Below are 121896 nucleotides of genomic sequence, written 5' to 3'. Positions count from 1 at the left end.
ACCCTGCGCGTCCCCTTGGGCTGCTCGGCGCCAGGGCGTGCTCACGAGTTCACCGTGCATCCGCGGGCAGGGAGGGAACAATCCCCACCCTGGCTGGGTGATGCCAAACTCGGGGTGAGTGGGAAGAGCGGAGCAGCTGCTGGAATGAGAGGCCAACGCGGCTCCCCTTTCCCCTGCGCTGCTGGGTGCCTATAAATTGCTCCGGCGCCTTTGCCAGCCTCCTCTTCTCCTGGCAGGCGGCCGCGCTCGCTCCGTCGGCGGCTCCGGCCCGGGCCAGCAGCCCCGCCGAGCGCTCGCGGGTGCGCGTGGCGGGGAAGGAGCCGGGCCCGGCGAGGAGGGGGGGCCGCCGCCGCCGCCAGGGGGGGGGGGGGATTTTTCGCGCGCTCTTGCAAGTTTCACCAGCCGGCGCTGCCTCGGGGGACTGGCTGTCGCTGCAGGGGAAACGGAGGGGGCAGGAAAGCGGGGCGATCGCGAGGGGCGCGGAGAGGCCGGCGCGAGGGCAAGTTGATTCGAAGTGGCACCGTATGCAAAAAAAAACAAAAAAAAAACAAACAAACAAAACAAAAAACAACAACAACCAAAAAAGTCGATCGCCAGCAGGAGCATAAAAGCGTGAGCGGCTCCGGCGCGGGGCGGCAGCTCCCTGCGCCCGAGAGCAGCGGCAGCGGCAGCCACAGGTGCCCGGGGCTCAGCCTTTGCCTGGTGGACCGGCCGCGGGCGCTTTCCTCGCCGCCGGAGCGGAGCCGGGGGGCTCGGGCTCGCCAGGGGCTTCGGGGTGTTTTCGGCTCTGAGGAGGTCCCCGCCCAACCAGCAAGATTTTGTCCAAAAGCAGGCAGGAGGATCGCCCTGGGCTGAGCCGGCTGGTGGGCAGCAGGCGGCGGCTGATCGCGGCCGGCGCCCTGGGGGTGGTCATGGTGCTGCTGCTGGTCATCCTCATCCCGGTGCTGGTGAGCTCGGCCGGCACCTCGGCCCACTACGAGATGCTGGGCACCTGCCGCATGGTCTGCGACCCCTACGGCGGCACCAAGGCGCCCAGCACGGCGGCCACGCCCGACCGCGGCCTCATGCAGTCCCTGCCCACCTTCATCCAGGGGCCCAAGGGCGAGGCCGGCCGGCCGGGCAAGGCGGGGCCCCGCGGGCCGCCCGGGGAGCCGGGGCCGCCCGGGCCGGTGGGGCCGCCGGGGGAGAAGGGCGAGCCCGGGCGCCAGGGCCTGCCGGGCCCCCCCGGGGCGCCGGGGCTGAACGCGGCCGGGGCCATCAGCGCCGCCACCTACAGCACCGTGCCCAAGATCGCCTTCTACGCCGGCCTCAAGCGCCAGCACGAGGGCTACGAGGTGCTCAGGTTCGACGACGTGGTCACCAACCTGGGCAACCACTACGACCCCACCACGGGCAAGTTCACGTGCTCCATCCCCGGCATCTACTTCTTCACCTACCACGTGCTGATGCGGGGCGGCGACGGCACCAGCATGTGGGCAGATCTCTGCAAGAACAACCAGGTGAGGGGCCGGGGAGGGGGAGCCTGGGGGGCATCAGGGGCCGGGGGGTGGGACATGGGGGGGGGCGAAGGCAGAGGAGCCGGATGTGGGGGATCCCGGAGTGGGGAGCCGCGGGGAAGCACCTGCGGGAGAGGAGGAGGGAGCGGGAGCCTGGGGAGAGGTGGGGCCCGGGAGGGGGGAGAGGGGCACAGCGAGGGGCGTGCAGGGGGTAGGCAAGGGCTGGTCCCTGGGGGAGGGGTGGTGTCCGGCAGTCGGGGGGCAGGAGGGGAAGGGCCCCGAGAGGAAGCCTGGCGGGGAGGGGACGGACACGGGACTGGGGGGCGTTAGGAGCCAGGCGGCCCCGGGCTGGGCCTGTCCCACCCCTTTAAGGCCGATGGGGAAACTCCCCCTTGGCTTCCGGGGAGGTGGCTCGGGGCCCTGCGGTGACCTCGGGGGAAGCGGATCACGTCCCTTCTCTCCCGGCGAGTCAATCCGGCTTTACGCGGGGGAGCAGGGCGGAGCAGAGCGGGGGCTCCAGGGGCCCTGCAGCGGGATCAGGGCGATGCCAAACCTGTCTGGCTCCCTTTGCCCTCGTGTTCCCCACCCTCTCCGGCCCAGCCCAGGCCGGCCTGGGTACGTTTGCACAGGAAGGGGGGAGGCTGCAACCCGGCCCAGCGATGCTCAAGAACACCCCTTAGGGTGCTGAAGTGACAGCGCTTGGGGGTGGGCATGGAAAGCCCCGCGGCCGCACAGACGCCGTGCGGAGACAGCGCCGTGCACTGCTGGCAAGCACGTGGGGGGGAAGCGATTCCCCTCTGCGCTCCCCCCGGGGGCGGCTGTAGCCGGGAATTGCTCCTCTCCCTGAGCAGCACGGCCTCAAAATGGGGGCGGGGAAGCGGGTCTGAACTGTACCCTGGAGGGCTGCGATCAGCCCCCACTGCCTACGCGGGCTGCTCCTCTCTCGAGCGCCCAGCCCAGGGAGGCACAGAAAGACGGGGGCCCCAGGGGGTGGCCGGGAAGCCAGACGCCCTGAGAGTTTCTCTAAGACTATACAGGGCAAGGGATTGAGGGGGACGCGAAATACACAGGAATCCAACGCGCAGGAAGAGTGTAATGGGAACAGGGCCCAGCTGGGGGCTAGAGGGGCAGAGCTCCCGTCGGCAGGAAGCATGGCCACTTACGCATCCGATGAAGTGAGCTGTAGCTCAGGAAGGCTTATGCTCTAATAAATTTGTTAGTCTCTAAGGTGCCGCAAGTCCTCCTTTTCTTTTTAATGAAAGCTAAGTAACCGAGAGGCAACCCGAAGCTCCGGTGTGAAACATGCCATAAAGAGAAACTACAGGCCAGGATATCGGGGTGATAGGCTGGCAGCTGGGGGCTTTTAAGGCACTGTTGACAGAGCAGGTAATTTATTATTCTGGCATAAGTCCCCTGTTAAAGAACTGTTATAACTAAGAACATTAATATTGCCTACAGACCTCCCCTATTAGCAGGCTACTTTCTTAGGTACAGATAGAGCAAGAATTGTGGATTTCTTCCAAAATCTAACAGCCAAACCAAACATTAAAGAGCCCTCGTTTTTAGGGCTCAGAGTCTGAGATTCGGCACCTTCCCCCCAGGAACGCCGAAGTATTCGAAAGAAGGAAAGATCTTGAGATGCTCCAGTTCGCAAGACAGAGGCATAATCTATTTTAATTAGTCTAGCTGTTGCTACTGCTGAGTTCCCTGTAACTTTGTACCTCTTTCCTACATTCTCTCTCTCTCTCTCTCATACTAACTACCACCGCCTTTCGGTTTGCTGGTTAAGGGACAATGGGTAGAAACCCCCCCCCCCCCCCAGCAGTGCTTGTCATGCTTCCTAAAAGGACCAGAGACGTTTGGAATGTGGCCCGAACGACTGGTGGCTGCAGAAGCTTTCAAGCGGTCATAAGCGAAGATTATACTGTAGTTTCGAAATACTGTTTATATGAACCAAGGCGCAGGGAAACTGACAAGCGTTACTAACGGTCTGCAAGTAATTCAAGATAACTGTGACGTGTTTCCCACGCCGGGACTGCTCTGGGACCAGGAATCCAGCCGACCCAGTCCCTGGAAAACCCTAAAGAATTTCCCTCGAGTAAAATGTTGCAGGGTCCAGGCTTTCAGCAGCGTTGCGGCGCTCTGTCTAACGCCTGTGCCGGGCGGGTTTTCTTGGCCTGACGGGGATCGGTCTCGTACAGCTGACATTCGGGCTTCCCGGTCGGATTAAAGCCCCCCCCCCGCTGAGCCCGCGCCATTCAAACTCTTGAATTGCAGCACAACCGCGTTGACTTCTTCCTATAAAAGCAACGCTGGGGAGAGTAGACAGTGGGTCTCCCGTGTCTGCGATTGAATCATGAGCCTGTATTGGGGTATTAAAACGCATGAAGCATTTCGCCCACTGCATGCTAGAAGCCAAATAAAATACCGCGGCAAAGCAAGGCATGCACTGAAAACCCCGTATTATAAATATTAAATTGAGCCGGAGACTAACCGAAAAGATCCCAACTATTAATGAACCGCTTCAACCCCCTAGCATGACTACACATACACATCTCACGCTGACTGAGAGTCTGGAGTACAAGGGATGTTACTTTTTGTCTTCTCTTTATATGTAGGAGGAGAAGTAATGGCTAAGCTTAAATATCAGGACTCAGTTTGTTTGAAATTAGTTAGTAGTTTTAGTGCACGGGTGCCTTTTTAAAGTGTGATTTGTTCGTGAAACACTGGTGGCTGATGCAATGTGATAGTAGTTAACTTTCTATAGTATTTGTAAAAAAGCCTGGAAATCGTTAATGAAATCGTTAAAGGGGGTTTGAGTCTGTCCCAGATGGTGTTATATAGTCAATAGTATTCTCTGGGGGGGGGGGGACATTACTACAGGGAGAGAGCATGATTTATAGGAAAAAATCATCCCAAAGCAATGTATACTGTATTAGGAAGCTTACGGTCTCCAGTGTAACACATTGCCCTCCTTAATAGTTATAGAGCTTAAACACAAGAAGTGCTGAGATCACATTGCTTAGCTGGTATGTGTCTGCAATTTCAGTGTCCCAATGTACCTTTAGAAAATGATGAGGTGGGCAGTCATGCAACTTATAAAATGGGTACTACATTAATGGTTTAATTTTGAAATACATTTACATTCTTAGGGCAGTTCACTTAGGAGTCTTCTGAGACTATTTTCATAGGCTTTAAAAAGAAATTACATTGGCTTTCCCAAACGCAGGAAGAAAACCCCTTAAGGGTAACACACTGGACTGTGGGACCAAGTTAATGCATTTACAGGGCTTTGTGGCTATACACAAATTAATACAATCTGCTAGATTATTTTTAGGTTCTCAATGTCTAAATCATTCTCTCAGTACAGCCAAGAACTACCTAGAGTCTTAGCAATGAAATGTCCATTGCTGTAGTGAATGTTCATCACCCATATTCTTCATAATGAACACCTTTAATGGTAAAGCCAATAGCACAAATAGTTTGTTACTGTACAGCAGATATACTTATTCATAATAACACAGGTATAAATGTTAGATGTATCCAAGAAATAGAATTTAATTGTGGCATGAATGAAATTTGTTTGGGTGTGTGTGTGGGGGGGTGTGTGTGGTAATTTAAACAATTCAATTTGCCAATATGCAGGGCATTAATTCCCTAGGAAAATCATTTTGTTTCACATATATTAAAATACAAACTAACCATGGCCACATATTTATTCCCTCTTCCTCCATTTATAGTAGCAATAATCACCTCTATTTTCTATGGAGGAGTGTTAATGGCCCAAAGCCATCAATTCCGCCTTTGATGGTCATTAATCCCTAAGAAATGCCCCATGCCTTGATAGTTATTGCTGAAATAATGGTCAAAACAGATCATCTGAATAAACAATTATATATGTGAACCAATGACTCCTATAGTAATATATTTGTTTAAATTTGCACATGGTTATGCAATTATAAACCTTGTAAGCTGGTCTCACCCCTGCTAGGTGATGCACAGAGAATTTTTGCTGCTTAAGCTTCATAATGAAATACCTTGATATCTAGAGTGCTAAAGAGCCTTCCTTTTTAACATTTCAGTATTAACGTGGGATCATGCCACATGAAAATTTAATTTGAAAACCTATCATTTAAACTTTAAAAGGAATGCATGGAAATTCTAGACTTATAGCTCATTTTTTTCAATTCTGAAGATAAAAATCCCACATATTGCAAGTCAAGTCATGCATTATTACTTACTTCTCATTTGCAAAACCACTTACAGCTCTGTATAACTATTCTAGAAGAGGGCCAAGCAACAAAGATGATGATAAAATAAATCACATACAAATAAGTTTAAATATTTTACAAAGCAGAACTAAATTATAGTTAAATGATTTGGAGGATTACCTTTACTTGAGGATGCGACAGAATATTCGTTGCTCAAGACTGACATACAATTTGATACTGATTATAAATTCCTTTCAGTTTGCTAATAAATTCCTTTTTTTTTTGCTAATAATGTCAAACTCAGTTAGTAGCCAAACAGCAAGAAGGGGAAAATGTTTGCGTTAAAGTAGTATATTCAGTTTTTTTTAAAAAAAATCAAATATCTGAAAGCTCCATAATTCATCTTAAAATACAAGCTGATGTAATTTTAAAATGTATATCTTTTAGACTGTACATAAGTTAAATGATTATGTGAAATATGTGCCAATAACAGAATTTCCTACTTTGGCTTGGATTGTTTATCCACTAGTATTTTTTTGTTCTTCAGCATTTCATTTAAATTTTGATGACTTATTTGGAGACAAATCAACTACAAGGGTTTAAAGTTCATTGGCAGCAAGAGATTATTTTATTTCTGTGTTTTTGCAACAGGATCTGGTAACTATTATGATCAGAACATGTCTGAAAAACTCCACCTTAATACCTGGGGCTGATAGTGATCTCATGCCAGTGTAAATCAGTAGTTCCACTGGAGTTAGAGTTACACCAATCTAAACCTGTAGTGAGCCCATAATCAGCTCCCTGGAGTCTAGCTATTTTTTGTGTATGTATGTGTATATATATTTTATATATATATAAAAATTAAAACAAATAGGGGCAAAATAGCTGGAGATGTGAGAGTGAGCAGTTTTGTATTACTCAGAGGCAAACAAGCCATGTGATAATGATTTGAGTTAAAATATTTAGGCTACTTCTGGGAGAACTTGCTGCTGCATTGTAAACCATTTCTAGCAATGGCAGAAATAGTGATGGTATTGTTAGGGGAAACTTACAGCTGAGAGGTCTCTAGGCATATTTAGTGGCACTGAACATGTGCAATGCCTTCTGAGGACATGTTTTAATTACACCATGCAGGAAGAATGTCCAAGTTTCTTAACCGAACATTTATGTTTGTTTTTGTTTTACATAGGTTCGAGCTAGCGCAATTGCTCAGGATGCTGATCAGAACTACGACTATGCCAGTAACAGCGTGGTTCTTCATTTGGAGCCAGGAGATGAAGTTTACATAAAATTAGATGGAGGAAAAGCACATGGAGGAAACAACAACAAATACAGCACATTTTCTGGATTTATTATTTATGCTGACTGATTATGAGTCAAAAACTAAGCTTGTTCTTCTAAGAGATGGATTCATGTGGCAAAAGTCAATGAATCAAGAATCCAGCGGATACTGACCGTGGGACACCTCAGTAGTGGGGGAAAATCAAATGCTACCTGACTCACATCTGTATGACACAAAGAAATCTTATATTTAAAAATAATATATATATATATATATTTATATATAATTATATATATATATATATAAAAGTAAGTTAAACAGATGTGTGATCCACTACCGCCAAAGCAAATACTTATTGTTAGTGTCAATGTGAATGAAGTCCTATATAGATCACAAATTTTTCTAGGAAAATCTAAAGATACTGAATTATTTCTTCAGTATATATGATACTTTGATGTATTATGATCTTGCTGCTTTATCCATATGTCAGCTTTGGTTCTTGTGACATACCCGCTAACTATGATGCTTGGAGTCCACTCATAGTGAGGAATGAGTTTACAATAAATGGAAGAGGTAATTGAAATGCTTCTTCTCTCCAAAGGAATTGTTTGCCTTGTACTTTTGTTATCCTTCTATCTAGAACTAGAAACTAATAAGTTTCAAGCCTTAACTCTTAACTTCCCTGCTTTGTGAGTGTAGGTCAGGCCTTTTAAATGATTTCGACCCATTCGTTTAGTTTAAATTTCCTTTCCCTCCCCTTAATTGTATTCTAAGAGAGAAAGACAGAAGAAACAATTCAATGAAAATATAAGAGATGATATAGCAAACTGCCTATATTTGGACCAAATCCTGGGTCCACTGAAGCCAACTGCAAAACTCCCATTTGGCTTTTAATATGTAAACAGATTTGGTTCTTAATATGTAAACATTTGTAAATACATCTATTTAGACAATTTAACAAACCCGTTCTTTATGGTTTGTTGTGTAAATACTGTTTTAGCAAATCTAACATCCACACTCCCAGGCCAGGCCAGAATAATTTCTTTGCTGCGATTAGTCTTCAGTGTAAATCTGTAGTTACTACTTTTGTTTAACAAAAGATTATTTATGACTTGACATACTACAAAGAGTCAACTGGAGTCGTTACACAGAACATTGTGAGAAAACCACTGGCCAAAATCCTGCTCGGCTTATTTATGCAACTAGTCTTGCTGAAATTAGTGTGGATACTTGCATGAGAGTGGGATTTGGGCCCTTTGTAATGATGCCATCACACAGTACCTGTTACAAGGTATTGCATTCGTTTGTAGTATGGTGTGACTGAAATTAACAGATAAGCATATTACCAAATATGAAAACCAATTATGCAAAGAGAGAAACAGATTTTCAAATGCAAAAAACTGTGTATTAAAACCTATTTTTCTTATCTATATCTATATCTCAAAAAGGCTTACTCAGTATAATAGACTAATGGCCTGGAAAATTACATTGTAAAAACTTGCTTTTCAGTTATAGTTCTACAAAAATCTTTTACAATCAGTAATAGCAGCAATATCAGTAATACCTCTATAAAAAGGATTTTTATTTAGAAATTATATTTTTGTTTTTTTAATTGCTCCCATGTTGATACTTGCAAGTTTAAGTCTAAAGCAAAATTATAGCAGGAATACATACCAGAACCTTTACGGTAGGGTCAAAATAATTACGTAGCTACCTGCTGTAATGTTTATGCAGTATAGATCTTAGATTACATTCATGGCATAATAAAAATACTATTTGTATAAATTACTATGGAGTAGTGAGAGGCCAGACCTAGTTTTTCTGTTTTACATAATCTGCCACATACAACTTTCTATAATCTACCAAGGGAAGGGGACAAACTGAGATTTGTCATATACTAAAATGTCAAATGTCTGCCATAATTAAAGAAAAATATCTTCCCCTTTGATTTTTTGATAACTTTAAGATAGAGATTTTAAAGATAGAAAAATCTCCCTAGAAAGCATTTATTTACATGATTAAGGCATTTCTTACACAGACCATATCATTCTTCTGGTCTGTTCCTCCTTTGGACAGCTGTTCAGTTCAAAAGACATGATGTGCCATCAGTTAGTCTATGCTCAATAAGAGAATCTCATATGTAATGTATCTTGGTTCTCAAAAGGGAGAGGTGTGCTTCATAACTGCCTTTTTTTTTCCTGTTCCCTCATTACATCACATCAATTTGGTTAAACATTTCTGCTCTCCTAGTAAAGAAGACACCAACCCATATTTATGGATTGTACTGAATATATGCAATATATTTTATAATGGACACCTAGTTGACTTCACATCTACTCATATCACAATTGCTTTTATTGTGAGGACCACCGCTACAGAGTGGTTGGCAGCAAAGCTTTGGAGATTTCTCATGTAGGTATCAAACAAGGTTTCAAGCAAAAAATCATTAATAACTAGCAATGCACATTCACCAAGAAGTGAACAGGAATACTTCATTACCACAGGACATCAAAAGCAGGACTCGTGAAAGAATAAGCCATTGAAATGAGATTGCTATTGCTAACACACAATCTTTTCTTCGGATAAATAAATATTTACCCCTGTTTTGGTCTAGAGGAAAGAACAAATATTTAAATGAAAAACATATATAAGGCAAACATTTCTTTTTTGAATCATATCTTGACAAACTGATTTGTAAACTGATTAAATCATGGCCTTTGTTATAACTGTAACAACTCATTAAATTGTATTATGTAATATATTTGGACTTGTGGATTTTCATCTTTTCAACATCAAATTGATTTGCATGACACTTCACATTTTCACTTGCAAGTTTCCAAAAGTTCAACTCAAAATTTTAACATAATTTTAAAAAAAAGACTTCTAAAACATAAAGTTGTTAGTGGTTTACAAATTGCTTTATTAAAAATATTTTTTCCATGTATTCTTTTACATTTTCATTTAAAAATAATCTCTGCAAGTTGTTAATCATGAGAGATACAATAACTTTTCTGAAATCACGTTGTCTTCTTTCTCTTATTCTGTTTTCTGCAGTAGCTATTTAAAAGTGTCATATTCTTTTTTAAGCATTAATTAAAGAACAGCAGGATAATTAACAGGATCATCAATATTACAAGGAACATTAAATCGCTCCAGAGGGGGGCCATTTAACTGGAAACATTTTAAATTTCCTCAAGTAGTTAAGATGATGCATCTTTAAAAAAAATAATCCTGAATAATAATTAACTATAGTATTAAATCTGCTCTTTGGAAACAGTTATTTCAATGGTTTCAGAGTAGCAGCCGTGTTAGTCTGTATTCGCAAAAAGAAAAGGAGTACTTGTGGCACCTTAGAGACTAACAAATTAGCTCACGAAAGCTTATGCTCTAATAAATTTGTTAGTCTCTAAGGTGCCACAAGTACTCCTTTTCTTTTAGTTATTTCAATATTTACTTGGGAAAATTCGGTAGTTGTGCTCAAAACAAATAACTCATTCAGGACCAGATTATTAGAGGTAATCAGATGGAGAGATAATACACAACATTTTTTGTTCTAATTAAAAAGGGAAGTGATTATCTGTTCTTTGGGGGTCTTACGAACATCACACAAGTTTTCCTCAAAAGAACCTAGCTTTAAAATGACCACTCTATTGAAACAAATCTGACTTTTCTCAGCAAGCTTTACATACAAGATGTGAATAGCTAATCATGAGCCCTATTTAAAAGTCAGCCACCGTTTTGGGTTCTCAATCAATATCTTATCAATTATATTTTGGGATATGCCTCTTATTAGCATTTTAGGAACCATGTTTTTGAGGATATGTGAATATCCATGACCTCCATATTTCATCAATCGATTCTTAGTGTGCACATCATGAGCAATTACAATTCTGTCTTCATAGCCTTCATCAATCAACATCCGAATCCTGCATAAAAGTAAATACAAAGTATGTCTGTCAGTTAAGAGTTCAAACAATTCTGGAAGTAATATAGAAATAATTAGTATTTAAATATTTTACAGGGACATACCTCTAGTATGTATTATAAATTAAATGAACTATTTTAGGCTCTTTAAAAGAAACAAGCAGGCATGTTTCTTAAATATACACAAAAGATTAAATGAACCTAGATCCATTTTAGAGAAAAGAAATCCCTTTGGAAGCAAGAAAATGTCACACATTTGGAGTGATGGGTGGGAAAATCCACTTTGCCAGGATTTATTACACTGTTTTGCAGTCCTGCTCCTTCAGTGTCAATGGTAAAATTCATGGATTTCAACATGAGTAGGCCTGGCCCACAAGACTAAACAATCGCTTCCTACATACACTGTTCTTCAAATGATCATTTAACAGGGTTAATTCTTGCCTCTAACCTAATACAAACCATTTCCACCCCTGTACTGCTAAGTAGTTCAGCTGCATTTACACACTTTTTTTGAGGGATTTCCACAAACAAAGAACATGGTAATGCACAGGGATTAGATAACTTCCAACCATGGCTCTTTCAGCTGAAGAAGCAAATCTCCTGGAGGATTTTTGCTCACTCTGAACAGTCTTTCTTAACAACACTGGTTTCTTATTCTGCAATCACACAGGGAAAAGCAAAACCATAGGTGTAAATGGCTGTAGCCCTTCTGAAGTAAATCAAGTTTAAATCAACTGAGGCTCTGACCCAGATTGTTGAAGTTTATTCACAGAATAAAGTATGTGTGGATTATGCAAATAGTAACATTTCTTTAGTGAATTTCCATCTGGCATAACTGGGCTATAGACATTTCAAGTCTTTGAGACTCACCAATTTCCACAAAGACAAAATCACACAGATAATATCCCACCCTCAGCAGCATATCTACGGAGAAAGTCAATTAAATGGCTAGTCTAGCAGCAGCTGTCTTTGCTAGTTCTGTACAAATAAAAATGTCAGCAATATAATAGGTGTAAAGGGCTAATAAACAGATTTTGCACAAGCAGAGGGCCAAGTTGGGACAGATGATAAGATGGTGGCTAATGTCTTTCCCTCTGAGGCCTGGTCTACACTACGAATTTATGTCGGATTTAGCAGCGTTAAATCCGAATTAACCCTGCACCTATCCACACAACGAAGCCATTTTTTCGACATAAAGGGCTCTTAAAACCAATTTCTGTACTCCTCCCCAATGAGGGGATTAGCACTGAAATTGACATCGCCGTTTCGAATTAGGGTTAGTATGGACGCAATTGGAAGGCATTGGCCTCCAGGACCTTTCCCACAGTGCACCATTGTGACCGCTCTGGTGAGCACTCTGAACTCGGATGCACTGGCCAGGTGTACAGGAAAAGCTCTGGGGAACTTTTGAATCTCATTTCCTGTTTGGCCATGCAAGCTCATCAGCACAGGTGACCATGCAGTCTCAGAATCGAAAAAGAGCTCCACATGAACTGAACGGGAGGTACTGGATGTGATCGCTGTATGGGGAGAGGAATCCGTGCTATCAGAACTACGTTCCAAAGGACGAAATGCCAAAACATTTCAAAAAATCTCAGAGGCCATGAAGGACAGAGGCTACATCAGGGACGCAACACAGTGCCGTGTGAAACTTAAGGAGCTCAGACAAGTGTACCAGAAAACCAAAGAATCAAACAGACACTCCGGGACAGAGCTCCAGACATGCCGCTTCTACACTGACCTGCATGCAATTCTAGGGGGGGCCGCCACCACTACCCCAGCCTTGTCCGTGGACTCCGATGATGGGGTACTCTCCGCCATGCCTGAGGATTTTGTGGACGGGGAAGATGAGGAGGAGGACGACGAGCTGGGGAGAGCAAACAGCACACCATTCTCCCCGACAGCCAGGATCTTTTTATTACCCTGACTGAAATACCCTCCCAACTCAACGAAGCCGGAGAAGGGACCTCTGGTGACTGTACCTTTTAAAATATAATACATGTTATAAAAGCAAGTGTTTTTTAATGATTAAGTAGCCCTGAGGACTTGGGATGCATTCGTGGCCAGAATTGCTACTGGAAAAGTCTGTTAATGTGTTTGGGGATGGAGCAGAAATCCTCCAGGGACATCTCCATGAAGCTCTCCTGGAGATACTCTAAAAGCCTTTGCAGAAAATTTCTGGGGAGAGCAGCCTTATTCCGTCCTCCATGGTAGGACACTTTACCACGCCATACTAATAGCAAGTAATCTGGTATCATTGAATGACAAAGCCTGGCAGCGTATGGTCCCGGTGTTTGCTGGCATTCAAGCAACATCCGTTCTTTCTCTCTCTGTGTTATCCTCAGGAGAGCGTTATCGTTCATGGTAACCTGGTTGAAATAGGGGAATTTAATTAAGGGGACATTCAGAGATGCCCATTCCTACTGGGCTGTTTGCCTCTGGCTGAAAAGAAATCCTCCCTGCAGTTATCCAAGCAGGGGGGCAAAGGAGGGGGCATTGGCACTGAGCTGTTTGCGTTTGGCTAGCAGGGATCTTCCCTGATAACAGGCAGGTGGGGGGGGAGGGGAAAAGCGATCATCCCAGAGAATTGGATGGGGGGAGGGGATTAGTTTGGTTTCTGCTGCTGCACGTTAACAGGAAAACTGCAGCACTAAATGGCCAACTCAACGGGCTTTGCTTGGTATGGGAAAGGAGAGGGCTGCTGTTATGAAGGTTGCAGAAGCTGAAAGACTATGGCTTACCATGGCCGCCTGCAAGCCGAATTCTGTTGCCCGGCCCTGCGTGTGTGATGTCTAACACCAAAGCCGCAGGCACTCAATATAAGATGCAAAATACGACCTTGTACCAAAATCACATGTGCTCTGTAATGTGAAGTGTTGTTCACCGTGAAAGAGTATAGCCATTGTTCTGTAAAATGTATCTTTTTAAATACTGCACTCCCTTTTTTTCCTCCAGCAGCTGCAAATGTTTCAAGCCTCCCTCCTCCATCCCATAGGATATCCAGATAAGGCGGCGAAAAAAACGCACGCGCAATGACATGTTCTCTGAGCTCATGCAGTCGTCCGGCACTGACAGAGCTGTGTGGAGGGACACAATAGCAGAGTATAGGACAGTGGCCGATGAACGTGAGGAGAGGTGGCAGCAGGAAGATCAGAGGAGGCATGAGGCAACACTGGGGTTACTGCGGGATCAAACAGACATGCTCCGGCGTCTGGTGGAGGTTCATGAATGGCAGCAGGATCACAGACTGCCACTGCAGCCCCTGCTTAACCGTCCTCCTTCCTCCCCAAGTTCCATAGCCTCCTCACCCAGACGCCCAAGAATGCGGGGTGGGAGGCTCCGGGCACCCAACCACTCCACCCCAGTGGACAGCCCAAGCAATAGAAGGCTGGCATTCAACAAGTTTTAAAATGGCTTTTTCCTTCCCTCCTACCCTCCACCCACACCCCACCCAGGCTACCTTGTGCGTTATCTCCCTATTTTTATAATCAATTAATAAAGAATACATGTTTTTAAACGATAGTGACTTTATTTCCTTTGCAAGCAAGCTGTGATAAAAGGGGAGAGGGCAGGTGGCTTACAGGGAATTTAGAGGCAACCAAGGGGGCGGGTCTTCATCAAGGAGAAACAAACAGAAGTGTCACACATGCTCTGACCAGTCATGAAACTGGTTTTCCAAGCTTCTCTGATGCGCACCGCGCCCTCCTGTGCTCTTCTAACTGCCCTGGTGTCTGGCTGCACGTATTCAGCGGCCAGGCAATTTGCATCAACCTCCCACCCCGCCATAAACGTTTCCCCCTTACTCTCACAGAGATTGTGGAGCACACAGCAAACAGTAATAACAATGGGAATATTGGTTTTGCTGAGGCCTGAGTGAGTCAGTAAACTGCACCAGCGACCCTTTAAATGTCCAAATGAACACTCTACCACCATTCTGCAATTGCTCAGCCTATAGTTGAACAGCTCCTTACTACTATCCAGGCTGCCTGTGTATGGCTTCATGAGCCAGGGCATTAAGGGGTAGGCTGGGTCCCCAAGGATAACTATAGGCATTTCAACATCCCCAACAGTTATTTTCTGGTCTGGGAAGTAAATCTCTTCCGGCAGCCATTTAAACAGACCAGGGTTCCTGAAGATGCGAGTGTCATGAACCTTTCCTCACCATCCCACGTTGATGTTGGTGAAATGTCCCTTGTGATCCACCAGTGCTTGCAGCACCATTGAAAAGTACCCCTTGCGGTTTACGTACTGGTTGCCCTGGTGGTCCGGTCCCAAGATAGGGATATGCGTTCCGTCTATAGCCCCACCACAGTTAGGGAATCCCATTGCAGCAAAGCCATCTACTATGACCTACATATTTCCCAGAGTCACTATCTTTGATAGCAGCAGCTCAATGATTGCGTTGACTACTTGCATCACAGCAACCCCCACAGTAGATTTGCCCACTCCAAATTGATTACTGACTGACTGGGAGCTGTCTGGCGTTGCAAGCTTCCACAGGGCTATTGCCACTTGCTTGTGAACTGTGACGGCTGCTCTCAACTTGGTATTCTTGTGCTTCAGGGCAGGGGAAAGCAAGTCACAAAGTTCCATGAAAGTGCCCTTATGCATGCGAAAGTTTCGTAGCCACTGGGAATCATCCCAGACCTGCAACACTATGTGGTCCCACCACTCTCTGCTTGTTTCCCGGGCCCAGAATTGGCGTTCCATGGCATGAGCCTGCCCCATTAACACCATGATCTCCAAATTGTGGGGGAACACAGTTTTAGAGAAAAGCGTGTTCATGTCCTCATCACCGCGCTGCCATCGCCTCCTAGCCTGGTTTTTCAGGTGTTGGTTCTGCATACACTGCAGGATAATGCACGAGGTTTTTACAATGGTCATAACTGCTGTGGTGAGCTGAACAGGCTCCATGCTTGCTGTGCTATGGTGTCTGCTCCTGCTCGGGCAATCCAGGGAAAAGGGCACAAAACGATTGTTTGCCGTTGCTCTGACGGAGGGAGGGGCGACTGACAACATGGCTTACAGGGTTGGCTTACAGGGAATTAAAATCAACAAAGGGGGTGGCTTTGCGAGAAACAGAATGAAGGATAGAAATCAAAACTGGGTTTAGCAGGCCGTTGATTTTACGGAGGGAGGGAGAGAAAATAAATACAAAACAAATCTGGTCTATTTCTTGTTTTGATCCACTTCATCTATCTTTATACATCTTGCTGGCAGCAGACTGTGCAGTACGACCACTAGCCATCGTCATCTCCTGGGTGCTTGGCAGAAGATGGTGCCATATGACTGCTGGCCATCATCTTCTCCTGGATGCTGATTAAAAGACAGTGCACTGCTGGTAGGACTGAATTGCCATGAGACGAAACTTAAAGGGGAAATGACCTGGCTGAGTCACTCCCATGTTTGCCCAGGCACCCCTGACCTCATCGAGGTCGGTTAAAAGAGCACCCTGGATTACTTCGACGACGGCTACCAGTCATACTGCAGTATCTGCTGCCAAAAGGCAATAAGCTACTGCTGTGTAGCAATGCAGTAGCATGTCTGCCAGCATACAGGAGACATACGGTGACGATGAGCTGAGCGGGCTCCATGCTTGCTGTGGTATGGCGTCTGCATGGGTAACCCAGGAAAAAAGGCACGAAACGATTGTCTGCTGTTGCTTTCATGGAGGGAGGGAGGGAGGGAAGGGGGGGGCCTGATGATATGTACCCAGAACCACCCGCGACAATGTTTTAGCCGCATCCGGCATTGAGATTTCTACCCAGAATTCAAATGGATGGCGGAGACTGCAGGAACTGTGGGATAGCTACCCACAGTGCAACTCTCCGGAAGTCGACGGTTGCCTCGGTACTGTGGACACACTCCACCGACTACATGCACTTAGAGCATTTGTGTGGGGACACACACAATCGACTGTATAAAAACGCTTTCTACAAAATCAACTTCTATAAATTCAACCTAATTTTGTAGTGTAGACAAGGCCTGAGAGTGAAATTTGGCTGGGGGATCTGCAAAAATCACCTCCTCTATGGCAGTCCAGAAGCAGCTTTATTAACCTTCCTGCATCCTGCCACCCTCTTCCAGTCAGCAGAACCACTTTGGTTCCATTCCTTTCAGCATGTTCCTTCCATGCTTGCAAAACGTGGAGTCCTAAGTGAACAAAGGTAGAATTCTGCTGCCTGATATACCCTCATGATAAGAGCCTACTATATCTGAAGGTTGTTCAACATGCTTCTCTAACAGCATCTACTGGCACAGAAGGGACCGTCAATGTGTTTTGGCCAGGCGTAGGTCTTGCTGCATTAAGAATGTTACCAAGCGTCCTGAGATCCCACTAGCTTGCAACATTAAAATGGAAGAGATGAATATTAATAAAACTGGTGTTTGTTCTTTGCTTATCACTCACATAAACCTTTTGATTCCACCATTTTTACTAGTACTCTGCAATTTTGATTTTTCATTATTTGAGTGTGCTTTGATCCAGTACAAGGAACATTGTATTATTTTGTCATCAACAATATGAAAGTCCTTACTGTTAGCTTGGGGTGGGGGAGGGCAGAATTTATACAGAAGATTGATTAGAAGGAGATATGTACATGTAGCTGGGCAAAAATCATAGTCAGCCTAAATCTGGTAAATAAAGTATGGTTTGGGACTTAGTGCCAAACTGGAGGTTTTTCATAAAATACACATGCTAACTTTGTAAGTACTGTAGGTTTGCCACAGTGCAAGTACATCCTCCATCCCAAAACTACATGCCAGTGCCAGATTGTGTACTTGGTAGAGGATAAGATGGCAGTGGCTGGGTCTGTAAATCAATTTAATACTAACCAAACCACCAGATCTGAGCAAGGAAAACCAGATAAAAGAAAAAGTAGGTAAGATGTGCCATAAAAAAAACCCAACCCAAACCAATCAATAAACATAAATTTTGAAGGAGATTATGTCAGAGATGATGACTGGGTCAGCCTAAGATCCAGGCAGTGCCAGAAATACAACTTCCCCCATCCCATAACTTTCCTAAAAATTTACAATAAATCTACATGCCTGCTCATTAAAAAAATAATTTTCAACATACCCTTTGCATATACCTATATTATATGTACACACACATACATATTTATAGCTGTATTTGTGTGACTAGACATACACATTTATGTAAGTTAATTCATACATAAGTATTCGCAAAAAGAAAAGGAGTACTTGTGGCACCTTAGAGACTAACAAATTTATTAGAACATAAGCTTTTGTGAGCTACAGCTCACGAAAGCTTATATTCTAATAAATTTGTTAGTCTCTAAGGTGCCACAAGTACTCCTTTTCTTTTTGCGAATACAGACTAACATGGCTGCAACTCTGAAACCTGTACATAAGTATTGGATCTGAACATGAATATGCTTGAAAATGTTCTTCTCTTTAAATACTTGTACAAACAAATGTAGGGGTCATGTTGATACATATTACACTGTGTGAAATACAAATCAAATGTCAGGCTATTAGGAATCTGCAGAAAAACAGGAGGCTGCCATTGGAATGGTGTTTCCAATGTGAACACACTGAAAGTACAAGAAACAGTTTAATGGCGTTTCCAACCCAAACACACACATACACACACATGCAAGCACGCACGCACTTTCTCTTTATGAAAAGCCTGCTGCCACACTCATTCAATGCCAGGGAGCTAAGGAGGAACAGCTGTGGTGGTGGGGGGGAATATTATGGATGAGACAAAAAATATTACCATGATTAAGGAGAGACACATTACCCCAAGCCCACTAGAGCAATCCTTCTGGATGCATAGCTCCCAGTGTTTTCAATAAGAGTTCTACATGCAAAACAACTACAGCACTGGGTGAATGTTGTGCAAGCCCATGTTAGAAAGGCCAAGTGTGAAAAACTGTTGGATTTCAACAGAACAGGATTTGAGATTGGGAGAGCAAGACTGAAAAGCAATATTAAGAGAGAGAAGATTTTCTATTGTGTAAAACCAGAGATCTTTCAGGCACAGAGAAAGTCAAGCACAGAATCAGACAAATACTTGGCAGAAAGAAAAGAGAAAACAGTCTGAAACCAGACAAGAGAGGTTGTGTAGCCAATATAAGAGAGGCAGCCCAGGCAGAAAAGTAATGTCCACAATAGGAGTTAAAACTAGAAAGATATTTCCTATATTTCCTCAAATGATCAGGAATTGTAAAAACCTTCTCATCAAAAAGTGAGGAGAAAAAAGTGTTTCTGTCCCTGGGAGAAAGAAGGGATGGCATCTTGCGATGTAGCCATCTGCCACTCGATTAGGAATGACATTGCTGACAAGCAGACACAGGGGATCCCACTCCAAACATAGCAGGAAGCCCCAGCCTGGGCAGCTCGTACCCACCTCAGACACATACCTCAGGGGTCTGTCTCTTTTGTAACCTCTGGCAACACTTGTACAGTGTGCTATGCTAATAAAATCTCACTGAACTGAATTGGTATTGGAGACGCTGATTAGAAGCAGGGAAGAGGACTAGAAAAAGTGAACAAGAAGATCATTAAAGAGTTTGAAGAGAAAAGAATGTTATTCCTGGGATAGGGAGTGTGGTGGTGGTGGGAGAAGTAGATAGAGGGCCTAGCAGATAAACAGATCATGCTGCACAGTGGAAGCAAAGGGGCAAATGCATCTTTCATGTAAGTGGCTACACCTCCATTAAAGCCATTGGGGAATTTGGGCCAAAGTCTTTTGCCCATTTTTCAGATGTTACAATTAGACTGGACAATGGATAGTAAAACACTAATTCAGGGATGACTATAAACAAAGGCCAGACCTTTATCTAATCACATTTAATCCCTCACTTTGGAGATCAGGATGCTAAAAAAAAAAAGAGAAACCACTGTCTTTGGTGACATTCAACTAAATGAGCAAATAATTATGAATAAACATCTTTAAAATATTCTACTTGCTTAGGTTTTCATAGTTGCGTTTTCTGTAGGAAGAAATATGTGTATTATATTTACCCAGCTAGGTAAGAGACAGAGTTATATTTATTTATATTTATTTATTTATATATTTATTGTACTAGATAGAAGTACCAGCAACAGTAAACTACCATAATTTAGCATATTGGTATGAGCAGTGAGCAGGACCATTCTATGATGCATTTGAAACCTGCATACCAATAATTTTCATTTTCAGTAGCTAGCATTGTTATTGTTTATACTTCATTGCATTGCAGTAGGTACCTTGCAATTCTTTCATTGTCACTTGGCATATCAATATCGGGATGGAAGTGGTAATGAAGCAATTCTGTACCAAAGAGGTCATACTCTAAGTAGCATCCAAGTTTAGCGAACTCCAGCAGTTTCTTCTCATCAAATATAGTCCTGCAGAAAATACAAAGCACAGCATAAATGTGCATAAACAAGTCATCATTATAACACGTGCTGGAAATGGTTCCAGGGCACCATGTTATATGGACTACAGCATTTAAATATGTCACTGGGGGAAATCTTACCTCCAAGGAACTAAAAATATTTGATCAGGTTTACTGAGAAATTGAGCTACTGTTTGAGAAATTTAAGTTAATAAATAATAATAAACCAACATATTATTCAGTCTTTTCCCACGTCATTTGGAGATTCCATGCCTTTTAAAATATGTTAACATGTAGCATAACAAGTGCAATTATAATGAACTTCAATGAGAAGAAGGAACCAAGACACACTGTTACACTCATGAGGAAGGAAGGTTTTGCTGTTTGTTTTTTTAAATTCAGAGGGTGACAATTGGTGAACTAACAACTTCTAGCAGCAAGCAAGTCCTCCTTGGAAATGTCCTCTCTGAAGACCTCAGAGTAGGTTCTTCCATCCGTGATAAATTCCTCCGAATGATGCATTGTAAATCTATTGATACAGCTGTAATGTGAACTTTCTCACATGGAGGAAGATTTTTTCAGAGGGATGGGGAGAAGTGGGGGAAAGGATGAAGAGAATACATTTAACAGAAAGCAAAAACAAAAAGTAAAACAACAATTTACTTTGCAAACAATGTGCTCTGGTCCTTTATTATAAGCACAGATATTTGCATTTAAATAAGAATGTTCACCCACAGCTTCTCCTTCTTTTTGATGCCACAAAGTAATTTTTCTCTGTTTAATTACATCATAGTCTGTTGCTATGGAAATAACTGATGTCACAAATTCAATATTATGACTTAACAGCAGAATCAAATAGGAGGAACAGATGGGCTGAGAGAGAGAAAACCCTTGTTCAGACAAGCCTGTCATCAGCAGGAGTCTCAGCATTGTCAACTGTAATTAATAAAAACAAATGGCTTTTAAATACATTTCATAGTTTACACAAGATAAGAGCTTGTGACCAAATGGGCTTTCAAAGTGCAGTGCAGAAGAAGGAGTGGCTTACAGTGCCAGCCCTGCATAATCTAAGGGGCTGCAGTAGCCAAGAGAATGAAGCTAGTTCCAGTGCAAAATGCAATCTTATTTTTTTTAAATGCAGGATTTCATAGGAGTAATGTCACAGCCATGAAAAATTATATAAAAACAATTGTTAGTGGTGGGCTCACAGGGAACTATATATACATGTTTTGATTATTAACATATAAAGCATTATCCATTACATACCTTCATAACATATACGCCGTGGATACTGTAACAGTAGCCATGGGTACCAACGAATGCTCACCCCTGTCATGACAGGGCACCTTTGTAACCTTAATCCCTGTTAGGTGATACAGGCCAGGAAATAAAAAGTTGTCTCTTCCCAGCCCTCCTGTGTATCACTCTTTTATTACAGACCCCTAACATACAATGTAATAAAAAGGTATATTGGAAAATATGATGTAGCTAGCAATATAGAGTTATCCATTATAGTCTGTTCCTGACATCTAAATAGTACTGTTATGTGTTGAATAAAGACAGGCATGAAGTTTAAATCTACATGCAAATTTCTAAATTTAGGGGATCTGGATACTCCAGTATAGATATGGGCCTAAGATGTTAAATTCACTTCTAGATCCTGAGCTGTACTTCGAAGTTCAAGGTCATTCAGATCCTGTGTTCCAGTGAGGGCCCGTCTCCAAGGGTGAAATGTAATGATACAATAAATATCAGAACATGTCATGAATTTTATCAATGGCTGTTCAGCTGATGCTGCACTTAGAACTTCGTGGCCCGGATTCTCCTCTTGCTTATACTTGCTTATACTTTTTCACCAGTGTAACTGTTCAATTCAATGGAATCACGTCTGATTCACACCAATAAAAGTGAGAGGAGACGCAAGCACTATGTTTAAAAACAATTCGTTTTGCTATGTTCTATCAAAGTGGTTACAAAAGTGCCTGGCACTGCCAATGCAAGGTGCTGAGCACTCTTGTATCTACAGATTAGGGGGTTAATATTTTTTTTAGAAAGTCCAAGAAATAAATCTACAGAAGATTAACCACATATTAATACATGAAGAGAGATTGTGTAATGTATATGATTGATTTTTTTATTTATTTGTATAGCATTAAAATATTATTTTAAAAATTAATAAAATATACCCAAAATGTAGATGAATAATTTGGGGCTCTGGTATATATACTGTGACAGACCCAGACCAGAGGGGTACAGGAGTCCAGTAGAAGGCAAATATACTGGCCACTGGATGTATAGTTTTCTGTTCCCTGAGTGACCAGAGCAAGGGCTGCGCTAGAGCAATCAGGAACCTGCTAGAACCAATTAAAACAGGCAAGCTAATTAAGACACCTGGAGCCAATTAAGAACATACTAGAATCAGTTATGGCAGGCAGACTAATCAGGACAACTGGTTTTAAAAATGACCTCCCATCAGTTAATGGAGGGTGTGCAAGGAGCAGGGAGTAAGAAGTTGTGCTGCTGGAGGACTGAGGAGTACAAGCATGATCAGGCTTCAGGAGGAAGATCCTGTGGTGAGGATAAAGAAGATGCTGGGGGGAGGCCATGGGGAAGTAGCCCAGGGAGTTGTAGCTCTAGCTGTAGCTGTCACTGTCATGCAGCTGATACAGGAGATGTAGACAGCTGCTATCCACAGGGCCTTGGGCTGGAACCCTGTGTACAGGGCAGGCCTAGGTTCCCCCTATCCCCTGATCAGACACAGGAGGAGTTGACCTGGTTTGTGAGCAACGCCAGAAGGGAAGGTCTAATTTGGAAAGGGATCTAGCCTGTCCCCGACCCACTAGGTGGGACAACAGAGACTGTGGAGATTGTTCTCCATTTCCCCCATGCTGGCCAGTGATGAGGTTAGCTGAGTGAATGGCAGGTTTGAGCCTCTAGCAGAAGTGGCCAAACTGAGGGCTGCTGTGAACCTCTGAGGTGAGCAAATCCGCCAAAAAGCACAAGGCAGAGGAGGAACTTTGTCACAATACAAACAACCTATACTTGAATTGCAACATTGTGGAACATTTAGTTGACAAGATCTTCAATAAATGTAACAGAATTGGGTATCATTTATGTCTGAATTACACCCTTGATGGGGACAAACCACTGAATTGCTGAGAGTCATATGACCACAAATAGTTTCCATTTTTCAGCAGCTAGCCACATTAATCAATACTTGGACATTTGCCAAATGACTGCCAGCTACACAAGGTCACATAAACCTACTGTGCGCCAAATAGACTGTGTTTCTCAATTCAAGGAGCAAGATACGATCTCTTCCCTGCCCTGTCTGTGTTGTGCTTCTGCTTTTGTTTTAAAGGGGGCTAACATATCACTCTCTGTAATAAGACAGGACCTATCTAAAATCTAATTGGGATTTTTTCAACTGTATTGCTTTAAATTGGTTGCAGAGTCTAAAGAACCTGGTTTGGGGTCTGATCCAGAGTCCAATGGAGTCAATAAAAGTCTTTCCATTGGCATCAATGAGCTCTGGATTGGGCCCTTGGAGGGCAACCTGATTTTTAAAAGGGATGAACACGCAGGAGCTCCCACTGAAATCAGTGGGACTTGCTGAATGTCCAGCACTTTTGAAAACCTGTCCACTTATTCAGGTGTCTTTGTATTGACAAAGGATCTGTCTTTTTAAAATCTTGGTCAAGATTGCTTGTAGACTAGAAGCCTGATCCACCACCTCTTGGATTTTGTAAGCATACACATTATTGTATTCTTGAAATCACTAACCACAAAGCAATGCTTCTTGTAGTGCTATCTGATCACTGGATAAACCCAACTGTCTGAAGCTGCCATGTAATTCCCAGAAATTCCACTATCTCCAGACAGCACATCCAGAAAAACCATAGACATATGATACTATGGTAGCCTATTAGGTTACCTGTCAAGGTGAGACATGACTGTTTTTGAGATATCAGCCCCAGCCTCCTGCAGAATGCGAATACTCTGGAAAGGGGCATTGCTATTCCTGCCAGGATGGATTATAATGGGGCAGCCCAGCTGTGACTGAGCATGCGCTGTTGCCTGCAGTACTTTGTTTTCACTCTCAGTCAGAGGCCATGAGCAGCCAATTTCTCCTACAACACCACACTTGATGTCGGTTCCATCAGCTCCACTGAGGATCTCATTGACGATAATATCTGTAAGCTGAGAAAAATAAAAAGGAAATTCTTTAGTTAATGATACTTTATTTTGCAAAGTATCATCTCTGGTCTACACACAAAGTTGCACAGGGTCTAACTAATGGTGTGATTTTTAAATCTATTTAGACAAATATATCTAGTTTTGCGTACACACTCTTACACTGGTTTAAGCTTGGTTTACATGAGTGTACCTTGTGCCAAGTGCAAGCTAAACCAATATAAGCCAGGTTTAAACCAATACCAGAGTGTCCACACAAAAGCTTGCATTGGCTTAACTAAGAGCTGGTCTACACCCAATATTTGTAACAATTTAACTATATTTATCCAATAAGCTAATGCTTCTCAACTGATATCGTTAAATAGGAACAACTGCGTAGAAAAGCCCTAAATCAGGTTTTACACCTATTAAAGTTAAACCTATGCAACTTCTGTGTTTAAACAAAGCCTCAAGGTGAAAGTGAATAAATATCATTGGTAGAGAAGGGACAAAACTGTAAATTTTTTAAAGTTTAGGGAAGATTCTAGTTGTCAAGACTTGAGGAGCAACTATTGGGCCAAATCCTGCTCTCAGATATGCCAGAGTAAATCTGAAGTAATTTCTCTGACTTCTGAATTGTAACCAAGAATAAAATTTGGCCAACAATCTTTCAGGGTGAATTTTTTTTTAAAGCAGCCTTTAATTCTACAGGGACAGATGATGGCATGTAGACACCTGCAAATATGATCAGGTAGTTAAACTTCTTGATGTCATTATTTGCCCCCACAAAAACAGGCACACATTTGTGTGTGCAAAACCGAGGTTGAGGACCTTTTAAATATCTGGCCCTAAATGTTTAATATGGAATCATGATTTCAGGGCACACTAACAATAAAGTAAACAAGGAAAGAAAAAGGTCTGACAAGGCTGTATTAACCTAGAAGCTAGTACAGTAACTCCTCACTTAAAGTCGTCCCGTTTATTGCTGATCAATTAGGGAACATGCTCGTTTAAAGTTGTGCAATGCTCCCTTATAACATCGTTTGGCAGCTGCCTGCTTTGTCCACTGACCGGCAGCCCCCCTATCAGCTCCCCGCTCCCCTAAGTTCCCTGTGTGGCAGCCGCCCAGCAGGCTACCAATTGCCGGCAGTTCAGCTGTCCCTCCTCCCACTGCCTTGTGCTGCTCCTGCCCTCTGCCTTGGAGCTGCTCCCGGGAGCCTCCTGCTTGCTGGGGGGCATGGGAGGAGGGCAGAGGGGGAGCTAAGATCAGGGTGTCCCCCTCCCCTCCTACCACCCGCTTACCCTATCTCCATAGACTGTGGGCGGTGCAGGGGGGACTCATGACAAGGCTCAGGACGGAGGGAGCTTGCAGGCAGCAGCTGCTGTCTCAACCTCCTGATCTAAAAAGGCAATGTACTTAGAGTGGCGGTCAGCGTACTTAAAGGGGCAATGCCATTCTCTCTCTCTCCCACACACCGGGTGTGTGTCTCTGTCTGCCATGCTATCTCCCCTCCCTCCATTAGTGCTGACTTGTAGAGTATGAGGCTACATTAACAACAATGTGTTAACCCTAGAGGGCTCAGCTGAGTTCTAGTTCATCATTTAGCAGTAAGGCATTCCCTGGGAAATATCCCACCCTCTTCCACCCGCTGACTTCACCACCTCAACCAAACTTCACAATCATCATTGCTGTGTACAGTATTAAATTAAATTAAAACTTATACTGTGTATACATATATATAATATAGTCTTTTGTCTGGTGAAAAAAAATTTCCCTGGAACCTAACCCCCCCCCCCTTTACATTAATTCTTATGGGGAAATTGGATTTGCTTAACATCATTTCACTTAAAGTAGCATTTTTCAGGAACATAACTACAACATTAAGCGAGGAGTTACTGTACCTTAAAACTAGAACATTAGCAAACAAATTCTATGTCAAGTGAATCTGTCATTCATTTTTATTCTCTCTCCCGGACATGGACACACAACACAATGGGGTCGATCTTCAGCTGGTGTAAACTGAAGTTAATAAAGCTATGACAACTGAGACTACCTGAGCATCTGCCCCAATACTTCTGCACTGTAATTTTAAACCTTCCAATTCATGCATACAACTGAGCAGTTAACAAGAATGGGTAACGTGCAACAGAATACAGTTCTTAGAATTCCTTATGGCAGTCTGAAGAATACCATTTGTGTTGCAATGTTCCCAACATGTGGCTTACCTAAATCTTGTCCAGTTTAAGCAATCATGGCATGGATTGCTGGAGACACTAAATCTCTCCCTTGTTTAACTAATACTAATGTCAAAACTTTCCATTTATTTAGCTGTATCTTAACAAAAAGATAGACCACAATGTCCATATCAGTGTATCTATGGAATCACTGATCATTTTTCATTGATCAATCGCTGCAGACATCTACATTCAACCAGGTACCTGTCAACAGCCTGGACTGGATTAAGCATTGATGGAACGGACTGCAGACTACACTGCATTCTTAAGAACAGCTTGAAAGCTTGTCTCTCTACTAACACAAGTTGGTTCAATACAAGATATTACCTCATCCAGCTTGTCTCTAATATCCCGGGACCAACATAGCTTCAACAACACTGCACACACTGCGCTCTGTAAGTCACCAGTGGTCCATGAACCACAGTTAGAGAACTTTTACCCTATGGATCCATTCAAATTGGCCCACCTATTCTGGATGGCTAACTAAGAAACTCATGCATAGTTTTGAGAAATAGCACCAGTGCGAACAATTTCGGGCTGCTCCTCAGTTGACCTAAATCATTAAGGTCAATGATGCTAACCTCAATGGAAGTATGTCAGTTAACACCTGCTGAGTATCTATCTCTGTGCTTTTAAAATTAATTTTACTCTTTTGTAAATATAGCAAATGTTTTTAGTTTCAGCTCAGATCAGTACATGCACACTCTGTGGGCTGCTCATTTCTCTTCTGCCTTGGAGAGTTCCCCTCTCCCTTCATCATATCAGCTTAAGAACAGCTGAGTGGATATTTATTATGGTGATGTATAGGGATCCCAGCCATGCTCAGGACCCCGTGTCCCAGGGATGTACAAACAGAGGTGGTCCCCGCTCCAAAGACCTTAGTCAGTCAAAGGGTAGGGGAAAATTATATAACCTACAGGCAGAGTGAACAGAGGGATGATTTGCAAATAGCTTGTTAGTGCCACAATTGTTTATTTACTTTCTTTTTAAAAACCTTTTGGGTGTTTAGTTGGGATGGATTAGCTGAAAAGAGGGACAAGAAAAGTAGACGGGACATTAGTCTATTTCCATCCCAATATTTTGTAAAAAGAAAATTTTCACAGCTGTGCCAGGATGCTGTACACATGTAGTCATTTTTCACTGTTAGGTCATAATAAACCCTTAAAAGAAAATAGAAATGCTGATAGATCAGAGTGGCAATACTGGGTGCAGATACAATTTACACAAACACAATTATCATTGTTTGCACAGGTTTTCAAGAAGAGTATATTTAGGTTTTTGTCAAGTTGTGCGTGACCTGTCACTGATCTCCTATCATCTGTACATTATCAGTAGGGCACTATTTTATTATTTACTTGTTAGTACTTACCCGCTCCACTGACATAGCTTGTGTCTCAGAAGAATGAGTGGCATGCACATAAAACCCAGCCCCGGCAATAATGTGGACCCCGGTTTCCTCAGCAAGCTTCTTTAAAGTCTTTACATCTCGGCTGATACCCATGGTTGTGTTTTCCACTATAGTCCCACCACCTGCTGCCTTATAATGTAATAGCTCTTCCTTTACAGCATCTGTTTCCTGATACAGAAGAAGGTTCTCTTTATGGCTGTAGGGATTCTGTTTAATCCAAAACAAGTTCTTCATCTCAATGGGCCCATCAGACAAAGCTTCTTGGTCTGAAGAAGGCGGGACATAACAGCAGCTGTAGTTCATTGACAAGTGTTCATGGGTCATGGTGCAGCCAAGCTGACTTGGCTCCACAAGGCCCAACACGGTCTGCACTTTCCCACCCAGGGAAGGCATTTTTTTTCTTCTTTTATAAGGAAAGAATCCAGATTCTAAACAAGCATTTGCTAGAAAAGAGGAAGGGAAATAAAACATGAAAAAAGTTTGTATAAAAAGCAACAAAGCTCCTATAAAATATAGGAATTTCACTCCCAATGCCAATGTAGCTTGTTCCTTACGATATATTTTCAAACACTTTGTCCAGTCTCGTTTTAAGATGGAGCTTCCTTTACTCCCTTGTGGGAAACTATCGCACAGTTTAGCAGACTTCACTAGCAGGGAATTTTCCCTGATATTCAGCCTACATTTTCCTTTTGAACCGTTACTCCCAGTTATCCTCCCCTGGGTCACTCCTACTGGGATCACTCCCAGAGCAGTTATTGTAGCTCCATTTGGCCCAGTTCTTTCACTGTTTCTTCATTAGTCCATCCCCTCCAGACCCTTCTATGGCTGTGAATTTCACCAAATATTTGCCAAAACCTTTCTGGTGTTCTGAGCCACTTTAGGCAAGAGCCTGTGTAACTGGCAGAAAGCTGGACCTGAATTCTACCGGAAGGCCCCCTAGATTCTACAGCAGGCTGGAAATTCAATGGCAGATCCAAATACATTCCAGAATGAGCTACAGCTCACTTCATCGGATGTCTCTAAGGTGCCACAAGTACTCCTTTTCTTTTTGCGAATACAGACTAACACGGCTGCTACTCTGAATTCCAGAATGGAAATTTTTATCAGATTACATAGGGAAATGAATAATGCAATTGGCACAACTATGTTTATTTTCTCATTAACATCAATTATTTAAAACTGTTCACACACTTTCAGTTTTCAGTGTGGTGCAGATTTTCACATTGACAAAAAGCAGCAGCATTATAGAAGTTGTCAGGGGAAAAGCTGGAGGTTCTGTCAATTAGGCAGGAGGCAGTTGGGGCTTTTGGCACCCAAAGTGTGGAAGGAGTTTTGGAGTTGTGATGGAATCCTCTAGTTGCACTAGAGGAGAAAGGTGACATTTCCATTATTCATCTCCCTGAGCCATCCAGTACCCCAGCAGCATTTCTACTGTATTTAGCACCCTGTCATGTCACTGTCCGACACTATTTGTTAGTTCCAACCCTTGTGTCCTAGTCCCCTTGCTCTTTGATTGTCATTTCTAGTATGGTGATTGGCATTAGAAATAAAGCTAAATTCAAAGTTACATTTATATCAAGATATTTACAATGTAAAAAATTCTCATTACAATTTAAAAAAATCACAATTTATTGTGGTAACACAATATTCCATTAAGACAAATGTTTCCTTTTTAATAGCAACCACTGTATGTTCATTTAGGATTCTCTGCTCCCCAGCATCTGTCACATTTTGTCAGCTTGAGCCACCAGCTGAACATACTTGGCATCAAGGCTGAATATTACTTGCCTGATACTTTCCATTTTTAAAAAAATCATTATCTTCCAAGATTGAATATACTCTTTCCATGCCCAGGAATTTGCCTATGTTTGGACACTTGTTTGCCCTACTGTGTCTGGATTTTGGGGGGGGGCCAATCTCCACCTATTTTAGTAACCTGAGGTCAAATTCTGATCTCAGTTACACTGGTGTAAATGTGGAATAACTCCATTGCAGTTCCTCTGGATTTACATTAGTGTAACTGAGAGGGGAATTTGGCTCCTGAACAGCCGGAATTCCTACAGCAGAAATTCAGATCCAATTCTACTTCTCCCAAGCCTCACTGGGAAAATATTTTTATCTGAGGTGATTAGACTAGTATTTTTTTTATATGGCTGAACCTTCAATATTTTTTTCTTCAGCTAATTTGGATTAAACAATGTTATGTTATACCTTTAGCCATTAAATGGGCAGTTACTATGATATTCTTTAAGGCTACTACCTACAACTGGACCACGTCAAAGTTTCCAATCTGTAAAAATGCAGCCTGAATCTCTACAGGTTAGAATTAGCAGCAACTCTCTCTCTTTCTCTCTCCCTCTCTTTTTAAGTTTACTTCCCATATTAACACTAAACAAGGCTGACTACCCAGTTCAAGTTAGATCTGCCTGATGCTAGCTGCAAAGGCTTGAGGATATGTAGTTATAATTCCTAGTCAAACAAAATCATGAGTTATGAAACAAAATACATGTTTAATGATGTCCAGAGGATAGGACTAACTGGAGCACACATTATTGATTAAAGAGAGAGGTCTTTCCCTTTCTGTCTCCCTTTCAGTGAATTATATCATAAACACGGGTCTGTTACTGGTAAAGCCCTAAGAGCAGATTTTTTATGTTTAACTTTCTATCTATTAATGAGACAGAAGAACAAAGTCAAAAGGGCACTGAGCCCTAGCCCTAACGGGGTTAATAATGTCTAGATCTCTGATCTTTAGAGCTAAACAAAGTACGACAGTACTATGAGTAACACCATTTCATAGTGACAAAGAGCTACCCATAGTGTTCCCATCTAAACATAAAATACCAGTTTCTACAGATTAGAAATGGACACTGTATAGTAAAAAGTTTTCAGTGACTGTGGTTAACCTAGTTATGAAACTTGGCCAGCCTTAAGAGACAGATATGGTTGATTTACTATATTTGTGTGTCCTGTGTGTAAGAAGACACTGTATGAAAATCCCAATTAGAAAGGACTGCTCTGCTATGAATTTAAAGAGTAAATGCCAGTAGAAGTGGTTGTGCTGTATATAGTAGACTTAACATAAAACATTACTTGGGGACATTTCGATAATATGGGATTACAATAATAGCGCTCCTGGTGGGTCATTGTGTTGACTTGTTTGCGACTGAACAGGAAGAGTCGCTTTCCTAAAACAGACTCCTAATTTATTAATATAATGAGCTGGTATTTGTCAAATAAAGTCACCCAGGGTAAGAGTTTGAAGGGGACTGCACTCGTGTGAATCATTAAAAGCAAAACATCTTTCTCTTTCAGTAATTGTGGCTGGTTGTGATTAAAATCAAGTTGTCTGACCTCATCATTAATCGAATGTTCTTGATTAGAGTTGGTGTTCTGTAGACCAGCCCACTATTTTGGAAAAGATTCAATGATCTGAGTCATTCTTGTCATTCCTACAGTCCAGGCAAAGAGAGTAAGATGATTGTCTTAAATATTTAGTCCTCTTCTGGCAGCATAACCAGTGGTATTTACATTCCATATAAAATCATACTTTCAAATGATTTTTTCTGCACAGCCTCCTTTCAAAATGCAGTTTTTAGCCTGATGAAACTACCTTTTCATAAATATGTTTGAATAAGTAATTATAATGTAATCAGGGCTGGCCTTAGGGAAAATAGTGCCCTGGGCGAACTTGTATTTTGGCATCCCTAGCCCCGGTTGCCTCCCCAGGCTCTCCCTCACCCACATTGCCCCTGGCTCCTGCTGCCTCCCCTGGTCCCGGCCCCACATCCCCAGGCTCCTGCAGGATCCCCACCCCCCAACTGCCCCTGGCTTCCACCCCCTTCTTGAGCTCCCCCACATCATCCCTGGCCCCCACCCTATCGCCTCTGGTCCCTGCTGCCTCCCCCAACTCCTCCTCCCATCTCCCCTGCTGCCTCCCCATCCATCCCCTCTGGCCTCCGCTGCCTCCCTGGACTTCCCACACCCTCCTGCTACCTCCCCCCGCACTGCCCCAAGCTCCCTTCCGCAGCCTCGCACCCCAGGCCAACCCCACTCCTTGCCCCTTGACCATGGCACCTTAGGTGGTTGTGCACCCAAGGCTGGCCCTGAGTATAATGGAAAAAGCAGCTCTCATGGTAAAATTGCTAATTAACAATTAGAGTGTGGTATTTTCCTATTTTTTCTACATTTTTCTATTTTATTTTTACTCATGTTATAATATATTACTCAACAAAAGCTATTCTCATTGAATCAAGCTTTCTGCTTGATTTCAGACAGCTATTTTGATATGTATGTAGATTTTCAAGATGAGTTTGCGGCTCATTCCTTTCTGGCACAGATACATTAGATTAATCTTCACTAATCTGGCCTGACCTCTGTGAAGACCCAGGTTTGTGTGTGTGATCCACTTATAGCCTATAGGTGCTGTCTGGTGATTTCTGCCAAACAAAGCCTAGAAGTATCTGCTCCAATGTTGGATTCTTCTTGTAACAGGGATTAAACTGTTGACTTTTAAGATTCTGTATTACTGCATATATGCAAACCTAAAAGAGATACAAGAGATCTATAGCACCTTTTGTCTGAGGCTCTATAATTACTTTACACATTTTCATTAAGTGAAATATTCACATTTTAAATGTCTTGTCCAAGATCACTTCTGTCTCCCTGGTCACTCAACAAGAGACCTAAAAGTGGCAATTCTTCAACAAAAAAACTTCAAAAACAGACTCCAACATGAAACTGCAAAACTGAAATTAAATTTGCAAACTGGACACCATCAAATTAGGCCTGAATAAAGACTGGGAGTGGTTGGGTCATTACAAAACCTAAACCTAATTTCCCCCTACTGTTTGAAATGGGCCACTCTCATTACCACTACCAATACAAAAGTTATTTTTCCTCTCTTAGTATCCTGCTGTTAATTGAATTGTCTCGTTAGACTGACCTCACACTTGGTAAGGCAACTCCCATCTTTTAATGTATTTATACCTGCTCATTTATTTTCCACTTCATGCATCTGATGAAGTGGGTTCTAGCCCACAAAAGCTTATGCCCAAATAAATTTGTTAGTCTCTAAGGTGCCACAAGGACTCCTCATTGTTTTTGCTGATACAGACTAACACGGCTACCACTCTGAAATCAATTCATTGTAGGTTTTCCCAACCTAGATAATAAGACTAGAGGACACTCCCTGGGCTCCCTACAATGGATGGAGTCCTCAAAGACAAACAGAGACACTTCCATTCCCTGAGCCCTAGTTCGAAGAGGAGTTGGGGAAGGAAATAGATCTAAAAATTCAAATATCTCCCAAGTGCCTCTTTGAGGCTGCACTAACAGCCATGGAACAACTTAAATGCTGATCTGAAGTCTGAGGTAAAGGATTCCTTCCCCATCCCAGCTTCCATGGATCTGCCGAGTACAGAGCTAGAAATCACATTTGTGCCTCAGTGTAGAGAACACTGAACTTTTGAAGGAAAACTACTGCATAATATCATTCTAATCACTACCACTAATTAGAAAGAAGAGTAAATCACTAAAGAAACAAGCTGTGTTAAACAGAATGAAAAAAGAATTTAAAATAAAATTTTGCAGGAAGCTGCCAACTCATCAAACTGACGGAGCAGGCACAGGAAATGAATGAATCAGCTTTGCCAAAATTATTATGTTAGTGCTAGTCTTTTTTAAAAATACAAATAGTTACTAGTATAGCCGCTAACATAACAGGACTTGAATGTGCACTTCCTACATGTGCCAATGGCAGGCTGCATTTCCTGAATCCTAACTTGCTTCCAGAAAGCACCAGTAAAATGGCCACTTCCACTGAGAGAAAGAGAGAAGAGGCAAGCTCTGGTCTGGAGATATTGAAACAAAGATTGAAATTTCTAAAAACTGTTTTGAAATTATTCTTTGTACTACGGTAGCACCAGAGAGCCCTAGTCATGGGCCAGAACCCTATTGTGCTTCTGTATAAACACATAAATGATGGTCTCTGAAATTAAATGAGTGTATACACATTTTGATAGAGCAACTATTATTTCTCTAAAAAAACCAATGAGTCCGTGCAACTAAGGACTGCAGTTTTTCATTATCGTCTTGAAATAGCTAGAGTTTATTATAGTAACTCTAAGTGAACCTTTACAACAATCGACTGTACAGTGCACAAAATTTAGCCTGCTACTAAACACTAAACACTGCAGTTGTTATCATTCCTAGAGGTATGACTGAGTGCTATGGGACCCACTGGTAAAAAGACCAGGAATAAGTCCTGCAGTCCTTACCCAGGCAAAGCCTCCATTGAGTTCAACAACCATTTTGCCTGAATGCCAATGGCAAGATTTGGCCCTTTGTTGTTTTCCCATCTGGAACATGCACTTCTGTCATTGTGTCGTTATAATAGTCTTGTAATGAGCAGTCTCCCTAAACTGGAATTTCTTGTTTCCTATGGTAATCTCATATTGCTAAAACATAATTACATAAACATAGTCTCCACATGCTTGCAATTGTTTTGACTTAGTAAGCACATTTTAACAGTACTAGCACGGAGTCTCTCTAGACTTGCACGGAAATCATTTTATTGTCATTACATTAAAATGTGAGATTATAACTCTAAATCCAGATTGCTGTGACAGAAAATGCATGAAATCTAATAGGCATGGCTCAGTAGCTATTTGTTACATTTTAAAAAAGATTAATTCACTTTCTGTTTTGGAAATAAGGGTTGCCTTGTTCCACCATGAGCATTATAATAGAATCTTTCCTTACATAATCATACAAACACAAGAAATGTAACATAACACAGGTTACGTATTTATTTACAAAAGAGACAAATGCTTTAAAGATCCGATCCTGCACCTAATGATTTCAGTGGAACATGGAGAAGCCTAAACATATAGAAACATTTAATACATGAATAATAAATTAACCTAATAGATTTCAGGAATTTAAGAGACATGCATACTAGTTAGCGCTAACACCAAGCAGCAGTTTTGTAATACCATTTGTTCTCACTGTGTTACTGGCACTTTTAAAAATATTGTGTGTGTAAACAAATTATGCAGCCCACCTTTGCTGTAGGAAACTATACAAGTAAAATGTAACAGCACAGAGAAGCATGCTATTGTTTGCATTACTGCAGAGTCTAGCAGAATCAATGAATCTCTTGTAGCTAGGAGAATGTATCTGATATAATTTAATCACCCCTAAATATTTGGCTCAGAACACCAGAGTAATCTTATAAAATTGAGAAAATTACTGAAGTTATCATACATCCCAATATCTATCTTAGAGTTTTATACTGCTGCCCATCACCATAGTATCTGAGTGCCTTCCACATAAAATCAATAGCAACAGTGAAGTCCCTAGCAAACTTCATGGAGTCTTTGGTACTTTTCCTTTTTCAGGGTAACAAATCTGCTTGGGGTAGGGTTTGTGTTTTTGATTTTTAATATATATTTTAATAATTCTCCCCGTTCCCTATTTTTTCCCCTCTGGTTAGTAAAGATTTATTGGGTGGAAGAGGATGTCAGTGTTATGTCATTTTTACGATTGAAAGACTTTCTCAAAGAGGAAGGTTTTTGAAGCAGTTCCTAAGGATAAACTCTGGATTCGCTTGTTCTCTTCTGGAAGTTTGTTCCTTAGCTAAATCCCCTTCGCCAACAATGCTTTGGCCCCCAGTTCTCTCACACCTCATCCTGGGCTTTATGTCCCAGCAGAACATAGCTGTCACTGTGGTTCACAGGTTAAAATTCAGTCTTTAATGTACCTAGAACTTGATCCATTTATTGCTTTCAAAACTAGGACCTGATGCTAACTGGTCATGCAAGCTTAATTCAGAGTTGAGCAGGATCCAGAGGCATCACACCACTTTGATAAACAGGGATGCGTGACACTGAGCCAGCGAGGGTTAGGCAACCAGCAGGCTAAAGTGACCTAACAATCAACCTTTAAGAACATATTAGGGAAGTATTGAAATGGTAAATAGGACCATTCCTTGCAGATGGTTATCAAACCCATGTTAAATGGACAAGAGTTCTGTGTTGTTAGAGTTACAGGTAAATACTAAGGGCAGGTCTACACTAAAGCTGTAAGTTCACCTAAATTATGCTACTTCAGTTACATTAATTACCTAACTGAAGTTGATGTAATACAGTCGATTTATAGCAGTGTCTACACCACGCTATGTCCCACAGTTCTCCCACAGACACCTGCACCTCTAAATATACTATCAAGTATATAAAGACTAACAATATTTTCCACTTCTCAAGGACGATTTTAACCAGTTGATTCTGGGAAACTTTCACGGGAGAGTGCATCAGCCACTTCGTTAGAATCTCCTGAGATGTGTTGGATGTTGAAATCAAAATCTTGGAGAGCTAAACTCCACCGAATAAGTTTTTTGTTATTTCCCATGACAGAATGAAGCCACTGTAGCGCAGCATGGTTGGTTTGCAGGTGGAAACGCCATCCCCAAACATATGGGCATAGCTTTTCCAGAGTGTAGACAATGGCGTAACACTCTTTTTCACTGACTGACCAGTTGCTTTCCCTCTCAGACAGCTTCTTGTTGAGAAACACTACAGAGTGGAATTCTTGATCCGGTCCTTCCTGCATTAAAACTGCTCCTACACCACGCTCAGACGCATCTGTGGTTACTAGGAATGGTTTGTCAAAGTCTGGGGCCCTTAGCACAGGGTGAGACATGAGTGTCACTTTAAGCTGATTAAAGGCCTTCTGACACTCTTCGGTCCACTGAACGGCATTTGGTTGTTTCTTTTTGGTTAGGTCTGTCAGTGGGGCAGCGATTTGGCTGTATTGCGGTACAAATCGCCTGTAATAACCGGCCAAGCCTAAAAAGGATTGAACCTGTTTCTTTGTCTTTGGGACAGGCCACTTTTGGATAGCATCCACTTTGGCCTGTAGTTCCTTGACCCATCTGCTGTCCAAGGTAAGTCACTCTGTTTAGGTCTATTTGACACTTCTTAGCCTTAACAGTTAGTCCTGCCTCCCTTGTGCGCTCAAAGACTTTTTGTAGATGTTCCAGGTGTTCTGCCCAGGAATCCGAAAATATTGCCACATCGTCAAGGTAGGCGACTGCATATTCTCCTAATCCCACTAGGAGACCACCTACAAGACTTTGAAAGGTGGCGGGTGCATTCCGCAGCCCGAAAGGGAGTATATTAAATTCATACAGCCCACATGCGTGGTGAAGGCTGACCTTTCCTTGGCGGATTCATCTAGCAGTACTCGCCAGTACCCCTTGGTTAAGTCCAAGGTAGAGATGAACTGGGCCCATCCCAGTTTCTCTAATAGTTCATCTGTGTGTGGCACTGGATAGTTGTCTGGGCGAGTTACAGCCTTTAACTTATGATAGTCCATGCAGAAACGTATCTCCCCATCTGGTTTGGGAACTAGAACCACTGGAGATGCCCATGCACTGCCGGGGGGCAGATTACACCCATCTGTAACATATCCTGGATCTCCCGTTCGTTAGCAGTTTTAGCTTGATGAGACACCCGGTAAGGTTGGACTATAATTGGTTGAGCATTACCTGTGTCAGTGGAGTGGTATGTCTGCTCAGTCAGTCTTGGGGTGGCTGAGAACATCGGCACATAGCTAGTGCACAGCTCCTGGATCTGCTGTCGCTGCATACGCCCAAAGATCATGGAGAGGTTCACCTTTTCCACGCCACCAGCACTTTTCCCTTTGTAGTAGACACCTTCAGGCCACTCAGGGTCATCTCCTCCCTGGGCTGTAAACTGACAAACTTCTAATTCTCTGGAATAAAAGGGCATTTAGAGAATTAATATGGTATACCTTAGGTTTTCGGTTGGAGGTGGGGAATGCCATGAGATAATTAACAGCTCCCAGGCGCTCCTGGACCATGAATGGCCCTTCCCACGACGCTGCTACTTTATGGGCCTGGAGCGCCTTTAAGACCATGACCTGGTCCCCTACTTTGAAGGAACGCTCTCTCGCATGTTTATCATACCAGGCTTTTTGCTCTTTTTGATCATCCTGTAGGTTTTCTTTAGCAAGGGCTAGAGAGGTTCGGAGGGTGTTTTGTAGTTTGGTTCCAAAGTCCAGAATGTTAGTTCCTGGAGAAGGTGTAAATCCCTCCCATTACTGCTTCACCGACTGTAATGACCCCTTAACCACGCGGCCATATACAAGTTCAAATGGTGAAAACCCTAAACTAGGATGTGGTACAGCTCTGTGGGCAAAGAGCAACTGCTGCAACACTAGGTCCCAATCACTGGAGGGCTCATTTATGAATTTATGTACCATGGCCCCCAAAGTTCCATTAAATTTCTCCACCAGGCCATTTGTTTGATGGTGGTAAGGAGTGGCAACCAAGTGATTTACCCCATGAGCTTCCCAAAGGCTTTCGACAGTTCCTGCCAGGAAGTTAGTTCCTGCATTTGTGAGGATGTCGGAGTGCCAACCTACCCTGGCAAAAATGTCTGCTAGTGCCTGGCACACACTTTTAGCCCTGGTGTTGCTTAGAACTACTGCTTCCGGCCATCGGGTGGCAAAATACATGAAAGTCAGTATGTACTGCTTTCCTCTGGGTGTCCTTTTTTGGAAAAGGACCCAGAATATCGACAGCTACTCGTTGAAATGGAACTTCAATGATGGGGAGTGGCTGGAGAGAGGCTTTGACCTGGTCTTGGGGTTTTCCCACTTTTTGGCATACCTCACAAGACTGGACATAGGTAGAAACATCCTTGCTCATTCCCTCCCAGTAGAATGACCTCCCCAAACAATTTTTGGTCCTGTTCACCCCAGCATGGCCACTAGGATGATCGTGGGCTAAGCTCAAGAGCTTGACCCGGTACTTAGTTGGAACTACCAACTGTCTCTGAGGATGCCAGTCTTTCTGGTGTCCACCAGAAAGAGTTTCCTTGTATAAAAGTCCTCTTTCTACAACAAACCTGGATCGATTAGAAGAGCTGAGAGGCGGTGGGTTGCTCTGTGCCGCTGTCCAAGCTTTCTGGATGCTTTCGTCTGCTTCCTGTTCGGTCTGGAACCGTTCCCTTGATGCTGGAGGCATCAGTTCCTCATTGGATTGTGGACCTAGGCTTGGTCCCTTTGGAAGCAATGTAGGGGATGGGGCTGCTTCCGTTGACTGTGAACCGCTCTCCGCTGGTGCACTATGTTGAGGTTCGGGCTCTGGCTGAGCCTCTCGTGTAGGGTTATTGGCTGCTGCCAGTTCAGGTTCGTTGGGGCCCTCTGGTGTTGGGGTTGCAAGTACTGGATTCAGTGCTGGCAATGGGTCTGGTGCTGGCTGTTCCGCCAGTTCTGGTTCTGGGACTGGCTCTGTCTGGGTCTCCGGGATTGGATCCACTACTGCTGTTGCAGACATTGGCCTGGGGTCCGAGTCCATCACCTCTGACCGGGTCCTGGTAGAAGTTTCCGGAACAGAGCTAGGCGTGACAGCTGGTTTAGCCTGGCTGCGGGTGACCATTCCCACCCTCTTGTCTAGCTTCACACGATTGGCCAAGGCTTCCCCCAACAGCATGGGGATGGGATAATCATCATAGATTGCACAAGTCCATGTTCCTGACCAGCCCTTGTACTGGACAGGCAACTTGGCTGTAGGCAAATTGAAAGAGTTGGACTTGAAGGGTTGAATCGTCACTTGGATCTCTGGGTTGATTAAATTGGGGTCCACTAAGGAAGCATGGATAGCTGACACTTGTGCTCCAGTGTCCCTCCACACGGTGACCTTCTTCCCGCCCACACTCACAGTTTCCCTCCACTTCAAGGGTATCTGGGAGTTATCTGGGCCTGAGGACCTCTGGTGTGATTCCGGTGCAATGAACTGAATCTCCGGTTCTTGGGGCAGTTGACCTTTACATGCCCCAGCTTGTTACATTTAAAACATCGTCCAGCTGACGGATCACTGGGGCCAGGTGGGTTGCTGGAGAACGGTGTGGCAGGTTCCTGGGGGGTAGTTGGGACCTTAGGCTTGCCCCCGGTAGTAGGGTGGGGTCTGAGGTTGTCCCTTCTGGTATCCACTCTAACTGCGACCAGTTTTTTTCTTTTCTGCCACCTCCACCCATTTGGTTCCAATCTCCCACTCCTCGATTACAGTTTTGGGCTTCCCATCTAGGATGTATCTTTCTATTTCCTCAGGAACATGCTCTAAGAACTGCTCCATTTGCATTAGGAAGGGAAAATCTTCTGGAGATTTAACACTTGCTCCTGATATCCAGGCATCCCAATGTTTCACAATGTGATAGGCATGTCGGGTAAATGATACGTCTGGTTTCCACCTTAGAGCTCTGAACCGCCGACGGGAATGCTCGGGTGTTAAACCCGTTCTGACTCTCGCCTTGGTTTTAAACAGTTCATACTTGTTCATGTGTTCCTTAGGCATTTCAGCCGCCACCTCAGCTAAGGGTCCACTGAATTGTGGGCTCAGCTCTACCATGTATTGGTCATTAGAGATGCTGTACCCAAGGCAGGCCCTTTCGAAGTTTTCTAAGAAGGCCTCGGTATCATCGCCTGCCTTGTAGGTGGGGAACTTTCTGGGATGGGAAGTGGTACCTGGAGAAGGATTGCTAGGGTTTGTTAAAAGAAAAGGAGTACTTGTGGCACCTTAGAGACTAACAAATTTATTTGAGCATAAGCTTTCGTGAGCTACAGCTCACTTCATTCTACTGAGTCTTTGTCTTCTCCATCTCCAGTGCATGCTTCCTCTTTTTCCTTCTCCTCCTCTACATGCTTCCTCTCTTTTTCCTTTGCCTCCATTTCCATCCGTATGAGTTCTGTCTTCCATATTCCTTTTGTTTTTCCTCAGACTCAAATCTGGCTAATTCCAGCTTTTGCTGAACTGTGGAGTCTGTCATCCTAACCTCTCTGTTTTTCAAACTAACTTTACACCCAAGAATTAGAAATAAAAACAAACAAACAAAAAAAACTTGGCTTGTAAAATTTTGCTGTGCTGTAATAGGATACCTATATTCTCTGATAGTGATTGTCAGCCTACAGAAAAATCCTTAAAAAAAAAAAAAAAAAAAAAAAAAGCAAAACCAAACCCCCCCCCCCCCAAAACACCTTTGTCTCCAGGGAAATAGGCAGAAAAACCCTCCAGTTGCTCTTAGGTTAAAAAAAAAAAAAAAAAAACTTCTTCAAGTCTGCGAAGACTGGTGAATTTCCCTGCAGGAGGTTAACTGACCTGCCTTTAGGTAGGGAAAACTCCAGCTCACAAAAGACAATTCCCTTTTGTCTCTGTTCTGGCCCCCAAGCAGAGAAAAAAAACTAACTGCTTTCAGTTTAAAACCTGCTTTCCAGCAGCCCAAAGGAAAAAAAAACAAAAACTATTTCCTTTTCAAAATCTGTGCTTCTGGTTCAAAAAAATCTCAAATTGATCTCAAAATGATTTCAAGTTGATCCCACCGCTCTGCCACCATGTCAAGGTTCCTTCCCCACTCTGAACTCTAGGGTACAGATGTGGGGACCTGCATGAAAACCTCCTAAGCTTACTTTTTACCTGCTTAGGTTAAAACTTCTCCAAGGTACAAACTATTTTACCTTTTGCCCTTGGACTTATCGCTGCCACCACCAAATATCTAACAGGGATATAATTTGGAAAGAGTCCGTTTGGAAACGTCTTTCCCCCCAAAATCAGGCTGCCAGCTGCTTTGCCATATCTTTAGGCCTCTTTCCAGTTATTGTTGAATCCGTGATCCATCAGGACTCATGCAAGAACTGGCTAAGGAAACTTACTATAACTCCTTAGTTTCATATCACTGGAGGTTACTGCACTTTGCTTGGACACCCAAGCTCCAAGATGGAAAAGGAAAGCAATAGAGAAGAACATGATGGCCAAAACTTTGAGACAGGAAGAAAATGGGGGGGGGGGGAGAGGAGGTAAATTAAGAATTGAGCATCTCACGACACAGGCAAGTATTTTTCCAAGAGTACAGTAGCACAACCTCTGTGTCCTAGCCAGTATTAATTTTCTGTGACAGACTAAGGTTCTTTAGAATCTCTTGCTCTTCAGGCCTACCTGAACAACATTTAGCCACCTCTTTCAGTAAGGGAAGATTACAGCTGTCAAAATCTACACCAGAGTTTGAATTGATGGTGGAGAATTTTTAAGCTTCCCATCTGTCATAGGGTGTACAGACCATGGCAAGAAAACAGTTAACTGCCTTTCATTTTAGAATACAGCCTCAGCTGTCTCTAGTCCAGTGTTTCTCAAATGCAGCCACCGCTTTCGGCCACAGCCTCTTGGACTGTTATGGGAGGTGTGGGGGGGTGCAAAGTAGTAGCCCCTCACTGTTGCTCCTGGATACACTGCCTTGGTGTTGATTGCAGAGGCTACCAGCAGTGGTTGGGCCCTACTCCTCTTGTGGAGACACCTGGGGCACAATGCTGGAGAACCATGCAACCAGTGAGTTTCTCAAGTTCACAGAGGCGGTGGGATTCAGGCGTTGGGCTTCAGCCCTGAGGTGGCGGGGCAGCAGACTCTGTCCACAGGGCTTCAGGCTCCAGCCCCCAACTGTCTCCCCCACCCCCACTGTCCTTGGGCCCCACTGCCACCCCCCACCCAGGGCTTAATTTGTCCCCAGGTTTGACAGGCCTGAGTAAATCTGCTGTGAAAAGCAATACTTGTATGCTTGTTAATATTACTTTTCACAACAGACTTACTTGCAATAAATAAATTACAATGATTTGGACATGTATATATGCATATTTGTTTTTCCTAAAACTAATTAAGTATTTTAGGAAGAAGTGTGAGAGCGGCCACCAGCAAGAGTTGGTGGCTGCACTCTGAGGCCACCAAAAAATTTGTCCTGAGAACCTCTGAGTCACTGCAGAGATACTCAGGAGAGAACAGAAACAGCTGGGGACCCTCTTCTTATACTTCCATATAAGGGATCAAATGCTGAAAAAGCAGAAGTAGGAAGTCACAGTCCTTATAAGTCCTCAGCACGGCTGAGACCAGGAAACAGCTTGGTTCTTTGGTCTACTTTCTCCAGAAAAGTTGGTTGAGAAATGCCACCCTATGGGCTAGTCTACACTACAGGAGGGATTGATCTAAGTTACGCAACTTCAGCTATGTGAATAACGTAGCTGAAGTCTATGTACTTAGATCTACTTACAGCGGTGTCTTCACTGCAATGTGTCGACGGGAGACACTTTCCCGTCTATTTCCCCTTGGCTTTTCGTTGAGGTGGAGTACCGGAGTTGTCACTAGAGCGATCAGTGGACCATTTATTGCATCTATTCTAGACACGATAAATTGACCCCAGATGGATTGATCGCTGCCCATGTAGACAAGCCCTATGCCTTAAACTCCCAATGGGACTGAAATATGGGAGTAGCATTAGGAGGAGTGATTTTTCACATGCTTATCTCTTGAGATTTGGCTGAGCTTTAAACTATAAGCAAGGAAAAGTGGGGAAACTTTTTTCCCCTCTCTTTAACCCTGAAGAGGTGGGACTCTTAGATCCCCCTGTCCCCCACATCTGGGATCAACTGATAATAAAACCTGCTCCTCTTAGACTACAAAATACCTATCTTGTGTTCTGACTGGTATTTGATCTTGCCCTATTGTATGGACACCATCTTAGTCCTAAATCAAAGCAGAAAAAAATACTCATGCGGTCTACAGACACCAATCCCCTAATAGTACACTACTCACTCAGTATTCTGTACCTCCAGTGTACTCTGGTTTTAGGTACCTTATGAGCAAGTGCCTCAATAGGTCTGGAAATTGATTGTTAACAACGAAGGAAGCAGTAATGCTAATTTTTGTTGCATTATGCACTACATTTTTTATAAATTAGCACTAGTCACCTTTATGAAATGTAATTAAGCATCTGAATGCCATTGTTGCCATCTCTGATTATAACAACAAAAGTGAATATGACAATGGTGACACTAGGGAGAACATTATGCCTGTTTAAATCCCCAAATGCAAGAAAGGCGTTAATAATAATAACTGACATTTATGTAGTGTCTTTAATTCAATGATCCCAAAGTACCTGACAGAATAATACAAAAATGCATATTACAGGAATTACTTCACCCATCACTCCAATGCAGCCACCCTGAAAGGCAGAAGGCTGCAACCTTTTAACACCAGAGAACAGATGAGGATAGAAAATGAAGTATGCCATATGTAACAAACTCCTGGGTAAGTTTAGATAGGCAGAATACAATTGTCCAACAGAAATTCAGCCAAGGCTAAGATCCCTCCTCTTGCAAGAGGTACCATAAAATTCTTTAATGACCACAAATGGTCAGAACCTTGCTTCTATCCAAAAGATGATGTCTTCAACAGCAGACTGCCCTAAAACCATGCTGGGATATTCACTTAGTTAGCCCTAATTAAAGAGGAAGAACACTACTTCCCATAACACCTAAGGTTTCCTTTAAGAGCTTGCATTCATGTACCAACTAGGCCCAGCCCTCCTTAGAAGAGCACCCCACTGAGATGGCTTACTTACTTATGTTGATAGCCATGCATGTCAATAAGGGTTGCACATTATAACGTAGCCATTACTGATCACCTCCACTGCAGAGTCCTTGGGACTCTGAAGAACTGTCTTCTGTTTCCAAAGTAACCTTCTACAGGAAAGTTGGGAGATGCCCTCACCACTGTGGGAAGCTGGGAGGTACCAGATGCTACGCTATCCATTTAATGGTCTGGACACACACTCTCGCAATATTGTGATTTTTTTTTTTTTAGGTTTCAGAGTAGCAGCCGTGTTAGTCTGTATTCGCAAAAAGAAAAGGAGTACTTGTGGCACCTTAGAGACTAACAAATTTATTAGAGCATAAGCTTTCGTGAGCTACAGCTCACTTCATCGGATGCATCCGATAAATGCATTCGATAAATAATAAATTTGTTAGTCTCTAAGGTGCCACAAGTACTCCTTTTTTTTTTTTTTTAAAGTTCCAGGCTATTTAATGGGACCCACCTCTGCTCCTTGGCTTGCCATCTCCACATGGGAGCCACAGCAGGAATGATGACTGTAATTTAACTGCTCTGGGGTTCTAGACTTAAACCCCTCATAAAATAATGGCCTTGCAAACCTTATGACAGCATTGACCATTAGCAGCGATGCCTTGCCCAGGTTGTCAACCAGGAAGTCTAGGTTGTAAAAACTATCTGCTTCTCTGTGCCAAAGTTGAATACGTACTAGAGAAGGGATGTTCCTTCCTGATGCTTAGCTGGCCAGTGCTGCATGAGTACTAAAGTGTCAAAACACTAAGAATGCATCCAATGAAGTGAGCTGTAGCTCACGAAAGCTTATGCTCAAATAAATTTGTTAGTCTCTAAGGTGCCACAAGTCCTCCTTTTCTTTTTTAAGGACAGTGAGTCACTTTGATCATAGTGCAGCAATTACCTCTTATTGGTTTGACAATAATTCAACCACCATTTCTCATTCTGCCACAACACTGCTACCACCCCACTGTCATTGATTTCCTGGACAGAGGGGTACTCACATATGCCAGCCCCCAGGTTGCAGTTAGTACTCTTTTCATTTCCTCAAACACCCACGTACTCCACTCCCAACAGAGCTGCGTCTCTCCTGGCCAAAGAGCTTTGGTATGCGTGTTTGGCTTCTACTGCTCCAGACATTTCCAATCCTACTGTGTGCTCCCAGCATGGTTCACTACTTCCTCTGTTTTTTCCACCAAATGCATCCGATGAAGTGAGCTGTAGCTCACGAAAGCTTATGCTCTAATGAATTTGTTAGTCTCTAAGGTGCCACAAGTCCTCCTTTTCTTTTTACTTCCTCTAAATGGCCTGTCTCTTGGGGAAAGTCCAAATGGCAGGCACCTTCTTAGGCCAGAACGAGAGGTATTTCCTGTTAGCCTACCAGACCTGCCCAGTCCTTCTGTGTCCTCCTTAGCTTCCTCCCCACAGGTAGAGGCATGGGTGCCACTACTACAGTGTTTCAAAGCAGGATCCTGAACCCCATACATATTAATCAACTTCACGCAGGGAACCGTTACTCCGCAGGCTGTGGTCCAAGCACAGGAGTGGGAATCAAACTCCTGATTGCTAATCTCCGTTTGGCTACTGACTCACTGTGTGGGGCGGCACAAGCTGGCTAATTTACTGCCTCGCTCACACCATGGCGGGGGGGGGGGAGGGGGGTTAAGCGACAACCGAGCTCAGGCGTGCTCCGAGCAGGGTTTACACGCCGCCCCAGCGAAGGGGAAGGACAGGCCGCGGCCCGGCTCCTGCCAGCGGCTCTGCTCGGAGCAGGGCAGCGGAACCTGCAGGACGGGACCGCAGCCAGGCGGGGGCGGCAGCAGGAAACGCCCGGCCCGAGCGGGTGGCTCTGGCCGCCGCAAGGCGCCTGACACCGGAACCACCCGGGTGCCGGCCGCAGCACCGGCTCCCGCCCCCCACGGCGGGCGACGCTGTCCCGGGCCGACCCCCCTCGCTGCCCGGCGGCCGCGGCCGCGGCGCCGGGACTTTGTGCGGGCCGGGCCCGCAGACACCGGGGACCCCGCTCCCTAGGGCGCGCTCACGCCGCTTACCCCCAGCCCGCCGACCTTCCGCTCCGCCTTCCCGGCCCGGGGCGTGGCTTCCCCAGCCCGCGCCCGCCCGCCCGCCTCTCGGCTGGGGCCCCCGGGCGGGAGGAGCCCGGTGACGTGCTTGGACGGGCGCCGAGGCCGGGCGTCCCCACCCGCGGCCGGCCACCGGCTCCCTGGCCCCTGCCGGGGTCTCGCCCTTCATGTGGCCCCTGGCGTAGCAGTAGCGCAGGCAGAGCCCACTGCGGTGGGTGCCCTGCGCCCTGTCATGGCACTGCGCACTCTGGGGCCGCTTCCCTCTGCCCCTTTCTCATGGGCCTTCAATGTGCCTGCTGGCTGGGCCCTGTGGGGGATGACACTGGCTCTCTGCCTCGTCAGTGCATCCCATGAAGTGAGCTGTAGCTCACGAAAGCTTATGCTCAAATAAATCTGTTAGTCTCTAAGGTGCCACAAGTCCTCCTTTTCTTTTTGCCTCATCCTGGTGTGTCACCGACAGTCCGGTCTGGGGCTACCAACCTTGTGACCCAATGGACTGCAGTACCTTGGGAATCATAGACTTGTAGGTCTGGAAGGGACCTTGAGAGGTCGTCTAGTCTGATCCTCCGCACTCAGAGCCTGACTGTGTAATAACTAAACCCTCCCTGGCAGGTGTTTGTCTTAAAAACTTTCAGTGACGCAGATTCCACTGCCTTCCTCTGTAATTTGTTCCAGTGCTTAACTACCCTGAAAGGAAGTTTTTCCAATTATGCAACTTAAACCTCCCTTGCGCATTGCTTCTTGTCCTAGCGTCGGAGGTTAATGAAAACAATTTTTCTCCCTCCTCCTTGTAAGAACCTTTTACGTACTTGAAAACTGTTATCATGTTCACCCCCGCCCCAGTCTTCTTTTTTCCAGACTAAACAGACCCAGTTTTTTCAATCTTTCCTAATAGGTCTTGTCTTCTAGACCATTAAGGGTTTTTGTTGCTCTCCTTTAGAAGGCGGGCGGGAGCTTCCGGACAGATGACCTATTGAAGTCCCTTCCAGTCCTACATCTCTGTGATTCTATGTTATGGCACTTACTTCATAGATAATTTTCACCTTTTCTGGAAGGTAATGAAGAAGTAAGTATATGGGAGAGGGAATGCCCAGAAGGGGATGTTTTAAGGACATGGCTGGGAACGAAAACGGGGCAGAGTTAGTAGAGAAAAAGAGAGGCTAGAATGATCTTTGAGGAAAAAATACAGATAATAGGGCTGGTGTATAGTAATGTCTGTAGTGAATACAGACTGTTGCAGATAAGGAAAATCAGGAGGGCTTCCTTTTCACTGGCAGCCAACCACACATAGATAACTTAGAGTTATGGTAAAATGCTCCAAAATACAAATAGATTGGTAAAGGTGGGCTTCTTGAATGGTTGCTGCTCTCAATGTCACTTGTTTTTATTTGCTGCAAGTATGAAATCCAGAGAGTAAGAGTTCTACAAAGATTAAGTAAAAACCTGAAAGCCTAGCATTTATAGTGCCTTGTATTTTAACATGTTCATATTGCTAGGCAATCAGTGTGGGAGAAATTATGTATGAGAACCATGTTAAAAATAGTCTTGCAGTGCTTTATGAGACTCTTTTCATTTATCACTGGCCATATTAAACCCGTTTTGAAGATTTGTGATGAATTTCACATAAGACCTGCACATCCACACACCTTTGGCATTTTACAATTATAAAGGCAGTATTAACACTTTTGTAGATTCAAAGTAAAACTTCGTAAGAGCTGTATTTTTGTGCATACAAAAAATCAGCCTCTCTTAAAAGCAGTCTTCACTATGTCCACATCAAACTATTATGCTGTAGTATTATTTTTATCTCCTTGTCTGCTGCAAAACGGGACTTCTAATCCTAATGCGATAGGGCTACTTCATCCAAACCAATGTTTAATAAATAAATGGGGAAAACAAGTCAGTATCTAGCGCTGTCTATACATGTAATTCTGTATTCACAATTTAGGTGATTACAGCTTTCTGTAATGCTGTTGACTTTTGTTTCCTCTCCCCAGTCTGACAATCAGGCCATTAAAAAATATTTGATTAGTTGCCAGATGTTATGCCACTTGAAACAAAATTCCAACGAATTTTGAAGCAAAAAAAAATCAGGTATAGTATAGAATCATAGAATATCAGGGTTGGAAGGGACCTCAGGAGGTCATCTAGTCCAACCCTCTGCTCAAAGCAGGACCAATCCCCAACTAAATCATCCCAACCAGGGCTTTGTCAAAGGAAGGAGATTCCACCCCTTCCCTAGTAACCCATTCCAATGCTTCACCACCCTCCTAGTGAAAAAGATTTTCCTAATATCCAACCTAAAACTTCCCCACTGCAACTTGAGACCATTACTTCTTGTTCTGTCATCTGCTACCACTGAGAACAGTCTAGATCCATCCTCTTTGGAACCGCCTTTCAGGTAGTTGAAAGCAGCTATCAAATCCCTCCTCGTTCTTCTCTTCCACAGACTAAACAATCCCAGTTCCCTCAGCCTCTCCTCATAAGTCGTGTGTTCCAGTCCCCTAATCATTTTTGTTGCTCTCTGCTGGACTTTTTCAATTTTTTCACATCCTTCTTATAGTGTGGGGCCCAAAACTGGACACAGTACTCCAGATGAGGCCTCACCAATGCCGAATAGATGGGAATGATCACGTCCTTCGATCTGCTGGCAATGCTCCTACTTATACAGCCCAAAATGCTGTTAGCCGTCTTGGCAACAAGGGCATACTGTTGACTCATATCCAGCTTCTCGTCCACTGTAACCCCTAGTCCTTTTCTGCAGAACTGCTGTCTAGCCACTCGGTCCCTAGTCTGTAGCAGTGAATGGAATTCTTCTGTCCTAAGTGCAGGACTCTGCACTTGTCCTTATTGAACCTCATAAGATTTCTTTTGGCCCAATTCTCTAATTTGTCTAGGTCTCTCTGTATCCTATCCCTACCCTCCAGCCTATCTACCATTCTTCTCAGTTTAGTGTCATCTGCAAACTTGCTGAGGGTGCAGTCCACGCTATCCTCCAGATCATTAATGAAGATATTGAACAAAACTGGCCGCAGGACTGACCCTTGGAGCACTCCGCTTGATACCAGCTGCCAATTAGACATGGAGCCATTGATCATTACCCTTTGAGCCCGATGATCTAGCCAGCTTTCTATCCACCTTTATAGTCCATTCATCCAGCCCATACTTCTTTAACTTGCTGGCAAGAATACTGTGGGAAACTGTATCAAAAGCTTTACTAAAGTCAAGGAATAACACGTCCACTGCTTTCCTCTCATCCACAGAGCCAGTTATCTCATCATAGAAGGTAATTAGGTTAGTCAGGAATGACTTGCCCTTGGTGAATCCCTGCTGACTGTTTCTGATCACTTTCCTCTCCTCAAACTGCTTCAAAATTGTTGGTGTATATGGTACACCAACAGCCTGTGATAGCATGCTATGTGAGTTAAAGTTGTAACCTGCACAAAAAGTTTTGCATGAGCTCCCTGTTTTAAAAAAAGACTATCTTTTTTTTCATTTTTGGCATAACTTTCAGAAACTCTGAGCTGAAGAAAATCTGGTATGGCTAAAATCCTCAAAGGGCTAAAGTAGCTAGGGCTCCTCTCCCACTCCTTATCAATCCCCTATTGGTGCAGAAGGCATCCTCCTGTTGAAGTCAAAGTGCAGGATGTGGTCCTCATTGTATTCAGGGCACTGTTGTACCAGGTACATTATATAATAGCAAGTGCAAACCAATGACATCTGAGTTGTAGGTATATTAGGAATCTTAGATTCACCATGGTTCTGCAGCACAAGGGGGCAGGCTAGTAAAATGCAGTGCAAAGGGACTTCACTTTTTTTTTTTGCATACTACAGAACAGACACAGTTCTCTCCATCATGACCTGGAGGGTAATGGTGTTGTGGGGTCATGGCCAGTTGGTCTACAGCTATGCAGATTTTATACAATGGCTGTGACTGCTACTACAATACATATAGCTATAGGTTTCAGAGTAGCAGCCACGTTAGTCTGTATTCGCAAAAAGAAAAGGAGTACTTGTGGCACCTTGGAGACTAACAAATTTATTTGAGCATAAGCTTTCGTGAGCTACAGTTCACTTCATCAGATGCATTCAGTGGCAAATACAGTGGGGAGATTTATATACATTGCAAACTGGATACAATTAACTTGGGCTTGAGTGGAAACTGGGAGTGGATGGGTCATTACATAAAGTAAAACTGTTTCCCCATGTTATTCCCCCCCCCCTCCACCCCGCACTGTTCCTCAGACATTCCTGTCAACTGCTGGAAATGGCCCACCTTGATTATCACCACTAAAGGTTTTCTTCCTCCCTTCCCCCCTCCCCCCCTTGCTGGTAATAGCTCATCTTAAGTGATCACATGTAGCTATAGTAACAGTTAAGTGCCTGTGCTCCATGTCCGGAGAGCAAGCCCCATTCTCCTGCAGCCTACATGGAGAGCTTCTGCTCAAGGTTCAATTACCCACCTCATGCTATAAAACGGGTGCAAAATTCTCCCATGAAGGCTGATCTGGGTTCCTGGACAGCAATGGTGTTAGTCAATAATCTACAGGAGAGTTGAAATTTAAAATTCACATGACTGTAGAGATTCTTCTTTCCAGTCTATAGCCTGAATATATCACCCAGTTCCGATCACTTCAAGGAAATCAGATTTTGATATTAGGATCTTTCTGGCAGTCAGAATTAGTAAAATGACTGAAGACTCAAATCTGCAACCAGGAGCATTCATCACAATGGAATTATAGATCACTTGGGTTTTTGCTATTTAATCCTTGCTCTTTATCCCTCAGGGATAGGAACAATAATAACCAAAAGTCTTCAGTTATTCATAGAATCATAGAATATCAGGGTTGGAAGGGACCCCAGAAGGTCATCTAGTCCAACCCCCTGCTCAAAGCAGGACCAAGTCCCAGTTAAATCATCCTAGCCAGGGCTTTGTCAAGCCTGACCTTAAAAACCTCTAAGGAAGGAGATTCTACCACCTCCCTAGGTAACGCATTCCAGTGTTTCACCACCCTCTTAGTGAAAAAGTTTTTCCTAATATCCAATCTAAACCTCCCCCATTGCAACTTGAGACCATTACTCCTCGTTCTGTCATCTGCTACCATTGAGAACAGTCTAGAGCCATCCTCTTTGAAACCCCCTTTCAGGTAGTTGAAAGCAGCTATCAAATCCCCCCTCATTCTTCTCTTCTGCAGACTAAACAATCCCAGCTCCCTCAGCCTCTCCTCATAAGTCATGTGCTCTAGACCCCTAATCATTTTTGTTGCCCTTCGCTGTACTCTTTCCAATTTATCCACATCCTTCCTGTAGTGTGGGGCCCAAAACTGGACACAGTACTCCAGATGAGGCCTCACCAGTGTCGAATAGAGGGGAACGATCACGTCCCTCGATCTGCTCGCTATGCCCCTACTTATACATCCCAAAATGCCATTGGCCTTCTTGGCAACAAGGGCACACTGCTGACTCATATCCAGCTTCTCGTCCACTGTCACCCCTAGGTCCTTTTCCGCAGAACTGCTGCCGAGCCATTCGGTCCCTAGTCTGTAGCGGTGCATTGGATTCTTCCATCCTAAGTGCAGGACCCTGCACTTATCCTTATTGAACCTCATTAGATTTCTTTTGGCCCAATCCTCCAATTTGTCTAGGTCCTTCTGTATCCTATCCCTCCCCTCCAGCGTATCTACCACTCCTCCCAGTTTAGTATCATCCGCAAATTTGCTGAGAGTGCAATCCACACCATCCTCCAGATCATTTATGAAGATATTGAACAAAACGGGCCCCAGGACCGACCCCTGGGGCACTCCACTTGACACCGGCTGCCAACTAGACATGGAGCCATTGATCACTACCCGTTGAGCCCGACAATCTAGCCAGCTTTCTACCCACCTTATAGTGCATTCATCCGGCCCATACTTCCTTAACTTGCTGACAAGAATGCTGTGGGAGACCGTGTCAAAAGCTTTGCTAAAGTCAAGAAACAATACATCCACTGCTTTCCTCTCATCCACAGAGCCAGTAATCTCATCATAAAAGGCGATTAGATTAGTCAGGCATGACCTTCCCTTGGTGAATCCATGCTGACTGTTCCTGATCACTTTCCTCTCCTCTAAGTGCTTCAGGATTGATTCTTTGAGGATCTGCTCCATGATTTTTCCAGGGACTGAGGTGAGGCTGACTGGCCTGTAGTTCCCAGGATCCTCCTTCTTCCCTTTTTTAAAGATGGGCACTACATTAGCCTTTTTCCAGTCATCCGGGACTTCCCCCGTTCGCCATGAGTTTTCAAAGATAATGGCCAAGGGCTCTGCAATCACAGCCGCCAATTCCTTCAGCACTCTCGGATGCAATTCGTCCGGCCCCATGGACTTGTGCACGTCCAGCTTTTCTAAATAGTCCCTAACCACCTCTATCTCTACAGAGGGCTGGCCATCTCTTCCCCATTTTGTGATGCCCAGCACAGCAGTCTGGGAGCTGACCTTGTTAGTGAAAACAGAGGCAAAAAAAGCATTGAGTACATTAGCTTTTTCCACATCCTCTGTCACTAGCTTGCCTCCCTCATTCAGTAAGGGGCCCACACTTTCCTTGGCTTTCTTCTTGTTGCCAACATACCTGAAGAAACCTTTCTTGTTACTCTTGACATCTCTTGCTAGCTGCAGCTCCAGGTGCGATTTGGCCCTCCTGATATCTTTCCTACATGCCCGAGCAATATTTTTATACTCTTCCCTGGTCATATGTCCAACCTTCCACTTCTTGTAAGCTTCTTTTTTATGTTTAAGATCCGCTAGGATTTCACCATTAAGCCAAGCTGGTCGCCTGCCATATTTACTATTCTTTCGACTCATCGGGATGGTTTGTCCCTGTAACCTCAACAGGGATTCCTTGAAATACAGCCAGCTCTCCTGGACTCCCTTCCCTTTCATGTTAGTCCCCCAGGGGATCCTGGCCATCTGTTCCCTGAGGGAGTCAAAGTCTGCTTTCCTGAAGTCCAGGGTCCGTATCCTGCTGCTTACCTTTCTTCCCTGCGTCAGGATCCTGAACTCAACCAACTCATGGTCACTGCCTCCCAGATTCCCATCCACTTTTGCTTCCCCCACTAATTCTACCCGGTTTGTGAGCAGCAGGTCAAGAAAAGCGCTCCCCCTAGTTGGCTCCCCTAGCACTTGCACCAGGAAATTGTCCCCTACGCTTTCCAAAAACTTCCTTTTTATTTTATTATTTTATTTTATTTTATTATTATTTTATTTTATTATTCTATGTCAAAGCAAAGTATAATTACAAATGCTATGTGTGCAAGTGCAACCACACACAGAAACATTTGCACACATTTTTGAGCACTATCACCTCAGTACAAAGCTATTCATTAACTGCACAAACAGCACACAGCTATTCATTAACTGCAAGCATAAACAGATATCTCTGTGAAGAATGCTGAGCTACAATTTTCTGGGTGTAAGAAGCAGAATAACGTGGACTTGAGACACACAAAGTAAAGACTTACTTGAATTTATAATCTGAATAATTTTATTATTTTTGAGGTAGTGGAGCAGAGAGAGTAACAGTATTTCAAAGCAGCAGAGATTTTCTATTTTGCTCATCAAAGAAGCTTAAAGAGTTCAACTCTAATACTGTCTTCTGATCTAAATGTTATTTCTCTTCTCTCATTTCATTTACATTTGAAATATATAAACTGCATAAACTACGTGAAAAATAATATAGAGAAAAATAAATTACCACTTTCATACTTTTGAAACAATAGAGATCATAGGATCAAGAGTCTATAGAATATATTTCCAGTTGTTGAACCTGATTCTCTGGCAAGTCCCCTTCTGCTTTTTGTTCTGTCTGGCTGGGCAAGAAGCTATAAACCAGTAACTGCAGTGGTATCTCTCTTGCAGTTTTTTTGATGATGATTAATATTTTTGGGAAAAGGGATTTGCAAGCCTTTGTGTGTTATGAAGAATTTGTCTTTATCATTTTCTGCTTTTTTGAGAAGATTGTAAATGAGTATTCTCAGAGGTCCTTATACTTCTTGAATGCTAGCAACAAATTAGTATTAGTGCAAATTCTCTTAGCTGACTTGGGAGTTATTTTTTCAAGATGTGAATGTAAATCTGCTCCATTCTGGTGACGACTTACTACCACAGCCTCCCTTTAGGAACTGCTGTAGGTTCACTAGTGCCTTAAAGTGAAAGTGCCTTAGCACTGCCCGTTCATACTCCTGCTAAGATGAAGGAGTGAAAGAGAGGCATAAAGAACTTGAGGTAAGATTACAGTATTTGAAAATGGGATGACAGTGCAGCTTGCTTCAATTATAATGGGCCTCTACTACCGGATGACAACAGCTTTCTTAAATGAGAAATTCTGTATATTTTCAGTAAATAAAGATACACTATCCTACCCAAAACAAAAAATATTGTTGTACCCACTAAAATATATAGTTTCACTCACTATTGTCTCTTACATTGTTTTATAGTACTAGATGGAAGAATTTTGGAAAGTAAACTCTTTTCATTTCTATTAGTGATCAGAGAACACACAGTGAGAGCAAATAAATAGCAGTCACTTCAGCCTGCTCTTTTGGACATAATTCTTTAGATATACTCCAAGAACTGCACATAAATGAAATAAACTTGCTACCGTCTGTGCTTACAATTAGCAGCAAAATTAACAGATCTTTGCATGGATATAACTGGGAGCATCACTTGGACCCATTGTGTTTAAATTAACTGTAAAAGGAAATAAATATTTTACAGTTACTTGCCACCTTTTAAACTTTGTATCTTTAATGAGAGAAACTGAGAACAAGAAACTTCCTTAATGAGAGAAACTGAACTTGAGAAAGCTGTCCTAAGAGCAGAACTAAAGCATAAAGGGAAGATAAACTGGCCTTTTGGTGACTAAATCTCTGGGCCAAATCATCTCTCCTTTCAAGTCAATTGCAAAACTCCTGCTACTTCTGTAGGAACAAGATATGTCCCTTGGAGCCTCAAACTACAATCCTTATTATGGCAAAAACCCTTTGAAGTCCATGGGATTGCATAGTTTAATAAAGGGCAGAATTTGGCTCAGTGTATTTTTTTGTTTGTTTGCTTTAATTTTAAGCATGTTAAATCTCATTCATTTAAGATGGTGCTTTACTAAATCCTAACACCATTTTAGTCTAGAAAAGATACAGTAAGTAGTGTGCTTCTATATTTAAAACAAAAAGTTTCTTAGCAACATGGGGCTAGATCTTCATGCATCATCCTGCAAACTAGACCTGTTGAAGTCTGTGATTCAAGACACTGTTGTGTCAGGAACATTATTTAGTAGAACACATAACCTAATGGCAGCTGAATACTGTAGGTATTTTAGAGACATCTGAAGTTAATATTAAACATACACTATATTGCCCAAAACGGAACAGATGGTTCTGAAATTGGTTAATGCTAAATCAAATGAAGCTCAAGCTTCAAATGGAAGGCATTTGTACTTACTAAGAGTACCCTAGGTTGTATTTTCATTATCACAGATACATTCATGTGGATCTTTGCTATACTGCACTTTGCAATAAGGACTTGTGCACATGGCGAGTTAGTACAGCAAGCCAGGGTGTGAATGTATAGCACACTAGCTTGCTGCATGCTAACTCAATAACTCACCGTGTGGAGCCTGCTACCATGCACTAAAATTTCCATAATGTACTTTGATGTAGATAGTGTGTTTGAAACAGCAGTATGTCAAAGCATATTATGGAACCTTTAGTGCCTGTAGCAAGGTCCGCATGGTGATCTAGTGCATGGCAGGCTCGTGCATTGTTCATTCACATGCCTGGCTTGCCATGCACTAACTTGTCATGTAGATTATCCCTAAGCTAACCTGATCCAGAAAGATACATAGAAACAAATTTAGGAATTTATCATCACATGATAACTTTAGACAATTCCCTGTGGGATAAAGTCTTGAACACCAGGTCTTCAATCATCTCTGTCTTGAGCATTTTACCTGAGGTGGCCTTAGCCCTAGCTACTGTGCATTGGTCTCCATTTTTTTTTCACAGGTGTAGTACTGTTTTTTCTAGTACGCTTCTTGATCTCTTACTTTCACTTACCCATTATTTTACTTGTCTCTCTAAGCATCTTTCCATGCTTCAGTGTCCAGCTTTTAGGTCATGCTCCATCTTCTTGGCTTTTGCTCTATGTCATGGCTCACGAGACACAGGGTTCAAAAACTTTCTTTTAAAGGAATTAGGGATCTTACCTTCTTCAGTCTCTCTCCAGCTCTCCACTGAACTTTGATCCTTTTTCCCCCTATTTTTTTCCAGTTTGGAATACACCGTTACATATCAGTTGGCCTAGCAGACACTCTCAGATTGTTATTGCTTCCCAATCCATAGCAATACACTTTTTTCCTTCCTCCTTTACTGAAAGAATAACTTGGATTATGCTCTTGGTAAACTGATTCAGCTTTAGGCTTATGTACATTAATAAAGAGTAGGGGTGTGAAGTGATTAAAAAAATAAATCACAATTAATCGTGTGATTAATCACACTGTTGAACAATAATGGACTACCATTTATTTAAATAATTTTGGATGTTTTCTACATTTTCAAATATATTTATTTCAATTACAACACAGAATACAAAATGTACAGTACTCACTTTTCATTTATTTTTATTACAAGTATTTGCACTGTAAAAAAACAAAAGAAATAGTATTTTTCAATTCACTTAATACAAGTACTGTAGTGCAATCTCTTTATCATGAAAGCTGAACTTACAAATGTCGAATTATGTAAAAAAACTGCATTCAAAAATAAAACAATGTAAAATCTTAGAGCCTGCAAGTCCACCCAGTCCTACTTCTTATTCAGCCAATCACTCAGACAACCAAGTTTGTTTACATTTGCAGGAGATATTGCTGCCCTCTTCTTGTTTATAGTGTCACCTGAAAGTGAGAACAGGCATTCTCATGGCACTGTTGTAGCCGACATTGCCAGATGTGCTAAAAATTCATACGCCCCTTCATGCTTCAACCACCATTCGAGGGGACATGCATCCATGCTGATGATGGGTTCTGCTCAATAATAATCCAAAGTAGTGCAGACCGACACATGTTCATTTTCATTATCTGAGTCAGATGCCACCAGCAGAAGGTTGATTTTCTTTTTTGGTAGTTTGGGTTCTGTACTTTCCGCATCAGAATGTTGTTCTTTTAAGACTTCTGAAAGCGTACTCCACACCGCTTCCATCTCAGACTTTGGAAGGTACTTCAGATTCTTAAACCTTGGGTCAAGTGCTATAGCTATCTTTAAAAATCTTACATTGGTACCTTCTTTGTGTTTTATCAAATCTGCAGTGAAAGTGTTCTTAAAATGAACAACATGCTGTGTCATCATCCAAGGCTACTATAACATGAAATATATGGCAGACTGTGGGTAAAACAGAGCAGGGGATGCACAATTCTCCCCCAAGGAGTTCAATCACAAATTTAATTAACACATTATTTTTTAACGAGAGTCATCAGCATGGAAGTGTGTCCTCCAGAATGGTGGCTGAAGCAGAAAGGGGCATAGGAATGTTTAGCATATCTGGCACGTAAATACCTTGCAATGCCAGCTACAAAAGTACCATGCAAATGCCTGGTGTCACTTTCTGGTAACACTGTAAATAAGAAGAGGGCAGCATTATCTCCTATAAATGTAAACAAACTTGTTTGTGTTAGCAATTGGCAGAACAAGAAGTAGGACTGAGTGGACTTGTAGGCTCTGAAGTTTTACGTTGTTTTGTTTTTGACTGCAGTTATGTAACAACAACAAAAATTTACATTTGCAAGTTGCACTTTCACCACAAAGAGATTGCGCTACAGTACTTGTATGAGTTGAATTGAAAAATACTATTTCTTTTAACATTTTTACAGTGCAAATATTTGTAATAAAATAATATATACTTTGATTTCAGTTACAACACAGAATACAATATATATGAAAATGTAGAAAAAATCCAAAAATATTTAATAAATTTCAATTGGTCATCTATTGTTTAACAGTGCGATTAAAACTGCAATGAATCGAGATTAATTTTTTAAATTGCAATGAATTGTTTTGAGTTAATCACATTGAGTTAACTGTGATTAATCGACAGCCTTATTAGAGAGTGTTGCAGAAATTGCACAACACATGTCTAGATCTGTGAAACAAGCCTTCCATGAATAGTAATATGTAGCACATTTACCACAGCATTTGAAAACCTGTGTTGAACAGAAAGATTTTATATTTAAAAATGTACCATTGATTTGAGAAAGCAGTGTCAGAAAGTTGTGATATGGCACCTAATTTCTTTAATTCCCTCCCCCAAGCCCATGTCTTCATAACAAAGATTTGTCCAGGGGATCTCTCATTTGACACCTTCCTTTTCGACAGCATACAAATTCTTTTCTGGGACCTTCTCTCCCCCCACCCTCCCATAAATCACATTTTTGGTTAAGAAAGATGCCAGGCTGGTGGCTCTGGAACTGGAAATGAATCTAACAATGAATCAGATTTCTGTTTAAGAAATAAACCCTGCAAGTTTGTCTGTGTTGTGAGGAACCTGCCTTTATCTACAGTAATTGCTTTTCCTTAGCAGGGGCTAGGAAAGAGACTTTTCTCTGTGTTTCCCATGCCTCATCCCAGTTTGTGGCAGATTAGTTTTACAGCTGCCCCATCTCATTTAGGAGTCATTTTTCTTCCATCTAAAGGATATAATTCTGCTATATTCTGCCTGCAATTGACTCTTGCTGCCTCACTTTTGGCATTGTCCATTCAGCACAACTTAATGATCCTGATCCTGAACTCCCTTGGCACTGACCATACGTTGGGTGGAGAAGGGGCAGAATTTGAGATTGATTAATAGAAACAAAAGTGACTGCCCTTAAAATCAGACTAGAGTGAGCAATTTCTGCTGGCTTGCTCAATCTGGGATGCAGGTATAGTGTGTGCCATTTGTAAACACATGTTTACAACCGCTTATAGGAGAGAGAAACCGTTTTCACAAGCCAAACAAGACATCTCTCACTGGCTATAACATATTTTCTGGCTATTAATCAGCACAACTCCTGCTCTGAAAGGGAAGGAGAGAACTAGTGGGGAGAACAAGCAAAGTATCAGAAAATATATACTGAAGATGTTCATAGCAATGCTGCAGAGAATAGCTATAGTGATCATAGGAATATCAAGACTGTCTACAATGGCTCCAAAGGGGCTATTGCGGCAACTGGAGATTGCTAAATGCATGTGCTCTGGACATGCCCCTTCCCTGCTGCACCATAGCACTATCCCCAGCTGTAAAGCTTTGTATGAGGACCAAGAGTCTAGCCTTAAAAGAAAGATGTGCACTTACTGTATTGGGACTGTTTTAGCTGTGAGAAAAAAGGGCTAACACTGATGGTTCATCAAAATAACCAGCTTGAGCCCCATGCTAACAAACAAAAGGGAGTTTCTTCTATTGAATGCTAAATTTAAAAGGACATGATAAACATAAAGCCATGTCCAAAAATTGTACATACTACGGTTACAACTAAATCCTGAAATTATTACGGAGAAAAGAGTATTTTCCTCTCTTTTCAGTTGACTGTATGCATTACACAGCACTTAGCATCATTAGTTAGCCCACGATCCTGCCAATGTCCCATGTGGGCAGCCACCTGTTCCCATGCGGAGCCCTGCTAATGCTAATCGTACTCTGTAGGGCAAAGGGGCCTCTCCATCTAGAATGATTTGCAGTATTAGTGGTGTTAGCCAGTTTTCCTTAGTTGTTTGTGTGGATCTTTCACACAGCAAAGGGGAAATAAAGACCTACAAATATTGTAAAAGGAGACTGTAAAACCACAGAAAAGCTAGGGGGACTTAAATTGGAGGTGTAGGAACAAACTATCTTAACTGTTTTTTTAAGTGAGTAGATTACAAGATGAGAAAGATGAGATGGGTAAGGTAATATCTTTTATTGGACCAGCTTCTATTGCTGTGAGAGACAAGCTTTCAAGCTACACAGAGCTCTTCTTCAGGTCTAGGGAAGGTGCTCAATTGTCACAGCTAACTGTAAGGTGGAACAGATTATTTAGATGTTTCAGAGTAGCAGCCATGTTAGTCTGTATTCGCAAAAAGAAAAGGAGTACTTGTGGCACCTTAGAGACTAACAAATTTATTAGAGCATAAGCTTTCGTGAGCTACAGCTCACTTCATTGGATGCATTTGTACACTTGGAGTACTTTCCCAGACCTGAAGAAGAGCTCTGTGTAAGCTTGAAAGCTTGTCTCTCTTACAACAGAAGTTGGTCCAATAAAATATATTACCTCATTCACATCTTTCACTATTGCTTCTTAGTTGTACATCCCGATGAGGGAAAGCCAGGACAGCTCTCTTTTGGAAACAGTCTCCCTTTAAAGGATTTGGCTGCTGTGTTATTTTGATTTATTGCCTTTGCTTACCTTGGGCAACATACCAACTCCAATGCTGCAATGTTTTTGTTACTAACAGGTGCTTTTACCTTATCTCTTGATAATAGATAAATCAAATAGGTTACATTTTAAGAGTTAGATAATGTGCTGGTCTGCCTATTAGATAAACTAGTTCAGTCATCGTTAAGGGAAGTTAAGTATTCAATTGCCCAAAGAGATTCTGGATCTCTCACCTGCCATGTGGCTTGTGTAGTCAATTACACCTGTGCAAATTGGATGTAAAAAGTCTGCCTAATGAGAATTCTCCACTCACTTGCCCCAGTAGTGACAAAAGAAGTGAAGAATCTGGCCCTATATCTCTAAGTAACATTTTCCTGAGCAAGACACAGCAGGGGAAATTCATCAGAGATAATATACAGATTTTTTATGTTTGGTTTTGTTTTTGTTTCCTGTGTGAAAAATTATATTATTAACTTAATATAAATAAGTCCATTACTTGGGCGTTAGCTTGCTAGACATATAGGACTCCAGAGCCAGATTCTGCTATCTTTACTCTGCTGAGTAGTGCCTCCCCAATAAATCAATGGGACCACTTATGGAGTAAAGTCCAATGCAATAGGCTAGATTCTTGGGTCTAGCCAGAGTGTGCTCTCTGTAGGACCCTTGGTGGTAGCTTGCAAGGCTGTTCTAACCCCTACCTAGCAACAGTGGCTCTTAGGGGAATCTCCAGGAGGGCTCTGGAAATGCCTCCCTTTCATCAATCTCTCCACCAACCCCAGGGGCTGGGAAAGCACATCATACATTAGAAGGAACAACTTTATATTAAACTTTAAATATGGCAATAAGAAAATAATTTTGTCAAATTGCAGCAATTTTGTCAGCAACTTTTAAAGCTGATTTGTACTTCATCTAGACTGCCTGTTGTGTGACTAACAAATAAAGTAACCTGGATGTCGTGAGCCTAACAGAGATAATATATGTCATGACAACTACAAATAGATATGAACACTAAAGGAATATATAAATATTATGGATATATATATGGAGCAAGAAGCCATAACAAACCTTGAGAAACCCCATAATGAATTGGATCATAGTCAAAGGAACATTTAAAAAAGAAAATCTTTCTATATATAAACAATATAAATAAATATAAATAGGATATAATATAAATAGGATGAGATCCAAGATAAAAGAGCACAGGGGAGACTTACCAGATGTTCCAGGCAAGTTAAAAGTCTCTATGATCAATATTATGAAAAGCATCTGAGACATCTAACCAAATGAAGATGTGAAAATATCTGTAGTACTGTTTATACTCCTATCCATTCTCCCACAGAAAGAGCCTATTAAGTCAAGGTAAATTGTACGAAGTGCCTTAAAGTAGTGCCTGTCTGTTCTAATTTTATTGATATAGCAAGCTGAGGCTTAGTGTAATAGTGATTGTAGCACCCTATTAGGGATGAAACTGATAGGAAAATGCAATTGTCGCACACAACTTTATCATTTTGGTGCCAAAGAAATATTTTTCTTACACTATTGTTACTGGAAAGGGAGTCAGTGGCCCACTCCTTTGTCTTCCAGATAGACAACACTTGTTAGCCTAAGCTATAAATGTCACAGTTTAAATGGAGTTCCTCTTTAAAATGCATTTGTCTGTCTGCAGACAGTAGGAGAATAAATTAGTTATGTTGAGTGCAGCGTTCTGACAATACCTTTTCAACAGCTCTGAAAATAGAGTCACTTCCACACTTTTATTAGTTTGTTACAGTTCAGTACAACTTGTCATTTTGCTAAACTAGGTTTGGTGGCTTTTTCCTTCATACAATTTTGTGGGAATTTAGTGTTCATGAAAGATGCCTGATTAACAGCCCTAGAGACTTTACTCTATTTATCCACAGAATAGCTACTCTATGAGCAGTGACATTTCAGCCTCTGTAAATGCTGCCCCAGCAGGAAGACATAATGCTGACCTAAAGGGACCACCCCTTGGAGCATGAAGGTAGTCCAGAGTCAGACTCATGCCTATGCAGTCCTTGTCCTTTCTGCAGAGACTACCAAAAAGGCAACCAGTCAAATGCTAGTTGTAGTGATTAGAGCTGTAAATCCTGGACTCTGCTTCCTGTCTGCCACTATCTCACTTCATGATCTTGGGCAAGTCACTGAGTTTCTGTGCCGCAGTTTCTCTATCTATAAAAATGCTTGGATGAAAGGAGCAATATAATGCAAGGTATTATTATTATATGGTGACATTTAGCCATCAATCCAGGAAAGCACAAACACATGAATTATCTCACTGAAATCAATGGGCTACTTATGTGCTTAAAATTTAACCACTAGCTTAAGTGCTCTGCTGGACTGGGTCACTGTTCACTGAGACCATTACATTTATTTTACATAGGTCACTGAACGCTATCGGATTGTAACAGCTCTTATTTACACCTGGGTTGGGTATGACAGACTGAATATCCCTTCAGTAATGCTCAGTCATTAAATCCCCATAATATAAGTTAGTAAAAAAGGACACTGTCAAATTATTTAGGCCTCAGATATAGCCTTATCTTACAACTGTTTAGGCCAAAATTTGCAAAAATGGGAGCCTATAGTTAGGCTTCTGAGGTGGGATTTTCAAACATGCCTGGGTGATTTAGGAGCACAAATCTCAGTGACGACAGAATGTTGGCCCTAGTGTAAAAAGTACTTCAGATTTTAAGGAACACTTTTTCAAAATCATGAAATTGCAGTTGGCAGGTTTTGCTTTCTTTGTTTGCACCCACAGTTCAAGTGCACCCACAAATATGAGCGCTTGTACCTCCAGCAACTGGTTTCCAGGTGCAAATCAGTCAGAGGTACGAGCATTCACAACTGTACACGCAATTCATTTTGTAGTTGCAAAAAGACAGATTTTTCAAGCGTAAACTAAACCTGGTAAAAGGGATATTGGTCTCTATCCTTGCTGAAAACTTACTTATTTTGTTTCTTAATTTAAAAAAAAAATGTGTTTAACAACAAAAGCTACAGTTTTGGTGGGATACCCAGAAAGGAAGAATGTAGATGTCATGATGCCTCTAAAAGGCTATTTCAAAGAATGAAATGGTACAAAACTAGCTAACAGTGACACATACTATAATACTGTGGGGCCACAACAATCATAATACTTAATATGTAAAGCAAAATATAAGTGCTAACTAATTCATCCTTTTAACACCCCGTCAAGTAGGCCCTGTAAGTGTTGCTATCCCCATTTTAGAAATGGGGAAACAAAGACAGAGAAATTGTCACATCCCTAAGACTACAGAGGAAGTAAGGGTCAGAAACAAGATTGGAATGGAAGAGTTCATGGCTCCTGGGCCTATCCTTAGGCCATCCTTATCTTCTGCCTGATATTTAGGATTAAGTGGATTAGTTTGAATGGAAAGAAAGCACATAAAATATAAAGAAAATAATCATTCCCCCATTAGGAATCTAGGTATTTTTGACACTTTGAAAAACACATTTTTAGTATATTTTTTCATAATAAGACTGCTGAATTGGAATTAATTTGCAAACTGGATACAATTAATTTAGGCTTGAATAAAGACTGGGAGCGGATGGGTCATTACACAAAGTAAAACTATTTCCCCACGTTTATTCCCCCCCCCCACTGTTCCTCAGATGTTCTTGTCAACTGCTGGAAATGGCCCACCTTGATTATCACTACAAAAGGTCCCTCCCCCGCTCTCCTGCTGGTAATAGCTCACCTTACCTGATCACTCTTATTACAGTGTGTATGGTAACACCCATTGTTTCACGTTCTCTATGTATATAAATCTCTCCACTGTATTTTCCACTGAATGCGTCCAATGAAGCGAGCTGTAGCTCAAGAAAGCTTATGCTCAAATACATTTGTTAGTCTCTAAGGTGCCAAAAGTACTCCTTTTCTTTTTTTGAGATATTACAACAGCAAAGCTCCCTAAGATGCAGTAGCTACATCGATGGAAGAATTTTTTCATCTATACCGGTGGTTAGGTCAGGGTTAACTACATCACTCAGGGGTGTGGATTTTTCACACCCCTGAGCAACGTAGTTATAAGCGATGTAAGTTCCAAGTGTATACCAGCCCTTACACAAGGGATGATTTGGGCCATTTCTATCTTGTAGCAATTTGATCTAAATGAGACTGAATTTATTTACTGGCATTTCTATTGTGCTCATCACTGGTGCACCACGGTCCCTCCTATTCTCTGCGTGGCACATCACACTCTAGTCTCCTATCGGTTGTGATGCTTTGGTCTGGTTTTGGTTTTTGGGTTTAGGTTGTGGGTGCTAAGTGGTGTTGGTGGCCTGTGAGCTACAGAAGGTCACACTACATGATTTGGTGGTCATGTCTGGCCCTAAACTCTATGGTAGACACTCCCGTGCCTACATGACAAAAACCCCACAGAACATGACTAGGCCTTTAGCCAGAGACAGTACATTATAATGCTACCAATAGTACTGCAATAAATAATTCTCTCATGCTTTGAATGAGACATAGGCCTTGTCGACCCTGAAGGCTGGATTCTCTGGTCTGCTAAGGTGACTTTGCACTGTCTAAGGGACCTTAAAGGAACCAGACTGGGCCAGTGGAGAATTTCTTGCTGGTGTAAAACTGGCGGGGATGGCTCTGCTGCCTTTTACACAAGCTGCACTCTGAACCCCCGTGTAAAGAGCATGAGGAGGCATGTTGGGTGTGGATGGGACAATGGAGGGGTCTGGCAGGGCTGAGCTAAGCCAAATCTGATATTCCACTGTTGAAAGGGTTGCTTGACCCTGAATCAGGAGAGTAATCACTGTCTGCCTTCAGCCACCACATTCTGCTATGTTAGAGCTGTGCGTGGTTGCAGTGGAGGATCAGGCCCTGGGTGTTTAGCCACTGGTGAAGCTGCACTTGTGTAAATCCCTAGTGTAGGCACAACATACACCAGTACAGTATGATTTATATAGTTTTTACTGCCATAAATTGTACTGCACCACTAGCTATGCTAGGAGCTTGGCCTGGTGCATTTCCACTGAGGCCTTACAAACTCATTGTAAGGCCTAACATCCTGACTGCTTGTAAAGATAAAGATCTTAAGGAATCAAGCAAGTGTGCTAAACTTGCCGGTCAAATTATAGTTTATATAGATTCATAGATTCGAGGGCCAGCAGGGACCATTGTGACCAGCTAGTCTGACCTTCTGTGTAACACAGGCCAGAGAACTTCCCCCAAATAATCACTAGAGCAGATCTTTAAGAAAAATGTCCAATCTTGATTTGAAAATTGTCAGTGATGGAGAATCCACAATGACCCTTGGTAAATTGTTTCAGTGATTAATTAGTAACTGGGTGGTAGCTACCTTATGCCTACCTCATTTGGATAAGGTATTCTTAATTCCCAGCCTTAAAGAATTAGTTAGCATTCCTGTGCACTGTTAAACAGCTGCTGGCTTCCAGTCCAGAGGTATCTACATCTCAGTAGTGGCCACATTATGTGGTAATTTGTAAATCAATTTGTCAATCTTTCTGGATGAAAGAGGCTTCATAAAAGTAAGGCCATTTTTAACATCTTAAATGAAAAACCGGTGGGAAAATAGGAGTGTTTTCTCTTACACAAGAGAGCAAACAATCCAATCATATTTTTTTGCCATGTAGAAATTCAGATGTAATAGACTATTAGTGGCTCAAATGCTAATTATTATATTTTTTCTTAAAGATCAGGTTTCCTTTAAAGAATAAGAAGAGACATTTTTAATCTTATCCCTCCAGCTCATTCTCACGTGCTCTTTTCTTTTAGAGTAGCAGCTGTGTTAGTATGTATCTGCAAAAAGAAAAGGAGTACTTGTGGCACCTTAGAGACTAACAAATTTATTTGAGCATAAGCTTTCGTGAGCTGTAGCTCAAATAAATTTGTTAGTCTCTGAGGTGCCACAAGTACTCCTTTTCTTTTTGCTCTTTTCTTTGTATGTCAGTGGTTTTTGTTTTTTCTCACAATAATCCTTTTCTTCATTCTCTTTTTATAAAAGTCTGAATTTCAGAGGTCTGAGCATCGGTGAAAGCTAACCGAGAGGATTTCCTAGATACATTGCATACAGATCAGAGGTTTAGTTCCTGGCCTCATAACAGATTGAACATGAATAGTGTTTGCCTTCTGTAACTCCCCTGGCCCTGGGTATTTTTATCACTTTTTCTTCATATAATCTCTCCCCACAAAGGTTCTCAAGCAGAGGAAACAGAAATAAAATATCTTTCACGGGCTAAGAATACTTGATGTGGCCCATTGATAGCATTGTCTTTTGGCATGCACTGTGAGAGATTAAGTGAATTCTTCGACCTTGCCTCTTATATTGCTAGCTCCCCAGCAGCAGACAGTAATGAGACCATATTAATAATCAGAGGTAGTTGCATATTGAAAAACATCTTCCATGAATTTTTGCTCATACTTTAACATGAGTCTGTTTTGACCAGGACCATATATGTTTTGGGATCACTTTCAGAACACATGTGTAGGAAGCCAGGGTGGCCTCCCTCTGAACCAGAGGGTAAAGAGCCACTCTCTCAGCCTGAGTGGGCGGGGCCAGGCCAAAATTACTCCACCTCCCGGAAGGAGAGGGATGGAACAGGAAGTACAAAAGGTGGGGCCCTTTGCCCAGTCAGGGCTGCACCAGGGAGGGAGACAGACACACACTGCTGGTTGTTCCCTGCACATCCTGCTGCCGAGCCGGGGGAGGCCCTGGACCGGGGAAACCTGACCTTGAGGAAGGATTCGGATTACAATGACTGCTGGCTGCAGAGTACCTTGAGGAATTGGAGGAGCCAGGCAGCGACCCAAGCCAGAGTGAGCGTGATGCTAAGGGTGAGCTGGAGGTTCCGGGACTTCTGGCGGCTGAATATCCCGACGAGTTGGAGGAACCAGAGGGACCCGCTTGAGAGACTGGGTAAGAAGTAGCTCAGGGGCAGAACTGGACAGTGCAGTGAGTCAGTATTTGGTCAGCATGTTGTGGACTGATCCCCGCTGACCCAGTGGCAGGACCCTCTCCTCCTGCCACTGTTAGGGCCCTGGGCTGGAATGCAGTGGAGTCGGGTGGGCCTGCGTTCCCCTACCCCGGCCACCCGCCTTAGGTGGCAGAACCTCGATAAAGACCACTGACTCTTGCTGGCGCTCCTCCTGCCTGAGGGGCGCACCACGGACTCTTGCTGGCGCTCCTCCTGCCTGAGGGGCGCACCACGGACTCTTGCTGGCGCTCCTCCTGCCTGAGGGGCGCACCAGGGACTTTTGCTGGCGCTCTCCTGCCTGAGGGGTGCGCCACGGACTCGTGCCGACACACCTCCCTCCGCTAACTCCTGATCAACAGAAAGGTGTGACTAAGGCTTTTCAGCGAGGCAGTAGCTCTCCCTAGCGGCTCAGCGGACCAACTGAGACCCTGCTACAACATATATGTAATTGGATAGTTCTGCTATGAATGTTCCCGAGTATCACCAGAAGGTGCTGAATGTCCTCAATTTGCATTGAAAAAATGGAAACTGAAGGTGCTCAGCTTGTTGCAGGATCAGGCCTAATAAGTGAATTTCAAAGCTGCAAGTATAAATATTAGAGCTGGACAGAAAACGTTTTTCTTTTCGACTGCAGGGGGGAGAAGGAAACCAGAGACTTTCTCTTTTTGCAACAAAAACTTCAATTTTTCCATGGAAAGTGAAAACTTTTCATGGAGTCAATTATAAGAACTCAGATCTATTTCCAGGTGACATGCTGTGTGACATTGGGCAAGTCACTTTGCCTCTATGTGCCTGTTTTTCCCCCTCTCACCTTTGTCTGTCTTGTTAATTAGGGTGTAAATTCCTTGAGGCAAGAACCATCTCTAACTATGTGTTCATACGGTTCCCAGAATAATGGGTGCTACTGTAATACAAATAATAAGTGGCATAAAGAAGAATGGAAACAGAACCACACTACAGTTAAAACACAGATCTTCAAAAGTGTTGCCTAATGTTAAGTGTCTCTGTTCTTGAGTGTACAAATTTAGACTCCCAATGCTGATCTGCAGACACTCAGCATGGCTGAAAAATCAAGCTTGTTAAAATTGTGCATCCAAAATTCCCAGCATCCAATATTAGGGAGGGATTATTCTTGAAGATTTTGTTCTAAGTGACTTAACCAAGGTCAGATAGGAAGTCTGTGGCAAAGCCAAGAGTAAAACTAGATCTTCTTACTCCTAATCCAGTGCCTTAGCTCCAAAACCACACATCTGAGAGCTATGGGAAAACAAATGTAAATTCTTCACTGTGTTCAGTGAAAACTATCCTCTGCTATGGCCTTCAGGCTCTGGTTTAGGAAGGCACTTAAGCTTTTCCCTATTCAGGATAGCACTTAAGCATATGCTTAACTTTAAGCACCTGCTAAAGTGCTGACCTGAATAGTGATGCTTTCCTGAAATAGCACCCCACCAGTGTTGCTCCTGAAATATTGCTTGACTCTCAAAGAAGAGGTGTATATGCATTGCTCCTTTGCCATTTTGCTCGCCTCCTTTTGAAGGGGTAGACCAATTCTCTCTAGTTTCCTTCCTTATTTTCTTTCTCTGTGCATCAGCCCAATCTCTATGAGAGCATCACAGTGGACAATTACAATTCATGTTTAACATTGCAAGGCAGGATACGCCTTCCTCTCCTCTTCTGTAGGATCAATTAAGGAGTGGAGATAGGATTATCTAAAGGAGACTTATCCAATCTCTGTTTCAGTTCAGGGTCTCAAGAGGAGTGATTTAAAAACCAGGAAAATGGTGGGGATCATCATGGAATATTTTTCGAGCCATGGAGATATATTATTTTATTTATAAAATATATTTATAAAATATATTTGATATGATGAGCTACTTAAGACTCTCCCTCACAGGTGCTGACTTTTGTTTTGAAGATGCACGTGTGTTTGTGGGGAGGGATCTGCCAGATTTGGGGGGAGGCTATTTTCAGCATATTTAAACACTTCTTTCATATTCTAGTTATTGAATATGTGTCTACCATTGGTATCTTAACAATTTAATCATTTCCAAAATAGTAATTCACTACATAATTACATCATCATGAATTACAGTATATTAAAATCATTGCACTCACCTACAAACTGTCTTCACGAACGTCCCAGTTTAAAGACATTACATCTCACTGTAGCTTTCTGGATGAAACTGTCATCAACACGGTGGCTCATGTGCTGAGCAGCCCCTATTTTTTTTTTTTGGTGGGTGCTTGAGTCCGGAGCACCACAGAGTCGGCACCTATGCTCTCATTTGCCTTTTTTTCTGGAGAAACAAGAGGTGACTGTTAAAGAGAGTCTGTCGTAACAGCCCTAAACTTTACCAAGACTAAATTACACAGCAAGACTCTGCCATCTCTAATATCTAAAATCTGTGGCATCATTTTTTAGTGTCAAGCCGTCATTTCTTCAAAAAGCTTCCCACAGCTTTGTTAGGTTACAAATACTCTTTTATAATTTCTCCCAATAATAGTGTTCAGGTTGACTAGGATCTGGTGAGGTCATGTGACTATCTTATACCTCATGTGAGATTCTGCCCTTCTATACTGTTATACTGAATCTCAGCTATGGCAAGTTCAAATTGCAAAAGGGATTTCAATCCCCATGGTGCGCTTTAGTAAACTTAATTTTAAAAAATTGTACTAAAATGAATTTTAAAATTGCAAGTTGGATTAAAAACTCATTATACTGTCTTCCTTTACGCTTAATTTAGGTCTAAAGGCACTCTCTTTCACGTGTTCTGCATTACCATACCACAAGGTATGCAGTTAAGCAAGCTGTTAACTACGGAAGCTGGGTCTATGCCATTTGCAATTTAACAGCATTTGATATAGCTGAATTTGACATTTATTTAGGTACAGTTCTACTAGTATCTTTAATTGGTAACATCTTTACCATGTTACTGGACCTTCTTTTACCTAGCAAAGATATGAAGATCTAAAACCAATATTTTTACAGGTTTCAGAGTAGCAGCCGTGTTAGTCTGTATTCGCAAAAAGAAAAGGCGTACTTGTGGCACCTTAGAGACTAACAAATTTATTTGAGCATAAGCTTTCGTGAGCTACAGCTCACTTCATCGGATGCATTTGGTGGAAAATACAGAGGGGAGATTGATATACACACACAGAGAACATGAAACAATGGGTTTATCATACACACTGTAAGGAGAGTGATCACTTAAGATAAGCCATCACCAGCAGCGGGGGGGGGGGGGGGAGGAGGAAAACCTTTCATGGTGACAAGCAAGGTAGGCTATTTCCAGCAGTTAACAAGAATATCTGAGGAACAGTGGGGGGCGCTGTGAGGGGGAGAAATAACATGGGGAAATAGTTTTACTTTGTGTAATGACTCATCCATTCCCAGTCTCTATTCAAGCCTAAGTTAATTGTATCCAGTTTGCAAATTAATTCCAATTCAGCAGTCTCTCGTTGGAGTCTGTTTTTGAAGTTTTTTTGTTGAAGAATAGCCACCCTCAGGTCTGTAATCGAGTGACCGGAGAGATTGAAGTGTTCTCCAACTGGTTTTTGAATGTTATAATTCTTGACGTCTGATTTGTGTCCATTTATTCTTTTACGTAGAGACAGTCCAGTTTGACCAATGTACATGGCAGAGGGGCATTGCTGGCACATGATGGCATATATCACATTGGTAGATGCGCAGGTGAACGAGCCTCTGATAGTGTGGCTGATGTGATTAGGCCCTATGATGGTGTTCCCTGAATAGATATGTGGACAGAGTTGGCAACGGGCTTTGTTGCAAGGATAGGTTCCTGGGTTAGTGGTTTTGTTGTGTGGTGTGTGGTTGCTGGTGAGTATTTGCTTCAGATTGGGGGGCTGTCTGTAAGCAAGGACTAGCCTGTCTCCCAAGATCTGTGAGAGTGATGGGTCGTCCTTCAGGATAGGTTGTAGATCCTTGATGATGCGTTGGAGAGGTTTTAGTAGGGGACTGAAGGTGATGGCTAGTGGCGTTCTGTTATTTTCTTTGTTGGGCCTGTCCTGTAGTAGGTGACTTCTGGGTACTCTTCTGGCTCTGTCAATCTGTTTCTTTACTTCAACAGGTGGGTATTGTAGTTGTAGGAATGCATGATAGAGATCTTGTAGGTGTTTGTCTCTGTCTGAGGGGTTGGAGCAAATGCGGTTATATCGTAGAGCTTGGCTGTAGACAATGGATCGTGTGGTATGATCTGGATGAAAGCTAGAGGCATGTAGGTAGGAATAGCGGTCAGTAGGTTTCCGATATAGGGTGGTGTTTATGTGACCAAAGCTTATTAGCACCGTAGTGTCCAGGAAGTGGATCTCTTGTGTGGACTGGTCCAGGCTGAGGTTGATGGTGGGATGGAAATTGTTGAAATCCTGGTGGAATTCCTCAAGGGCTTCTTTTCCATGGGTCCAGATGATGAAGATGTCATCAATGTAGCGCAAGTAGAGTAGGGGCATTAGGGGACGAGAGCTGAGGAAGCGTTGTTCTAAGTCAGCCATAAAAATGTTGGCATACTGTGGGGCCATGCAGGTACCCATCGCAGTGCTGCTGATTTGAAGGTATACATTGTCCCCAAATGTGAAATAGTTATGGCTGAGGACAAAGTCACAAAGTTCAGCCACCAGGTTAGCCGTGACATTATCGGGGATACTGTTCCTAACGGCTTGTAGTCCATCTTTGTGTGGAATGTTGGTGTAGAGGGCTTCTACATCCATAGTGACTAGGATGGTGTTTTTAGGAAGATCACCAATGGATTGTAGTTTCCGCAGGAAGTTAGTGGTGTCTCGAAGATAGCTGGGAGTATTTCTCTCCCCCACCTCGCCCCCCACTGTTCCTCAGATACTCTTGTTAACTGCTGGAAATAGCCTACCTCGCTTGTCACCATGAAAGGTTTTCCTCCTCCCCCCCCCCCCCCGCTGCTGGTGATGGCTTATCTTAAGTGATCATTCTCCTTACAGTGTGTATGATAAACCCATTGTTTCATGTTCTCTGTGTGTGTATATCAATCTCCCCTCTGTATTTTCCACCAAATGCATCCGATGAAGTGAGCTGTAGCTCACGAAAGCTTATGCTCAAATAAATTTGTTAGTCTCTAAGGTGCCACAAGTACTCCTTTTCTTTTTGCAATATTTTTACATGGCTCTTCTATAGTGCTTTCTGTTCAATTATTTCAAAGTGCTCTTCAAATATTAGTAATGTTAACATTCACTGTGAGGTGGGGTAGTCCTCTCACTTCACATATAGAGAAACTGAAACAGAGGAGTTAAGGCCTACATTTTCAAATGTGGCCTTTAATGTGGAGAATCAATCTACAGATCTCTGGCTTCTTGTGCTATGCTTTTACAACAGGCTATGCTTCCTCTTAATCAAGGAACATCTTGCTTGTTCCACCTAGGAAACTGAGCTCTAATCGCCAAATCCTCAGTTGGTGTAAATGTAAATGGGTGTAGCGCCACATCCTAAACCCTCAAATCAAATTCTTGTGGTATTTTTTTTTCACAAAAGAATATATATTTTGGACTCCTTAATATTTGTGGCTGTTTTTAAATAATCTTTACATGATTAAAGATTTTTTTATTGCATCAAAAAAATCCTCAACAATTATATGAGAATCAAAGAACAGAGCAACCAAGGATAATTTCCATTTAAACTTCCAAAGCTGAAAATATTGTGATCCATGTTGTTGAACACACACTTTTTAATACTGAAGAGAAATGCATTAGAACAATATTGCAAACTGTATGTGGGACTGGTGATTAGATGGGTAGCATAGAAGTAGAGAATTATCCACAGACCAGGTGTAGTATAGGCATAGATATCCAACATGTTCACTATTATGTGTCTTCAGTTTGGAAGTATATAAACTTACATCCTGAAATGGGAATGCAAATTGACGTATAAATAGCTTTATTGTCTCTCAGAAACATTTATTTTTAACTCATAATTTGTTACTGTTCATTGCTCCAGCTTCATGCAACCTCTGTAGTAAGGTTTGTAAAACCCATCTCTGCTCAGAGAACATAACTTTAAAAAGAAAATTAATTATCCTTTACCACCACCAAGATTGGTTTCCTTAGTAAAACAACTGTTTTGTATCCCTTCGTCTAACCTCTATTCCTCTTTCCTCTGTGGTGTCTGTTATCAGAGCATCCCATTTGCAGTCATGAAAGCTGATGAGCAGTCCATGTGCTGGCATAGCATTGCTCAATTGCAGAACCTCCTGTCTAATGTTAAAAGTGGGTCCAGGCATCCTTGGCTGGTGGCTGATAGGTGTAATATGCAATCCTGTGTGCTGAGTGGATGGAGAGTGAGGGTAATGGGAGAAAAGATTGTGTGAGGGGAGAAAACTTTACTGAGTGAAAAGAAATGATGTGATGCTAAATGTCTCTTCTTCTGAAAACGAAGCATGTTACCTGCGTGTGGGTATATACAGGCGGTATATGGTACCTAGTATGGGTGCAGCGCTGCCATGGTCTGAATGGAATTCAGTGCTGCTGCTATTTGTGATTATGTCACTGGCTAGCCTGCAAAGAAGTTATAAGCCTTCCTACGACTGACAGGCCTGCTAATAGATACTTTTCTTTAGCTCAAATGATAGAGCCCGGTGTTGTTTTGGCACCAAAATTCCTGAATTCTCTACCCCAGGACATGTGCAGTTTACCTTGTGACATTATTTACCCTACAGCTGGCTGACATTTTCCATTGAAATGTTAAAAATTAATGAATTTAATTTAATTTAATAAATTAAAAATTGATGAAAAAAGCTTTTCAATCAAAACATATTTTTGAAGAAACTTTTTATTTTGGAAGAAATTTTCTGTTTTTTAAGGCCCCCCCTGCTCCCCTGATGACAAAATGAAAAATCTTCAATCAAATTTTTAGTTTTCAGTAACTTTGTTTTGGTTCTTGAAAATCTTTCAGGCTTCAGGGAAAAGGACTTTTTGGTTAAAATTTCCTATGAAAAACAACTGGAATTTTCAACAGCTCTAGTGTATGAAGCCAGAGACACATTATCTTTTTGTTCTGTGTTTGTACAGCACCGAGCACAATTGGGTCCTGGTCCATGACTGGGACTCCTAGGTGCTATGGTAATACAAATACAGATAATAATAATAATTAATAGTAAACACACCTACATGTACATGTACTCTTGGCCTGGAGGCTTCAGTGTACATCTTCATCCAAGTCTGCTTGTACAGCCTATAGTACTGCTATGAAATTACACTGTACATTCAAATGAACTCATTATGATAATTACAATGAATACCAAAGCAATTAATAATGATTAACCACTTACATTAAATGTCACCCTCTGTATCTGAATTACTAAAGGATTTCTGGTGATTACTTTGCTTGAAGAGAATCACCATGACCACAGAACAATTTCAAGTGAATACTCCAAAGTTTAGTAATTAATTAGCATAGACCAAAAGGCCATGAACAGAGGAGACAGCACTAGCACTTGGGGTTTTTCATTTATGGATGGCACTGGAGGCATGTGCTGCCTCAGTCTGTTTATTTTTTTGGAATCAAGATTAGAAGCAACATGCAAAAGATCATCCCTAACTCTCAGACTAAGAAAATAGGGTGGAAAGACTTTTTGCCACATTAGGTTGCTGAAAGCTAAAACTAAAGCGAAAATAATTTTGTTTCATTTTTCTCTGTTCCTGTTGCAGACAGGTGGTGTTAAAAAGGATTTTTCTTTGTATTAACAAGATACTGTCACACACATCCTTTTACCCATTCCTTTTGCAACTGTCTGCAATGCTGATGGAGGCTCCAGTGTGTGTGTGTCTATCTAGCTATCTATAGATAGACACATATACACACAGTAATAACAGGGAGGGAAAACTGAGACAAGAGCAGTTTCTTATATCTCAGATCATCTAAAACAGGATAAAGCTTTGGCAGTGGGGTCAGAAGGGAAGTGAGTATGTAAATATTCCCCAGTGAGAGTCTTTGATTTATTGTTAGTCTCCAAGAATCAAATTGAAATGGGTCCCATTTTGTTTTTTTGCATGCCCTGGCGTCATACCAGGTCCATCACCTTTCGAAGGGCTGAAGGAAAAAGAATGGTGAGTTCATTGCTCTGCACAGCAGTTCAATACATCTAACCACAAGATTATTGAAATTCTGTTCTCTTTCTCTAGCATGATTGTGGAGTGAAGGAGGGACATGCAGTTGCTGAATCTGGAATAAGATTGAATAGTTCTGATAAATGTAAATTATTTATCACTCATTGTCTGTTTTATAGGCTTGATGGTATTTAGAATTATATTACCAAGCATCATAATGCTGCTTTCACTACACTTGCCAGTACAGAATACCACTTGCTGAAGGGAAAGAAGAAGAAAATACATCTGACTGACAGGGCACTGAACAGATGGACAGATGAACTGATTGCATAATTTAATCTTGGTCAGTTACTGCATAGTGGCCTTTATGAAGAAAGAAACACTTTTGTTTTCTTTTTCTCAGGGATGTAAACAAAGTGACACTAATCTGCCATGATTGAGATATCAGTTTGATTGGTTAGCAAGAATGAAGCAACCTTAACCAAAAGGGCAATGCAGCTTGAGCTCTGTTGATAGTCTTCAGTAACAACCTGATGTACAAGCCCTGAAGTGGTTCAAATCAGAGACTACCCATTAAGTGGTCTTCAGGGAGTGTGATTTGCATCTAATCCCATGGAGAGAAATATACGTGAGTGCGGGAAGACTGGAGATCAGTGTAGGTGTCTTGCTCAGGATATGCATTAACACAACTTCACTTTTGACTCATGCTGGATGATAACTCTGCCCCAGGGGTATGCAGTAGTCTACTGTGGCCACCATCAAAGTATTCAAAACTAGTAGAAATGATATTTTGCTGATTATCTCCACTACTGTGACATCTCACATACAGTACAAATGTGTGTCATGTAAATGTCATTTATCTGGGTATAGGTGATAGCCTCTGGAGTGACCTAGCCATGAAAGAGTTCATGTCCCTTTACCAGGCACCTGAGAACTCCAGTCTCCTAAATGTGCTTTAGTTCTGATTTGCATTTGTGGTAAGTAAAGGTTAAAATTTGGAACCTGCAAGGTTCATCCAAGTTTAGAGAGAGAACCCTGCAAGTGAGTCTGGTACAACAGGCCTCTTCAAATACTCTCTAGACTGCTGTGGACTGCACAGCAGTGACTGACCTGCTATCAATCATTTCCAAAAATACTATCTTCAAGACTCACCTTTTAGTGAAAATTCTTAATCTGGGTGGGGATGGAGAGGAATGTTCTGTGAAGTTCCCTTCCTCCAAATCATTCAGTCATCAAAGGGAGGTGGAGATTTGCTCCCCATTGCAGAAAAAGAGATCTGCACACAGACTGGGTGGATTTGCAGGGCCTTCCAGTGCAGCATCTGGGGCTACTCCACTCCCTGGTGGTAATGTTCCCATGGACCTGCACTGCCAGAGCTCTTCCTGCTCCTATCCCTGGAGTTCTTCCCTCCGCTTAAGGGGGCCCACAGTGCAAGAGGGCACCAAATACAAGTTAATCCTGCCACAGGCTGATTACGTTGACTGCAGTTTGCAAAGGCATTGATATTTATCTCCATTGCCACTCCCAGCCATTGAAAAATCATGAGTCAGGCCTCCCCAAACATGAGAATTTTTTAAAATAATACATTTTGGGTTCTTTTCCTTTATTTGTTGGTTTCTGAGCTTTTAGGGTGCCCTCAGATCCTGTCGCCAAGCTTTTCTCATCAGTCATGAGGGCTGGAAACTGACTTTTGCAGTTTGTTTATTTATTTAGGAAATGAAAGCTGAGACACTCACATAATCACCACTCCAGGAGTTGGGCCTTTAAACAAAAAGACCAAATATAGTGAGACTCATGATACTTTGGTGGCAACATTGGGGAGTAGGCATGGAGAGCTCATTTTAGAGGCTCCTTTATCACTACCATCCGCCTCCCCCCAAACACACACGCACACACACACCTGCACTAGCTCAGAGCTGCAGGCTCATTCCCAGCAAGGGTTCCCCTACCACACCAGCAGCCATGATCTGGCCAATAAAACCAGCTGGCCGCCCTCCCTCTGTTCCCATATACACACAGTTTTTAGGCAATGGTTTGCCCTTGAATGGTGGCCCAACAGCAGCAGTGGTTGGAAGGTGCCGCACCAGTGCAGCCATGGGCTGGATTCCCCTGTCCCCAAAGGCTGGTGTGGGAAGCATATCTAGAGCAACAAAGTGTGCAGCATTGGCCCTGCCTGTCCCCTTTCAGAGGTCCCCACATCAACAGATGGCTCTCTGCAGGGCCTGGGGTGGGGGTCATAGTGCCACAGTGGCAGCTGGCCCCTTCTTTCCTCTCAGAGAGGGTGAGAGGATGTCTGTGCACAGATAAGGGCACAAACTCCCCTCCCCCTCCTCTCCTTTGCTTCATATACTCCTCTGCCAAGTGAGTATTAAATGTTCCCAAATCAGAATGTTAGTGCTTTTCATCCACTGTACATGTGGATGTCTAACTGCACAGTGCCAACCAGCCACTGTGACACCCACCCAAAGGTAGTGAACTACACTTCCAATGGGTTGCCAAACACTACTGTTTAGCTGAGCTTGTTTGGTCAACTGCTTATATAGCATGCACTTTTATTCTATTGCTACTTGTGTTGCACAGCACGAAATGTCACCCAGCATGTGCCTGTCTCTCGTAATGGCCACAATTTTGAAGAAACTCACTTGTGCTCTCACACAGCCCCTTGCATGGCTTTGTTTGCACAATCAGACGCTGCATTTGCACACCCTAGTAGGCATCTGTGTTCCTGAATTTGGCAGTTAGGTACTTGATTAATGCGTGCACACATCTGACTTTTTATATAGCAAAAAACATTGCGATGGAAAATCACAACTGTAATTTTACAGGTTGCTTTTCTTATTATATGAGAAGCGCTTGCATACTAGGCTATGGTGGTGGATGCTACTACAAAACCCTAAAATAGAAATTATAGTTCTCCCAGGCTAGTGAACACGGTGTGCATTCTGCAGATGAATAGACAATTTGATCTACCAAGGTCCTTGTCATAAGCACTAAATTAACTTTACCCCAAATCATTTCATAAACCATTTGGGCTATTTTAATGACATGATACTATGCTGTAATGTGGGCACCCAATTTGGGAGCACCTTAGGAACTTCTGCTCTCATGGCTGCTGGAACTTGAAACTAGAGCTGGTTGTGAATTTTTCGACAAAACATTTTTTCCATCAGAAAACGCTGATTCATCAAAACTTCTTGCATAAATGTCTCCATTTCAATGGTTTCCTACTTCTATGATGGAATTTAGAAAATGAGAAACTTTGATTCAGAGCAGGCCCTTGAACTTGGTCCTCACACATTCCAAGTAAATGCTATAGCCACTGGGCTATTGGCAGGTGGGGGTTATCTTTTTTTCATTAAAAATTTCAAAAGGTCTCAGTGTCGTTCCAATGCAGAATGAAACCCAAATGTCAAACCATCAAACTAGTTTCATAACAGATTTATTGTTTTCCGGACAGTCCTACTTGGACCACATTTCCTTGATAAACTGGAGCTAAGGGAAGAAAGTATAGTTTTCCTGTCCTGTTGTCTTCTGTTGAGAGTGCTGGTAGAATGACTGTTTGTTAGCCAGAAATATGTTAACTGTGGGAGGGGGTGGTGGAAGCAAATGTAGTTTCATATGATAACTTCCAAAATAAAGTGGTGTAAAACAAAAGCAGTCAATCTGAATTGGGCTTTGTCTGGCAGCCAGGCTCATCCCAAAAGAGCCTATGTTTAGGTACTGGGGTTTAATCCACTGCTCTAATAAATGAACACACACTAGTATGTTTGCAGTGTAGTGAAGGACTTGTGTTTGCATAATAATCTGTTCAGTTAAGAGGCCATGTTAGTAAGTCATAAACCAGAAAGCCCTGATTTATCCTATTGATGATAAATCTTGAGGCTAGATCTCTGGCATAGTGAGTGAGCAAAAGGTTTTGCATAACTCTTCCTGATTGAATTAGGAAGCAGATTGGGGGCCTAGTCCTTCTGTCATCAAAGTCAATAGCAAAACTTCCATTACCTTTAGTGGGAACAGAAGTGGACTCATTATGCTGAAACTGAAAGGCTACAATATTTTGAGCTTGACAGCTATTTTTTCTTTTTGGTTTGGGTAGGATTTTTCTGTGGATTTGAATGGAAAGTTTCACCCTAGCTCTTCATTTCAAATGAACTGCTGTACAGTAAATACAGCAAGAACACTAATTAATGCCAAGATATAGCAGATGGTTGTGGAATTACCAATTAGAGCCATAACTACAGTAAATTAATGTATTATGATTTTTATAAGAAATTATGAAATTACAGTATTGCCTGTCAATGAATTATTCCACCTGGTCTGAAATTACTGCAAATACTCTAAAGCAAAACTATTTAAGGAGGATTAGAAGGACCTATTAGAATTCAAATCAAAAGATGACAAAATATAAGAGAACTGACATTTCCGACATCTAATTATGAAATTGCTCTGTGTTTGGGTTCAGTGAGATTCTTGTTAAGCTCATTAAAGTCCTGTAAGGGACCATCTCTCCATGCAGAGCTGATTGCATGAAGTCCCCATGAGATGCAATCTGATTGCTAGTCCACGTCCTTACTGTCATGAAGGTCTATCAGTCATCCTCTGGATTAAGAGAGGGGTAGACTTTCAATGAGAATGAAGGAATGATTTCTTTCCCTTGATTGTCTGTAGAGACTTTTGCTAGACTATCCTCTGTGCCAAAGGAAAGTAATCTCTGTGGATACTCTGAAGGAATGTTTAGTGAGCAACACAACATGCAGTAGGTATCTACTGTGGAGTGTGTAGCAGTGAAAATGGAAACAGTAAGCCCTTTGTTGTGGTGTTCTTGTGAAATGGAACATGGTGGGAATGTATAACACCCATACAGCAGTGCTGGGTCATTACACATATTGAATCTCTTCCCCTAAGTTAAGTATCCTCACACCTTCTTGTCAACTGTCTAAATGGGCCATCTTGATTATCACTACAAAAGTTTTTTTCTCCTGCTGATAATAGCTCATCTTAATTAATTAGCCTCTTACAGTTTGTATGGCAACTTCCACCTTCTCTATATGTGTATATATCTATCTATCTTCTTACTATATGTTCTATTCTATGCATCCAATGAAGTGGGCTGTAGCCCACTAAAGTTTATGCTCTAATAAATGTGCTAGTCTCTGAAGTGCCCCAGTACTCCTGTTCTTTTTGCGGATACAGACTGACATTGCTGCTATTCTGAAACCCAATGTTAGTGGGATTCAGATCCTGGGTGCAGGATCTGATGTATATTAGAGCTAGAGCCTTTTCCATGCCTTCATCATCTCTTGCCTTGACTAATGCAATCTCTTCTTCCTGTCCTTTCTCTCTAAATTGTTATCTTTGCTCACCAACCAAAGGTTTTGGTCTATTACTAGATGGAAATGGTAGAATTGTCAATAATAATGCAGAAAAGGCAGACAGGTTCAATAAATATTTCTGTTCTGTATTTGGGAAAAATCCAGATGATGACTTTAGTCCAGAAACTAAGAACAGTGGGAGGGGGTGGGGTGAGTAGTTAGGCAAATTCACTCAGGTTTTAATACCTGCAGAGAGCTACCAACACTTGGAGAGAGGCTTGCATATACTGGTTCAAACTGGATTCTCCAGGGACCAACAGACAAAGGAATGGTTTATAGATAAATAATTGAGTTAACTGACACAGGGCCTTCTTTCTGATCCACCAAATGGACAGGTCCTTTGGTCCAAGGGGGGGCCCAATCCTGAGGGAAGGATTGGAAAGACTTTGGCCCACTGAGACCCCATAAGGCTTGGGTTCTGATTCTGAGCTGAAGCTGTAGATGCATCAGGCAAGGTAATTCCAGCAGAGACAGGGAAGTGTTAGTACTATTATACAAGGCACTGGTGAGACCTCACTTGGAGTACTGGTGCAATTCTGGTCTCCCATGTTTAAGAAAGATGAATTCAGACGTGCAAAGAAGGGCTATTAGGATGACCAGAGGAATGGAAAACCTACCTTATGAGAGGAGACTCAAAGATCTTGTCTTGTTTAGCCTAACCAAAGGCTTAGGGGAGATATGATTGCTCTATATAAATACATCAGAGGGATAGAGACCAGGGAGGGAGAGGAGTTATTTAAGTTAAGCGCCAATGTGGATACAAGAACAAATGGATATAAACTGGCCATCAAGATGTTTAGGCTCAAAATTAGATGAAGGTTTCTAACCATCAGAGGAGTGAAGTTCTGGAAAAGCCTTCCAAGGGGAGCAGTGGGGGCAAAAAAACCTAACTGGCTTCAGGTTTGAGCTTGATAAGTTTATGGAGGGGATGGTATGACAAGACTGCCTATAATGGCAAGTGGCCCATCGACAACTGCCAGTAGCAAAAATCCCCAACAGCTGGAGATGGGATACTAGATGCGGAGGGCTTTGAGTTACTACAGAAAATTCTTTCCCCGTATTTGCCTGGTGGGTCTTGCCCACATACTCAGGGTCTAACTGATCATTGTTTTTGGGGTCGGAATTTTCCCCTGGGTCAGATTGGGGTTTTTTGCCTTCTTTTGTAGCATGGGGCACAGGTCACCTGCAGATTTAAACTAGTGTAAATGGGGAAGTCTCTGTAACTTGAATTCTTTAACCCATGATTTGAGGACTTCAGCAACTCAGCCAGAGGTTAGGGGTCTATTACAGGAGTGGGTGGGTGAGGTTCTGTGGCCTGCAATGTGCAGGAGGTCATACTAGATGATCACAATGGTCCCTTCTGACTTTAAAGTCTATGAGTCTGTGATGAATTTGTGATCATAGGAAAAACCTCTGTGTGGGGTTTGAATGACTAATCACCAGTCAGAGCCCTTGTTGGAATTAGGGGTGATCTCTGGTAATCTTATTGGCATGCATGTAGGCTCTTTTATATAGTTTTTAATATGTTTTCTCTGTAATGCTTTTACCTTAAGAATAAATGTGTTCACTTAGAAAGAGCTGTGTGGTAACTTAACTGTGGCAATTATAGTGTGTACAATCTCCGAGGGGGGAAGTGAAGCAGGCCTGCTTAGGCAGGCTGTCTTTTACTGTGGTTATCACAGTGTTGTCAGGGGACTGTGCAGCCTGGAAATACCCTGAGGCCTATCTCCATCCAAGAGAGGTGATGGCTGAGGAGCTCGGAGCCTAGAGTGGGTGCCCTTCCTGGAACAAGAAGGGCAATATAGGTGGAATTGCCCTGAACTGTGTCAGGGATGACCTGGCTTGTGATAGGGCTGTCAACCTGACATTGATACTGGGCAAGATAGTGGAATGGCTGATACAGGACTTGATTAATATAGAAATAAAGGAGGATAACTTAATTAATGACAATCAACATGGGTTTATGGAAGATAGAGTTTGTCCAACTAACTTGATAGCTTCTTTCTGAAGAGATTACAAGTTTGTTTGATAAACATAATAATGCTTTAGTAATATATTTAGACTTCTCGAAGGCGTTAGACTTTGTACTGCATGACATTTTGATTAAGAAACTACAACAATACAAAATCAACATGGCACACATTAATGGGTTAAAAACTAACTGACAGGTCTCAAAATGTAATTTTAAAAAGGTAATCATATTGAGTGGGCATGTTTCTAGTGGGGACCTTGGCCTTAAACTATTTAACATTTTTATTAGTGATGTGGAAGAAAACATAAATTCATCACTGATAAAGTTTGCAGATGACACACAACCTGTGGGAGTGGTAAATAATGAAGCAGGCAGGTCACTGATTCAGAGCTATCCGGATCACTTGGTAAGTTGGGGGCAGGCAAACAATATGTGTTTTAATGCAGCCATATGTAAAGTTATACATCTAGGAATGAAAAATGTAATAGAGAACGCTATCCACCATCATACCCAAATCTTTTTCAGATTCACTGCTTCCCAGAATAATCAGCTGAATATGAATTCCTAGTATGACACTTTTCAGAGTAGCAGCCGTGTTAGTCTGTATTCACAAAAAGAAAAGGAGTACTTGTGGCACCTTAGAGACTAACAAATGTATTAGAGCATAAGCTTTCGTGAGCTACAGCTCACTTCAGTAAAATGCATCCGATGAAGTGAGCTGTAGCTCACGAAAGCTTATGCTCTAATAAATTTGTTAGTCTCTAAGGTGCCACAAGTACTCCTTTTCTTTTTTAGTATGACACTGTGGCTAAAAGAGCTAATGTGATCCTTGGATGTATAAACAGGGGACTGTCAAGTACCAGTAACTGGTGAGACTGCTAGTGGAATACTATGTCCAGTTCTGGTGTTAACATTTTAAGAAGGATGTTGATAAACTAGAAAAGGTTCAGAGAAGAAACATGCAAATGAATAAAGGATTGGAAAACATGTCTTTGGTTATACATGCAAGGAGCAGATTTGATTATCTGGCACAGCTACATAGTACAATGAGCCAAACCAGCAGCCACAGTTTCATTTGACAGGAGTAAAGCTGAATGCAAGTTAAATTGAACAAGTGGATCTTTATTAAATCCTGTGTGTTGCTCTGACCTTTTGGTTGAGTTGCTTTCAACATAATTTAACTCCCCACATTCCCTATTCTACAGGTGTCCCCTCAATAGCAGTCCTTCCAGGGAACATGGACACTCTTACTCCAGTTCCACTGATCTTGATACAGGCATGAAGTTAACTAAATTCTGGAATCAAGCAGTTTTCTTCCCATTTTTTTTTAAAAATGGACTTTGGGGTAAGTTCTGGTCTCCATTGCACTTCTCCAGCCACACTGCGAGTAGACGTTGTTGCTTTGTTGTGCTTTGTTATGGCTATTTGTTTGCCACGTTCCTCTAAAAAGGGTTTTACCTAAGCTAATGTATAATTGGCAGCCTTAAATGCACAGAATTTTGAAATCCTTGGGCCAGATCCTCAGCTGATGTTAATTCAGTTGAGCTCTGCTGATTTACACCTGTGAGCATCTACCCCAAATAGAATAATTTTATCTTGAAACTGTTACCCAGAGACTGTTTCACGCCTCTGCTTGTATTAAGTGACCACATATATTCTCAGATATTTCCCTTTTTGGGGGGTTGATGTATTTTTTGATGTCATTTCCCCCCTTGTTTGTTTTTCCCCCTTCCTTCCTAACATCAGTGTTTTTCTCGTTTGTTTGTGTGATCTGTTTTCTTATGCTTCCTCTTAATTCCCTTTTTGACTCATTTCTCTCTACTTCCTGTAGAAAGCTTCTTCTTTTTTTAATTAGTAGGCAACATCTGACCATCTTTTTTGCACTCCTGGTTTCCACAGCACTCCCTGCCAGAGTAGGCACAATAAGCGTCAGAGAAAAACAAATGTCTTTCTTGCCAGTGAGTTCTCTGAATCTATTCCAATTGCACAGACTGCAGGGGTTAATTTTCTTTCAGTCTTCTCTCAGGCAGGTGGCAGTCAACCACAAATGGGAATTTTCACATCATGCAGGGCCACCTTCCTCTTAAAAAACTCTTGCTTGGGGCGGCAAAAAACAAAGAGCCAGCCCTGCATACTAGCAGCCTCATGAACAGGTTTGCAGGATCACACCCCAACTTGCCTTTATCCCTCCTTCATCTCTCTGAATAAAATGAACCTCTTTCATGCTGACCTTGAGTGGAGCTAGAACAAAATCACAGAAAACAATTAGGTGGTAAGAAGATTGATATTCTGTGACTTGGTTGCCACTTGACTGCAGGGTGTCTTTGGCATTTAGCTTCTCTTACGTACTTTTCAGGTAGATCTTCTCATAGTAATTGCCTCATCTATCAATTCCAATGGCTGCCTTTTTGTCAAGGGGTGCAATCCTGCAGATACTTAGTATGGTGAGTAGTTGTGTTAATTTCAGGGGCTTGGATTTCTGTCCTATTCTATGAAAGAAACAAGCGTGGAATTCTGGTTTTGAATATCGTACTTGCTCAGGGACCATAGAGTGAAATAATGGGTCTAAGGGGCTTGATAGTCTGAATCAATTGGTTCAAGAAGTAGCAGATGAGAGGTCTTATTTTCCTGGATGTCTTTTGAAGCTGAATCCAGCAAGTCTCCAAATAGTCAGGGCCCTTTCAAAGGGAGAGCTACCATCTTACTTTTGAGGCTAAGTTACCCCCACCCCATAGTGTAAGCAGGAAGCTAAATGGGCCTGGCTGAAGCACTTGTGGTTTTAACAGGCAATTTAAGTAAAGCAATCTTTAGCAAAGAAGCATTAACTATTCTCATGTTTTCAGAGAATATGGCACACGTGCTGCTTGAAAGTCTGCAGTCTATTCCTTAGCTGTCCTGGACATGTATGTAGAGTAAACACATTACCTGTCAGTCAGGCCAGTGAGCTTGATACTACTAAACACCACCTCACTTTTCCTGTGCAGCACGGCCTTAGGTGAAATGACAGAATCTAGGGGAAGAGCCAAACTTTCAGCAGATGCAGCCACTGACTAATACTTATTCTGGATTCTGTCATGCACGATTCCTGGCTTTCTGCTAGAAATAAGTAGTTTGTTTATATGTATATACAGTACATTTTTCACTGAATCTTTGGCATCTAATGACTGACTAGATTCTGTCATGCTCTGAAGGGCTGGCAGGAAAAGGAAGATGTAGCAGGTTTTTTCTCATGTAACAAATGATTCCCGTATCAATTAATTGTTTTTTTTTTCGCTTGTGAGGGTTTGTGGCATAAGGTTTTTTAAATGTAGGAAAATTCAGTCCTCCTGAGAAATCCAGTGGAGAAGAATTCTTAGATCTTTGGCTCTCATACTGAATGAGAGGAAGAATACTCTCCCCACACACTTTCCAGGATCCCATTGGAAGAACAGAGAGACAAAGAATTTCCTTTGTGGGACTTGTGCAAATTCATCCTTTTAAATGAGGCAAAAGAAGGGTGCTGACTCATTTGGTGAGAGAGGCTCCTTGGCAGGAACACAGTTGCTTTGTGGGTGGAGAACAGACTGGATGAAGGCCTGGTTGAGTGTGGGATCCTGTAACAGCACCACTAAGCAAACAGGTGATAAAAAGCCATCAGACAAGGATGCAGATTCACCTCTATGGATGCTGAGTTCCTCTTTGGTCTCTGCATTTGGCTGCTTGCCAGTGAATACCCCACTCACATACCAGATCCTTCTCTCCACTCAAGAAAGGGCCACGTACAAATGAGGGCAGAACAACCCTACTGGAATACTCTGTCCCTCTTTGATTTCAGTGTCTGTTGCCATTGAATCTCCTTACCCCCTGAGGAAAACTCTGCTTCTTGGTGAGGAAGAGAACTCAGGCCCCATTTCTGAAACCAAGAGTCTGTTCTCATGGATCTGAGTTCAGGACTTGGGCTAAAGTTTTCACTCGGGGGGAGGGCTGGGGAAAGAAGACTTAAAGGCACAAAAAGAAAATAAATCCTTTCCAAACAAGATCTGGCATGGCTGGTTTGTGTTCTGAGGCAAGACAGGAGAACAGCCAGAAAGCCTGCAAAGAAAGGTAAATGAGAGGGAAGTCTTGTGAAGGCCACAGAAATGCTGTTCTGTGATGAGCGTCACCAGTCAACAAGACTTTAGAAAAAGGCTTAACTGCATTGGTAGCAACAATCCCAGAAGAGTAGCTGGTCTGGAAGTGGGGTTGTATGAACAAACCTTATATTCCTTTGTTTCAACTGAATTCCTCCCCTTTGAAATGAGATACTGCTATATTTCCATGATAATTTTGGTGAATTAGTTTTAAACCATATTTTAATGTGAACCAACTCACCAGCCTGTGTGTCAAATAAAGCTCCCCAAAGTGGCAGAATTTCAATCCCTTCCTGCAGGGATGGATATTTTTCTCAAAACTAAAGCAGCACAACACAAATCAAACAGATAAACCAGGTCCCACTGCCTGGGCCCTGTCTAGGTCCTTTCCTCAATCCAGGGTCTCTTGCAGTTCTCTCTCCCAACTGAGCTGCTTGTGTTAGCCTTTGGTTGAGGTCCAGATGACCTGAAGGCTGTTGCCTTATCCCTGCCCTTAGACCCATCACCTTGAAGGAATCAGTCACAGGTGTGGCTAAGCCTGCATTCCTTGAAAGGCTACCTCACCCTTTCACATGGGTATAGTGGGAACCTCTTTAACTAAACAAAATCAGTGACCTGGTGGGTAGAGAGAGAGTCAGAACTCCTTCCCAAAGAGACACAAATATACAGGCATTGGAGCCATTGAGATTGCACTCACGGTGGTCAACTGGAATTTTGTTACTGACTCTAATGAGAACAAGTTCAGACTGTAGATTTGGATCTTGATGGGGGAGAAAAGGGAATGAAAAATATTTGTAAAGGGAATGTGTCTGCTTGTTTTAGCATTCACAGAAAAGAGCAGATACATTCATCCCATTAGACAGTGCTCAGGGAAATAACGATTCATTACTTCACTCTTATATGCATTAATTGTACATTTCTTACATTAATTCATGATTAAAATGTGTAATCCCATTTAATCTATCTAAGATTTTGTTCAAACAAAAAGGGGAAATTTGTAACTAAGGGAGGGGAGAATTAAGTCAGCGCTGGCTTCTTTTTCTTCTGAGCCTGACACACTGTCATAAATATAAAGGGAAGGGTAAACACCTTTAAAACCCTCCTGGCCAGAGGAAAAACCCTTTCACCTGTAAAGGGTTAAGAAGATAAGACAACCTCGCTGGCACCTGACCAAAAGGACCAATGAGGAGACAAGATACTTTCAAAGCTGGGGGGGAGGGGGACAAAGGGTTCTCTCTGACTGTGTTTTTTTTTTTTGCCAGGACCAGAGCAGGAATGCAGGTCAGAATTCCTGTAAAGGGTTAATAAGCATCTAGCTAGATATGCGTTAGATTCTGTTTTGTTTAAATGGCTGATAAAATAAGTTGTGCTGAATTGAATAGATATTCCTGTTTTTGTGTCTTTTTGTAACTTAAGGTTTTGCCTAGAGGGATTCTCTATGTTTTGAATCTGATTACCCTGTAAGGTATTTACCATCCTGATTTTACAGAGCTGATTCTTTTACTTTTTCTGTAATTAAAATTCTTCTTTTAAGAACCTGATTGCTTTTTCATTGTTTTTAAGATCCAAGGGTTTGGGTCTGTGTTCACCTATGCAAATTAGTGAGGATTTTTATCAAGCGTTCCCCAGGAAAGGGGGTAAAGGGCTTGGGGGGATTTTGGGGTGAAAGATGTTTCCAAGTGGGCTCTTTCCCGGTTATATTTGTTAGACGCTTGGTGGCAGCAATAAAGTCCAGGGACAAAAGGTAAAATAGTTTGTACCTTGGGGAAGTTTTAACCTAAGCTGGTAAAAATAAGCATAGGGGGGTTTTCATGCAGGTCCCCTCATCTGTACCCTAGAGTTCAGAGTGGGGAGGGAACCTTGACACACGCCAACACCTGCCAACAGTATTTCAGTAATAAAAGGCTGGCATGTGTGACATAGTAGCAGGAAAATGAACTTGCCCACTTCTCATCTATGGATACGGGGCGTGTGGGGGGGCACATGTTAAAACATGACCTCCAGTACTGTGTGTGCAACAAGAAGCAATGGTTTCAAGTTGCAGTGGGGGAGGTCTCGGTTGGATATTAGGAAACACTGTTTTACTAGGAGGGTGGTGAAGCACTGAAATGGGTTACCTAGGGAGATGGTGGAATCTCCATCCTTAGAGGTTTTAAAGGCCTGGCTTGCAAAGCCCTGGCTGGGATGATTTAGTTGGTGTTGATCCTGCTATGAGCAGGGATTGGACTAGATGACCTCCTGAGATCTTTTCCAACCTTAATATTCTATGATTTGCGCTATAAATCAAGTAATTGCCCACTTCAGTACCTCTTGTGTTGTAGTTACCCAATTTCTGAGTGTGAAAGCCCTTTTGCAAACAATAACAGGTGCAGACATAAATGTTAGAGGCCATCTCTGGAAAACTGGCCCTTACTGATACATATTCAGATTTAAAATACGTCACAGCCTAAGTGTGAAAGATGTGTGACCTCGGGATTTGGCAAAGGAGCAGGGAGTACTCGGAGGCTTTACTCCTGTTGAGCTTCTGACTCCTTGTGTGACCTATGACTAGTCATTTGAAGGTGTTTTGCTTCTCATCTGATACAGCAAAAAGCAAGACGTAATGGAAAACCAGATGCTGCATCAGTGCTGAGATTTGCTGGGTAAATATAATCCTCTCAAATGGACAACCGTTTTCTTGTTTAAATATGCACTGACACCATCATTTTAGTTTGGAAGTGTCAGGTCAGTTAAGATTCTTTGTGGGACAGGATTCTTTTCATGACCAGGGCTTTAAGCAAGTTCCTGAGAATGGAAGGAAAATACCAGCTCTAAGGCTTTGCCAAGCTACCAAGTTTCATTTTCCAGTACTCACCTGTGAAATATTCTGTGTTCAAAAGTATTTGCAAATCTGATTCTGAGCAAAAGCTTGCTGTTTCTGTGAACAAACACAACTTTTTGCAATAAAATAGTGAAATCCTATAAACCTGAGCCAAATAGTTAATTTTCACGACACTTCTACAGAAAAATATTTACCCTTCATTACAAAAACAAATCATCCTTATAACAGCAAAATGACAGCTGTCAGTGCATGGAAACTATTTTATTAGTTGACATGAAAATCAAGAATAAAAGATGGTTGCTGAAAAGATGGGTTTACTAGTGGTGTGATTTACCCTACTATTCTTGCAATGATACATTAATTTGTTATATTATGGATATCATTCACATGATAAAATTACAAGACAGTGGCCACTTTCTTTGCCAACAGATAGCCAGACTCTAACCAATGGGCAGAGTCCCTCATTTTATATGTTGACTGGTTGTGTGTCTCATCACCACCAAAACCGAGTGTTTAACTGAGATCTTTGTCCCACTGGAGAATAATACCTGACTCACAGACAGTTTTCATTATGACAGGTTTCAGAGTAGCAGCCGTGTTAGTCTGTATTCGCAAAAAGAAAAGGAGTACTTGTGGCACCTTAGAGACTAACAAATTTATTAGAGCATAGCTCACGAAAGCTTATGCTCTAATAAATTTGTTAGTCTCTAAGGTGCCACAAGTACTAGTTTTCATTATGTGAGTCATAGGAAACCATGACAGTGTATCTGTGATCAGCCAGATCCAGTGACCAGAGTTTGGTGGTCATATCCTACTCAACATTTGTCCATGTTGCAGACACGTGTCACAGTTGCAATCTCTCCTTGGGAGACTCCTGGGACTGGAATGGGTGAGGTGATGTAAATAAGGGACAAAGTGGATTGGCAGAAGCTGTGCACAGTACAGACACAGGCTCCTGCCCCTGCGACCAGCCCCCTTACGCGCACACTCACTGCATATTCATGCACACAAAATTAACTTGCTAATGTGACAAAAATGAAAACTGATGTTTATCATTAGTTGATTCCAGCGGATTCTGATAAGTTTCTCATTAATGCAGCAAGTTTCCCTTACATGACATAATCCACTTTAGAAAAGGTGCAGCTGCAGAAAGGTTAAATAGTAAGGGATCCTATATGCAAGCAACATTTATAGAAAATTATTATTTTCTAGTAAAATATTCTTCTTAAAATGTTCACGCGATGTCCCCTTCTCCCATTTCTTTGAGTAATGTGTCGCTGCCTCACAGTCAATAATGGTTCTCTTCCTGTATCCCACGTGAGGTAATTTTTCTTCTGTGTCATAGATTTTCAATTCAGATTAAGCCCTGACGGTTATTTTGTGTCAGGAATTTTATTTTCTCAGAACAAAGCAATTTTTCTGGCCACACACTATAACTGTAACTAACTATTTTTTCCATGATTGACTAGTAATGCTGCAATTCAGTCTCAGCATCCAGTTCTACATAAAAAGCACACGGGGGGGGGGTTTAAGGTGGGGGGTGGTGGCAAACTCTGAATTAAAATGACAAACTATCATTCAGTCTGTGACCTCCTGTTGTTACACACTGGATATAAATACTAAGCATGGTCTGACATCTTATGTTTAGATTGAGCTATTTTATGCTGCTTTCCTCTGGCTGCAATTTTGTTAATAGCTGGATTCAGTCACAAATCCACTAGTAAATAAACATCTTGTAACAGATTACAGCATTCTCAATCCACAGGTTTTTAGACTCAGTCTATCAACCAATAAAACAAGCCAATATTGCATATTAACTTTGGTTATGTTCAAATGTTTTTATTGGTTAACAGAGGTGCTTGTAATTTCACCATATAGACTACCTACTCCTGGGTATACAGCAAATAAATAAACTGTCCAAAAAAAGACATTTGAATTGAATGGTCACTGTTGGTTTCTTCTCATACTGCCCTCAGATACAGAAGCTGCCCTGGGAGATGAATGTGCCAGGATAAGTTATCTGAGGCTCATAAAATCTTTTTTAGAAGATTGAAATAAAGTCAGTGCTTGCAGAAGACAAATCAATTGTGACATTTCTGAATAGAGTACGATGCATTTAATTAGCACAAGACATACTGGCAAATGCTGAATTACCCAATAAATCACTGAATGCTGGAACCCATACAGAGCTGGGAATCGGCTGTCTTGTGAGATGTGCAGCAAGTGATAATAGGGAGATCTGACCATTTCTCCCCATTTTCTGCAAAACTTCTTCCATTTTGACATTTGCACACCAGGCCTTTTAATTAGTTCAAAGCGTCAAAAGAGCTTCCCCCACCTAATCTAAAAAGCTGTTCAAAAATTGAATTTGCAAAAGACTTTAGCTTTTGTTGTTTGGTATGCTCCAGTTTTGTTTGAAGCCCTAAAAGAGATGCTGGAAGTTTAGACTTGTGGGAATGGGGGAAATCTTAAACACAAGAAAAATATATGTAGCTCCTTACCAGTTACAGAATTGGGCCCTCTTACAGAAACTGACATTGGCCTTCCTCCCTCAGGGCCGCTTTGTGTGATATACAGCAGCGAGTTCAGGTTCATTGCACTCAGGTGGCAGCATGAGCAGAGGCTACATGTGAGAACAAGGGTCAGCACTAGGCATATAAACGTGGAAATAAATCTTAAGCTCTTTGCCATCCACTCTCATATAGTAAAGAACTCAGGACTGAGAACAGCAGCAGGGTTATGGTCATGTCTGAGTATACAGGGGCTCCAATGCAATCAAGATGCGCTGTCAGCATGGCTATTACTCCTGCTGTGTGGCAGAAGTAATTTGGTAGCTGTTCAGCGACATGTTCATTAATGTAGGCTCAAGCTGTCTAAGTATTTACATGGGCCCCATTAATTTAGTATCTAAGCACCTCCCTTTCATCTCATTTTGCTTTGCACCACTCCGTGCAAGTGCTGTGCAGGCTGAAGCCTATTTTCATCAAAACGTAGTTTACCTGGCAATATGGATATTGTTGCTTCAGAGATTTTCTAGATTCACAGGGACAGAGCTAGGTCCCATTAAATTTCAATAAGACTTCAGGAAAAATTTTCAAAAATGCCTAAGTAGTTTTGAAGCCTAAATACCATTTTTCAAACATGACTTATGCACTTGTCACTTTTCTAAATAGTACTTAGTCTCCTAAGTCACTTAAGTGCTTTTGAAAATGTTTATCCTTAATGTTTATATTTCCAAATGTTGTTTTACTACTAAAACAGCTTTTTAACTGCTACAGCTTCAAAATATATTTGTTTAAATTATACAATTTTTCCATTGCAGAAAATCTAAGTAATTTGCGGTTATCTTAAGGAGGTCTGGGAATCAAATGAAAAAGACATAGATAGTTGGACACCTGTATCTGTCGGCAATTGCATGTGCAGTTGGCTTCAATGACAGAAAATTGCATGTGCAACTCTATGTGTGTATTTGTATGGATACTTTTGCACCCACAAGTGTGCCTCTGTTTTTTTAGAATTTGTAATTTAAGTGCACAGTCAATGCACTGTCCTATAGTCTACAGCCAGCACAGAGAGAATAAGCAGAATATATTAATTATATATTATAATTTTATTATATATAAAGCAGAATGTGGTCCTTTCTCAGGGAAAAATCCAGTATTTTTGGATGGAGCTAATATTTTATGTTCATTTGAATTGCTAATTTTTCACCAATGTGTAAAATGAATACCATTACTAGTTTCAGTGATTAGGCCTAACCTCTCCATTCCTTTTCATTAAGTAGGAATATAGAATACAAAACAAATAAGGATAAAGCATTTGCTAACCTATTTTATTCTTATAAGTAATTTATTCTCTTTTCAGTTTTGCACTGTGATGTGTGTGTACTTTAAACCAGTAGTTGATGGTTCAGGCTTTTTATATGAATCTCTTCACCACCCACAGAAAATAGGGTAGCAGTGGGTTCTTCTTGGCTGATCCTTTGGTCCTTTCCCTCTGCTACCAATAAAAAGGGAGTTTGCATTTCTATTTTATTTTTTAACATTGCCAAGCTCCAGTTTTGCAGATGGAATTTAATTGTGGATGCAAATGAGTAATTAAATACCTCAGTATATGATATGTGCACACAATCAGATCCTTAGACAAATACCAGCATTTGTATTTTCAGTAAATTGCAGCAGAAAAATTAGAAGCCATTTCTTAAGATCAGATCCTAGTTTTTTTTAAAAAACAAACACAAAACATGTACAGTTATCCGGGTGAGGTGTGCAAATGACATAAGACACACAAATGTTTCTGTAACCTTTGTATTCCTTTAGGCCAATACCCTAAAGTATCTTCTACCAGTAGGTGCTCAGTAGTCTGCAGGAATGAACCTTACATCAGTAATTCTTACAAGTGGGCTTCACTCTGTTGAGGGAGCAGCCTACATTTAAAATTCAATTAGGCATGAGGCAATAGAGTATACTCCCTTTTAGCCCATGAATGCGACTCATCTCCAATTTGCCTATTTATGAGGTGCAGTAAGGCTACACAATTGAAAACAGAGGTAATTTATATTCCACTTATTCTCGGTGTGTTTTTGCTAGTTCAGAATAAAAAGAGGAATAGTAAAATTAGTCCTTCCCTAAAGAAGATGTGAACATTAATTCTATGGTAAAGGTACCATTTCTGTCTATCAAACTTCTTTTTCCTTGCCTATCTCCATGGTATTTGAACACTTACGAGCAAACCACAGACTCCTGGAACTGGAGACCCATTGCTATCCCCAGGCCCTTAATATGCTACAGGGAATTGTTTTCAGCAGCCAGATTAAGTGGTTGGTTAGAGAATCAAAAAAAAAAAAAAATTGGAGGTGGAAAAAGCCTATTAGGTAATATAAGAAAGTAAAATAAATGAATATTCTAAGCTCCTCTGGCACAATGGAACACTTAACAATAAGAGTAAAGCTCATTTGTGCAGGAGACAGAACTTTCTCTGGGAATGAGCCCAGACCAAGGACGGGCAAATTTTTGGCCTGAGAGCCACATCTGGGTATGGAAATTGTATGGTGGGCCCATAACGCTCACAAAATTGGGGGTTGGGGTGCGGGAAGGGGTGAGGGCTCTGTCTGGGGGTGCGGGATCTGGGGTGGGGCTGGGGATGAGGGGTTGGAGATGCAGAAGGGTGCTCCGGGCTGGGACCGCGGAGTTCGGAGGGTGGGAGGGGGATCAGGGCTGGTCAGGAGGTTGGGGTGCGGGGGAGTCAGGGGTGCAGGCTCCAGGCAGTGCTTACCTCAAGCAGCTCCTGGAAGCAGAGGCATGTTCCGCCTCCGGCTCCTACATGAAGACATGGCCAGGCAGCTCTGCATGGTGCCCCATCCGCAGGCAGGCATCACCCCTGCAGCTCCCATTGGCTGCAGTTCCTGGCCAATGAGAACTGCGGGGGCAGTGCTTGGGGCAGGGGCAGCGTGCAGAGCCCCCTGGCTGCCCCAATGCTTAGACACCAGAGGGGGGACATGCCGCTGCCTCCAGTAGCCACACAGAGCGGGGCAAGCACCCGACCCTGCTCTCTGGCTGGAGCACTGGAGTGGGGCAAGCCCTGGACCCCACACACTGGTGGGAGTTCGAGGGCTGGATTAAAATGTGCCTGAAGGGCTGGATACAGCCCCCAGGCCATAGATTGCCCACCCCTGCCCCAGATTGTGAAATGAACTCTCCCAGGACCTAACAACCATCATAAACCTGGTCACTTTCCACTCCAAGTGCAAGACACATTTCTTTGACTTTGTCTTCTCTAATATAAACACATAACAGGTGTATATTATATAATAGACTACTGTAACGGACTATACTATTCTGGTCATCACTTTTATAAGACTATGATAAATTTTATACAAAGTATGCCTTGTGAGATATCATTTGAAAACTCATAATCTGCTGAATATTGTTGTCCTGGTAAAATGTGTGTATCAACATTGTATGAGAATTTATTAGATTCTACTATGTATCATCGTTATAACATGCTCCAAGGTTAAGAGAAGCAGGTCCAAACCAGTTTTTCGGAGACAAAGACACACTAGCATCCAAAATAGGGGTTAAATAGCAATCAGCATCTTAATCAGTCATTCTTCAGCAATGGGAAAGGGTAAACAAGAAATTTCATTGCATCACCAGAATGTTTTAACCCTCATATCCACAAGAGACTATGTGTCGCATACACCCCAGTGGGGGGGGGGGGTAAATCCTCAAAGGGGGAAGGGTGGTATAGGAAAGGGAGGCAGAGAGACAGTGACCTCCACCTCACCTCTCCTCTTCCCATCTATCTGCTCATGACATCAACAAACACCTGAAGGACTCTGAACTGCGAAAAGGGTCCCTGGCTGAAAGGAAATCCAGCCTATGAACTATTACAACTTGTGGTGAGAGAAAGATACTTGCCTTAAATCCTATTAGCTTGTTAAAGTTTAGGAATTAGCTTGTGTTCTTATCTTTTTATTACTTTTGTAACCAGTTGTGACTTTTATGCATTATCATTTGTAATCACTTAAGATCTATCTTTCTGTAGTTAATAAACTTATCTTATTGTTTTATCTTAACCAGTGTGTGTTTGGATTAAAGTGTGTGGGAAAATCTATTTGGGATAACAAGGCTGGTGCGTTATCGTTTTCCTTTGATGTAATGATGAACTTTCTATGAGCTTGCATTGTCCAGTATTGTGGTGGACAGTACAAGACGCACATTTCTGGGGGAAAGTCTGAGACTAAGAATTTGAGGGTGTTGCCCTGTATGTAATTCATGAATGACTGGTCAGAGTTCTCATGCATTTAGCTGGGAGTGAATTTACATGCTGATGACTGTGTGTGAGCAGAACCTGGAGAGGTGATTGTTCACCAGCAAAGTAGTGTAAGAACCATCACACGTTGAATTCCTAAGGGGACACTGCTGTTCAACAGTCCAGATTATACCCTGGGGAGCATCAGACCTACACCCTACCAAAATAAGCCACTCCTCTCCACCTTTGTCTCCCTCTGGGGAGAGAATGAGAGAGACCACATGTGACAGACATGTAGTCACATGGCTTAATGTACTACTGGAAGGTGCTCCAGTACCACAGTGATAAAAGCAGTATAAAACCTATGTAAACAGAATAGAATATAAATGGACAGCTAACAGAAAAGCTCCCACCTTGGGGTTTAATGCAGCCTCCTGTTGTGGTGTGCTACTTTCCAAAGCTATCATCACCACCCTCTCTTTCCCACACAGCCACTCTTTTAACCCTTCCCATCATCCTCCAGGCTACTGTAACAAAATGTAGCCACATACACACCAACAATACAGTTGTCAGCAAGGCCCGAGCCAGGACCCCAGCACCAAAACCACAGCCTTCCACCACTGGATCTAAAGCCACCTGCATGAACTCTTGGACAGCAGTAGTTCTTTATGTAGATTTCTAAAATAGCTAAAAGGTGCCCACCCAGAAGTTCTGGGTGACCTGCCACTAAAGCAACATGCAGAATTATACAGGCCTCAGTCAGTCTCATCCCTCAATAAAATCCAACTGTAATTAAGTCATGAATAGCAAACCAAGCCCATTTCAGTGCAGATATTATCCCTTTGTATCTCCACCATCTCCAGAAAACCAGATGAGTCTTGCAGCATGTCTCGTTTGTTAGCAGATTTGAGCTATTTTGCACCAGAAGGAGGAGGGAATTTTGAAGTTAAGAGGGTCCTGCTGCACAAGGCACTGATAGCAGCCCTCTCTCAATTATACCTATTGGACTTCAGGTTGAGCATCTCTGCTGACTCCAGCTGTGGCAATATAGCATGGGGAGAGAGACAGCCTGTCAAGCAGGAAGATCACAGGCTACTTACGGCTTTGTAGGGTAGAATGAACACTACATTCTACCCAAAAGTCAGCCAGCAATCAATGCAGATTGTGGAGTACAGGTGCCATGTGCTCTTGATAAGTCCCTCTGTTCACCAGGTAGGCAGCTGTCTTCAGTACCACTTCCAGATTTTAAATAGATTTAATATGGCACCATGTAGAGTACATTGCAGCAGTTTAATCTTGATGTGACAAATGTATGGATGACAGTAGTATGATATGCAGCCAAAAAATAAAAGGGGCTGCAATCTTCTAGCCAAGCATAAGTGGTAGAAACCTTCCTGACCACAGCTGCTACTTGGTCATATAACATTAGCTGTTGTGAGCAGTATGTGCTATATAACTTGAGTAAGCTCAAAGGATCTGCCCCAAACCAAATGTAGATATCTAAGCCACTGATTTTCAGGATCAGTTGGATAGTTTAGGTTTCTAAGTCTGAGGTCAGGTTCTGATCACCTTTATAGCAGTATAAATCAGGATTAACTCCACTCACATCAATGGAGTTATTCAGCTTTACAGCAGCGTAAATGAGATCAGAATCTGTCCTTTTGTTTGAAGCAGTGAGTGATTGCGTCTACAGATAACTGGGGGTGCAGATAATTGCAAGTGGAATTTTAGAGGCTGTTTTTGATTGTTTGCAGAATATTAAGAAAGGAAGGAGATATTTGCACCACATTGATTTTGGGCCAACCTCTCTTGAAGGTCCTGATCCTACAAGGTGTTCCACAAGGAGCAGGAGTCTCCCCTGGGTTTGGTCCTTGCAAAATTCAGGCCCATACATGGATCCTGTAAAATGTTTGCCTTATTTTTCATTCAGTAGACTGCAGTTTGCATGCTGTGTTTTGACTTTTACCTCCTTGTGTGAATAGTTGTGAGTTTTAGTGAATATTTTCTGGATTATACACTGGTCTCCATAATCATCAGAATCCCTAATTAGTTTTTATATCGGCAATGTTTTTATATTAACAAAGAAAAGTGAAGCTTTAGCTGATTCTATTAAGGCTTATTTATTTTATATCCCCTATTTATTGTAGCTATAGCATAGTCAATACCTTTTTTCCTTTCCATTTCCAGTGTGGGTTGGCATTTGATAATATATATATTTTGGCTGAGAAGAGAGCAAGTTAACAGGCTGATTGCATTTTAATTATTTTATTGAAATAGCTTTGGCCCAGAATACTTGTTGGAATTTACAAATGTGCATTGATTTATATTTTTCTTTGTAAACCAGGCCCAAGAGGGTGACTAATTAGAATCATGACTCAAAGCTACAAAGGGTACTTATTGATTCAGAGCATGAAAAGACTAGAATGATCAAAACCAAACATCCATCTCTCTCTTCATCTAAGGTTCAGGAGGTTAAGTACTATTTGTCTCAAATCCCTAGCATTAGCTCCATCTTTGTAATGGAGAAGACAATTAACATCTATATCCATTCAGTTTTAGCATGTTCTATATTAGTTAAAAAAATGTGCTTTTCATAACTTAATTAAGCCACCCATAGAAAATTATTGCCACATCCTTCTTCATTGGGTAGTATTTTGCTATTTTTGCCTGTCTACTTATTTAAAATAAAAATTCACAGCATATTAGGAGAAAAAATGCTGCAGAGTAAATACACAGTTTATGTGCTACTAGGCTAACTACAGTGCAACACAACAGAGTGCAAGTATACACAGGTGATGATTTACTTGGGACCAAATCCTGAAGTGGCATCCATGCCCGGGTGATGTCCTGATGAAGCAGAAATGCTGAAATGTTGGTGCATTAATGCACTAGTCAGAGAACAGTCCAGGCAGGGACATTCTATGTCCATTCTGGGGTGCAGAAAGGTTTCTACTTTGGTTTAGCTTTCTAGTTGTTCAAGTGTAAAAAGGAGGGAATTGGGTGTGTTGGGACATGGCTAGTGAGTCCGTGCATGTGGTAAATCCAGAAGAACCAAGTTTCACTCTGGAGAAGAGCTGCAGGTTGCACCCCCTACTGCCCGCCAGGCCCTCCAGGAGCCAGCCACAGGCAGCCAGTTTTAAAATAATCCGTGAGCCTTTTCTGTTGTTAGGCAATACTGCATAATACAAACAAAACAAAGCCTTTAAATCTTCAACTGTGCCTGACCCAGATAACCAACCATACTGGCCCTTTGGGATTGATAAAGGAACACCTAGAAAGGCCTTCTTGTTAAAGTAAGCTAATTACCTTTTAAAAGGAAAGGAAGCACAGATTACTTTCTGTGGCTTTTCATGATAGCCTTGCTATTCTTGTCCTGAGGTTGAATGATACCCAGTGTCACCACACTCTGTGACACTCACCTGTAGGAAACAAAGGGAATCTCAGTAATATTGCTTTGAGGGCCCAGTAATAAACCGTTTGTAGTCAGTTTTTCAGAATATTGCCAAAACCCCTGTGCCTGCTATGTTAGGCTGTGCCAGAATATTCATTACCAGGAGCTGGAAACATTCACACCCTCCCACACTTAGAGACTGAATTGAAGAAGTTTCATATTGCAGAGCTACTGAAAGTACTGACTATAAAAACAAAGGTTTCAGAGTAGCAGCCGTGTTAGTCTGTATTCGCAAAAAGAAAAGGAGGACTTGTGGCACCTTAGAGACTAACAGATTTATTAGAGCATAAGCTTTCGTGAGCTACAGCTCACTTCATCAGGAATGCATCCGATGAAGTGAGCTGTAGCTCACGAAAGCTTATGCTCTAATAAATCTGTTAGTCTCTAAGGTGCCACAAGTACTCCTTTTCTTTTTATAAAAACAAAGAAAGCCTCATACAGGAGACTGGTTAATTCAGGGTTTGCTGTTCTTTCAATGGGATACAGAACCTTTCCCCTCTAGATCGATGGTTCAAACGTGACTCAAGTAAGCAATGATTCCAAATCGTTACTATCTGATGGCTGGGAGAAGTGGGTTGGTGGTTTCACTCCAGTTCCTACTGGCAAAGGATTCTCATTTTAGCCATCAATCTTATTGGCAATCTCAGCAAAGAGACCAAGGATTAAAGCCTTGAATCTGCAAGGTACTGAGCGCCCTCAGCTTCTGTTGACTTCAATGGGAGTTGAAGATGCTCAGTACTTCATAGAATCGAGCCCTACGTGGGCATGCATACTGAATTGCTCTCTCATCCTCATAGATTACTCTTCAAGATCAGGACTGAGGCCAATCAGTGCAGCAATAGGCAAGATCCTGAACTGTCACTGTCCTTGTCATCCATAGCGGATGGATCAGCAGATCAACCCCAATGGAAGCCAACAACCACTAACACTTTTCACACCCACTGAATTCATTTTAAAATGTGGAAAGGAAGGGTTGTCATGTACTTAGCACAATGCTTTGGTCAGGATGTAGCCAATATTCTCTCCCCTTCCAAAACTCCTGCAATCCCACTTAGTCCACTAAATATTTGAATGACAATTACCAAAACCCCTGAGTTTGCCATTATATCTGTCCATATAGTTTTCTACTATACCCATATGTGCCTTTAGACTGTAAAGTCCCTGCACAAGGTCTCTGCTGTTGTCTGACAATACCTATTGTAAAGCACTGCTCACAATTACATTGCTACTAAATAACGTCTCAGAAAAATGAATAATTGAAAAGGCACAGAAATTTTTTTCAGCCAACTGACTGATATAATTTGTTAGAAACTATATGAGAACAGAGTATTTCTTGTCTAGTGGGACAAAATTGCTGAAATGTATTTGTTAAAAATTCAGGAGTCTTGTAAAGAGAGAGAACCTATTAATAAGAATATATATTTAAAAAACCAGCTGTAATATTATAGAAACAAACCAGTGAGCCTGGCTACTATATGGAGGCAGACCTAATTGTATTTGTATTTTTATAACGGTATATGTCTGTAGTTTCCTCCCTACTAGTGGAACTGCTTCTATGGAGAAGAAATCCTTGTTTTTGAACAAAAGAGTTTTTTCTGATGGACTGAGGTTTATTTTCCCTTTAGTTTGTGTGCTGCAGAAAGTGCTTGGCAGTTACTCTTCCGCAATTGGGTTATTTTGTCATTTTCAGGTGCTGTCATGATATCTGGTGGATGACATGTATAGGTACATTATCTGCTTTGACAGGGACACTGAGCCACAAGCGTTTCCCAAGGAGATAATTCCAGGCAGTGTGAAAGATTTGTCACTCCCTAATTACACTGGCTCAGATGAAGAGCAATGGTTTTGGGGTTAAGCCAATGAACTGGGAATCAGGATAGCTGAGTTCTGTCCCCAACTCTATCAAAGATTTCCTATGTGACCATGGGAAAATCATTTAATTTCTTGGAGCCTCTGTTTTCCACTGGCAAAACTGGGATAATAATAACACATCCTTTCTCTTACCTTTTGTCTGTCTAGTCTATTTAGATTGTAAGATCTTTGGGGCAAGGACTGTCTCTTGCTATGTGTATATACAGTGCCTAGCACAATAGGGCTCTGATCTCAACCAGGGCCTCCAAGTCCCATTGTAATTAGGACTGTCAAGCTATTTAAAAAATTAATTGTGATTAATCAAGTGATTAAAAATTAATCATGATTAATTGCACGATTAATTGCACTGTTAAACAATAATAGAATACCATTTATTAAAATATTTTGGATGTTTTCTACATTTTCAAATATATTGATTTCAATTACAACACAGAATACAAAGTGTACAGTGCTCACTTTATATTTATTTTTGATTGTTCACAACGTCACCTGAAAGTGAGAACAGGCATTCTCATTGCACTGTTGTAGCTGGTGTTGCAAGATATTTACGTGCTAGCTGCGCTAAAGATTCATACGTCCCGTCATGCTTCAGCCACCATTCCAGAGGACGTGTCCATGTTGTTGACAGGTTCTGCTCAAGAACTATCCAAAGCAGTGCGGACCGACACATGTTCATTTTCATTATCTGGGTCAGATACCACCAGCAGAAGATTGATTTTCTTTTTTGATGGTTCGGGTTCTGTAGTTTCTGCATTGGAGTGTTGCTTTTTTAAGACTTCTGAAACCATGCTCACACCTCGTCCCTCTCAGATTTTGTAAGGCACTTCAGATTCTTAAATCTTGGGTCGAGTGCTGTTGCTGTCTTTAGAAATCTCACATTGGTACCTTCTTTGAGTTTTGTCAAATCTGCAGTGAAAGTGTTCTTAAAATGAACAACATGTGCTGGGTCATCATCCGAGATTGCTATAACATAAAATATATGGCTGAATGCAGGTAAAATAGCAGGGGACATATAATTCTCCCCCAAAGGATTCAGTCACAAATTTAATTAACACATTATTTTTTTTAATGAGCATCATCAGCATGGAAGCATGTCCTCTGGAATGGTGGCCAAAGCATAAAGGGGCATATGAATGTTTAGCATATTTGGCACATAAATACCTTGCAATGCCCGCTACAAAAGTGCCTGTTCTCACTTTCTAGTAACACTGTAAAGAAGAAGAGGACAGCATTATGTCCTGTAAATGTAAACAAACTTGTTTGTCTTAGCAATTGGCTGAACAAGAAGTAGGACTGAGTGGACTTGTAGGCTCTGAAGTTTTATATTGTTTTGGTTTTGAGTGCAGTATGTAACAAAAATAAATCTACATTTGTAAGTTGCACTTTCACCACAAAGAGATTGCACTATAGTACTTGTATGAGGTGAATTGAAAAATATGATCTATTTTGTTTGTCATGTTTACAGTGCAAATATTTATAATAAAAATAATATACACTTTGATTTCAATTATAACACAGAATACAATATACGAGAAAATGAAAATACAAAATATTTAATAAATTTCAATTGGTATTGTTCTATTGTTCTATTATTCAATATATTCTATTGTTTAATAGTATGATTAAAATGGCGATTAATCATGATTCATTTTTTAAATCGCAGTTAATTTTTTTGAGTTAATCGCATGAGTTAACTGTGATTAATCAACAGCCCTAGTTGTAATACAAGAAAATAAGTTAATACTAAAAGGTAGTCAAACTTTCCCTTTTGCATCCTCCTTTTTCATGGCTCAGATATTCATTTCCCCCTTGTGAGATCTTATATTTATTAAAGCAAATAATTTTCAAAACATTATCTGTTAATAAACTAATGGTGTGGGTTGGGTGAAACCTCATTTAAACTGTTGTGACCTCCATCCTTCATGTAAGATAGTTGTCAAGGACAGCTTAGCCGCCCCACCTAAGAAAAAGGGTGTATACTTGCCCACCCAGTAATTTTGACCAAGTGGGCAGAGGGCTCCAGAGGATTTTGTCTTTGAGTAGAGGTGTGTGTGTGGGTGAGTGGAGAAGCAAGACAGAGATAGACCGACACAGCCTGAATAAGCAGCTGGGAGCACAACCCTGGAAAAACCTAGAGAGAGAGATTTTGGGAGCTGCTGGCTGAAAGAGTTTTTGAGGCTGTAAGCGAGGATACTGTCTCCTGTTGTTTGGCACCTCCTGTGTTTAGGGAAACAGGACTTTATGAATTCTTTGTAAAAAACAAGACTGCATCAGACGTACCAGACTCCATCTTTAATTTTTTCTTCCAACTGGAATAACTCTCAGAGCTCCGAAATTTGACAGTTGCTCAGCTGAGCTCAATAATAATTTCCATCAAAACACTTGTAACCTTGTTTCCATGGACTTCAGAAAAATTGTTTTCTTTAAATAATCCAAGGGAAAAAATCATCTGGAAGAATGCATAACATTATTCCTCATTGATGTCAGTGAGAGTTCTGTGCCAGGAGAGGATACAAGAATCAAGTCCTATCAGAAAGTTTGTCCTATCTTATTGTTACATAGAACAATCATTAAAGGAAAACTACAGTGTAAGAGAAAAACTATTCTAATCACTGTGCAATGACTATCATTGCCTGCATACACCCAGTCAAGAAATATTTGAAATCAAACAGGAGGCGATGACATAGTTTTGCAACATTAACAATTGAGCCAGGGAATACAGACACACCCAGGGATTGGGCAGGGTTAAACGAGTCTGCAAGATTCACACTTCATCCTGCGCTATTTACATCTAAATTGATTGTTCCAGCAGGGAAGAAGTCATTTGGGTGGCAAAGCAGGTAATGTTTCTGCAAAATGTTCAAAGGAACTTTTGCATTAAATTGTGTTAGAGGACACAAGATGGGAACAGAACTACTGACTCAGGAAGGTGGAGGTCCATTCAGTTCTGTAGTATTTCCCAAACTTTTGAAAGCTACCTTTGATGGGGCATACAGGCCCATCTTGGCAAGGAGGGGGTTAATGAGCGTCTGGGCACCCAACTGACCTCCACCATGCTACACCTACAGCAGATATCAGGAGTGGAGTTAAAAGGAGCAGGCCCAGCTCAGTTAGGGGCTGACCAGGAAGGAGAACAGAGCTCCTCTTCTCCGTTAGAGAGAGAAGCCTGGTTCTAGCCCAGAGTCTAAGACAGCATGCTGCCTGGCTGAGCCTCCTGGTAGATGGGATGATTGGCCTCTGGCAGACCAGCTAAAAGACTGGCTGCTTGAAGTAGAAGGTTGGAGTCCTAGTGAAGACTCCTGGGATTACCCTGTTTGGAGTTCTTGGCGTTGTTATATTTTTGGAGTTTAAATACTGTGAAGAGGTAGGACCCAAGCATGCCTTAGCTGGAGCCCTAAAGCACACCTATGTGAGAGAGGGCTCTGTGACAGGGGTCTGGGTCACAGTGACACTCTGGAGGTGGGCGCTGTCACACTGCCCCTTTAATAAAATGAAACAGCTGCAACTCCCTTCTTCTACAAGTTTGTCATGTAGGGTTAAAGGCCTCCACATCTTAATGCACACATCCTGCACACTCCAGGCCCCTATGTCAGGTAATGCTGGGGTGTGCTTTCCTTTTCTTTCTTACATGCTGTGATGAGAAGTGAAATGGTTCATTATGTTGACATTTAAAGTACTATCACTGGCATCAGAGTTAGCAGCCATTGAAATGGATGGCACTATCCACACCTCAGAGCTATTGTTTCAGGCTCTTGGTAAACTCAGGCAGACACCCCTGCATTGGCTATGCATAGGTCACAGTTGGAAGGTTTTCTTTGCAGTCATAATGTGGAGCCTTACTTTTTTAAAATTTTTAAATGAAAGCTGAGACCCTGGAGAGGAACTATGGGTTTGTCTGCGTGCTCCTCTCCTCCAGCCCTGACTTGGGAAACACTGTAGTACTGAATGAAACTGAAACATGCAATTGTGGCACACTGTACCTCAGAGTAGCACCCTGGCACCCGCATATTCACCATCGTGATATGATTTTGATATGTTTTGTACAAAGTATGCCTTGGAGGTATCATTTTAAAAGTATTAATCTACTGAACATTAATATCCTGTTGGATTGACTGTGCTATCACTGTATGTGAAGTTATGAAGTTTTGCTATGTGTGTGTTACTGAAATATGTTGTGAGGTTGGGAACACCCACAACCATCCTTTCAGGTACAACGATGGAGTAGCCAGATGGGCTGATGGCCCATTAAAGGGAATCCACTTTCCCAACAGCTATCCCAGAAGATTTCTCAGAGAGAGCACATAGACAATGGGGAATGCTTGACCAATGGGGGAAGGCCCTCATGTCACAAGCATAGATCTTTCCAGCAAGCTGGAAGAAACTATAAAAGAGGGGAAGTGACATCATCACTTGACCTTTCTCGCCCCCCACCTATGCTGGAAGCAACAAGAATTCTGGGAAGACAAAGACTTGAACCAAGGAGACTGGTCCCAGGCTTAAAGGGGAAGCTTGTGTATTAACAACTGTAATCTTCCTGCAACATCCCTTGGGGTGAGAGAAACTGCTTGGTCCAAATACTGCCTAGTGTAATAAGGTTTAAGATTTAGACTGTTCACTTGGTAACTATCTCTGCCCTTTTGTGTCTATAACTTCTAATTACTTAAAATCTATCCTTCTGTAGTTAATAAATCTGTTTTATATTTTACCTAAAACAGTATGTTCTGGTTGAAGTGCTTGGGAACTCTCAGCTCAGTTTACAAAGGCTAGTGTGTGTCCTCACCATATAAAGGGAGGGGCGGACTGGGCAATGAATTTACACTGGTCAGGTTTCTGACCAGTGCAAGACGGTACAGTTCTTGGGTGCAAGGCAGTGGAGCTGGGGGGAATTGGCTGAAGCCGCTCTATTGTTGGTTCAAGAGTGGTTGGGAGAAGCATTCATGTAACTCAGTTGAGTGTGTCCCTGCCTGTGGAGTCTGTGTAAGTGCAGTCCCTGTAACTTGTTAACAGCATCACAGTGTGAGAGGGATACCTCAGGTTGGTGGGACAGAGAGCACAGCAGTCCCACAATCCAGGTTGCACCTTGGGAACTCCATCACAGCAGTGGAAAGAGGATCTAATGTAGAAGGTTCAGAAGTCATTTGGTAATAAGTGTTGTTCATGCCGAACCCTGCGGAGTGCAATTGGCAGGGCTCCAGACACCTCAGAGGGCCTTGACATTGTGAGGAATTGCTCTGATATTCTGGTCTGCTGAGCCTGTGTCTATACTAACTTTTTTTCGTCTAAAATTTCCCATCCTTTGTCACAGAGGTAGCACTGGGAGTAGCAACGGTGTGAGCTGTACTTTAAACACAACTTCCATGGCCACCAGTGTTTTAAACACTTTGCTATCTAACCCTGCTAAGAGCAGGCCTGTATAATAGGGCCCTTGAAACAAGGGTGGCCACATTTTGTCTGTGCTAGATCTCCCCCTGCTGGTGGAGCTGAACCAGTGTCAGAAGTGGTGGGAAGTCAGAGAGAGGGAGGGAGAGAGAGAGAGAGATATGCTGTGAGAATTTGAAAATGAAGACAGGCTCTCTAAAGATGTGCCCACGTTCTGTGACTTATTTCTCCTGTAATTAAGGGTTAGTCCAACCTAGGGGAGGTTGGATGGAGTCTTAGACGTAGATATGTTTTATATTGATTAAGATATTTTTGGTCTGAGGTCTTGGCCTCTTTCGGATATTTACTATAGTTTGTTCTTGGAGACAAGAAAAATAAAGCTCTTGACTGATGCTGATTGGCAGAATGGGCAAAACCATTCTTGGAGCACTTGCTCAGAAGCATATGGAAAACGCATCTCTAAGACTAGGGACTGAATGGCTAGGCAGCATTTCTGCAGAAAATGACCTAGGGGTTACAATGGACGAGAAGCCAGATATGAGTCAACAGTGTGCTCTTGTTGCCAAGAATGCTAAATTTTGGGCTGTATAAGTAGGGGCGTTGCCAGCAGATCGAAGGATGTGATCATTCCCCTCTATTTGGCATTGGTGAGGCCTCATTTGGAATACTGTGTCCAGTTTTGGGCCCCTCACTACAAGAAGGGTGTGGAAAAATTAGAAAGAGTCTAGTGGAGGACAACAAAAATGATTAGGGGGCTGGAGCACATGACTTATGAGGAGAGGCTGAGGGAACTGGGATTATTTAGTCTGCAGAAGAGAAGAATGAGGGGGGATTTGATAGCTGCTTTCAACTACCTGAAAGGGAGTTCCAAAGAGGATGGATCTAGACTGTTCTCAGTGGTAGCAGATGACAGAACAAGGAGTAATGGTCTCAAGTTGCAGTGGGGGAGGTTTAGGTTGGATATTAGGAAAAGCTTTTTCTTAGGAGGATGGTGAAGTACTGGAATGGGTTACCTAGGGAGGTGGTGGAATCTCTTCCTAAGAGGTTTCTAAGTTCAGGCTTGACAAAGCCCTGGCTGAGATGATTTAGTTGGGGATTGGTCCTGCTTTGAGCAGGGGGTTGTACTAGATGACCTGCTGTGATCCCTTCCAACCCTGATATTCTATGATTCTATGAAGATACTTGCTATGGTCAGTAAATTGCATGAGAGGGAAGTGTTAACAAGTTGGGATGAGAGGAACAGGAGACCACAGGTACCATTTAGGGGTAGCAGGTGACACAGGCTGCAGTGAACCCCAAATCCAGACAACCAGAGAAAGAAACATGAGGGCGGGGGAAATCGTGGAGATCTGCTAATTGGTTTCGTTATTTTTCTTGTTGAGATGAAAAGAAGGAGACATGCTAGCAGACAAGATGAGAGATGAGACCATAAAGAAGCAGCTGCTCTGGGAGCTGTGCAAAGAAAGTATATTAATTATAAGAACCTCAAAGAGCAATTGAGGGAAGTGTTAATGCAGCACAATCAGGCAGAGCAGTTAGCTAATGGGTCACAAGCTGTGTCTAGAAGCAGTGGGGTATATCACATACCTGAGACCCAGACACACACACTGTGCCTAGAAGTAGAACACAGACAAGAACAGAGAGCTGGTCCAGAGAGAGGAAGAAGCCAGGTAACACGTAGGCAGTGACTGGACGGGAGAAATCAGACCCAGACAAGTTTAGAGAGAGTCCATAGCAGCATGGTGGGTAAACTGGCAAATAGAGACTTTCCCCCTCCCCCTCTTGTGAATGTGTTTAGCCCTTCAGATAACCTAGACTTCTCTTCATATGTTAGAGTAATTTACATTTCACAGGTAGACAAGGTGTTAGCAAGGGGAACACTTCACTGAGAAATCTCTCTTCTCTGTGCCCATTCAGTTATGGGGCTTGTTCTCCATAGATGAGCATTTTATTTTACATTTTAAATGTTAACATCACTCATCACTTATCCAGGTGTCGAGACTGGAACTTTGGGATGCTGACTAATTTTGAAAATCCAGTCCCGATGTTCTCCATATAACTCATAGGGAGAGACAGCATGATCTACAAGACTGACCACAGGGATGGGAGTCAGGCTTTCTTGAGTTCTAAGCCTAGCTCTGACCCTAGCTTGTCATGTGACCTTGAAACAAATAACCTCACCACACATCAGTCAAGTGGGGATCATAATGCTTATGTTATGATCCCAGAGGGATGCTGCGAGAGGTAATTAGGTAACATCTGTATGATATTTTGTACATGTAAACCATTAAGTAGTGGACTCAACGAATGACCACATTAGGATCATGTTGTATTTACCTCCAATCAACGCATACGTTCTACGGATTTCAATCGGAGTTCTACCTCACATAAAGGGCTGCATGTGGCTTATATTTCGGCATGATAGACAATTAAAAACTGAATAGCTATGATGTACAGATCAAGATTAAGATTAATGGAGAAAACATCATGGTGAAATTTGAAAAGTACTGTACCTTCTTATTCTGTGAATGATTCTGGCCAGTGCTGTCTTCAGAAGCACTACATTTTTCCATAAATTAAAAGAAAGTTTTAAAAATGTACAAACAGATGAATTGTGAATGTTAACTGATGACAAATTAAAAGTTAGTGAGAAATTGGGGGATGTTACTAACTAGCTTAAATGGCAAAAGTTTCCACATATGAAATGATGCCAAAGTGAGTGGGTGACAACGGAGGTCCAAATGCCTGCAGAAAATTGTAATGATAATATTACTTACCAAACATTTTAAATCATATTCCCCATTTAACCATAAACCTTCATTAATTCATTTCCACTGCAAATAAACTGACAGAAAGAAATGGATGATTTTCAGCAGTTGTTGGACATTAGTGTGTATAATTCATGGACAAGTTTTCTTTACAAGATATCTCTTGCTAGAGAGGTAGTTATATGGCCCCCATTTCTATAGTATACTCACATACAGTAAATCTATTTAAGTATTGTTGTCCCTATTTTACAGATGGGGCACTGAGTCACAGAGTGATTAAACACCACATTGAACTCCTTAATCTCAGTGGTGAAGTCCTGTTGACTTCAGTGAGAAAACCTGGGTGAGTAACTGCTCACTGTTGGTCATAGGCAGTGCACAAGCTGACCCTAAGTGACTATGCCCAAAGTCACACAAGAAGTCACTGGGGCTTAACCACAAGACCATCCTTTCTCTTGTTAGAGAAAAACTTAAGTTGGTAAGGACTGCGTCTCTTCCTTTATGTTTATTTAGTAAGAAAGCATGATTAATAATCAAAGGGGCTTAGACCTTTGTGTTATTTGCAAAACTGAGTCCAGGAACATCCACTGGTGAAATGAACAAAAAAGGATGCACCATGTGCAATGATTGTCCCCATCAGTGCAAAGAGGAGGTAGTTTCATCACTGCTGTACCACGCACTCCCTCTGCTCTGATTTCCATGTGAAATTCCAGTAAGGAGTTAACATTGCCTCCCTGGGTCTCCTCCAAGCAGCTACTGCCAGAGAAAGGCAGCCCAGCTCCTGCAGGAGTAGGGGTGAATAGAACAGCAATCATGCCTTTAGTCATCCATGTCTCTTAGCTCTTCCTAGTGACTCTCCAAGATCTACAGAATTGGGAGGGGCCAAGGTCTACAAAATCCCTGGTTCTCCAAATGCCTCCCACTAGAGTAAATAGTTCAAAGACAACTCTACATGGGATTTTACTGTAGGAAGGGGGAGATCTGATCCTGAGAAATTAAAATATGGAGTAAATCCTTGATTGCTAAATCTTTGATCATCTCTTCAGAGAATATGGATATAGGCTCAGATCTAGAACTGAGTGTACAGGCTCAGGGATCCACATGTGAGGACTGTGTCATAGTTTGTAGATAAATGGACTCTTCAAATGCAGTCAGCTTGAAGTCTAGTTAGTTTTTAAAAAAATAGTTTAAAGCGGCATCTGATATTAGATCTGCCTTTGAATTTCTCTGCCATTTTCTGTGGTTTTATAATCACATATTTCTGGTTTTCACATTGAAATGATTGGGAGTTATATGGTTAAAATCCCCTTGTCAGTTTTGACAATCTCAACCAATCTCAAACTGAAACTATAGAAAATTCTGTTTGTCATTGTAGTAGTATTAGGTGTTATTTTAACTAGAGTAAGCACACTGAGTAAGACCCTCGGTGCAAATTCAATGGAGCTATGGCAATTTTCACCAGCTGAGGATCAAGCTCAATATTTGTATCCAAAGTGTGATTTTTTTAAGGTGACAGTTCCATTTTTAATATATGTTCATTAAAAGAATATGATTGCACCTATTTATTGCAAAAGAAATGCCATGACTAGAGAAGGTGTTTGCTGCTGATTTCTACCTTGTACTTCAAAAACATGTATGAAGTGTCCATGATGTTGAAAGATATACTTGGCAAAGCTATGAACTATACTGTAATCTTTATTATCAGCTATATAGTAACACAAAAGCAAAGTTTAATGGAAGAAAATACAAAAACAAAAAACAAACTCTGGCTATCGTGTGAATGGAAAAGTGTTTTCAGATTCCCTGAACACATTCCACTTTGGTTGGATGACATGACATTAAAACTGATGGCACATTTAGAGCGAGGCTGCTTGTTTGTAGTGAATTGAAATTCAGAACCATATTGTGTGAGCTGTGATAGCTGCTGAGAATTTGCAGAGCTGCTTTTTAAAAAATTTTCCAGACCCATTTCTCCATCCATTTATTTTCTTCTTCTAAAAAACAATAGTATCAACCTCTGCTAGCCACACAAAAGTGCATCAGGGCCAGCAAATTTGTCAGCACAAGCAAATTCAATGGCATAAAGTTGTGTTTAAAAACTACATGCCATTTTATTGTCCATCCACTGAAGATAGCCTTCCAAAAGACAGACCCTCTGATCAGGCTGGTGGGCTGTCAGTTGTGCTGGACCATACTAACGACTTGGGACTGCACCTCTTGGTCACTAGAGACTGAGCAGAGGATGTCTCTTTGAAGTGATACTGTTGGACTCAAGTATGAGGCAAAGAAGGATTTTTGGCTGAGTCACTAACTGCAGTTGATTATGAGAAAAACCATTGACCTACCTGACTCAACTGTTTTGCATGTCATTTCTTAACGTATATTCCATTTTTTATTCATTGGGAATTTTTCTTGTGTTACTTGAATGAGAGAGTCTGGAAAAAATAATTAAGTGATTCAGGCTGTATCCTGAACGGCTAAAGATTGCTAAGCACAAGTAGAAATCTGATAACTTTCCATTGCTTGTCTAGTCTGAGAAGATGAAATGTTATTAGCTAATTTTAAACAAATTTGAATACAAGATTGTTATGGTTTTTGTGGCTTTTGTTTTTGGGTGGTTTTTATTTTTTTTATTTTTTGCACATTGTAACTTTCCATCTCTAACAGCTACAATACTTGCTGTTCTGGGAAATATGTATATTTACTTTAACGTGCAAAGAGTTATAAAATATCTGTGTATGCACAGTCATAGTTGAGCCTGTGTATCAATATCCATGCATGCAAGGCAATGCTATGCAGTTCATTATCAAGATCACATATACCTATCAGTGCAGAACTGCTCATTTTTCTGAGCTTTCATGCAGAAATAGAGTATATGAAGAAGCTCTATTATAAATAGGCTGTTTGTATGTAGTTTCAGAAGATCCCAAGTTGGAGCCTATATAAAACAATTCACAACTAGGTCCAGGGCTGTAAACAGAGTGGGGCAAGTGGGGCAGCTGCCCAGGATGCAAAACCAGGGCGAGGGTCAGAAAAATGGGGCAGATAAAAAAAAAGTACGCGATAGAGCCCTGAAGTGGGACTGGGATCCAGTGAATCCCATTACCATACCATGTCACTCCTACTTCGGCACTGCTGCTGGTGGCGGCCTTCATAGCTGAGCATCTGGCCAGCAGCTGCCCTCAGAGCTGGGTGGCTGGAGAGCACTGGCTGCTAACCGGGGTGTTCATGTTGTTTGCAATGCAGGAGGATTATATTTTTAATCACACTCCTGTCCCACCCTGCAATACCCACTCCTTCATGCTTGATTTTTTATCCCGCTCCTGGTATTATGGCAATGGGTCCTGTGGGTTTATAACTGACGCTGTCAGAAGATAAATCTTTCTTTCTTTCTTTCTTTCTTTCTTTCTTTCTTTCTTTCTTGTGATACAGAAAGAGAGTTAGGTGTTTATAGATAAGTGCACATTGTATTATGATACATGAACAGTTGAACATCCCGAAGGTAGAAGGCTAAAACTTATATCCCTTTTTACTTGAGGCAAGCCAAATCTCTCACATAATATGATGTGTGTGTCCTATGTAACTAAAGTGAAATATCACTATTTTTGGCATCATATAGAATCCTATGATAAGTATTAAAAAATCTCTACACTTCTTCCCAAAATCAAAATGCCTGACATCTCTAGTCATGACTTCTACTGCTATACTTCTCTAGGACCCCATGTGTTTACCCAATCCCTGCTGAAATTAGTGGGAGTTTTCCTACAGGCAAGCTCAGTATTTGGTAGGCAGGCTCAGAAGTTGGTCCAGGACTGGTGCAAACATATCCATGGTCCCCTTTTGGCCTGTTCAAATGGAACTCCAATCTATGTAATTTGTTCTCCCGAACCCAACTGACACTCCTCTTAGGATAAATCTGTACTATATGGGGCAGATACTCAGGTGGTATAAGTTGCAATTGATCCTCTGAAGTCAATTGGAACTATAACAGTTTGCACCAGCTGAGGTTCTGCCGCTATGTATTTGTATAAAATAAAAGCAACAACTTTGATGGAAGAAAACCCAGAGTGAGCTCCTTGCATTGCTTGTAACTAAAATCCCTTCACTCCTATCAAAGTAAGCAGGCTTAAAAATGGCTGTAAAAAAAAAAAGATTATAATTCCTCCATGTTCTAACATTTTTTACTTGCCTATGAGAGAAAACATGTTATTACTATGTTTGGGAAACAGGTTTTAACAATAGTAGGTACATGGGTCTTGAACATGTTATAACATGGTTTTGTATTTCTGTCCCTACAGGGGAAAAATCATTATAACATGGTTATAATCAGTGAAGCACTACAGAAGAGCAGAAATCTGTCTCCTTTCCATGTGGGGTTCTCTACTCCAATCTGGTAACTTTTGCCATCACATGTTCTGTGGCCTTTCAACACTAGTCCTACTGGCCCCCTAAAAAAGTCACACTGTGAGGTACACAAACATTTTTTAATATAGTAGTTCAACATAAAGTGCTGACTGAAATAGAAGTTATAGTGTTCCCCCGTCTACTTAACTAAATGGTAATTTACGAGCCTCTTACTTTCATGCCACAGGCTCAGAGCACGGTGCATGATCACCATTGTATTTCTGATTTATTTTTCATGCCTAGGGTATATATATAAAATCTCCCTCTATTTACACACAGGCTTCCTAGTTTTAGTCATGGATTATATAGTGCAACTATCAGATTGTCAATTAATATAAACATATATCATGAGTGTGATGTTTAATTCTCTGAGCACACCTCCTCCATCATCAGACATGGCTTTTGTAGTGCTTCCATACAGGAATGTGGATTTCAACTCTCCTGACAGAGCGCTGGAGACCTGGTGGCTTGGATCTGCACAAGGCTTAGCTTTAGCCAATGCTACAGTTTTTCATTCTCACAAATACCAACATTTTAAGTTTTCACACAGAGGCCTTAAGTTTTCAAGTCCTTACACAGTTCACAGCAAGGTTGTCAGGGGGCTGGTTGAGTGCTCTGGGCTGACAGTGATGCTCCAGGATATAATGCCTAACAGTGAGAGTCCAAAGGCTGCTCTGCCTAGAAGCTACAGTTCAGGGGAAGAGTTGCCTAGTGGTGCATCTAGTGGCCACATCTCCTAATAGCTACACTTTGGGGTTGCGTCGGCTGCTAGTGACAGTGGGAATGGTAGCAGAATCTGGGCCCACCCTACTCCACTGGGTTCTGACCCAGGGTCCTTCAAAACAATGGACCCTGACACAAGGTTCAGGTCCCAATACCCCCAAAAGCATTCCCGGGATCATTTCCCACTCTTGTTCCAGTCCCTCTGGCGTTGTCTCTGGGGTTGGACATGGGGTCCCGCTTGTGTTCCCTCTGGTTTGTCTCCGGAGGCTCCTCTGCTGGCAACAGCAAGTTGTCCCCTCGGTTCCCACAGTGGCTTCCCACTGTGCAGCTAGGAAGTTCGACCTCTGCAGCTGGGAGTCCCGGCAGCTTCCCAGCAGGAGGATGCTGCATACAACTGCTCTCCTCCTCAGTTAGCCCAGACTGAGCTGAGCTACTCCCTTTTGAATGTTCTCTCCACTGGGAGCACGCCCTGTAGGGACCAGGGGGTGTGGCCTCATGGGCCCGGAACAGTTCATTAACCCTTGCCTCTCCAGGGCAGGATTGGTATACCCAGTCACAAGGATGCACAAGACTGTTGTACTACAGAACAGCTGTGGTTGGAGGCTACACATGAGTGTTAGTAAGTTTAAGGAGTGGGGGGTCTTCTCCAAAGCCCACTGAAATTAATAAAAAGCCTGCTACTGACTTCACTTCATTTCACAGTCCTCTACACTGAGCAATAATAAATCTCAGTTGCTCTACAGACTGCGTCCATACTCAGAAGGGCAAAGGGTAAAAAAAAAGTATGGGGATAGGATGTTTCTAAGGAGACATGGGCTTAAGCATGGTCCTCATCCTACTAATGGGGAACTTAGCTATGAGGACTTGTTTCCCTTTCAAGTCTTTCTCCTGCTCTGAAACAAGAATAATTTGACAGCTGCTGTTCATTAATAAATATACTGAATAGCATTGGGTTAAAGAACATATTCCACATCAACATTACTTTTTGAGATCCATCAGTTATCTATTTTTAATCTATTTAATATGTCCTACATTGATTTTGTATAGTTCTACATTTTTAAATCAGAACAACATGTGCTAAATCAAAGATCTTAAAGAAATCTTAAGTATAGTAGGTCAACAGTTATCTTTATCAGCCAAGCTTGTAATCTCATCAAAAATAGCATCAATTTTCTTTGTCAAGACCTAATTTTCATAAAACCATCTTGAGTGCCATTAATTTTGCTTCCATCCTTTATTTCTTTAATGACTGCTGCAGCTTTTCCATGATTTTGCCAGTGTCATGCTAACCTGCCTAAAGTTACCCATGTCATCCTGTTTACTCTTGTTAACTATTGCTCCAATATTGACATTTCACCTGTGCTTATGCATGCAATACTCCATACCTGCACTGTGCAGAATCACGTACTGGTCAGAATTTATGCACATTTTATAAATATAGCAGAGCTATATAAATTTATATGCAATCAATTTTGAAAATGTAGCCCTTTAGGTTTCGTTGTACCTACTGGCTTTTCTCTTTTTATGTTGCCACTGGCATTGGGCAGCACATTTTGATGTATATGTACATTAGTTAATATTGTACAGTGTTTTAGAGATGGAAAAAATTATGTAAGTCCTAAATATTTTACAGCTTTAAATAATGTTGATGGTTCAGTACAGTCATTTAGAAATGTAGGTCATCTGGGGCAATGAAAAAACTCATTGACCAAGCATATAATCCTAGTTCAGGTCTGATAGCCCTGGTATGAAAAGGTTGGTCTTGGTTTATAGAAAACCTAGAGATAAATTGTAGTTAGCTTTTAGTCAATATAGATGCTTTATGAAACACATCAATTTCAATTTGGTAGCATGATGAGAGAAAAAGTTGATATGCGATGGCACCCTAAGCAAATGAATCTAATGTTGCTACATAGCAACAATCCTAGAATTGTAAATGTAATGAACTACTGAAATTGTCCATTTACTGAAGTTTGTACTCTAAAATTACAAGCCTATTCTCAGTGAATCCAACCACCCTGATATTCACATCATTCCCATTCAGTCCAGCTGGGCTGCTAAAATTATCTTCCTCACCTGTTGATCTTTCACCCTTTTGCATTGCTTCACTGACTCCATTTAGCCCATTTCTTCCAATTTAAACTTCTTGTCCGTGCCTGAAAAGCACTCCACCATGCTGTTCTCTCTGTTTTGCAGCTCTGATCCTGTTGCATCCTGCACTGACACACCCCTCTGCCACAGATGCCAGTTTTCAGGCTGCATTGTCTCCTCCCTGTCTGGTCTTCAAGCACATGGAATGCCCTTCCTGTCTCAGTTTGCCAAGCCACCTCCCTTGTCTCACTTTAAGTCATTCCTGAAAACTCACTTCTTCTGCAGTTCTCTAGATGAAATAAGTTAATAATAATTTTTAAAATATAAAGTCTTTAGTAAGAAGATAGTGCATTTTGTCTCTTGTGTGACTGTTTTCAGACTGTAAACTCATCAGGAATTTATGGGCTCTGTACTTTCTTCTGTGCCTTTAATCAAACAAAAGTTCATGGCTCAATACAGGAGTAACTGGGTGAAATGTATTGGCCTGTGATGTACAGGAGATTAAATTAGATGATATAATGGTAATGATATAATGATTTGCAAAATCTTTCCTCTGCATCGTTTAAACCACTCCCAAGCACTCCTTTCTGCAGCATCACCCACAAAAGAGAAAGTACTTCAGAAACAAACTAACAAAGTGTGTTAGTCATCATCCCTTTGTATTCCTGTATCTGGTTTGTGTCTTTCCTGGGAAAAGGACCTTCATGGTTGTATAACAACTAGCACCTTATAGGCACTGTTACAATATATATAATACATATAATTAAGGCCCTATTTGAATTGTGGGCCGATTGTCAAATAATTGCAGCTGAGTTGTGGACAAGACACGGAAAATCATGGAAAAGTAATAATGGACCTTTAGTAAGTTGCTGTAATTTGGTCAAGCCAGAAAAGACTTATTTGTTTAAGAAAAATTTGCTGGAACAATATAAACACTCAAGTATTATGTTATGCATGCAAATTTTTCTGATAACCAGACAGTTTGCTGCAACTATATTACAGTAATTAATGCATAGGGCTGACAGTGGGTGCCCCACCACACATGGGGCTGACAGCCCCAGCCACCCAGGGCTGACAGTCCCAGCCCCAGCTGTTATCAGCATGGATAAATGGGATTCTACTGTACTAATGGGGGGAAAAAGGTTTGTTGCAAATCTAAAAATGTATGCAAAATTTTGGACTGTGCGAAGTCAGCTAACTGCAACCAAAATTGCGGTGGAAGCCTAATATTGTGGGAACTGCAATTTCCGCAATATCGCAAATTAAGTAAGGACTTACATATAATAATAATGTGGGCAGGGTCTGTTCTTTTGTGACTTGTATGCATCAGATTCAAAACTACCCATATATAAAATCTTCTCATATGAGTGGGAAAGTAGGGATTGTCGTTTTTTCAAATAATACTTATATGTCTTTGTGACACATTTTTTTATTTTTAAAACTACCTATCTTATGAACCTCGTCATAGTCCTGGCAGTGACTGCAGTAATTTGACTCAAGTCTCATTAGCAACAATGTTTTGCCATTAAACCTCACTTGCCTTTTTCTCTCCCCAGCTTCTTCAAAAGGAATGAGCTGTGGGATATTTTCAAAATGTCAATGCAGTGGGTTGTTGATTTCGAGAACGTCAGTAAAATCTATCTTTCTGAGATATGTATAGGGTCCCCATTACTGTAGTATCTGAGAGCCTAACAGTCTTTACTGTATTTATTCAGAAGGTAGAGAAATGCTGTTATCCACATTTTACAAATAGAGAACTGAGGCCCAAAGAGCAGAAGGCCCCAGATTTTTTAAGGTGTTGCTCTGCTCAGCATTGCAATGTCTCACTGACTTAGGATTCTAAGAGCTTGTCTACACCAACCTTTAGTTTGCGGTGAGCTAAGATGTGAATGTACCCTGCACTAACCTGCTGCATGCACACTAACTGTCCAGGTGGACCCTGCTGACATGCACTAATAGTACATCTGTGCTCTTTGATGTACCTTGCTTTGAAATGTGAGTAGACTAAAGTGCACAAACTAGCTTACAGTGGGCATCAGCTAGATCAGTGGTAGGCAACCAGCAGCCCATATACAGCCCATCAGGGTAATTCACAGGCAGGCCATGAGACAGTTTGTTTACATTGACCGTCCACAGGCATGGCCGCCTGCAGCTCGCAGTGGCCACGGTTCGTCATTCCTGGCCAATGGGAGCTGTGGGAAGTGATGCGGGCCACAGGGACACTGCTGGCTACTGCTTCCCGCAGCTCCCATTGGTTGGGAATGGTGATCTGTGGCCACTGGGAGCTGTGGGCGGCCGTGCCTGCAGATGGTCAGTGTAAACAACCTGTCTCGTGGCCCACCAGCGGATTACCTTGATGGGCCGCAGGTTGCCCCCCCACTGAGCTAGATCTACATGGACAGGGCATGGCAGGCTAGTGGGGATAGATTTACACCCCAGCTTGCCACAAACTAAATGTTGGTGCAGACAAGCCTCAAGTCTCATTTTCAAAAGTGACTTAGGCACTTAAGAGCAGGTTTCAGAGTAGCAGCCGTGTTAGTCTGTATTCGCAAAAAGAAAAGGAGTACTTGTGGCACCTTAGAGACTAACAAATTTATTAGAGCATAAGCTTTCGTGAGCTACAGCTCACTTCATCGGATGCATTTGGTGGAAAAAACAGAGGAGAGATTTATATACACACACACAGAGAACATGAAACAATGGGTTTATCATACACACTGTAAGGAGAGCGATCACTTAAGATAAGCCATCACCAACAGCAGGGGGGGGAAAGGAGGAAAACCTTTCATGGTGACAAGCAGGTAGGCTAATTCCAGCAGTTAACAAGAATATCAGAGGAACAGTGGGGGGTGGGGTGGGAGGGAGAAATACCATGGGGAAATAGTTTTACTTTGTGTAATGACTCATCCATTCCCAGTCTCTATTCAAGCCTAAATTAATTGTATCCAGTTTGCAAATTAATTCCAATTCAGCAGTCTCTCGTTGGAGTCTGTTTTTGAAGCTTTTTTGTTGAAGTATAGCCACTCTTAGGTCTGTGATCGAGTGATCAGAGAGATTGAAGTGTTCTCCAACTGGTTTTTGAATGTTATAATTCTTGACGTCTGATTTGTGTCCATTCATTCTTTTACGTAGAGACTGTCCAGTTTGGCCAGTGTACATGGCAGAGGGGCATCGCTGGCACATGATGGCATATATCACATTGGTAGATGCGCAGGTGAAGGAGCCTCTGATAGTGTGGCTGATGTGATTAGGCCCTATGATGGTATCCCCTGAATAGATATGTGGACAGAGTTGGCAACGGGCTTTGTTGCAAGGATAGGTTCCTGGGTTAGTGGTTCTGTTGTGTGGTGTGTGGTTGCTGGTGAGTATTTGCTTCAGATTGGGGGGCTGTCTGTAAGCAAGGACTGGTCTGTCTCCAAAGATCTGAGAGAGCGATGGCTCGTCTTTCAGGATAGGTTGTAGATCCTTGATGATGCGTTGGAGAGGTTTTAGTTGGGGGCTGAAGGTGATGGCTAGTGGCGTTCTGCTGTTTTCTTTGTTGGGCCTGTCCTGTAGTAGGTGACTTCTGGGTACTCTTCTGGCTCTGTCAATCTGTTTCTTCACTTCAGCAGGTGGGTATTGTAGTTGTAGGAATGCATGATAGAGATCTTGTAGGTGTTTGTCTCTGTCTGAGGGGTTGGAGCAAATGCGGTTATATCGTAGCGCTTGGCTGTAGACAATGGATCGAGTGGTATGATCTGGATGAAAGCTAGAGGCATGTAGGTAGGAACAGCGGTCAGTAGGTTTCCGATATAGGGTGGTGTTTATGTGACCATTGCTTATTAGCACCGTAGTGTCCAGGAAGTGGATCTCTTGTGTGGACTGGTCCAGGCTGAGGTTGATGGTGGGATGGAAATTGTTGAAATCATGGTGGAATTCCTCCACAGACACACCCCTGGAGCCCCGACCTGGGGTATTCTATCTGCTACCCAAGATCCATAAACCTGGAAATCCTGGACGCCCCATCATCTCAGGCATTGGCACCCTGACAGCAGGATTGTCTGGCTATGTAGACTCCCTCCTCAGGCCC

The 121896-nt window shown here is 42.1% G+C and overlaps 2 protein-coding genes and 1 long non-coding RNA gene across 8 annotated transcripts in view; 2 read left to right on the top strand and 1 right to left on the bottom strand.

Moving 5' to 3' along the window:
• The first annotated feature begins 287 nt into the window (after positions 1-287).
• Positions 288-9750, top strand: C1QL3 (complement C1q like 3). Its single transcript, XM_038392499.2, has 2 exons — positions 288-1499; positions 6897-9750. The coding sequence occupies exons 1-2, from the start codon at positions 912-914 to the stop codon at positions 7074-7076; spliced, it is 768 nt and encodes a 255-aa protein (XP_038248427.1). The 5' UTR covers positions 288-911; the 3' UTR covers positions 7077-9750.
• An 800-nt stretch (positions 9751-10550) lies between these two features.
• Positions 10551-47144, bottom strand: PTER (phosphotriesterase related). Of its 6 annotated transcripts, XM_043509388.1 has the most exons (6): positions 45546-45681; positions 43611-43665; positions 28041-28522; positions 24198-24463; positions 20133-20273; positions 10551-10915 (listed from the first exon to the last, which is right to left on the bottom strand). In XM_043509388.1, the coding sequence occupies exons 3-6, from the start codon at positions 28470-28472 to the stop codon at positions 10705-10707; spliced, it is 1050 nt and encodes a 349-aa protein (XP_043365323.1). In that variant the 5' UTR covers positions 28473-28522; positions 43611-43665; positions 45546-45681; the 3' UTR covers positions 10551-10704. The 6 variants fall into 6 exon arrangements, with proteins under 6 accessions (XP_043365323.1, XP_043365322.1, XP_043365325.1 ...); XM_043509387.1 differs by lacking the exons at positions 43611-43665; positions 45546-45681 and adding an exon at positions 47103-47144; XM_043509390.1 differs by lacking the exons at positions 43611-43665; positions 45546-45681 and adding an exon at positions 47103-47143 and having other exon boundaries at positions 28041-28345.
• A 60964-nt stretch (positions 47145-108108) lies between these two features.
• The window catches only part of LOC122459014, a 22219-nt gene continuing 8431 nt past the window's right edge, over positions 108109-121896 (top strand). The window contains exons 1-2 of the long non-coding RNA XR_006279424.1: positions 108109-108122; positions 117536-117541. This is a non-coding gene — a long non-coding RNA (uncharacterized LOC122459014). The remainder of the gene's footprint in view (positions 108123-117535; positions 117542-121896) is intronic.

This window comes from Dermochelys coriacea, chromosome 2 (assembly GCF_009764565.3).
Source record: "Dermochelys coriacea isolate rDerCor1 chromosome 2, rDerCor1.pri.v4, whole genome shotgun sequence".
NCBI lineage: Eukaryota > Metazoa > Chordata > Testudines > Dermochelyidae > Dermochelys > Dermochelys coriacea.
This window is presented reverse-complemented; position numbering and strand designations above follow the sequence as displayed.

What these genes read in the sequence shown, in the direction of transcription:
- C1QL3 (XM_038392499.2), top strand. Translation starts at nt 912, where the DNA reads ATGGTGCTGCTGCTGGTCATCCTCATCCCGGTGCTGGTGAGCTCGGCC. An exon ending in ATCTCTGCAAGAACAACCAG is followed by an intron (nt 1,500 to 6,896) that starts GTGAGGGGCCGG and finishes TGTTTTACATAG; the next exon opens with GTTCGAGCTAGCGCAATTGC.
- PTER (XM_043509387.1), bottom strand. Translation starts at nt 47,139, where the DNA reads ATGATTCCCAAGGTACTGCAGTCCATTGGGTCACAAG. An exon ending in AAGCTATGTCAGTGGAGCGG is followed by an intron (nt 24,464 to 28,040) that starts GTAAGTACTAAC and finishes TATTTTTCTCAG; the next exon opens with CTTACAGATATTATCGTCAA. An exon ending in GACAATGAAAGAATTGCAAG is followed by an intron (nt 10,916 to 20,132) that starts GTACCTACTGCA and finishes ACTTTTATGCAG; the next exon opens with GATTCGGATGTTGATTGATG.